This window comes from Castanea sativa, chromosome 10 (assembly GCF_040712315.1).
Source record: "Castanea sativa cultivar Marrone di Chiusa Pesio chromosome 10, ASM4071231v1".
NCBI lineage: Eukaryota > Viridiplantae > Streptophyta > Magnoliopsida > Fagales > Fagaceae > Castanea > Castanea sativa.
The window spans coordinates 31,948,410-32,074,464 of NC_134022.1; the positions used below are offsets into that span (position 1 = coordinate 31,948,410).

The 126,055-nt window shown below is 34.5% G+C and overlaps 9 protein-coding genes across 19 annotated transcripts; 5 read left to right on the plus strand and 4 right to left on the minus strand.

Annotated features, from left to right (window-relative positions):
* The first annotated feature begins 3,092 nt into the window (after positions 1-3,092).
* Positions 3,093-4,787, plus strand: LOC142614144 (uncharacterized). Its single transcript, XM_075786690.1, has 2 exons — positions 3,093-4,205; positions 4,447-4,787. The coding sequence occupies exons 1-2, from the start codon at positions 3,383-3,385 to the stop codon at positions 4,533-4,535; spliced, it is 912 nt and encodes a 303-aa protein (XP_075642805.1). The 5' UTR covers positions 3,093-3,382; the 3' UTR covers positions 4,536-4,787.
* Positions 4,788-8,258: 3,471 nt separating this feature from the next.
* Positions 8,259-15,841, minus strand: LOC142613223 (pectin acetylesterase 12). The gene is made up of 12 exons (XM_075785467.1): positions 15,471-15,841; positions 12,980-13,062; positions 12,613-12,742; positions 12,423-12,496; positions 11,776-11,862; positions 11,573-11,697; positions 11,410-11,470; positions 11,011-11,064; positions 10,811-10,888; positions 9,806-9,911; positions 9,530-9,675; positions 8,259-8,559 (listed from the first exon to the last, which is right to left on the minus strand). Exons 1-12 carry the CDS (start codon positions 15,688-15,690, stop codon positions 8,452-8,454), a joined length of 1,272 nt encoding a protein of 423 aa, XP_075641582.1. The 5' UTR covers positions 15,691-15,841; the 3' UTR covers positions 8,259-8,451.
* A 13,698-nt stretch (positions 15,842-29,539) lies between these two features.
* On the plus strand, positions 29,540-37,528 carry LOC142613118 (uncharacterized). The gene is made up of 5 exons (XM_075785317.1): positions 29,540-30,953; positions 31,131-31,891; positions 32,020-32,109; positions 35,778-36,551; positions 36,971-37,528. Exons 1-5 carry the CDS (start codon positions 30,845-30,847, stop codon positions 37,106-37,108), a joined length of 1,872 nt encoding a protein of 623 aa, XP_075641432.1. The 5' UTR covers positions 29,540-30,844; the 3' UTR covers positions 37,109-37,528.
* Positions 37,529-41,642: 4,114 nt separating this feature from the next.
* LOC142614201 (pentatricopeptide repeat-containing protein At5g57250, mitochondrial) lies at positions 41,643-47,790 on the minus strand. 10 transcript variants are annotated; one of them, XM_075786764.1, is made up of 6 exons: positions 44,391-47,790; positions 43,413-43,551; positions 43,020-43,087; positions 42,530-42,755; positions 42,268-42,429; positions 41,643-42,124 (listed from the first exon to the last, which is right to left on the minus strand). In XM_075786764.1, the coding sequence occupies exon 1, from the start codon at positions 47,708-47,710 to the stop codon at positions 44,480-44,482; it is 3,231 nt and encodes a 1,076-aa protein (XP_075642879.1). In that variant the 5' UTR covers positions 47,711-47,790; the 3' UTR covers positions 41,643-42,124; positions 42,268-42,429; positions 42,530-42,755; positions 43,020-43,087; positions 43,413-43,551; positions 44,391-44,479. The 10 variants fall into 10 exon arrangements, with proteins under 10 accessions (XP_075642879.1, XP_075642873.1, XP_075642874.1 ...); XM_075786758.1 differs by having other exon boundaries at positions 41,644-42,124; positions 42,238-42,755; XM_075786759.1 differs by having other exon boundaries at positions 41,644-42,124; positions 42,238-42,755; positions 43,020-43,090.
* Positions 47,791-63,139: 15,349 nt separating this feature from the next.
* LOC142613698 (WAT1-related protein At1g09380-like) lies at positions 63,140-65,737 on the plus strand. Of its 2 annotated transcripts, none has more exons than XM_075786154.1 (7): positions 63,140-63,303; positions 63,514-63,576; positions 63,768-63,884; positions 63,980-64,235; positions 64,503-64,661; positions 65,039-65,190; positions 65,372-65,737. In XM_075786154.1, exons 3-7 carry the CDS (start codon positions 63,781-63,783, stop codon positions 65,583-65,585), a joined length of 885 nt encoding a protein of 294 aa, XP_075642269.1. In that variant the 5' UTR covers positions 63,140-63,303; positions 63,514-63,576; positions 63,768-63,780; the 3' UTR covers positions 65,586-65,737. The 2 variants fall into 2 exon arrangements, with proteins under 2 accessions (XP_075642269.1, XP_075642270.1); XM_075786155.1 differs by having other exon boundaries at positions 63,140-63,296.
* A 127-nt stretch (positions 65,738-65,864) lies between these two features.
* Positions 65,865-70,896, minus strand: LOC142613699 (uncharacterized). The gene is made up of 4 exons (XM_075786156.1): positions 70,587-70,896; positions 70,407-70,494; positions 66,959-67,111; positions 65,865-66,239 (listed from the first exon to the last, which is right to left on the minus strand). Exons 1-4 carry the CDS (start codon positions 70,717-70,719, stop codon positions 66,206-66,208), a joined length of 408 nt encoding a protein of 135 aa, XP_075642271.1. The 5' UTR covers positions 70,720-70,896; the 3' UTR covers positions 65,865-66,205.
* A 19,347-nt stretch (positions 70,897-90,243) lies between these two features.
* LOC142611857 (uncharacterized) lies at positions 90,244-112,128 on the plus strand. Its single transcript, XM_075783996.1, has 19 exons — positions 90,244-91,957; positions 97,194-97,279; positions 97,499-97,888; positions 98,011-98,094; positions 98,205-98,588; positions 101,844-101,904; positions 104,711-104,855; positions 105,038-105,144; positions 105,210-105,458; positions 105,614-105,861; positions 105,979-106,206; positions 106,290-106,508; positions 106,613-106,666; positions 106,856-106,921; positions 107,034-107,174; positions 107,248-107,301; positions 109,083-109,142; positions 111,001-111,408; positions 111,491-112,128. Exons 1-19 carry the CDS (start codon positions 90,580-90,582, stop codon positions 111,659-111,661), a joined length of 4,533 nt encoding a protein of 1,510 aa, XP_075640111.1. The 5' UTR covers positions 90,244-90,579; the 3' UTR covers positions 111,662-112,128.
* A 1,528-nt stretch (positions 112,129-113,656) lies between these two features.
* LOC142613194 (histone acetyltransferase of the MYST family 1) lies at positions 113,657-121,469 on the plus strand. The gene is made up of 10 exons (XM_075785426.1): positions 113,657-114,121; positions 114,274-114,663; positions 115,832-115,920; positions 116,030-116,089; positions 116,870-117,079; positions 117,784-117,852; positions 118,333-118,494; positions 119,411-119,504; positions 119,747-119,889; positions 120,929-121,469. Exons 2-10 carry the CDS (start codon positions 114,384-114,386, stop codon positions 121,130-121,132), a joined length of 1,311 nt encoding a protein of 436 aa, XP_075641541.1. The 5' UTR covers positions 113,657-114,121; positions 114,274-114,383; the 3' UTR covers positions 121,133-121,469.
* A 1,034-nt stretch (positions 121,470-122,503) lies between these two features.
* LOC142612901 (uncharacterized) lies at positions 122,504-123,643 on the minus strand. Its single transcript, XM_075785077.1, has one exon. The coding sequence runs from the start codon at positions 123,348-123,350 to the stop codon at positions 122,760-122,762; it is 591 nt and encodes a 196-aa protein (XP_075641192.1). The 5' UTR covers positions 123,351-123,643; the 3' UTR covers positions 122,504-122,759.
* Positions 123,644-126,055: the final 2,412 nt, after the last annotated feature.

Genomic DNA, 126,055 nt, shown 5'->3' on the forward strand with positions numbered 1-126,055 from the left:
CTATGAGGAGTTGAATATCTCGTAAAGGTTATAAACCTGCCAAAGGATGTAACTTTGCACAAAAAGTCATAACTCTTCAAAGAGTTGTATTATTTCTCGAGGGTTGCAACACATTATCAAAACAAATTTCATCTTATTTTCATTCTCTCATTTTCTCTCTCCTCTCCCAAACAATAAATTAGGTGGCTTTTAATGTGAGTAATTATACAACATGTTAAAAGTAAATTAATATCCTATTTTCTACTCACATAATATTAAATTAATTGGTTGATGCCTACTAATATATTCAATAGGGAATACACTTTTTTTATTTAGGGAATACACTTGAATAATCTAGAATATTTTCTTGACAATAATCAGCAAACTCAAACGAGTATGTTTTTTTTTTTTTGTCGATTTTGGGGTGGGATTTTATCATTCTTTCTGGCCAATTGTTTAGGTATTCGTGCTGGCAGGTTTAGCTCTGGCTTTAGCTCACAACTGGCGATGGTGAGTAATATCTGAGTAGTGACCCACTAATGAATGATGGGCAGTATTCTTAATAGAGAAAAAAGCAGTCGAGGTACGTGTCTATTGATTAGTGGTGTGGGACACTATACCCTCATTAAAGAGGTTTTAAGCTGATTGCGCACCTCATCTACTCTTCGCTTCACTCCCATTGGATACCGCTTATTTGTTGGAAATTAAAAATTTATGATTGAAAATATTGTAATAAAATATTTTTTAAATAACCAAAATACTATTTACATGTTTTGTGCAAATTAGCTAGTACATAGACAATATCATGGGACCAGCCAAACACAAACGCTGAAAAAACAGTTTGCAAATGCACTCAAAAAGTTTCAACCTCTCCCTATGTGGGTGGATTTTCTTTCCGAAGAGCATTACCATCAAGTATGCTATACCAAATGTCAATTTACTACATCAAAACTTACTTTATCAATTTTAACACATTATTTTACAATTTACCGTTCATCACATCTTCTATTTTTTAATTCTATATATTAAAATTATATATACAAATATTAAAATAACATTAAAAAAACCAATCATATAAACTCATTTTTTCCACCGTCACTTCCACCAACTCACTGCCACGGTGCCACCCCCACCACAGCCCACCGTTGATACAAACCCACCACCACAGCCCACCATTGTTACAAATCCATCACCATCAACTAAAATCAACCAAAATCAGCTTCAGCAGTAGCTTCAAGCGAGATTGACAGCTCTAGGCGAGGCGGCTTCAGGCAAGATCAGTTTCAGCGACTTGAGGATGAGAGAGGAAGAGAATGAGAGAGAAGAGGGAGATGTGGAGGACGATCCAGACGAATATGGCAACGAGATCGGCGGCGAGTTGGCGACTTCAGCGAGATTAGTGGCTTTGGTGAGATCGGTAAGAGAGAAGAAACGGTGGGTAGAGAGAAGAAGTTTTAGATGAGAGAAAAGAGAGAGAGAGTCTGAGTGAATGAGAGAGTAAGATGAATAAAAAAATAATAAACCCGTGTGCTATATTGCTCCATACCATGCCAAAGTTATCATGATACTATGGCATGTTGTAAAATTTTGACACATTTAGAATACCTCATGAGGCTTGAACAGTGGTGTTTGGTGTGTCAAATGTCAAATATTTAACATTTGACACACTTGATGGTAGTGCTCTAATTATTGTACTAAAAATCATCCAATCCAAGTCCTTTGCACTCCGAAACTTCTAAGCTCTAACCTCTCTCTCTCTCTCTCTCTCTCACACTCACACACACACACACACACACACACACACACTGCAACACTTACTAGTAAAGCACGTTAACATCACATAAATTTATTGATAGCATAAAACCTTTTTGACTTTTACCATTTTAATGCAACCGGGCTATTGACCTACAAATCATGATTTTGTTTTCTTTTCTTCTTTTTTTTTTTTTTTTCCTGAGAAGGACATGATTAATTTATAAATAATATTATTAATTCAAATCAATTCAATCATAAAATTTTGAAATTATATATATACATATATATATAATTTAAAAATAATATTATTTTTAGTGTATTGATCAATACCATGTGGTTATATTCAATTGAAAAACTTAAAATATATCACATAAGGAATGTTGGAGAGCATTCTCTTGTTAGAAAGACATTTACTTCACCCAATTTACTTGTTTGGATAAAAGATATGTCACCAAACATTTTTTATGTTGTTTAGCCAATTTTTGGCTAACTGTCCTTTATTCTCTCTCACTTCCTCTCTATCCAAACTGACCATTATGTACATTTATTCTTGAAAATTCAACGATTTAAAAAAATTTACATAAATAAAAGAAGTTAAAAGTTAAATAGAAGTTTACATATCTTTTTTTATATCTGTATTTGAACTTTCAAATAAATGAATGAAAATATGTTTATTATTTTATCTTTGGAATCCAAATCTCAAAGTGTGATGGTCACTCCACAAATATAAGTGCTTGTGAGGTGTGAGGGTAAGGGTCAGGGTTCAAATCTCGAGAGAGAGTTTCACACACATATACACTTAGATTAGGCTAGAGTAGAAATTCTATCTTGTATAAAAAAAATCTATAAAAAAAAACCCTCAAAGACGAAGTCTCTTTTACAGTTAAGTGCATACGGGAAATATTCACGTAACATACCCAACATAAACTAATTAAGTAAGATATATAATATTTAAAAGTAAAAAATAAACATTATGTGTCTACATATCAATTAAAAATGTGAAGAAATTAGAAGACGGAAGTAAAGTGATCAATTACCTGTATTTTCAACGCCGAGTTGATGTCATAATTATAACCCAAAAATTAAACTTCAAAGTCATCAGTCAAAACTACCCTATCCTATCCTCCCCAACTCTCTCTCTCTTTTGAATTTTGATATGTTATTTAGGATAAAGAAAAAAAAAAAAAAAAAGATGAGACACGTAGATTGCAAAGTGACACATGGTGTCATTATAGAAGGATAAAAATGAACTTAAAGATGAAGTCATGAAAGGAAAGGGTAGAGGGCATATTAGGAAATATATATAGCAGAAGAAGCACAAAAGGTTTGCTCTTTTGTGTAAACAGGGTCGTTGGCTAGAGCTGTCTTGTTTCGTTTTTTGCCTTATCATAAAGTGAGAAAAACGAATGATTCACAAGAGCCCAAGCGCCACATATAGTAGTACTCTTCTAGTCTCTGCTCTTTCCTATCCTTCTCTTTTCTACATTTATTATAGTATTATATCACTTCCACACACACACTTTGAATATATTTATTATACGCTTTACCTTCTTCTTCTTCACTTCTACTACTACTAGTATCAATAATTGATACTTCAATTGTTTGGTACCAACTTTGTGGAGGAGAAACAATAGCTAGATTGTTGGATATGGCTTCAGATGAGACTATGACCATCCACTCTTCTATGCAAGAAGATGACTATGAAGATGATATCTTTTATGGGTTTGATCATGATCAACACCCAAATCCGCTCAACTTGTCAAGGCTTTCAGTGTGTACAAGCAGCTCCATGTTTGGGAATGATGAAGATGATGATGATGATGATGATGTTGGAGACAATGGTTTGAGGACGTTCATGTCACGGTTGTCCATTGAAAGCTTTGATGCAGACGAGGAATTCTCTGATGACAAAGAAGGAAAAGAACTGACAGGTTTGTTGTCTGACTCTGATAACGAACTGGGTTGTTTTTCACTGCCTGCAACACCACTAAGACGTAGAAACCGAGGTGGCTTACTGAGTCATCAGCAAGTGATGGGAGTGAAAGAGTATGCAAGTGAGAATGAAGCTCAAAAGGGTGTTCTTGGAAAGCAAAATAAGTCGAGGAACAATGCAAGGAGGAGAAGGAGAATCGTAAGGGATAGATGGATGCTGGAAAATAAAGGCAGTACTAGCAGTTGTGACAATTTTGATTGCAACAACAAGAGCAAGAACAGCAACTACTTCAGTGGGGAAAGTGACCAAGGTGGTGTCAATGGTGGTGCAGGGTTGATGGTGATAACTAGGCCTAAAGGTGGAAGAAGGTCATTGTGTATGGACTTGGATGAAGTGAAGGCTTGTAGGGATCTCGGGTTTGAGTTGGAACATGAGCGCATGTTGGAGGTGCCTTCACATCGCTCTGTTTCTGGTTCCACACTTGACACTAGCAGTGGTGGCAATTCCCCAATCTCCAATTGGCGCATCTCTAGCCCAGGTTAGTAGTACTAGTACTCATTGTCACGCAAACACACATAATTATTTGAAAAAAGTGGGAAAGAGTGGATCTTTTGGAAAGCTAATTTGCAAAATTGAAACATAAATCATGATATTAGCAGTTTCTGCACATGTTAACTTGTGGTGTGCATTTGAAGTACTTGCTCTTGATTGACTTTGAGTGAATAGGAGCACATATTACATTCAAAACATCTAATTGGGTGTCAAATTTTGTAACTTAGGTGATGATCCACGAGATGTGAAAGCTCGGCTTAAGGTTTGGGCACAGGTAGTGGCAATAGCATCTGCATCTCCTAGACAGGGCAACTGATTGCTGGTCAAATTATTACTACCTATTTTCTGATTTTGGATGAAGAAAGTTGCTTACTGATTTTTCTTTCCACGAAAGAGTTTTTCCTCTCTTTTTTTGGAAGCTTTTTTTCATTTTTTTTTTCCTCGGAGTGTTCTGTATCCTTTTTGGTTATGCGCTACTTTGATATGTAAATCACATCACTGTTAATATAGCACGATGGAGGATGGAAAACACAATTGACTACTAGTATGATTTTTGAGTTTTGGTCTATCTGCCCTTGTATTTACTCTGTTCAATTTTTGCAACTTGATTGTTTTGAGTGCTTTTTGCATCGGGATTGGATTGGATTGGATTGGAATGTGCAAAATACCGTGTGTTCAAAAAAATGTGTGAATTCATTCAGTGATTTACATGATGATGTTGTTGACCCAAACTTGATGTGAATCACAAAGGTGATGGATTAGACACATCTACAGCAAAAAGGAAAATATTACAAGCAATCCCAAGTTTGGAAGGCAATGCGTGAGAAGAAAAATCCGGTTTGGTTTTCCAAGAATATTCATAAGAATGCTTTTATTTGCTGATTAGCTATTTATAAAAATTAAAAAACTGATCACGAGGGAAATGCTAGCTGCTTAGGCTACAAGGATGACTTATTGTGCGTCTTTTCTGCAAAAAGTTGCACTAAGGCAAGATATCATTTATTTTTTGAACACCTCTTTTCTAAAAGGATATGAGAAGACATTTTAAGAGGATGCCTAATACTTTAGACGGATTGGTCATTAAAATGTTGATCCTGATTGAGATTAGAGGTAGTTTAAAGTTGCTTTTAAAAAGATCTTTGGAAATTAGTATTGACTGCTGTCATTTTTCCGTCTTTGTTTGGACAAAATCAAGTAATTATAATGACACACTCCACACTGAGTTTGAGTTGATAAATTATATCATTGTTGACGTTTAGGCGTGGGCTTGCTTGGGTTAATGATGTAAAAAACTTAATTCAAAATACATTTCTTTGTAGCCTTTGGAGGATACCTGATTCTGTCTGTGAGGGGCAGAGGTAGTGTGCTCCACTGTTATATTAGCTGCAGCTGTAATGGTGGTAGTTCTGTGTCAACAAGCTTAAGCTGCTGTGTTTTGTAATGTTATTTGGCTTTAATGAAATTTCTTACTTTCTCATTCATCCCAAAAAAACAAAAAAGTGATTCCAGATTTTATCTCAATTCTGAGGTGTTTCAATTTTCTTTTTCTTATCTTTTTTGGTGACTGCATAAATTCAATTTTCAAGAGAGATAGGCAATCTGTAAACAGGCACAATGGGCCATAATAATTCTATAACCCATGCTTAGAGACTTAAGAGTGCATGAAAAAGCCTGGGAATTGTTCAAATTCTACGCCAATAATAGACTGCAAAGTGCAGAAGCAGATCGGCCAGGGCATGGCACTGCTGTTAACGAGTAAAGACTGATTGGATTTATAAATAATCATTTTTGAAACATTACAGGTATTAAAACCCAAATGCACCTTTGGGATTCTCACCTTTGGGGTTCTCATAATCAGTTTCCCTACACCCACTACCACCTTATTAAATATCAGAATCAAATAGAAAAACGTAAAAAGGACTTGGGAGTGGAAGATTCTGAAAGGATATCAAGCAATGAAATCCTGTGTTTGTATTTATTTTTTGGTTTATGCGTCAATTTGGTCATAGATACATTGATTGTCTGCAACACTTCTTCGATTCTATAATTTGACTTCATCTCTAAAATATTAGGGCTCTGTTCTGCCTCAACGAATAGGACTTTTCTTTTTATCAAGAGTGTGGTTCTTTCGTATCAAGAGTAACTACTGACAACTAAATCCTATGGAGAAAACCATACAGCTACGTCATGATGCAATTGAGAAACTACAATGAACCATGCTACAATGCAATGAAAACTGATCTATCAATGCTTGCTACTAAGCAGAACATAAAATCACAGCAATAGGATAATTACAAATCTAATTAAGAAACTAGAAGATACAGCTACAAGACTACTTATTTGCATCAAAGTCTTAACAATACTATGGCAACAGGGGCAAGTTAGGGTCGGATCAAGGATATAGTTCCACTCGAGGCGGGAGTAGGTTGGATGTATACGCATACTGGGTAGAGCGAGGTCAGCAAATCCCATCACTAAACCGCCACTTCTTTGGGTGGAGAAAATCATGCGGGTAGGGCAAATCAAAATTTTTTGCCATCCCTTACTATACATAATCCTAAGCTAACAAAATACAAGTAAGATTACAGGAAATATCAATTTCGGATGAGTTCCTGCACCAAGGATGGAAGCCTCTATTTATACTTAAGCTTCAACAATTATGCTTTATTCTTAATCTTCTAGGACACTTCCATTGAGTTACCAAGCGTTTACTTCTCTTTTTGAATTCTGATACAATTGCAAGGGTTGTTATTGTGTACTTGGAAAGCATGCTCTCTCCCTTTATAAAGTGGTGGGTCCCACCTACTATAGGATCCACTCCTATGTGAGAGGGAAGGAAGTATACTCTCAGAGTACACAATATTTTGCCCATTGCAACTAGCACATTCCACTTATCATCTTTTAAATGGGGAACTACCACCACACCATCACATGTTAATCATGTTACAGAATTACCATTTCTAATATTTATTACGGGTGTTCTTTCCCTCTGGTGCCAATGTACCTTAATTATGACTAACACTCAGACATGGAGACAGACTCAAACATATAATCAACTCCGCCGGAAAAATTGTAACCCCATTGTGAATCAAGAACATGTTATGGGCATCAAGAAGGCACTTAGCAGATAAAGCTGGGTAAAAGTCAACCTTGTGGACTGGGAATATGTCATGGTGGATAAATCATCACTGCATAGGAAGATATTAATCTCAGTTTCTTCATTCGAAATGGAGAGAAGATATTGAAAGGGTGTATTTGGTTACTTCAAGCCAAGAAACTAGAAAGACCATATGAGATTTGTGATCTGTGTCTACTAATAAAGACACCCCTGCAGGAGGATTGTAAGCAAGTACTGAAACAAATTATCAGTAATTCCTAGACGACAGAATGGTGGTCAACATGCAACCGTATCACCTATTAGATATGGGGCTTAACAAACAGTTTGATGGGTACGTTCATGTTACATCATCTCCCTCCCTTCTTGCAGCTTAATTCTACTTTGATGGTGAAAACATGTTACTGCTTTTGTTTCCCTCCCTCCAGCCTTATTCTACATCAAATGCATTCTTCTCAACATAACTAAAAAAAATTCTCATTTAAGTGTCATTCACACGTTGCCTAGCCTTTTACAAATTTCTCAAGGCACCATTCCTCTAAAAATAAAAGGGGAAAAAAAAACTGTTTTTTAAATTCATGGTCATTCAAAAATCCTCTGGGTATGAAACTTAGTTATCTGAAATTAAAACCTCTAATTGGCAACAAGTTTTTGACATCAAATCCATTGTTCTTGCCACACATCTTAAGTTTATGAAATTATAGTATCCTTTAGTGGATGCTAAATGCCAAGAGGGGAGGTTAGTCATGTAGAGTTTGGGACTTATAAAGTTAACAATTGTGTAAGGTTGCAGATTTCCTGGCTATACAATATTTAGAACAAATGAATTAGATTTCGTTTTCACGTAGAGGTTGGCAGAAGTACTGATGGGTTTGTGCATAGGGTGCATCATTTCTGGAAATTTGAGTCTGATAAACCTTCTACTGAGACAATAGAATCTCATTTATAAAATTCATGGCCAAAATCCATGAGCAAGAATTTGCTAGCTATTATAGTTTGCACTCTTCAGCAAGCATGAATTTGTCACTTTGACAAATGAATGTTACATTTATTCACAATTGGCAAGGAGCATGACAAATAAGAAAGCCACATGAGGTGACATTGAATAATTTTGCACTCACTTGAAAACTAGATTGTGACAGGTGTTGTCACAGGGGTAGGCACAGTCAATAGCTTTCACCTGTATCCGATCAAAATACCAGTCTCCAACTGACTCTGCAATTCCCTGCATAAAAAATAATGTAACCAAATCAATATGGATGAAGTTCATACAATTTTTTTACTAAAGTAATATATCGGGTAAAATGCAAAATTGACTCTCTAAGTTTCTTCAGATTTCATTCCAGTCCTCTAACTTTACTTTTGTTCATTTCAGCCCTCTAACTTTCAAATTTATTCAATTAAGGCTTTTCCATCAACTTTTGTTATATGTTGTGGTTAATTTTTCAATTTTATAAATTTTTATTCAAATTTTTTAAATTAAAAAAATTCAATTAATGATTGAAAAATATTTTCTAGATTTTTTTTTTCAAAAAATTTTAACAGAAGTTAACGGAAAGACCTTAATTGAATAAATCTAAAAGCTTAGAGAACTGAAATGAACGAAAGTAAAATTAGAGAACTAAAATGAAATTTGAAAAAAGTTAGAGGGTCAGTTTTGTACTTTAGTCTAATATATATATGCGTGTGTGTGCGTGTAGAATTTTGTAAAGATATTAATTAAGGGAGTAGAGTTGGATTTAAGTTTTGGCTCTTTCAAAACTAAAATATACGGTGGAAATACAGCAAGTACTACAGTCTGTCCCCACCCTTTTTCTTCTCTTTTTCTCCAGGCTTTCAGGTTTTGCCTTATTAAAAATTTATACAATCTTCCTTCCAACATTATTTTAGTTATTTTAACAGTTAACTTCACACACATGCTGCAACGTTGATCTCTATTCTCTAGCTTTGCGACATCTCACTCATAGATATCGTCAAACATCTTAATTTTATCCTATACCTTATTGAACTCCTACTTATGTATCATACAGTAAAGTTATGCTTACAAATCCTCAATATAGCTTCAGACAAAAAGTGTCAAGAAAGGCATACATCTAGATGGAAGCCAGAAAATGAACAGATATGAGTCAAATTTGATATAAATAATTTACAATGTCACTGTGTGAGAGAACTACAGATTTCAAGATACTGCATACCTTGTTTTTAACAAGGGGAGAATCAGCAGCAAACCATGTGTCCTGTCTCTCAGATTGGCAATGAGCAAAACAGGAATTTAAGAATAATCCATTTTGACTGGACCTTGAGAAGTCACTAACGGCACTGAGCATTTGATTTCTAAAGTCTGCTTCATAGAAATAAAAGGAAGAAGAAAAGAATTATATAATATGCTTATATAAACATTCATAACAAAGATTGCTGAACCAAGGAAATGAAAACATGACCAAAAAAAAATAATAATAATTCAAGACTACCTTGAAGAAACTGGATCTGTGATGAATTACACCGTGCATGGTTTGATTTGCAGTCATCCCAAGAGCCATGAGGATCAGCTGATCGTGGAGCTAAGCTAGCTTGGAGCTGATGAAAACAAATATAAGAAATTTAGTCCCAGTAATTTCAGGTTATCTAGGTCATTGAACACCATTTCAAGTCAGAATACAATTACAGCACAAAGGGCACAGGGAAAATGTTTTAACCTTTAGGAAGTCAACTGACTCCACCTATGACCAAACAAAAACAACCATGCCTTAGTCCCAAATTTTTTGGGGTAGACAGAATTCTCAACAAATTCATCCCATATGTATTCTTTTCTGAAGTCATACTCTTTGTTACCTTCTTAATTAAGATGTCTTTTTTTACTACTAAACATTATTTTTGGTCTTCCTCTATCTTTTTAAGTTCCCTCAACTTGAACCAACTCACTTTCTCACCAATGCATTAACCGCTCTTCTTTGAACATGACCAAACCATCTTAAGTGACTTCACCTCATATTTTCATCAATAAGGACCGCCTTTATCTTTAAACAAATTTTCTCATTTCAACTTTCTCATTTCCGCTAACCCATCTCAACATTCTCATTTCAGCTACACTCATTTTATGAATATATTGCTTCTTAGTAGCCCAACATTCAATACCATATAGCATAAATAGTCTTATAGCAGTCTAATAAAATGAGAGTAGATTCAACAGAGGACTCAAAAATGAATGTCTAAAACAAACTAGAATTGGATGAAATGATGTTTTCTAACAATGGCAGTTCAACAAAAGAGTAGATACAACGGAGGACTCAAAAATGAATTCTCTAAAACAAACTAGCATTTGCAACTTGTGGACTGTTGGCAAAGCATAGATAACTCATTGTCAATTCTTGCCACTGATATATTATTGGGATGACATAAATTTTTTTAAGGAACAAAAAATTATTATGAATATTTTAAAACGTAATAAAAAAATTTATAAAAAAAATAAAAAATACCTGCCACGCATCATAAGCTGCATTGAGAAGAAACAATGGTGTCTTAACATTTGCAATCAAATTCTGAGGGAAGAAGCACTGCAAGAGAGAGAGAGAGAGAGAGAGAGAGAACAAGTTCAAATACATCAAATTTCCAAATGTTCTCTCTTATACATTGAACTCGTGAAATTTTGTGACAATCAAGAAAGATGGAAACTAACCGAAGTTGGATCCTTGTTGTTGATACAACTCTTTGGCAGATTCTTTTGTACTCCCTAAAATTTCAGACATATCAATTATTAAAACTTCAGAGAGGGAAAGTGAAAATCTATACAGAACCCCTAAATTCAAGATTGCCTCAACTAAAATAAATAATAAGTTTTCAAGAAGATTATTTGTCACAGTGAAAAAAAAAATAACTTGGGCAAGGAATCAACCAAGGCTTAATGTTTAACAAGTAAAATGGCACTAAATTTTCAAAATTTTCAGAATGAAGCACTCAAATCAGTTTGAATGAAACCTTACAACTGGTCCTTTTAAAAGTCACAAGAAAACATTTTCTCTTCTTAATTTTGAACTGGGTTTGACAATCATTGAAATGAAAAAATTATGCACAATACCTGTAAGGTAACCACACCTTCAAACAAATTCCTTAGAGTGCGCCCACCAGATACATCAATTCTACATGGTCAAATGAAATCATCAATATAACTAGTATTGCCAATCAACAACTTACACGCTAATAGAAGTCACAAAATATTTTTAAGTAATATGGCTTATTACGCATCAAGGAAAAGTCCAGCATCACTTAGACATTTCACTTTGGTAGTTTTTGGAAATAGGTCCCGAAACTCATCACAATGTATTATAGCTGCTAGTCCCCCAGCAGAGCATCCAGAAAGAAGAGCCTGAAATAGATTTTGACATAAAAACTTGGAAAAATCAAAGCTGACTAACAATAAAAAGGTATATGTTAAACACAAAACCTGGCTAGCTTTCTGCATTCCTTTGGACATCAATTCTTCCATAGCAGCTAACCAAATCCGTTGTCCTCGAAATATTAGTTGTGCAGCCTAAAAGCAGATCAGTTACTTCCACATGCAGTACTAAAGAAGTCATACAAATAACTAGTTGAATAAATAAAGTCTCTATGCCAACAGATATTTTACAAAATCATAATACATGGAGATTTCATATTTTCAATAGGTTTAGAAGAAAACAGAGCCCAATCTGTCAAATAACTATGCATCATTATTCTTCCCCAAGATATAATTTTATCCTAGCATCTAGGAGAAATACAGGCCACTCAAGTCACAAAAGTCTACTGCAATCAGTTAATTAGGATGAATTATGAGCTTCCAAGGCAAGAAAAATGCCTATCAATCAACTAAATTGTCTAAATTAATGAAATGAATTAAACTTGATAGTTGCACAGAAGAGGACCTTGTAAACACTAAACTCGTGTTACTTTGTACTAATTTAACATTCAAATCATAATACACCAGCTGGCTTGAAATTTTTAAACTGATTGCACCATAACTCTTAAAGAGCTAGGAACTTCTAAGAAAAACTCATGCCATAGGAATATAATGTTTAAGGAAAAAGTGTGAAGGAAGAATATGCTCTAACAAACCTCATTCCCGCCATCCCCACTAAAAGATGCACCATCACAATAACGGATCTTGACTCTGTTCCAGTTAAAAAAATCTGAAAGCACAAGAAGCTCATGCATATGAACATGCTCAGCCAAATTAACAACAGTAGCCACAAAAAGAAATTTTATTTCACATAGATAGAGTAAGCATCAAGGCTTGGAAATAAACCAGGGCTTTCTTCAGGTTTATTGCTCAATATTCCTGTGAATGGTAATTCTTTTTCCATATATTTTGATGAACCACGTCGAGTAGTTTTGCGGTAAACACAGTTTCTTATTGTATTACACCAACCCCCTCCCTGGATCATGACATAATGAAGTAAAGCCATAAGCATTAGCCAAAACATAGTATTTAAGAAATAGAACGCAAGACTAATTTTTCATGTGAAAGCCACATGTCATTTACATCTAAAAACCACTTCGTGGTATACAAGCAATCAAAGTGGCATTCACTAGAAAAATTCAAATAAATAAATAATAGGATCAGCCTTCTTTAGAAACCTAGAATTTCAATACTTCAATGTTGTGTCACACACCTCTAATTGAATGAGCCAGCTGTCTGCACCAGATTCGTAACCACGATGCAGATGGTAACCAGGCAGTGTCCCATCCAAGCAGACTGTTGCAATTTGAGAATGTGGGCCAAATTTTTGTGTCAAAGCAAAATATTGCAAGGATTGTAATTTATTCAAGCTTGGTTTGTATTAAGTTCAGTCAAGAATAAGAATGAATAATTTTCATTTTTCAGTCAAAAATAAATAAGAATGAAGAATTCAAGTCTCAAAAGACTCACTAGATTGCATGATCTCATAATAGGAATAGCAATGGGCCTTTAGTTATATTCTTTATTACGGTTCTATCTTAGCCCCTTTACCTATTGATTTAAGGGCTCTCATTGAACTTCTTTCAAGGTCTTCTATGGAACCTTTTGTATGGGGTACGTTATAACTAACCCATTTTGAGATTTTAGATTCATAAGATCATAATAAATTCCCCTTTACTTGACATTATATTAGAAAAACACTAGTTGCCCTACAACTAGTATAGCATAGCATAGCAGAGCAGCCAGCTTTAAAGAATCAAAGCTTACCTTATTATTAGAGAAAGGGGCAAGCTAGTGCTTTAATAATAAATAATATAATAGAAAGGTTAGGGGGCAAATAAGCTATTGTAGATAGATAGTTTGCTTGACCATTGCTAGGCCGAAACTTAAACAGAATGTTTGCAAGACTTTCACTTTGCTCTAGACTTACTTGACCAAAAAGCACTAGAATGGTAAACCAACATCCTTTGCAGTCGGATTCTCAAAAAAAAAAAAAAAAAAAATCCTGTGCAGTCTATTTAACTTTTCTCTAATATAAACCAATCCTTGCTACAGAGAGAGAAGCTACCATACAAGAAAAATCCATGAGCCAAACCTTCTTGAGCCTAAAGAGTTCTAAATTCCACTCCCTATAGTGTTTCTCCTTATGAGACATTTTCAAAGTTTTTTTTTAGGGGTTGCTTGTCATGAGCCTTGACCATGAGATAAAACACCAAGAGTGTTGTTCATCCAAACTACACAAAACCTAAACCTCTGTCAGTGCGTTCATTGGTAGAAAACCTCCCAAGAATTATTTGAAGCACTAGAGTTCCTGGTTTATTGTAACAGTTTCTTCTATAGTGGATTTCTATAGGTTTGGATTCTAAGGCTGTTTTTTTTTTTATTTTATGATTTTATTCATTGGTTTTCCACTTTCTCACTAAAATTTGTGTATTTGCTGCTTTTATTGTTATTGTTCTTAGATTTGGAGATTGATAACTGTGATTGAACTATCTGTTTGGGGTCCATATTAATCAATTAATAACTCAACTATTACTCTTTTTATATATATATATATATATATATATATATATATATGAGACTATTTAATCAATTAATCCACTTCGTAAGGACTTTGGGATCCATATCAGGTATTTTCAGGTATAAATCGTGTAATATATTTCATGTTACTCAAATTTCATCAACAAAACAAACATCTCAAACAATACCTAAAAATTGAATCCCTTTTTCCTTCTTAACCAATGAACAGCTAAAATGGATGAAAAAAGAGAATATAAATCCTCTATCCCATTTTTTGTGTTCCCCTTTGAATTTTTACCATATAAATCTTCATAAAGCATGTAAAATAGAGCCACATCATCTAGTGGGAAACAATGGAGAATTATTAATTATATGTCTGAGGAACAACAAAAATTACATTTTAAAGCCTATAATTTAGGAGTTCTAGTCAATTAAATTTTGTTATGATTAAACTCTACAATTTTAAAAATACCCAATAATTTTGTTATGATTAAACCCAATAATGTGAAATCTCCAGAAAAAATGAGATTTAAACTCTACAGTTAAACCCAATAAATCGAGATCTACAATTTAAAAAATAACAACTTAAACCCGAGATTTTAAAAAGTAAAAAATTAAAACCCAAAGTCATTCAACTTAAATGTGTTGAGGTCTAATTTGGGTTTTTTTTTTTTTTATGGAGTTTAATTTGTTACTTTTAAAACTATAGAATTTAATTTTGTTAGTTTTTTAAATCTCAAGGTCTAATATGTTATATACCTTTGAACCATCGGGTCTAATTTGTTTTACACCCCTAAACTATAGAGTTTAAAATGTAATTTTCTTTAAAAATAGTAGTAAAATTTAGCAGTAAGCCAATTGTGGCAATCAATCCATAAGTCATAACTGGATTGCATAAAGGTTTGAACCAACTTTTGGTAATAATAATTAGACCTTCTTATGCTAACACAAACACGAAATTTGCCATACACAAGCAACACTCATAAGTCCAAAACCCAAATGGAAGATGAAATATAATATATAATTAATATATATATTATAAATAAATAAATAAATAAAACCCTGAAGTTAGAAATCACGGGTATGAACTATGAACAATGGGAATAATGTTAGAAGCTGCATCTGAGTGAAGACAATGTACAAATTAAAACAAACACAAAGCAGAGAGAATGAGAGAGATATACCAGCTCCTTTAGAAGCAGCTCCTTGAATAAGGGTGAGAGGAACCATGAGAGGTTGTGAGGAGACAGGTGAAGCTGCTCTATCATTCTCCACCAAAGAAAGCAGACCCTCTTTATGCTTTTCTATCACAGTAAAGTCCTCAAAAGAACCCAGCTCAGATCCACTCAAAACCACCCCAACAACACAGCAAACATAACCCAGAACCGTCAATATCACCCTCATTCTTCTTCTTCTTCTTCTTCTTCTTCTTCTTCAGCTCAGTTCAACTATTCTCACTCACTCTCAACCTCTGTAGAGAGAGAGAGAGAGAGAGAGAGAACAAACAAGTAAGAAAGCAATGCAAACGCAAACGCAAACGCAGACACAGGCCTTTATCTTAGGAGAATGAAAAAAGACATAAATAGCGGAGAAAGTGAGTGACAGTGTGGACCTCTGTCTTTCTCTGTGTCTCTCTCAATTTGTGTGAAGGAGCAGTAACCCACGTCCCAGTCAGTCCCTATCCAACTTTTAATTGAGTGTGGCCATTAAACACTTCCTTCCTCTTTCACTGCTCTAATATTATTGCCAAAAATGAGAAAGAATCTGCAGAGAATTTTAACTTTGATTTATTTACCGATATCGTTCTGGGGTCTATTATTGTTTGTAAGAAAAGTTATTTTGTTATTATTGTTTGAAATTAACTACGGGAGTAGGAAACATAGTCAATTCCACACTCGAGTTTACGTTGAATTCAACGCTTTGCCCCCACACTTGTAAAAAGATATATTGTTTAGTAGAATCTTCATAATAAATAATTAAAAATGTTTTGTTTATACTTTTGGTCCTTAAGCCGTCCCATACTACACAATGTGTCACGCAATACATGTTGTATTTTGAAATATTACAAAATATTTTGTAATCGATTCATATTTCATACATGTCATTAGAAATTTTAAAAGAGAACCAAAAAAAAAAAAAAAAAAAAAAAAGAGAGAGACAAATTGTTAACATTCAAAAGTTGAACCTATTACTTGAGTGATTAGGCAAATAATTAATTATTTTACTCCAAATTTAAAATTAAAAGTCAAATTATTTTCAATTTTTATATTCTTGACTGCGTGTTATTAAATTTGCTTTTATCTTTTTCATAATGAAGTTGCCTTTTAATCTTTTGCTAGACTTATTTTAATTGTTATTTCTAATGCAATTAAATTTAAGTAAGAAAAATCTAAATATTAGAAAAATATAAATATACATTTATTATATATAAATAATTAATACATGAAAATAAAAAATTTATCTTATTAAATATCTCTGTAATTACATATCATAAATTGAGGCTACAGTATTTTCTAATTTTCCAATATCATACCAGGATAATTAATACATGATAATTTAATAGGTATTTATTAGCCCTTTTGCATTTATTAGTCTAGATATGAAATTTTAAAAATATGGTAATTATTAATAAGTATTTATTCATTATTGCATTTTGTATATGAAACTATCTATTCTACCATTAAAATAAAATATCACTTGAAAGTAATTTTTTTATTAAAAAAAATCAATAATGACATGTAAAATTGTGAAGCTTCGATAACTTTTGTGTCAAAATACTATCGGGTAAACCAAAAGTCAAATATTGTGGATGTAACATTATTATTCTTATATTATTGAAGATTAGTGCACCAAGATAATTAAAACATGGCAATAAATCATTTTATCCTATTAAAATTTAGCAATTAATTAATAAAATTTTGACATATATGCAAAGTGTGACATAGTGGCAGGCTAATTGAAGATAATTATAAGAGAAATGCACGCATGGTGACTATTTTTGTTGCAGCCTCTTTTATTTTTTGTCTAAATATAAAATTGATAATTATGGTAATTATCAATTGGTATTTATTAGTCTAAATATGAACATTGATATTTGTAATTATTATTAATGAGTATTTAATATGCTTGTGGCGTTTATTAGTCTAAAAATAAAATTAACCATAGAAATTCATTTAAAATAAACCATTGATTCTTTTTTTTAATAACTAAAATATATCATTTTATATATATATATATATACACACACACACATTGATAGTTGGGGTGGGGATTTGTACCATGAATATCTTTATTGGAAACACCATGAGGTACTACTATACTAGTTGAACTACAGGATTTTTTCCTAGAATATCTCATTTTTAAATCATACTCACAAATGCTTTTAAGCAAAATGCAAAATGTATTACAAGTTTTACTACATAAAATTTACAAACTGATTTGGTAGTGAATGTGATTGATTGGTTTCAATTACCTCATAAATAAATATTTGAATTAGTATTTTATAATTAGTAACACATCAATTTATAAGCTCAATATATTAAAATTTGTGATAAATTAACACTACTCTAACATAAATGCAAAATTTAGTGAGGTGGAAGGCTACGAGAATTGTAAGGAATGATTTGCATGGCAAAATCTCATACTCTCTTACATGAGGTTTACGTTATATATATATACTAATATTAATTTTGAAATCAATATCACTATATTTTTTTCATTCTGTAAAAAATGTATTAATATTGATTTCAAAATAGTTCCTAACCCTCCAAATGTTGTAGATTAGTTCTTGATCATTTAAATTTATGGAAAACAACAGATGGCTCATAAGAGCAATATATATTAACTAGTATTTTTTTTTTTCTTTTCACATATTTTGAGCTGAGATTGTTTAGTAAAATTACCCGTTTTGCCTTTGATATGGCATATGAATGAATTTGTGCTAGATTTTATGGTTCACGACTTTAATCTCCTGCCTCCCTTGGGAAAATTATTAGGTACTCCCAGAATACTATAAATGCGTATTCATTCCTCTCACATAAATGATAGGTCACACCATAAATTTAATTAGTAGAACCCATCATTAATGTGAGAGGAGAGAATACGCATTTATAGTATTCCGGGAGTATACAATAATTCCTCCTTCCCTTGTTGCTATCAAAATCCTTTCTACTTAAAATAAACTAAGGGAGAGGAAACATTAATAAGTATATATTGTCCGAGCGAATCACCTCTCAATTTACCATAATACCCTTTTTATATTCAACAGTTAATGACATTGACTTTTTGCACATATTTATAAAGATTAAAAACAAAATTCAAATATTTGATATATTGAAGATCGTTTTAAAATATGGGACAAAAATTCAGGGGAAAAAGTGTAATTAAACCTTTAAGGAAATGTTAAAATTAAATGAAATTTATCATAAATGAGTTACAAGTGGAGTTTGCAACTTGCAATGAACATAATTAGTGTCATTAACATTGTGAATAACTTTTATAATTATTTTTATGCTTCATATTTACAAGTTACTAAAACAATCTCGAGAGCGACAACTTGAGTCCCATTCCATCACTTTACTACTAATAAGATTACTATAGTAAAATTTATTGTGTTTATCAAAAAAAAAAACATTACTCTCGAAATAAGGTTGGTCGATGCGTGAAAAGTGGCACGTGATGAGTATGTGTGCGTTTAGACAGGTCACTGATAGATTGGGTGTTTAAAGACTCATTTACGGATTTACCCATCAACGGCTTATTTAATTATTAAATAATTAGCATCACATGGAGATGTGGTTTATACGTGTTAATGGCCTGTCTTTCTTCTGTTATTTTTGTGTTTAAAACAAGAGAGCTGTTACGTCTATAATACTTTTACAATATTTTTATAATAAATTATAGGTGGTTAATTATTATTAATTTAAATTTAAACCTAACACTAAGATTATTTTTTTGCCCCAACAATAACAACTAGTAACAACTTGTCATTTAAGATTTGTTGTAAAAATGTTATAAACATATCATTTCATGTCAGTTATTTTTATTAAAAAAAAAAAAACCTATTACAAATATTTTGTTGTAGAGCTTGAATGTCAATATGTATATCTGTCCATTCGGAAACAATTTATTTAATTTTTAATTCAAAATTATTTGTTGAAAACTTACTAAAATGTAATTGTAATTTGAAAATGTGGAATTTTAAAAAACGGTATGTGGGGGGTAAAAGCTATCGAATAAACATTTGAGTTTTGGGCCTGATTGGCTAGTACCAGTTTGTTTTTGTCAAGGAGGCCTCTAAGCCCACGAGTCGGCTTACACTACAATGGTCCGAGAAGTTGTCCAAGGATGAATGTCTCCTCGGACGGGCTCAGCAAAGATCCTGGGATTTGCTAAACGGGTTGAAGGCAAAATCTTGGAAATAACTGGTGGGTAAGAGGGCGATCCCAGCACCCTCTAGACGCGAGGATGTGAGAGAAATATCTAAGGAAAAGGCTACTAACTCCACATTAAAGACCATGCATCTACCTCCCTGGCCTCATTAATGGAGAAATGACCTCTGAACAGTAGAATTCAGTCTTCCTGCTATTGTTTGAAAACTTGAAGAAGGTGGCAGATAGGACAAATATCTCAGGGGAAAATTTGTATGACATGTGGAGGAACCAGTGAAGAAGAAGTATATAAGGAGACAAGAGAGGAAATAGAAGGGGATCTACACTTTCTGCTAAGAAAAAATAGGAACTAAGGATTGTAAACTTGCGCCTAGAAAGATAATATTTATAAGAATCGTCATCGGCTTACGTCCAAGGAGATCTATTTGTCATATTTGTTCATCATTTGCACAGATTGTAACATTCTAGCCTATTAATCGAATTTCCAACATCCCGAACCTAGATTTCAAACCCATACTCTACAAATTTTATTGTATAATGCTCATTGGGCCTGAACCCAACATTCGATTTTTGGGTCCGGGTACAATTGTGCACCTACACTGTACATAAAAATTAAAATGCAAAAAATTAACTTATAATTTAGTCCCAAATAACGCAGGGGAGCAACACTAATATTTTAAGCCATATTCAATTAAAATATTTTTTGGATTAGATAATTATATATTTGAATAACTATTTTTTTATAGAACTGAATAACTATTAATGTTTACACACACACATATGTGTGTGTAAACAATAATAGATAAGTGAGAAATTTGACTAAAACAAATGATTTCAATTTTGTTTCTTTTTTACTGTTTAAACCGTATTAAAGTGTTATTAAATACTTGTATATTTCAATGACTTTGCAGTTTGCATGTTACTTATTTGTGTGTATTACTATTTGCTACTTTTGAAAGTCGGTGGAGCTTGTCACGGTTTAGAGAGAGAGAGACCACCCAGAGAAGAGCTTGGCTTGTGAAAAAATAAAAAATTGTTTTATAAAAAAAAATGCCATTGGATGTAAGAAATGGAGAACAGGAAACGTATTTTAGTTGTTTTCCAAAAATTGTTATGAAAACTTGCATGGTACCTTTTTGGAACAATTTTCTAAAAACTGTTTTGTGAAAACAGGTGCCAAATGGCCCAAATGACCTAACCAATAGTGGGGTTCAATTTGCTACTGTTTTCAAATATAGTTACAAAACAGGTTCTAAGAGCAACCACACCAGTCCATTTATTTTACATATCTATTTTTACACTAAAAACCTATATTTTCTGTTTTACACATTCATTTTTACAAAACACCTACATCAGTTAATCTATTCTACCACCTCTTTTAATTAAATAATCAACTTTCTAAAAATTTTTATTAATTCTCTTAACTAACACTATACATACGTGCTCTTCCTCTTTCTTTCTCTCTACCCATTTTTTCTGATATTGCTCTCTCTCTCTCTCCCCATTTTCCAAATCAACTCTCCCGATAGCTCCGATCCACAGCACCGAAACACACTCTGATCCACAGCTCTGAGTCACGAGCTCCAATCCATGATCCACACTCCGATCCACAGCTCCAAGCCACAAGCTCCGATCCGAACTCTGATCCACGATCCACACTCCGATCCATAGCTCCGAGCCACGAACTCCAATCCACGATCCACACTCCGATCCACAGCTCCGAGCTACTAGCTCCGATCGACCATCCACGATCCATAAGCTCCGTGTTTGTGTATCTCTGTTTTTTTTTTTTTTTGAGCAAGTGTATCTGTGTTGATTTCTATGTGGATGTGTTTGTGCATGGGTGTGTTTTTGTGCATTTGAGGAAAAAGAAGAAGATGAGCAATTAACTAGGATTGTTGAGCACGGAGAAGAGAAAGAAAAAAAAAAAGAGTGAACGGGAAATTATAAAATAATGGGATAAACGAGCTACAGTAACCGTGTATATTTACACGGTTACTGTAGCTCATGGATGAATTTTCACAATTTTAAACATTTTTACACCCGCTGATGTAGGTGTTTTTTTTTTGCTCAAAATGTGTAAAATTTGTAATTTTTTCTATTTTAGAAGTTTTTACATGAACTGGTGTGGATGCTGTAAGTTTTAACTTTTCATCTCAGCTCATTAATAAGGCATTGCATTCTAGGATATTGCACCAGATCTCGGTCATACAATCAAGAGACATTCTTATTTTGTCCATAATCACAGCCCGCTTGTATGTTGTCTCTTTTCATTTATTGGCTTTCAAAATAACTAAAAAAGTGAAAAATTTATTTGGAAAATTAAAAATATGATGCTTATTCTAGTTTCTTTCTTTGGGAAAAAATTTTATCTGTTATAACAAATCAACTTCTATCTTTTTCTTTTTTTTATATAGAAGGAGATCAACCTCTGTCTAATCTAACTAATATTCAATAAATAGGCAACTAGATCGGACTAGACACTAAAGCATATGGCGAAAACCTAAATTTTATTCTAACATAGGAAATATTTAATTTTTATTTATTTATTTTTAACATGGAAAACACTAATAATTGGGCTCCTTGTACTTTTTTTGGTGTTGGTAAAATTTATGTGGTAATATAAGCATAATGTTTATTCTTTGACATTTTATGAAACATCTTCTACCAATGTTTTTGTAAGGACACATTTTGCACCTAAGTCCAAAAATAGGAAAGGAATAGACCCAAAAAAGCCCAATACAATGAATTTGTAGAGAGTGAGTTATAAATATGGATTTTAGTGAGTTTAGATTACAAAGACAATGGGCTAGATCACAATATGACTCAGATGGGATAATTTGTGTAACGAAAATTATCCCCAAACTCAAGCTGAGGAGACTGAATCTTATATTTATCTTTCTCAAAGATAAATTACAGATATTGTTCTTATGTCTACAGTGTTTCCTTTCTTTCTCCCTCAATCCCCTTATCTTGGGGCTTTCCTCTTCCTTTTATACTTCCCTTTCTCCTCTCTCTACCCTCCACGTATGGATCAGATTGCCAGGCAGGATACTTGTCCCATCATCACCTTCCTGAAGCTTTTGAAGATAGTTATAAAGCTGAACATTGCTGCTCAGGCATCACTTCCTCATTAATGCGGCCAAAGAGTTAGCTGCAGAGCATTCGATGCAATAATTTGTGTAACGAAAATTATCCTCGGACTCAAGCTGAGGAGACTAGATCTTATATTTCTCTTTCTCAAAGATAGATTACAAAAATTGTCCTTATGTCTACAATGTATCCATTATTTCTCCCTCGATCCCCTTATCTTAGGGCTTTCCTCTTCCTTTTATACTTCCCTTTCTCCTCTCTCTACCCTTCACGTATAGATCAGATTGTCGGGCAAGATACTTGTCCCATCAGCACATTCCTGAAGCTTTTGAAGATAGCTACAAAGCTGAACATTGCTACTCAGACATCATTGCCTCATTAATGCGGCCAAAGAGCATTCAATGCGGTGCAACGTCTTTTTCTTTGGATATTTCATGGTTTTCCTTTGTCCTATACCCCTGTGATGCACATCCTTATCAACGAAGTCTCATGGGACGTTGCCTCTGGATGGCTAATAACACATTCTGACCTCTGCTTAGCTGATCCGAGGATATATTCCTCCTCAGATCAACTTCTCGAATGATCACGATCAAACTTCGTTTTTTTATAAACTAACATGGACCCTTAGTAAGATGTTTGCCCATCCTTAGACTGCTTAATGTCTTCGAATTGGGCCTCTGGCCCAATATGCATATAAATATGTACTCCTGGACCCATCTCCCCTACAATTTCTATTGAGATGTTAAGAACTCAACCGAATATTAAAAAAGTATTTATTTGTGATGGTGAATTTTTTTTATCTTTGTTTTTGAGCTAATATTCTTAATTTTTTTTCTTTAAGAATCCTCATATTCTTAATTTGATAATTGACGGTACAAGATGAGCTAACGGAGATTGATAATGCTATCCAAAATATATGCGAAAGTATTAAATAAGTTTTCACCACAAAAAAGAAAAAAGAAAAAAGAAGAGTATTAAATACATGAAAGAGTCATAAGTTAGAAAACAAGAGCTTTATAGCAATTGTTTTATGTTTTTTCTTTAGCTAAAAGGGTCACATAGAATTGACCTTTAATGGCAGATAAAAAGTGTGTTTTGAAAACACTATAACTATTTCCCTGTTGTGGTTGAATGTGATAAATAAAAATTGACAAAGTCTTTCCTTTTTTTTTTTTTTTTTTGTTGGCGTTGAATACCAGACAGTCAATTGTACTATATAGTAACATTCATGTTTTATGGAAGATAAGTGTATGGAGAAAAAATGCAGTCAAATGCTTACTAATAATTTTAAGAAGTATTGGTCAAAATTCAATATAATATTAGCTATAGAAGTTACCTTCATCTAGGGTTGTTCATGGGTCGGGCTGGTTGGGTTTTTGCCCAACCCGCAACTGACCCGTAACAGTTCAAGTGGGTGGTTTATCAACCCACAACCGACCCATAACAGTAACAGATTCGTCGATTCGGGTTGCCGGCAGGTGGTGGTGGGTTTCGGGTGAAACCGATCTCACCGGAATCCTTCAAAACGCGTCGAGATCTCGCTAGATCCAGCGAGATCTTGGCAAATCCATCCAAGATTCGGTGAGATCCCGTCGGATCCGATGAGATTTCTGCCAAATCGTGATGAGAAATCAATGGTTCGGCCAGATCCGGTGTTTATTGTTCAAGAAATCGACAAATTTAAGTGAAAAAAGGGGCTAAAATCCGGAAAAAATGTGGTAAGAATCTAGAAAAAAAAATACCAAAATCTGGAAAAATGGCCAAAATCTGGAAAAAATGGCTGGAGATTGAATGGACTTCAGTTTGGGTCGGGTTTCATGGGTTTTGAACTGAAAAACCAATAACTAACCTGCTGAGTGTCGGGTTAGCAAAGTCAGAAACCGCGTCCGATCGCCGGAGTCGTCGGATCAGGTGGCGGCGGGTTAGACAGGTTGGGCGGGTCGCCGGTTTGCCTGGACACCCCTACCTTCATCCTTGTTACAAGCTTTAATTTGTATATTTCAACAAAAATAAGTTATACATATTTAGTGGTTTCCCTGCATATATTTACGGCTATTGAGAAATTATTTTCTCTTTTTATGGAATATATATACATGAAGGCTTCTCCAACTTCAAACCACACCTGCTAAAAAACTTGTGGAATAGTTATTCCTTAAATTACATTCAAATCTTTTAGTAAATAGACAAGAGAGGTAATGAAGGCAGTTTTTTATTTTATTTTAATTTAAGGATTATAGTAACAGATGCTCCATGGACATTGTTAATTAATAAACTATTTTAGGAAATTTTAACATTATTACTTTTATGGGAACTATAAAATGCTATCATTTTTCTCATAAAAATATTTTAAAATAGTTCCTAAACCAATGTCTTTAGGGCATCCATTAACTTTAAGACGACGGCAGCAAGGAGAGCAATGTTATTTATGGAGGAGTTGGGCTTGAGGAAGGCTATATTTGAAGGAGACTCAGAGCTTGTTGTAAAAGGTTAGTGGGTGACTATCCAGACCGGTTCATTATTGCTCATATTGTAAAAGACTATAAGTCTTTAATAGGTTTGTTTCAAACCTGTTCCTTCTCTCATGTTAGGCGCAGAGCAATCGTGTAGCTCATGCTTTAGCTAGAAGAGCTAGAAAGTCTTTTTTTTTTTAACGGTATAGATGGAATCTATTCCACCAAATATTACCTATCTAGTTTATGTTGATGTAACACCATAATTTTCCACAAAGCAATAAAGTGGTTCAATATTTCTTCTCAGAAAAAAAAAGAAAAAGAGAAAGAAAACATTAGAGTGAAATTCAGTGATGTGGCCTTTTATTTTAGAATTTGTTTCATGTGAAAAATACAAGTTTCTATCTGTGCATCTAAAAAAAGATTACAACTCCATTTGGACAAAGCTAACAGTGGATAGGAATGCAAACGTGGACATTTTCTCGTTTTGGAAAACTAATCAGTTTTGACTTTCGATACCTTCCACTAACTTCCATGACTCCGTGATGTTTTGAGCATTTTTATTTCTACCGTTTGTTCATAATCTACTTTTAATGCCGGTGGGTGAGTTTTTTATTTGAGAAACACACACGGTAAATTATCGTGTACTTTCAAAATATCATAAATATGAATTCTTTTCTTTCACATAAATGGTGAGTTTCACTAATTAAATTTATGGTGAGACCCACCATTTATATGAGAGGAGAGAGTACGCATTTATGGTACTCTGGGAGTACCTAATAATTTTTTCACACATATAGGGGGAAAGAGAATGAGATAAGAGAATATACTCATGCGGTAACATCAAAACTGTATGCTACAATTAGTGTCGCGGAGCAAGTGATAATTCCCTTTTCAATATCACACTTTACTGATGTGGGATGACTTGACAACATTGAGTATCTTTTTTATTTGAGAAACACACACATATACATAGGAGAAGGGGGATGAGAAGCTTTATATTATTGAAACACTGATTTAATATAGATACACATTGGGTATTAGTTGTTTTCATATTTAATTTACTATTTAGTTCTTGTAATATTTTTTCTACACTCTTAGTGTTAAAACTCATATTTTGTATATATATTTTTATTAATATTCAAACTTGTGCAAATAGCTACTAACACTTTTTTTTTTTTAATAATTTTTATATATAGTATTTGCACAAATGAAATTAGAACCCTAAGTACATAATACTACTACTACTAATAATAATAATAATAATAATAATAATAATTACTCCTGCAGAGCTCACAGGTACTATCTTGAATAATTCTTTTCTGTGCCAAGTTTGCCTGAGTTGGTAGTATGTTGCGACAAGCTCGCTAGCTAGCTTAAGCTTCCACAGATGCTTCCATACTTGTGCTCCTAAAGCCCCAGTAGAACTCTCCGCCCAATACCCATCCTTTGCCAACTGTCTTGCTACATGGTACTCCGATTTCACTGAGTACTCACCATTTTTGCTGTGAGCCAGAAAAGAGAGAGAGAGTCAGAGATATACCTCTAACTAAGAGGCACTCGAAGGGTTGCTTCAGCATCCTCCTGATTAAAAAGCTGCATAATGAGGCCCCTATCCCACGAACATAGTTCCGGGTCTAACAGTTTTGAAACCGTCATCTCTTCCTCAATGTTTTATGGAGGGCGAAGAACTTTATTCGTGGGATGATTGGGAATCCATAAATCATGAAGAATCCCTGATGGAAGCTCCATTACCAACTCTCCAACATTAACCTTTTTGTAAAATAAGCTTGGCTGCCATGATTCAGGTTTGATTATGAATATTTGTCCCCCCTAATTAATATTCAGGGACTTATAGTTGTCACTTAATTTGGTTTATATAAAAATCAAAGAAAATCCTTACAAAAATGACATTGCACTAAAGATCTACGTGACATCATTCCACTACATGAAATAGAAATTACAAAGTAATATCGTAATTAAAATTTAAGTAATTAAAGTACCCATTGTTTCCTAGTCATAATCTAGAAAATAAAAAATTACATGGATAATAAATTACCACATTTAAAATTTTTTGAAAAAGACACACCTAATTTAATTATAATTTCTTCAAAAAATATTAAATCCAATTTAATGAAAATTTGTTTAGTATTGAATTCCTTTATTCCAAAATATTTTAACTTTTTTTTTTTAAGAATAAAACACTGTAAATTTTAATTATTTAAATTAACATAGTTTAATCATTTTTATAACTCTAAAGATAACTTATATGGGAACATTAAAATACCTTAACAAAAACTTAGTGGAGGTTCTTGAATCTTGACTAATCTAATGGTGGTATTGGGACGAAGACACAGGATTAGAGAGAGAGAGAGAGAGAGAGAGAGACGAAACTCGAAAGCGTGGGACTAGGGAGGTGAGCAAAGAAGTTTGGATTTGGGTTTCAAAAGAAGTCCAACAGAAATCACATTTGGACTTTGGACTCCATTAATGGGCCTTATGCGGCCTTAATACTTTGCAGCTTGCGTGTACCAACACCAAAATCTCCAATCATTTTCTTTTCAAACATTAAAAATGAAATAACTCTTAATTTATTTTGAGAGAAAAAATTACTCTTAATTTAGTAAGACCGTGATGGATCAAAACTTATAACCTTGCGTTAGAAAGGCACATATGTAACGATGGAGTACATTGAATGTATACCCCAAATCTACTAAATCAGTTTTTAAAGCACAAAAGAATCAATTGGTAAATTTATGGTGATTCTCTATCAATCATAGTAAAGTGGAACAATTAACATGCTTAAAGCTAAATTGGTTGAATTCCATTAGCAATAAGGTACTTTCTACTATCAGATTAATATTTTCATGGTTTCTAAAAAAAAAAAAAATTAATATTTTAAATATAAATATTTTAGAGTTAACATGGAAATAATTTCAAAATGAATAGTTTGAAATAAAGTCGAATAACATTGGCAGTCTACAAAAATTCAAGAAAATCCAATATGATAACAACTCGACGAATTGGGATTTAGAGCTCTTTAGAGATAACTCTTGATTTTTAAACGTACTCCTATTCTCTTTCTCCATACACCCCACATCAAACAAGAAAGAGTAATATTCAAGACTCCAAGTCTTTGAATTTCATGAACAAACTACAAACTTACCTTCATAAAGCCCTAGCTACTGGGGCAATGAAACAATGCATGCAGTATACGAGAAAATTCAACAAAATATATTTATATAATAATATATCTTTAACAAATAAATTTGAATAAATAAAACGTCAAAAATTAGAATATAACCTTTTTAATTTGTAGAAAATAAATTACCTAATTTAATTTGATTTAATCTAGAGAATTTGAAATTTTTTTGATGAAAAATGAATATGAAACCTAATAATGATAATTTGTCTAGTATTGGGTTGTTTTAGTAAAAAAGACATTGATGACATGCAAATATATGAGGTTTAAAAAGAATTATGTATCAACATTATAAGAAAACCAATAAAGAGTTAAAACCTCTCATTTTATTTTACTATTAGGTGTTAACACGCGCAATGTACAAAGAAATTTGATGAAAATATTTTATATACGATGCATATTTATTAATAAATAAAAAGTCAAATTAGATTACACGTGCAATGTACAAGAAAGTACGACAAAAATATTTTATATACAATGCATATATATTAATAAATAAAAAGCCAAATTAGATAATTTATAAAAAATAACACACATAATTTAATTAAAAATTATTAAAGAAAATCAAACCTAAGAAGGTAGTGATTTAAATTGTTTTTAGCTTAGGCCATTGCAAAGTCTAGGCTTTCAAAAAGAAAAAGAAAAAGAAAAGGCAAAAAATGTGCATGTTATATTATAATAATCTAGAATAGATACATAGATAGGTGGCTCACCGTACACCGTAAGTCTGGCAACAGTGGCAAGGCCACACCATAAGAAACATGGAGACACCGTATATAAAAACAAAGTGTTTTTTCAATAAAAGTCAAGTTAAAATTGGTGCAATGGGGATTTCTTTGGGAGGTCCATATATAGCCCTAGACTAGATGGCAACCAAAATTTAAAAAAAAAAAAAATTAAATTAGCACAAAATATATATATATATATATACTACTTTTACCACTCCCACTAACAAGCACAAAAAATAAAAATAAAAAATTATAAAAAAATGATCACAAAATATATATATACTACTACTCCTACTAACAAGCACAAAAAATAAATATAGAAAAAATTAAAAAAAGAAAAAAGAAAAGAAAATAGTTTTAATTTTTAAAGAAGAAGAAGAGGAGAGGCTGTTTGTTCTTCATACGTTTCATTCCCCAGTATCCAGAACAACTAACAGAAATTAGACACACAACACAACAACACACCCTCTCTCTCTCTCTCTCTCTCTCTCTATCGCTTGCTATTAGTTTTTCTTTTTGCTCATATATCTGATATCTCATTCACACACAACCAACCAACAAAACCCTATTTTCCCAAACCCAAACCCCATTTTGAGAATTCCATTTCTCTCTCTCTCTCTCTCTGTGCCGCTTTCGCTTCCCATAGTGTGAAAAAACAAAAACACTCTTCTCTCTATTTGTTTTTTTTTGTTTTTGTTTTTGTTTTTGTTTTTGGTCTCCGAAACGCATTGTTCTGGTTGAGAATACACTGAGAGGCGGTTATATAAAACGGTTACGTTTTATATATTAATTTTTTTTTTCCTCTCATCAACCAACCGCAAAGGCTAGGGTTAGTGTTCTCTCTCTCTCTCTCTCTCTTCCTCTTTCTTTAGAACTTCCTTCTATTTCGCCAAAATAATTTTTGTGATATTTTTCAAACCCTAGGTTTTTGGGACTCTACAATACAAAAAAAAAAAAAAAACACGTTTGGATTTTCCTCATCTTTTCTAGGGTTTCTAATTTTCACACATTTTCACTCTGATTCTGTTTCTCTGTTAGGGTTTTTTTTTTTTCTCTTCATTCTTGTTTTCTTCACATTGGTTCTGTTTCTTTTGAATCGGTTTTTTTTTTTCCAATTTTTCTGGGGTTTGGGGCAGAGATGAGGGTCTTGTGAGTGTGTTGCAATCGTTTTTTTTCAAATCCATCTTTAATCAAACAAAGATGGATTAAACCCATTGAACTCTCATGCATATTCTTGTTGCCATTGCCTTTGTGCTTGTGCTCTGGGTTCGAACTTGTATGAGAATTTGCTTCTTTTAATTCCATTCATGGGGTTTATTTGATAAACAAAAAAAGAAAAAAAAAAAAAAGGAGGAACTATTTGAAGTTTAGGTTTGAGTTTGGTTGGTGATTGTGGAGCAAAATTGGTTGGATTTTGGGGAGGAAGAAAGTGAGTTTGTATAGAAGGATAAGTCTCTGAGAAATTTTGTGCTTATTTATGATTGACATATGAAGGACATGTAGGTCCTAGATGTGAAAAAATAGAAGAACCCATTACAGTTAATTGAGTGTGTTTGGAGGACTACAGGTTTTGGGGAGGGGAAGAAATTTAGGGTTAGGTTTTACGGCTTAGTAAGTCGGGGAAGAGAAAAGGGTGGAGTCGGTGAAGGTTAGGAGTGTTATTCTTGTTATTTCTGATCATGTTCAGTGCTCCTTATGGAAAGAAGTGAACCCACATTATTTCCAGAATGGTTGAGAAGTACTGGAAGTGTTACTGGGGGTGGCAGTTCAAGCCACCATTCTGCGTCAACTGCTTCTCATTCAGGTACTATCAAATTTCCGAGTTGTACTTACCGTTATTTTGCTTTTGATACACTGAAATGTATGTATATTTATGCTTAGTTTTTGGCATGTAGTAAACTAGTGCTTAGGACATTTCTGTTGTTGAAATTGTAGTTCTTAAGTCTAGGCATGTTTAATAATTGTGGTATTGCTTCTGTAGATGGTCCTTTATTGGCTCATCACACACGAAATAGAACTTCTAAGAGCACGAGTGATTTTGACACCCCTCGTTCTGCATTTCTGGACCGGACATCTTCATCAAATTCACGGAGGAGTTCTAGTAATGGTTCTGCAAAGCATGCATACAGTAGTTTTAATAGAGGTCACCGGGACAAGGACCGTGAGAAGGAAAAGGAGAGGTCAAACTTTGGGGACCATTGGGACCGTGACTGTTCTGACCCTCTAGGAAGCATATTTCCAAATAGGCTAGAGAAGGACTCATTGCGTCGTTCTCAATCAATGGTTTCCAGGAAACAGGGTGAACCATTGTCACGAAAAGTTTCTGTAGAGTCCAAAAACGGCAGCAATAACAATCACAATGGCAATGGTGTGCTTTCTGGGGGTGGTATTGGTAGTAGTATTCAAAAGACAGTGTTTGAGAAGGATTTTCCCTCACTTGGGACTGAAGAAAAGCAAGGAGTGCCTGATATAGGAAGAGTTTCTTCTCCGGGTTTGACCACTGCTGTTCATAGCTTACCTGTAGGTAGTACAGCTTTGATTGGTGGGGAGGGATGGACATCGGCTCTGGCAGAGGTGCCTGCCATTATTGGCAGCAGCAGCGGCAGCAGCAGCACAGGATCCTTAGCTGTTCAACAGACTGTTGCTCCAGCTTCAGGGTCTGGGGCTTCAAGTGCAATGGCTGGTCTTAATATGGCTGAAGCATTGGCCCAAGCTCCATCACGAGTTCGTACTACCCCCCAGGTAATTGAGCAGGTTTTCCATGCATTATTTTAGTTACATTGTTCAATTTCCCATGTGCTATTTTGGTTACATAATCCACTCTTGTGGCTGATCTAATAAGACTTTTTATTTTATTTTTTTATTTGTAGTTATCTGTCAATACACAGAGACTTGAGGAATTGGCTATTAAGCAATCTAGGCAATTAATACCAGTTACACCTCCAATGCCTAAAACTTCGGTAAGAGTATTTCCCTTCATTCGTTCATGAGATTTCTGTCCCTTTTAACCTATCTTTTATGTTAAGTATTATATACCGACATCAATACTATAAGCCTTAGGACTTCTGGATACTGTGCAAATTACAGATATGAGCCCCTTATAAACCTAATATTTAGGCATACTCCAATATCCAAATTGTATTCTGGACTAGAGTGACTAAATGAAATTATCATTGAGGAAACTGAGATACACTGTTTTATTTTTTGGTATTATTTTTGCTGTTTTATTAGGCTAAGAGCCTTGTAGCTCAATTGGTTGGCATCTCCTAATGTTTCTAATAGAGACATCCGGGGTTCAAATCTGCCATCTCCTGTTGTAATTATCAAATTATCTTTGATGTTATATTAGTTGATATAATTTAAGTAGTTGGGTGAGGCCGTAAGCTTTGTTTTCCTCCTGTTTTGTCATTGGTGGTGTTGCCTTTTATTTTTATTCTAAATAAAAGTCATGAAACATAAGTTATAAGCCAAATAGCATTTTGCATTGAACCGGGGCAAATGCTCTATTTATTTTTATGTCTGCTGTTTGTAAGTTCTGTATTTCGCTTCCTTCTAGTACACATTTTTTTCTCTGGGCTGTTAAGGCTAAAAATTATTATGTAGAACTGTCCTTAGCTGATGGTGAACTTATGTTATACCCCTATTGGCTCCCAATGCCTGATTTACATATGAAAATAGAAGAAAAGAATATAACATTGGAAGATTGACATGTTTGCAGCCTTCCTAGAATTTAGGTTTATAGGTAATAAATAATGTAGAAGTTCACTTCAGCTTTTAATTCATTATTGATCTAGGAAATGTCAAATGTTTGTACATTTTTCTTGTTGATGCTTTACCTCTTTCAATAAACTTTTTTTAAAAGAGTAGTTGAACATAAATAATATGCATGTACATTTTTTAATATATCATTTGAAAATTTTACTGTCATTGCAGGCTGGGGAATGTTGTTATAATTTTTTTTTTGGCTAGAGATTGTTATAAAGTAACTTGACATTAGAGGAAAAACACCTAAAAGCCACAAGCTAGCACTCTATCTAGAACTTCAGCTCTGTTTTGTCCATTATTATCGTTATTTTAAATTTTAGATTTATGTAATGAATTCTGTACAATTACCTTCTTTATCCAGGCTATTCATTATAAGTTATGTTTCTGTATACCAGATATTTTGAATGCTTTTACAGGTTCTACTTGTTGGGTCATTTTTGTAGAATGTGCTTATTGATCTGTTTTTGAGGTCTTTCTTTTCTTTGGCCAGAGACATGATTTATAGGTTTATCACCTTGTCGTTAGTTTGCATTTGATCCTCTCCTTGTGTTGGTTTTTTGTTTTATATCAATGATTGATAAGTACCTTCTCTATGCAAGCTACTGACACTTTTCCTTACTTTTGGATGTGTAATTTTTTTTGGCTGTTTTTTAAGGAGTAGATAGTGGAACCTTTATAGGCAACATTGTCATGAGTCTCAGGTTGAAGGAATGGCTAAAAAGTTAAATTTTCTGATTGTGTTAAAGAAAGAGTTTTGTCTTAAATAGCTTCATTTTGGAAATGTCATTATGCAGAAACCTTTTGATGGCAAAAGCAGTAATATTGAGTTGCAAAAAATGAATTTCAGTCGAAATTAACCGAGTCTCTAAGCTTTCCTAGTTATGTGATTATTGAAAAATTATATGGTTACTTAAATTTTAATTTAGCATTTTTTTTTTGGCTTCTTAATTTTCTTCAGTTTTTTAAAAGTTTTTTCTCTTTTCTTTTGCCTATGGGATTCCTAGAGCTGTGGTGGTTGGTTGCTCCTTTTTATGTTGTTAGACATATCTTTGATTTTTTTTACTCTTTTGCCCTCCTCTCCCCCCTTTCGCCCTCGCTCTTTTGAATTTCAATGGGAAAAAAGAGAAATGCGTCTTCATCATTTATTGTGTGTTTTTGTTTATATGACTATAGGAGTAGCTATTAAATGTGAATTTCTCTACCCATCTCTTTCTTATTGTCTTTTTCGTTTTTGGCTGAAAAGTGGTGTCCAATCTGAAGTAATAGATGTTTCCATAAGCTATTATTTTGTCAAATGGTGTTTTATAGTCTTAAAAACGATATGTGTTAGGTGAAAGATTGCAATGCATGTGTCAGGATGTCTTGCAATGGTTTTAATATAAAAGGATGATACATTCTGCAAATTTCAGATGATTTCTGTTGAAGTAACTGTGTTATTTTGTAAATAAATTCAATAGGCTATGACTGAATGGGTCTTTCCTTGATACTATAGACATTTAGATAAGAATAGAAATATCTTTCTCCTTGTGTTTGTTTGCCCTGACCGTATTGTTATTGTAATATGATCTTGATTTTTAAGTTTTGCTCATTGGTGGACCTAATATTTTGGTTAAACATTGTGTTTGTTAAGAGCAGTTGTGGTAGTTAATTCTTTATGGTTCAGTGGGATGAGCTATAAATATTTATAGATTTTTTTAATCCTCTTTTCCATTTGTCTCTTTTTTTTAATTAAACCAATCAAATTTTGTTTTAGTAAAGTTAGAGATAAATATTTGTGATTCTTTAATACTCTCTCTCTTGTGGGTAGGTGCTTGCTTGGTGAGGGTGTTGGCAGGAATACAGTGTGTGTGTGTGTGCGCGCGTGTATTGTATACCTTTTGTTATCAGATGCACATGTTAGGTTTAAGCCAAACAAGTTGCTTTATTAGTATTGATCTATATGTTTGCCCATTATGCCAAGACTAGGAGCATGTATGGTTTCATCATCTACTTATTAGAAACTTATTAGAATACACAGTAATTAAATTATGATTGAACTAAGATGAAACATTTGGTTTGCTGAATAACTAAGATGGAATACTTGAGAAGCATTAATTTAGTACAAGATGAATGAGATATCACACATTTACCTGGAAAGCATCCTTCGCTCTGTTTGTTTCAACAATGATGTTTTCTAGAAAATGAGTTATTTTCTAAAAAACATTTTCTATAAAACTATCACATTTTTCCATGTTTGGTAGCAACTTTAATTGAGTTGAAAAAAATTTCTTAACTTCCCTTATTTAGCTTGTTGTGAGATAGAGTTGTTTTCCAAAAAAATTTAATGGAAAACAATCTCTAAAAATAAGCCATACTTTTTATGTTGACCAAAGATTGTTTTCCTTTGACTCATCTTTTTTTTATGCAACCAAACACTAAAAAATAAGAAAAATTATCTTTACACTAGGTTTTCCATTGAAACAAACGGAGTGCTTATATTATGTTAAAAAATTAGCCTACTTTCTATTTTCTTGGTAAACCATAGAACTTTTCATTCAAAGGAATGTAAAACTGGGCACGTTTGTGCTGTAGACATTTTAATTGTGGTAGAATTATTATTGTGATGCTGACTTTTATGTTACCAAACTGAGATTTATAAGTTTTTATTTTCTTTTATCTTCATGCTTGTGCAAACTCTTAGTTCAAAATTCATGAAAACCATGAAGCTTTGCAACTTAGATTGTGGATCATCTAAGTGGACTTTGCTTGCTTACAGTTCACATCTGGAGCTGGCTACTGTCTATATGTCAAAACATATACATACATATACCCTTATACATATCAAGAATCTTATTAAGTTATCTATTGCTGATTTCCTTTACAGGTCCTCAATTCTACTGACAAATCAAAGCCCAAAACAGCAGTCAGAACTACTGAGGTCAATGCAGCTGCCAAGAGCGGGCAGCAGCAACCATCTTCTTTACAAAATGCTAATCAATCTCTTCGCAGTGGACATGTCAAACCTGATGCTTCGAAGACATCTCATGGGAAGTTTCTTGTTCTGAAAGTGCCATGGGAAAATGGTGTTTCTACTTCTCCAAAGGATGTTGCTAGTCCGACAAATAATGCCCCCAGAACTGCTAATAGCCAGCCTCCTGTTACTCCATCAGCTGCATCTACTCCTTTGAGGAGCCCTAACAACCTTAAGAATTCCTCCTTGGAGCGCAAGGTTGTTGCATATAATCAGAAATCAGGATTTAAGGAAAGGAGACCTTCCTCGTCTCAAGTGCAGAGCCGGAATGATTTTTTCAATCGTTTAAAGAAGCAGACTTCAACAAACACTTCTACAGTTCTCCCAGATTCTGGCCCTGTTATTTCATCTCCTACCATGGAAAAATCTGATGAAATAATTGGGGAAGTAGTCAGTGCTCCTGCAAGTCCTCATGCTACTGAAAATGGTGCTGAGGTCACAAGCAATGGTGATACCTGTGAAGTGGTTCAGAGGTTTTCTGTTGTTGGAGAGGACAACATAAGCTCTAGTGCAACAATTTGTCCAGATGAGGAAGAGGCTGCTTTCCTTCGTTCTCTTGGCTGGGAGGAAAATTCTGGCGAGGATGAAGGCCTTACAGAGGAGGAGATCAACTCTTTTTATCAAAGGGTAAAGAACTCTCGCCTCTATGACTTTTACTAATACGACCATAAAACTGGGATCAGTTTAAGTTCACATTTCCTTTTTAAGAGCTCTCTATATTGGATTAGTTGGAAGGTGGAATTACATCCTAACCCGACTCAATGATATCCAACCAAAGAATTCTATGGAATTTTTTTTTTCCTATTTACATCTTTCGTTTTCTTTTGGAGGGGAGTAGAATTAGTTTTTCTTTTATTACTAGAGGTTTGAATATATCAAGTTAGGGTTCGAGTAGTTAGTGACTGTGTTAGTGCCACTGGCTGATTCAACGGAGAAGAGTTCTTTCAGTATTAAAATATGAAAGTTAAAAAGCCATTATAAGAAGTTTGTTACAGCAATTTGCAAATGTAGTTTTACTAATTTTATGCGTACTCTGTCTTGTGCAGATCCAGATCATGAAACTGAACCCATCACTGTGCCGAGGTGTGCAGCCAATGCTTTCAAAGTTGTCTGAATCTCATTTGACTAGCTTGGGTGGAGCATCCTCTGAGTTGAGCCCACCTGACTCTGGATCTGAAGCTTGATTTACTTTTTCCATCACCCAAGAGATCCAACGAGTTCCAAATTTTGATGGCAGTGGTTTCTTTTTTTCTATTGTTTTGAAAGAAAGCCGATGAGTGGGTGTGAAAGAAGAGGTCAGGTATTGGTTGGAAAGTTTGCATTTTGCATAATGCAATAAGTTACAGGTGCCTCAAGCCTGCCTGCCTAAAACAGGGATTTTTTTTAGGTTTCAGGATTGGTTGGGATAGGTAAACGTTAGGGGATATTTTGTCTGCAGTGGAAGATGCTGGAGAAATCACATCTTTTGGGGGGTATTTTGGTCCGTTTTTCCTTTTCCTTCTAATAGGGTTCGATTCTACAAGATAAAGCTTATGTGTTTTTGGTCAATTTTACGGAAAAAAAGAAAAAAAGAAATCAGAAAATTCTATTTTTAGTTTAGCTCTTGTCGATATATGTTTTCCAAGTTTTTGTTTTTTGGGTAGTGCAGATCCTGTTGATAGCACTAATTACACAAATAAGAAGAAAATAGAAGAATTTGAGTTTATAAATTGATTTCTCGTGGTGGCGCGCACAGTAAAATGCGATGATTGAGCAGGAAATACTGGATCATTCAGCAGAAGCCAGACGAGAAAATATGTTTGAGACCATTTCAGGCTTGAAAAGTGACAAAAGGAAAAAGGCAGAACATTTATAAAGCAATTTGAGAGGAATGAAATGATGTTTGGATTACTTTTAATCTGAGGTTGAGCTCAAATCTGGCTGGTTTCAAATTTTTAGTGAACAATGGATAAGTTGGTTTGGTCATATGGATATTTATGATTATTTCATGCATTCTCTCTTTGATGCTTAAATCCTATGTGTGATATCTACTCCTTTGATGTCCTTGTGTCATCGAGCTTTGACACAAGTACCTGTTAACCATGAATTCCTTGCGAAGTTGGATTGAAGTGATAAGCATCGAGTAGGCTAGCATAGTGAGGCCTAAGCAAATTTAAGAGTACAAATTTGTCATAGTGGTGCACCAGTAAGTGACAAAAATGCGGTCGTACCCTTCATGGCCCCGAATTTCACTCTTAAAGAGCCCACGGGGGGAGGATATGAGAGCGATTGACGCCATAAAAGTTGTCAAACTTGGTGCTAGTCATATATTTTGGTCATTGCTTGAGAGATATATGGGGATTAAGGTCTTGGAATTGTATTGTTTGATGAGGTGATTCAAATTTAGAAGGCCAACATTAGAAAAGTGCTTGTGAAACTACCTTCCGTCTGCAAAAGTGAACTTCCGCTTTTGCGTAGTCTGAAATAATTGATTGGTAGGTAGTCTTACTCTTAATATTTTTTTGGAGGTTGATCTTGATACTCGTACAGTAATGGCGGCTCTAGGAATTTTTTTTTAGGGTGGTCACTAAGAAATTTAAATTATACAAAATCTAATAAAGTGATAATTTAAATATTAATTATAATTGTGAGTTGAGTTACTAAGGAGAATAAAATTGTTGTGACTTCAAAGCTAAAAAGAATATAGCTGTCGTCATTATCAAGGAGAAATGACAACCCTAATATTTTTCTTGGCACTACTTTTTAGGTAGAAAAATGAAATTATAGATTATTTTTATTGAATAAGTTGAATGAACTACAAATTTGAATGTTTAGCAATTTTTATTTTTTTGTTTTATAGTAGGCTTTTTTTGAATAATTAGATCACTTTTTGTTGTTTGGTCTTATCTTTTTTTTTTTGGTTTATGTTTGTTGTTATTTGGCCTAATATTTATTGTTGTTATTTAAGTTTTTTTTTTTAATTTTATAAAAGGGATTAAGGATTATGTTTTGGGGGCATAATTAATTTTGAACAAAGTTTCTTTCCGAACTAGTTTGGAGAAAAACCCTACAAACTCATTATATATTTTTATATTAAGTGTGAATTTTGAAAATCTAACCATTAGATTGCAAGTTCTTATTAATTCTTAATGCTGACAAAATTTAAAAAAAATCAAAGATCAATTGCTATGTTATCAAATAAATATTATAATTTCAAGTTTTTGTGATTTAAAGTTGTATATAAAAAAGAAGTTAATTGATTAAATAGTAAATAACATCCAATGAAATTTGATACGTATGTTAAGAACATAAGAAACATGAAATTCAATAGTTAGATTTTCAAAATTCACACCCAAAAAAGAAATATATGAGAAGTTTGAAGAGTTTCTCTCTAAACTAGTTTGGAGAGAAACTTTGTTCATTAATTTTGGAGTAATGTTACGTTCACAATATTTTTACAATAAATGTTATGCAAAGAGCTGATATTGGTGGATAAAAAAATAATATTAGTTTTGAGCCCAAATTAAAATCAGTAATAGCTTACCATATTGGATTTATTGTAAAATTATTGTGAAAATATTGTGAATATAACATTATTCTTATTTTTTTTGAACCCAACTTTTTATATAGCATTTTAATAAAAATGTTGAACACCCTGGCTTGAGAATTATAGCATTATTCTTATTTTTGTTGAACCCAACTTTTTATAATTCTCAGGTCAAGGTGTTCAACATTTTTATTAAAATGGTCACAATAGGTTAGTTTAACATATAACTTTTTTTTTTTTTTTGCCAAGTGTATATGTGTCATTTTTTGCGAGTCAAGGTGGTCCTGTGATCACCCTGACTTGCCGCTAGTGAGAACAGGTCATTTTTGGTATGCTAGAAAAGTGCTTGTGGAAGTATAAGCTTAAGTAAAAGCCATTTTATCTGTTAAAATTTTCAGGACAAGTTCAACCATCCATCAATTTCCATTTGCTTCTACTAACCTCAAACGTATAATTGTAAGTACCGAAATTCAAGGGTCTAAGGAATCAAGGGAAGCTGAGTTACTAGTAATTAGTATCATAGCAATCACGAACATAAAGCTGGCCCATATGCATGCCTCAATGGATGTAACTTGGCTTCCTTGTGTAGATGGGATGGTTGAACATATACTTAGAGAGGCTAATTTGGTGAGTCATACTTCATAATATCGTTCTGTGTAATTATTTTGCAATGACTTCCATGTCCTACCTACCATAGGGGATGGGGTTGATTGATTCTCCTGTTTTTGTCTCGCCCTCAGTTTGAATTAATTCATTACTTAGCAGAGAGAGGGAGAGAGAGAGATCTTGCTTTGATTGGTGACAAATTAGTGCATGCACCTATATTGATAGTAATTTGGTCAAATCATTTTGAGATATACATCATACCGTTCATGTAAAGTCGTCATTCACCAATCTCAACCTTCTTCTAATTATTTTTCCTGTTGGCTTCGTAATCATCATGTTTTTTTTTTTTAATGAGTGATTTTGGTATAAGGGGAGATTCAAATCAGTGTCTCCGTGTGTGTTTTTTCCTTGGCTTTTGTAATCATTATTATTATTATTATTATTATTATTATGAGTGAGTTTGGTATTGAGAGATTCATATTAGTAACTCTGTTTTATGAGGCATGAATCTTGATTGAGTGGATTACTTCTTGAGATTTTTATAAGCTAATTTAGGGAAAACTATACAATACTCCAGAATTATAATAACTCAATTGAAAAAAAAAATAGCATGAGACCTATAAGCCAACCCTTTTTTTTTTTTGAGGTTGTTATTTTAACATAATCTTTCTGTGCTTTAGATATTAGTGAGAGGAAGTTTGTATTTTGATGTAAATTAAATACGAAGCAAAAGGAAAAAAAATATGTAAATTACTTTATAACATCATTTTGTTATGGACTTTAAGAGCATGAAAAATGAGGTTTACAAATTTGATCTTACAACTGGGATTTTATAATTTATAGAGGCACTCTTTTAAACTATGAGAGAGAAAGAGAGATGGACCAAATGGACAGATGTGGACCGAAATGGACCATTGTGGACTAAACTAGATTGAAATGGACTGCAGCAAAATGGACCGTAGTTGACCAAATTGGACCGAAAATGCTAATGTGACTCAATATAAGCGTAGCAATAATAAATATTACCCTTAAAATTTTAGATTTTATATATAATATAGATGACATACTCTATACTCACATAAATATTGGATCCAACCATGATTTGAATTAGTGAATAGTAAGATCTATTATTATGTAAGAGGAGAGTGCATATGGTACTCCTAATAGCATGTTGTTGGACATATCTGTATAGCAAACCTATCATTAACTGATATGCGCAGACGTTATCTAGCTCTCTGGCCATATCATTGAGGTCCAAATAGTGATTCCTCATGGGAAATAAAAACTCCACTAGCAGTTTTGTCTCCAAAAAATGAAAAGATTAATGCGAAACAGGGCCGGGTTTCTGAAAGATCTTGAACTTAATGATGATAGGCTTAGTAATGCTTACTCTCTTCTTTCCCCCCCCCACCCACCCCCCCCCCCCCTTTCTTTTTGGGTGAAAAATGATGCTTACTCATAATAAAGTCCTCACTTATTACAGAGGCCTAAAACACAACAAATTTCCTCAATTATTAGATTTAAGAGCAATGCATTTCCCCATGATAGAGATCAAACAATTGCTGTATTTACCATTTGGGTTATTATATTTGAGGCCCTCGAGACTATTCCAGTTTGCATGAAACCATTTAGCATATAGGAGAATTAATTACAAGATAAGCATAATGTTCCAACTTCCCACTTTTTATTATCATCCTGGTGAGTTAGTTGTTTTAGGCTTTTAGCAGAGTCTGCCTAGTATCATATTGATACAACAGTGATATGCATTGCGTTCTAGTATTACTAGCAGCTTTCAAAGTTTTGATAAACAGGCCGAGGGTCCAGATTGAAGAGTCCAATGCTCTGCTCTTCTCCAGCTGGTTTCTTATCTTCATTGAGCATTTCAAACAATAATGTATGTATGAGGCAGTCTGGCGTCCTTGCATCCCACTCCTCACCAAATGAATGTAAGGTTTGCCTTGTCATCTGTACATGAGTGCATTTTCTTTGCTCATGTAGGGATTCCTTCGGGCACTTGGCCAACCAGGCTGATATGGCAACAGAAAAATTAGCTATGTTGTCTCCAATTCTGCGCAAAAAGAATTAACTATGTCAATGAAGAGACTAGTTTATCATTTATCCATCGAATGTGGTGTAAGAAAATATGCTCTGGGTCTGAGGCATAGTCAAAGTAAGGGTAACCTTGAGCATAAGGGGTGAAACTGTGAGTACCAAAAATGATGTGTCATCCTCTGTGGCAATAAATGCTTCTCCAGATAATGCCCCAGCTGAAGGAGGATAAGAGGTACCGAGGATGTTCATGTAACAACCGCTGTGATCCTAGTGCTAACAAGGCCGACTGAAGTAACAGCAAGGTGCATGTTGTTCATTACACTAGCAACACATTAGGCGTCAGGTCCAGGGATCACCTTGTTTCCTAATGTGATTTAGCCAAACAAATCGTCAATTGTGTATGGGAAATTTGAGCACTAACCCATTAATTGGCCAAATATTGACTCCAATGCAAGATTTTTCAGATCTTGACTTGCCACACCCAAACAGAATTGGAGATTTGAAACTTGTAATTCTTCAGGTACTTCAGGGTTTGGCTTGAATAGTAATGAATATGAATCCACATCTCTGACGAAGTCTAATTACATCTTTTGGAGAGAGAAGATTATATCCATTTCTTCTATAATTGACACCAATGTGAGAGGGGCCTGCGTTATTAACAAAACAAAAGCATCATCAACCGTCAGTATCTGTTTGATATAAGTTTTCAAGAACTAATTTTATTGACATTCATGTATTGCAGTTTTCAGATCAGTGAGCATTTCATAGAAGTAGTTCTGTCCAAATACCATGAGAAAATAAAGGAACCAGATTTAGTTCTATAGGCTACTCATGCAGGTTGAAATTAAGTTGATCTTCCTTCGTAAGTAATATCAGCTACTCCTAGCCTGGCTCTTTCATAGAATACAAACCTTAAGAGGATTCAGCCCATGCTCTCGCACACTAGAACTCCTCTGCCTTGCTACATCAAATATGGAGCCTGCTGCATTGAACAATAGCCGGTCAATCTCAGTTGACAGCAACTAGATGAAGGGTGTAATAGTTGAAACTAGTAAGTCGTGGGACACGAATATGTAGGAACCAGTATATGTTTGCTAAGTAGTGAAGACACTTAGGAACCACTCTATATCTCAGAAAGAGAGAAACTTCATACTCAGTTCAAGCAATTCCTCAACCAATGTAAAAAATGTGAACAAAAACGAAATTCAGAAACTAACCACGAATATGTAGTGGCAGCATGTGGGATAAGGATGAAATCATGGTTAAAACATTTTAAAAATTTGAATTCTACATTAGCTAGCTACCTTTTCAACTTTGCCCAAATGTTCAATGCCAGAGTCTAGAGTGGTAGAAGTCCAACTGGAGAAAATTATCACAATGATAATTGTCAGTTGTCATACATAAAACTTCTGCCAAGTTGACATCCACTTAATTGGTAACAATCTGTTGCAAAAGAAAACAGTTGAGGCTATACCAGACCACAAATGTGGAAAACCAATGCAAAAATGACTGCTCGTCAGCCAATTAAACATTCTGACTATTCATAGGCAAAATACAACAGTAGCCAAGACAAGAAGAAACAGAAAACTCAAATGCTTGCCCGATTGAAATATTATCCTTTGAGGCTGATAGAGTGAATTTCCCAAATGAGCTGTGCACCCAATGAGAAGAACAGTATTGTAGAAAAAGAAATTACGATCAGAATCACATGGTAATCTTCTGACTAGATAGCATTTGATGAGTCTACACTTAGATAGCTTGATGCTCCATCAATGTTACAATAGTGATTGAAGGTGAAGGATTTCTTATATGCTAAAAATTACATACACATACCTTAGTGAAATCAAACCTAGATGACAGCACGCATAGTAACTGATCAGCTAAAATTCTCTTTTACACATAAAATCATACAATAACAGTTTCATATGAGTATGGCAATTTAAGATATCATCCAATTTGCATAATCAGGGGGTTTTGCTATTCCATGGATATAATATTTTCAAAATTGGTAAGTTACACATGCATCCAATGAGTTTTGAACCCACAACCTAACCTTCCACCCACACTTGGGAGAGGAGGAAGTGACATTTAAGTAAAGGCTTATTGGCACTATTCCATGCAGATATAGAACATGGAAGCCAAGTCTAAAAAACAGCTCACTTGACAAAGAAAAAAGACTTGTAAACTAATCAGATGACTTCCCGGAATATTAAATGGAGCAATTATCACATAAGGTGAAAAGATTACAAAAACTGAAACACTGGGAAATGGATAATATATACCTGCAGGTGGAAATGCATGGTTCTTATCTTGCATAAATGGGAGAGGAAGTTCCAAGTTCAGTAACAGAAACCCAATTTTTCCAGTTCAATTAATCAGCTGTATCCAAATTAGAAAGCATTTCTTTTGCTAATTGACCAGCCTTCTGCAGCTCACCTCTTGAACAGAGTGAAGCTAAGACCATGTAGAAATTGTCAAAGTTAAGAAATTTAGATCTTTTCCCTGATCGATCATAACTTTTAACCGCCTTCTCTACCTCCTTAACATCAGACAATCCAAACCCCAAATCAATTTCAGAACGCCATGTTACAGACCTTGAAGCAACTGTACCAAATCCCTGCCGTTCATGAAGACTTTGTATATCTGATTTATGATGAGCACTATACCATCTTTGAACAGGAAAAAACATAGATGCAACTTCATTAAGAACTGTAATAGCTTCTTGGATACTTCCTTGCTCACATAAATCAACAAGAAAACTTCCTATTGACTCTGTTTCAACCTCAGTATCAACTCTGTTTATAAGCTCCACAACTGACTGAGACTGAAGCATTTCTCTCAAGATACTCCTGGCTTCTTCCATCCTTCCTTTGGCACATAGACCTCTGATCAAATACAAGAAACCCAAGAAATCAGGGGATACACCTTTCTTCTCGAATTCGATAAAAAATCCTAGAGCCCCTTCCATGTCACCCTTTTGGCTATAGCCATTGATAACAGCACTAACAGTGAATTCCTCAGGCTTAAGGCATTTTATCTCCATATCATACAGAAGCCTAAAGGCTTCTTCCATTTTACCGAACTTGCAATAACCATAAATTAGTGAGTTATAAACATGTGTATTTGGTTTGAATCCCCTCAGAACCATTCTCTCAAACAAACACTTGCCATCTAGCAATAGTCCCTCCCTACATAAAGTGTCTATCAATGTAGCATATGTAATTTCAGAGGGAGCTAAATCAATTCTCTCCAATGAATCAAATAACCTAAATGCTTCAACAAGGCAACCCTGACGGCACAAGCCATTTATAATGGAATTATAAGAGATGATGTTTAGGGTAATCCCCTTCTTTTTAACAAATGTACAGAGATCTAACGCTTTATCAAAATATGCTCCCTTGCAAAGTCCATCAACTATAATTGAATAATCAATCACGTCCATAACAGGTAGATAATCTTCAGCCTCAACAAGAAGTTTGTATGCATCTAAAACTCTACCATGCTTTACAAGTGCCTTAAAAACAGAAACGGGAAGAGTGACACCTGAAATCTTCTCCTTGTTTCTGTCAAGAAATTGATTGGTGCTGTTGGCATCTTTTAGAATCAAGTAGAATGCTAATATCTTGTTTACCCTAGGTTCAACTAGGCCATATTCTTTTAAAAAGGAAGTCAAAATAGGCTGACTTAGCCAAACTTTTCCGCCACTAATAAGCCCTTTTAGGATTGAATAGTAAGACTTGAGTGTCACAGTTGACCCTTTCCTTCTCATCACCATGTACACTTCACCTGCTGTCTCAGGCAAACCTCTCTTGCACAAGAAGAATATGGCAGCATTACATACAACATCATATTCTGACCTTTGATTATTCAATCTGCAAACTACATTTAAGACCCCATTTGCACTTTGTGCTTCAAAAATTGCTCTGATCAACATCATGTGGATATTACCATCCAAAGTTAAATCTTTCTCATTGAGTTCAATAAACACTTCAGTGGCCATATCCACCATACCCTTCTTACAGAGACCATTAATAATACTATTGTAGCATGCAGCTGAAGAAATAGATGTCCTCCTAAACTCATCAAATATCTCAAGTGCCTCATCAATTCTATGTACTTTACAATACCCATCGATCATTGTACAATAAGTAAAAGAATCTGCAACTATATCCATTTCTGGCATTCCCTTGTAAAGTACATAAGCATCTTCAAATGCCCCAACCATAAAGAGTGCTTTAATAAGTATATTACACATAACAATGTCCATACAAACTCCAGCTTCTTCCAATCTCCTCTTTGTTTCCAAAATCCCAGTTATATTTTCTTCCCCAATGTACCCATGTAACAATGTACTGTAAGTAATAACATCTCCAGTGACGCCCTTTGATACCTTATCAGCCTCGGATGTCCTCCCAAATTTGCACAATCCATTGATCACAATATTGTATGTCACAGTACTTGGACTAATTCCCCTCTTCTCCATCTCATCAAGCAAATGAAAAACCCGATCAAAATCTCCTCTACTACATAACCCATTAATTAAAGTTGCATACATAAATTCATCCACCACAATCCCCAAATCATCAACCATTTTGAAAATGGAAAATGCTTCTTCCAATTTTCCTCTCCTGCAAAATCCCAACATAATTGCAGTGTAAGTTACCAAATTGGGCTGTACTCCATCTTTTCTCATCTTATTCAAAAAACCAACTGCCTTTTCCACATTCCCAAGCTTCGAAAACCCATCTATCAGTATAGTATAACTCACGGTATCCAGGTTTATTCCCCTTTCAACCATTTCTTTCTTCTTTCTAAACACCTCCATTAAAATCCCTTCAGCTACATACCCACAAATCCAACTACTATAGAAAACAACATCAAATGCCATTCCTAGTCCTTCCTTCTCCATCCTATAAACCAAATCACCAACCTCATTCACTCTTCCCAACTTACAAAGAGCACTCACAAGAGCTGTATAAGTCACAACATTAGGTCTCAAAGCACCTGAACTCACAGCATTTTCAAAAAACCCCACAGCAAGTTCAGGCTTCCCAATCTTACAAAACCCAGAAACCAATGAAGTACAAACAAAATTATCAAAAGGGTATCTAACATTTTCGTCTGTCATCAACTCCAGCACCTCAATTGCCCTACCCATGTTTCCCTCAGAGCTAAATCTAAAAATCAATGAAGAAAAAGTGAAAGAAGAAGGCACAATACCATTGTTTCTCAAGCAAAATTGCAATAGTGATAGTGCTTTTTCTGGGTTGTTTTGTTTGGTACAAAGGCCTTGAATTAAAGAGTCCCACATGCCAGTTTTTGGGCCTATCTGATCATAGGTCTTCATGAAATGCTCTGCTTCATCAAATTTGTGGGATTTGAGGAGAGCCCATGTGAGGATTGAGTGGGTGTGAGGGTTGGGTTTGATTTGGTTTGAGCTTAGTTGAGAGAAGAAGTGGATGATTGAGTCGTATCTGTGGGTTTGGGAGAGAAAGAGAAGAAATTTGTTGATAGATTTGAGAGTGGGAGTGAAACCTCTTTTGAGTAAAGTTTGAAGAGAAGAAGAAGAAGAGTGGGAGAGTTTGGTGTTGGAGTAAAACATTGTTTGTGGAACTAAGAATTTTGGCCAACTGTCGTTGGTTGTTGTTGGGAAGAGAGAGCCAGTTTGTGTATAATCATGTATTGGCTCTCAACCATGGAGGCTTGGACTATTATTTTGCATTAAAAACACACACCAAAAAAAATAAGCTTGAAATATTTTTTGTTTGTTTCAATTGAAATGAATTTATTTTATGGTTTAGAGAATAAAATTGAAGGTATAACCATGGTCAAGCATTTTTTTATTTTACATTATTGGATCTAAAAATAAAATCCTAACCATTAAATTGACTTTCTCTGTTTCAATGAAATAAAGAGAATTTGTTCCTATTTAGTAAAAGACTCTTGTTGTTGTAAAATAAATGAGTTTAAATTCCATCTACACAAACAAATAAAATAATCCAATGGTATCTTGTCTTTGGTAGTGAAAAAACAATATTATGGAATGGGTCCATAAGTTTCTAATCCTATTATATTTATTTTTAAAAAAATTAGGATGAAAAACTATAAACTAATGGGGGTTCTCATACTACACTTTTTTATTTAATGATTTCCAATTAGAAAGTATGTTAGAAATAAAGTCCGATTGGAATGTTTGGACAATGAAAGAGTTATTTGAGATGTGTAAAGTTTGAAATGTGTAAAGTCTATAAGGGAGATGTATATTCATAATTATACTCATTATTGCAACCTTATCCCATGAACTTTACCAGCATTCTAAAGTTTTATATATATGTGGAATTGCTTAACTGATATTGTACACATCTAAGATATATCAAAAGAACTTTGGATGGTCATTTGAATACAAGAGTTTATCAATGTTGTTCCTTTTCTTCTTACTTTGTTTTATTTATTTGTATCATTTCACAACACGTTATCAACACGAGTCTCTACCCAATTTCAAAAGGAAGTTGTAATCCTATTGTTCTTGAAACATCAAAGGTTATTTGTGTTATCCTCTTAATTTACTGTAAGTTTTCTTTTCTTCCTAAGAATTAGTGTTTATTACATTTTATGCTTATAATTTTGGAGATTATTCTAATTGATTAAAAAAAAATATGACTCTCTCTCTCTCTCTCTCTCTCTCTCTCTCTATATATATATATATATATATATATTGTTAAATGATTAGTAATAAACCAACTCAATTATAGCTATAGATATATGTAACGTATATTGATAAATTTTGAATGTATATGAATTGTTTCATTATAATCAACTTTTGAATATGTATGTGTAGTATTGTTTCATTAAAATTGTGTATAAGAAAAAAATTAGTTATTTAATTTCTTTTGTAATTATATATTTGATATAGATGTCAAACCTTACAGAATTTAAATTTCTTATGTAGTTATGTAATTAATTTCTTTTGTAATTATACATTTTAGGCAATCATTTCTTATCATGGATCCTTGATACTAAGATTTCATCTAGAAGCAATGAATCTTGATGAGATTTATGTTGATGTAATAAATCCTGAACATATTATTATGGATGGCAACAAAGTGTCCCAAAAGGATTGTTCAAAAGCAATTGTTCAAAAGCAATAATTTTCATTTGTTATTAAATACATAAAATAAAATAAAAAAACTGAGTATTTTACTATAAAAGACCCTTAGGAGAATTACAAGTTCTAGAAGAACTTGATCATCCTAAAAGCTCAGTATGACTAAAGTTGCAATAAACTAAAGGTGCAAGTGAATTAATCTGGCATTTTAAAATTAGCCCACAATTAAAATTATATAATAGAAGACACATATATCATGTTTCGAATGTGATCATGCAGTAGCATTATTGAATGCATATGTTCATAAAGTGTTATGAACTATTGTTTTATCTTCTAATGGCTTAATAAAATAATGAGCTATTGCTAAAAACCATCAAAGGGCCATGAAATTAAGTTTATAGGTGTGGTATGGAAGGTCACTAGTCACGTACATATTGTACTCCTAAACATTTTGTAGATCTGTACCAAGCCTCCATAAAAGAAAAGGGAAAGAGGATTGAAACAAACTTTGTTGATCGTAATAATCCTGAAGATCCTATGAATTCTCTTGACCTTTCAAATAGAGTGGATATGACTCATCTTGATGTCTTTGATTTCTTTGAGGATGTTGATGGAAAATTTGATAAATTGGTGATGGAAATTTTCACACCAATTAATTATTTTCTTTTATTATATTACCGCATTGTAATAAATATTTTTATTTTGATATGTTTTATTTACGTTTAAAGTAATAAATTTTAATTTATATTTTGCATATATGAAGATGCATGAGTCTTACTGGTTAAATTAATTCCAAGATGATTAGGAAAGATTTTTATCTAGTAGACAGTGCAACAACTCATACGATCCTTAAAAATAAAAAATATTTTCAAAATTTAAAATTATACAAAGCCAATATCAATATCATATCAAGCTCATCAAACTTAATTGAAGGCTCTGGAAGAGTGATTATCATGTTGTCAAAGGGCACAAAAATTTATATTGATGATGCTTTGTATTCTTCTAAATCAAACAAAAATTTACTCAGCTTTAAGGATATACGTTATAATGGTTATTATATTGAAACCAATAATGAAGGCATTGAATAATTTATTTATATTACTTCAATAGTATCGGGCTAGAAGCTCATATTAGAAAAATTGTCTATTTTCTCTTTTGGGTTCTATTATACTATAATGAAAACAATTGAAATAAATGTTGCAATACACCAGAAGTGTTTGGACCCAAAGGTTTTTAAGCTTTGGCATGATCATCTTGGACATCTAGGATCAATAATGATGCGTCGAATTATTGAAAACTCTTACAGAATAAATGAACTAAAATACATAACTCTTACTCTATTGGGTTAAGTTACAGGTTGTGTCTGTCTTTTATGAATCATATTAAAATAAGCATCCCTAAAAGAACCAGAAGATTCTTTTACCTAGTGATTATCCATGTAGTGCATGTTAATTACCAAACCATCACTTTCAAAGATTGTTGTTAAATGTCCATCTTTCTTAGAAAGAATTCAAGGTGATATATGTGGACCAATACACACACCTTGTAGTCCATTCAAGTATTTTATGGTTTTAATTGATGCATCAACTGGATGGTCACATGTATGATGTTTGTCTACTTTCTACTAGAAATGCTGAATTTGCTATGTTTTTTGCTCAAATAATTAGGTTGTGAGCACAATTTCCTGATTATCCAATTAGGAAAATTCGTTTAAATAATGCTAGTGAATTCACATCTTAAGTTTTTGATAACTATTGATGTCAATTGGAATTGATGTTGAATATGTTGTTGCCTATATACATACTCAAAATGGTTTAGCTGAATCACTTATCAAGAGACTTCAAATTATTGCTCGACCTTTACTTATGAAATCAAAATTACCAGTTTCTGCTTGGGATCATACTATTTTATATGCTGCATCATTAGTTTGCATTAGGCCAACTACTTATCATAAATTCTCACCATTGCGACTTGTACTTGGCCAACAACCAAATATTTTTCAATTACGCACATTTGGTTGTGTTGTATATATACCTATTGCACCCCCACAACACACTAAAATGGGTCCTCAACGTAGACTTAGAATTTATATGGATTTTGATTCCCCATCTATCATTAGATATTTTGAACCTCTAATTGGTGATTTTTTAAGGCACGTTTTGAGGGTTGTTATTTTAATGAAACAATCTTCCCACCATTAGGGGGAGAAAAGTCGTTGCCTGAAGCACGACATGAGGTTACTTAGAATGTTCCAACATTATTTCATCTTGATCCTCATACAAATCAATGTGAATTGGAAGTTCAAATGATTATTCATTTGAAAGGAATTGCAAATCAATTACCGGATGTATTCACCAACAATAAGAAAATAGTGAAATCTCACATTTCAGCTGCTAATACTCCCGCATGGAGTAAAGTCCCTATAGGACCATCAGTTAATACAGGAGCAAATGAATCAAAGACACACTTGAAGCGTGGAAGACTTGTCGGTGTTAAAGATAAAATTCCCCGGAAGAGAAAAGTACAAGAAAAATAAGTTGCAGCCTATAAAAAGGCTTTACCCAAGAAACAGATCACAAAAATAATTGATCTACCCAAAACTTATGAACAAAAATCTCCTGAAAATAAACATCCTAAAGAGTTATCCTCTGAAGAGGACCAGGTACCTGAAAATAACGAGATCTCGATACATTATGTACATACAGGAGAAATATGGGATAGAAATAAAATTGTTGTCGACGACATATTTTCATATAAAGTTGCCCTTGATATTACCAAAAGCAATGATAATGAATATGAACCACAAACCGTTGATGAATGTTAACTTAGAAATAATTGACCAATGTGGAAAGATGCAATTCAAGCAAAATTAAATTCACTAGGTAAACGTGAAGTTTTTGGACCTGTAGTTTGAACACCTGAAGGTGTAATGCCTGTTGGATACAAATGGGTATTTGTATGTAAACGAAATGAGAAAAATGAAATTAAGGTACAAAGCGCAACTTGTAGCACAAGGTTTCTCGCAGAGACCTAGTATTGATTATGAAGAAACATATGCTCTTGCAATTGACGCAATTACATTCAAATTTTTTATTAGCTTGGTAATAAAAGAAAATTTGGATATGCAATTAATGAATGTTGTTACAGTATATCTGTATGGATCATTAGATAATGATATCTACATGAAAATCCTTGAAGAATATAAAATGCCTTAAACATATAATCCTACATCCTGAAATATGTATTCTACCAAACTACAAAGATCCTTATATGAGTTAAAGCAATCTGGACACATGTGGTATAATAACCTTAGTGAATATTTTTGTAATAAGGATTTGAGAATAATTCAAATTGTACATGCGTTTTTATCAAAAAATCAGAATTTGGATTTGCTATTGTTGCAGTATATGTTGATGATTTAAATCTTATAGGGACTCCAGAAAAGTTAACAAAAACAATAATTTGTTTATAGAATGAATTTGAGATGAAAGATCTTGGTAAGACAAAATTTTGTCTTAGCCTGCAAATTGAACATCTTTCAAATGGAATTCTTGTTCATCAATCAACGTACATATAAAAAGTCTTGAAACAATTTTACACGAATAAAGCTCATCCTTTGAGCACTCCACTGGTGGGTCCGTCACTTGATGTCAAGAAAGATCCGTTTCAACCACAAGAAGATAATGAAGAAACTTTTGGTCCTGAAGTACCATATATTAGTGCAATTGATGGTTTGACCATATCTTGCAAATTACACACGACTAGATATAACATTTGCAATTAACTTGCTAGCAAGCTATAATTTTGCACCAACTCGAAGACATTGGAATGTAATTAAGCATATAGTACGTTATCTTCGTGGAACTACTAATTTGGGATTATTTTATCCAAATGGATCAAAACCACAGTTAGTTGGATATGCTGATGCAGGTTTCCTTTCAGGTCCACACAAAGGCCGATCACAAACAAGATATTTATTTACTTATGGAAATATTGCTATTTCATGGAGACCTGTTATGCAAACAATTTCCGCTACTTCCTTAAATCATGCACAGATTATTGCAATTCATGAAGTAAGTCGTGAATGTTTCTGGTTGAAATCAGTAATTTAGCATATTCATGAGAATTGTGAATTATCATCAATCATAAATAGTCTAACGATACTATACGAAGATAATGCCGCTTGCATCACTCAAATTAAAAGAGTCTATATTAAGGGTGATACATATTGCACCAGAATTCTTTTATACATATGAGTTCTAGAAGAGTGGTGATATTGATGTCAAGCAGATATGATATTGTGATAATTTGGCTGATATGTTCACTAAGCCATTACTAATTACAACTTTTAAGAAGATGGTGAATAACATTGGCATGTGTCAACTTAAGGATATATTTACCATGAACAATGGAAGTTCTATGTACTCATGATGAGGAGTAAATTTTCTAAAGGATGTGTGCTGATTGTACTCTTTTTCCTTCGCTAAGGTCTTTTTCCACTGCGTTTTCCTTTGCAAGGTTTTAATGAGGCAATCCTAAGGCACTAGAAGTTATACAAGAATATTGTACTCTTTTTCCTTAGCCAAAATTTTTTCCCACAGAGTTTTTCTCTGATAAGGTTTTAACGAGACATATTCTTAAAAAGTGGTCATCCAAGGAGAAGTGTTAGAAATAAAGTCTAATTGGAATGTTTGGGCAATGAAAGAATTATTTGGGATGTGTAAAGTCTATAGGGGAGATGTATATTCATAATTGTACTCATTACTGCAACTTTATCCCATGAATTCTACAAGCATTCTAATGTTCTATATATATGTGAGATTGTTTTACTGTTATTGTGCACATCTAAGAAATATCAAAAGAATCGTGGATGACCATGTGAACACAAGAGTTTATCAATATATATATTTCTTGTTTTCTTCTTACTTTGTTTTGTCTATTTCTATCATTTCATAAGAAAGTACATGTATTTTCAGAATTTTTAGATTAAAATGCATACCCAAAATTTGAAAATGTTCATATTCATACCCATTGTATTTTAATAAATAGCAATAATATTTATGAAAGAAGTATAACATTTATTATTATTACACTCCTGTTGAGCCACGTCAGTAGCCACATCATTATTTTATTTTATTTTTTTAGTTTTCCATCTTTATTAATTGTTTATTGCAAAAATTAATTCTATGTGACCAAATATGATGCACTACACACCATCATAAATTTTAATTATTTATTATCTATATTGAAAGCTCCTTTCAAAATTGAGTGTCATTTTTTTCCATCCTAATCCTTTATATATACATATATATATATATATATATATATATATATATATATATATATATATATATATATAATACATTTTGCTACTCAATCATTGAGCCACATCATTCACTTATTTTTTAAGGGTAATTACACATAACCCACCTGTGGTTTGGACAAAAATTACTTTACCTATCCGTGGTTTGAAAAGTATCACTTAACCCACCTGAGGTATGTTCCATTTGTTTTTCGTAACCCACCTTACGCTCCTGTTGAGCCATGTCAGTAGTCACATCATTATTTTATTTTATTTTTTTAGTTTTCCATCTTTATTAATTGTCTATTGCAAAAATTAATGCTATGTGACCAAATGTGATGCACTACACGCCATCATAAATTCTAATTATTTATTATCTATATTGAAAGCTCCTTTCAAAATTGAGTGTCATTCTTTTTTCCATCCTAATCTTTTATATATATATATATATATATATATATATATATATATATATATATATATATATATATATATATATATATATTATACATTTTGCTACTCAATCATTGAGCCACATCATCCACTTATTTTTTAGGTGTAATTACACATAACTCACCTATAGTTTGGGCGAAAATTACTTTACCTACCCGTAGTTTGAAAAGTGTCACTTAACCCACCTAAGATATGTTTCATTTTTTTTCCATAACTCACCTTACTTTCTTGTTGAGCCACGTCATTAGCCACATCATTATTTTATTTTATTTTATTAGTTTTCCATCTTTATTAATTGTCTATTGCAAAAATTAATTCTATGTGACCAAATGCGATGCACTACACGCCATCATAAATTCTAATTATTTATTATCTATATTGAAAGCTCCTTTCAAAATTGGGTGTCATTTTTTTTCCATCCTAATCCTTTATATATATATATATATATATATATAATATTTTGCTACTCAATCATTGAGCCACAGCATCCACTTATTTTTTAGGGGTAGTTACGCATAACTCACATGTGGTTTGGGCGAAAATTACTTTACCTACCCGTGGTTTGAAAAATGTCACTTAACCCATCTGAGGTATGTTCCATTTGTTTTCTATAACCCACCTCTGTTAAAATCAGGGGTAAATAGGTATTTTTGCTCAAATTTTATGTCTCTCTCCTCCCAAAACAAAAAATAAAACAAAAATGCAAGAGAAACAAGATCAAAAAAGTGGTATTTGTCTCTCTCTCCATTCACACAAATTTTGAACATGAAGAAATTGAAGAAAATACCCAAAAAACCATAGAACATGAAGAACCCACCAAAGCCATCACCACCACTACCACTAAAACACCACAGAATCGGGATAAAAAAAATTTAAAAAAAAAAAAAAAAACTACAACACTAGCCACCACCACCGAACCACAACAACCCACAAATCACCAACCATAACCACCAAGATCCACACCAATTGCCACTACCAAACCCACCGCTGAATCACCAGCCACCATTGCCAATCAAACAACACGACCCAAGACCAATCTTCAAAACCCAGAAATGACCAAGAAACCACGACCCAAGATCAATCTTTAAAACCCATAAACATCAATCAAACCCAAGACCCACAACCCACACAATATAACCATCGATCAAACCAAGAAACGACAAAAATAATGGTCATTAAATAGCCCACGACCCATAGCTCAACCCAAAAACCCAACGGCCCACCAGGCTAATGGGCGGCCCAGCCCTTTGTTATTGAGGCTCATAGGTAGCCCACTAGCTCAGTGGATCCGGCCGTGGGTAAGTTTTTATGCCCATGGGTACCCGGTGGGCTAGCCCAGTAGCCCAACCCGTTGCCCAGCCCATTGACCCAGCTCAATAACTCATAATTTATAACAAAAATATATAGGAAATGTATGAATGATTGATCTTGAGACATTATATAGGAATTTCTTAAGAGAACTCCCTCAACCGCTAAGATACTCAAAGTAATTATGCTAAATTTAGTTTACTAAATATATATTTTTCTAGTAGTCTAGCAAATTTGAATTAACCATTTGACCTTTTTTTTATTAAAGATAAAATAAAAAACTATTTAAAGCCTTAATAAAAAAAATTTAAATAGGTTTCCATCAACAAAACAAAAAATTAAATAGATTTGAATGTAAAAAAAATTTGTAATTAAGTATTAAATTCTTTAATTCTTTCCTTTAAAAAAATATAATGATTATTCCTTTATAAAAAAATGATTCTTTCCTTATAAAAATAAGAAAATAATATGTTAACACAAGCTCACAGGTAGCCCATTAGGCCCAACCCGATAGCCCAACTTGCTAACGACAAATGGCCATTGTCCATGGGCAGGGTCATGGGCTGAGGTTTTCTCTTTCGGCCTAACCCGACCCGATCTATTAACTAGTTAGTAACCCATTATGCCCAGCCCATTGTGCCCATGGGCCAAGTAAAAATGGGTCGGGCCGGCCCAACCCGGCCCATTGACAACCCTTACACAGAAACATTGATCTAAACCCAAGACCCACATGATATAAACCCAGAAACGACCAATCTTCAAGCCATCACCATTAGTCTTCTAGCCTCTGCTGTCGCCTTTGCCATTGCCATTGCCACTGAGATAGACTTGGCTGAGATGAGAAAGTCAATTACGACGACGTTTGGCAAAACCCAGATCCAACCCAACGTCATGCTCCCCCTCAAAACCCAGACCCAATGCAATACCGTGCTCCTCCTCAAAACCCATACCCAACCAACACAGCCAACTTGTGCTCCTCCACAGTGATCACCTAAGCCACCACGACCCAAAGCTACCGACGATTTGAATTAGAGTGTGAGAGATGAGAGAGACATGGACAGAATAGAGAGAGAGAGAGAGGGGCAGAAAGAGCTTGAGGAATAAATTAATGTATATAGAAGAAAATAAGTTAATGGGTTAAGTAAAATTTTCCTTTTATGTTATTTTCTTTTGAGTGTGTTACAAAAATATAGTTTGTGATTTATTGGAGTTCTTGAGACAAGTTTCTAAATTCTTACAAATAGCATCTTTTGATCTTATTTTCTCTTGTTTTAGTGTCTTTTTTTTTGTTTTGAGAGGAGAGAGACATAAAAGGGGTGTAGAAATACATATTTATCCGTAATTTTAACAGAGGTGGGTTACGAAAAACAAACGAAACATACCTCAGGTGGGTTAAATGACACTTTTCAAACCACGGGTAGGCAAAGTGATTGTCACCCAAACCATAGGTGGGTTATGTGTAATTACCCCTATTTTTTTATCTCTTCTATTCTTTTATAAACTTTTATTCTCACCACTCTCTACAAGAAACAAAAACCTCTTCTTCTCCCTAATAGTCCACACTTATGGTTATACTTTCTCTAACCTTTCACTCCCTCTTTGTCTCATTACCTCCCAATTTACTCTCTACTTCACCGTCACACTTCCTTCATCCTTTTTTACTTTTTTTTAACTTGATTCTTCTTCTTCCCATTTTATTTGTACACACCTACAGTTACACTTCCTCCAACATTTCTCTTTCTTCTTTACCTCTTTACCTCCCCACTACTCTCTACTTCACTGTCACATTTCCTTCACCATTTTATCTTTTTTATAACTTAACTCTTCTTATTCCCTTTTTTTTTTTTTTTGAGAAGCTTCTTATTCCTATTTTATTTGTATAAATTTGATATCATTTCTCCCATTCAATTCATATTTTTTCCACACAAAAACCGTGAGTACCCTCTCTCTCTTGGTGAATTTTTGTTCTTTTTTATAACTCTAATTAAGATTGATGGTTTTAAAAAAAAATGTGTTTTGGGATTTTTTTTTTTTTAAATTTCTCATGACAAAGTCTTTTCTCTCCCTTTTATAGCTTGGTTAAATTTTAATTTGAGTTAATACTTAGTTTTTTTTTTTTTGTGGAAATAGGAATTTGAGTTTATATCAAAACACAATCTACATGGCTATGAATTTGAATATGCCTACCAATTGTTTGAACAATAAATTATGATCAAGTCTATCTTTTATTTCTTTGGTTTCATTTCAATTTAGTTAAGATAAATTTGTAATTTTGTGATGAATTTTGATTACATGATGTCCTCTTATTCCTTAAGAGAGTTGAAACTTATAAAGTTTAGTTGTATATTAGGTTAATATAATACACTACAACAAAAGTTAAAAAGATCACCTTAAAAAAAATATTAATCAAACACACAAAAAATAATAGAATGATATATTTGTATAGATAAAAGTAAAAAATAAAAATACTTATGGAAACCTTTTTAAAAAATTGACAATACTCGAAGTAAGTGTACTTTTTACATATTACACCGTATTATATAATATTTATATATATTCTCATGTATCACGTAGATTTGCGACTAGTTAAGTATAATTCTTGTGAATGAGGTTTTTTTTTTTTTTTTAATGAAAAATTCTGGTTATCCAAGTTAGTAAACTATTTGGAAAACACCATTGAACGAGAGAGACCCATAAGTCTTGTTCTTTCATGAAAATGTTTGTCATGAGAATTTAATGAAATAGTAAGGCTGAAATTTATACGACTCTAAAAATAATATATAAAAAAAAAACATAACTTTTTTTTTTTTTTGATAAACTCGATAGTCACAATACGGATGATAAATTTGAACTATCTTCGTTGAAATACTTGGAGATGTAAGTTGAATAATAAGACTTTTGGCATGAAAAATAGAACCTGAGATTGTACTTCAATCTTCTTCTTTTTTTTATTATCTTTTATTGGGCCTTGGGGTTTAAGTGATGGTCAAATAGCAATGACATCATTTATAATATTTGATTTATATGGTGGATTCCAGTTAACTTAACTAGTAAAGACTCTGATGGTTGAATAAAAGATTTGGAGTTCAATCCCCGCCTACACCAAAAACCGATTGGTGTCTTCGTCTGATAGTAAAAAGCTATCATCAACAGCAGACGTCATAGGTTAAAACTCTCTGGAAAAAAATAAAGATTTATATGGTTTGAACCCACAATCCCTCTCCCTCACTATTTATTTATTTATAAATAAAATAAAATAACAATGAGGAAGGGTACCATTTTGGTTTGAAAAGTTGACAAAAGTTTTGTCGATGTATTTCATGGCATTGTCTAAATATAAAATTTTAATGATATGGAAGAATTATGTTTGAACCATTTTATGAAAGACCTGGTGAATTAGAGTGAGTTTAATGCTTTAAGAGATGCAAATGACCCAAAGGGGACAATAGCAGCAACAGTAAAGGTAGACAAGTGGGAAAAATACCTATATAGAAGAAATATTTTGAACATATGTCCAACTTTACTACCTATCTCAAGTAGCTGAGGCAAAAAGTGGAGCTTAAGACTAATCTCACGGAGTTGCCCATCTGTGGTATAAATGACAAGAATGGCAAAATCAATATAAATCAAGGCGATTTATATGAGATGACAGACATTGTAGTAGAAGAACGGGACAGAACCTAGTTAATTGGTGCCTTCACATAGGCTGCAATAAGTGGAGGGGATTTTGATGTACTATTAGCAAGAGGCTCAGGAGCAGAGAGTGCAGAGGACTAACAGTAGTAGCCTGGTGAGAGGGAGGCTAGAACTGGTTCTTGAGTTGCACCTCGCGACACTTAGGGGCTATTTGATATATGTGTTTAAATACATGTTTTTAATTTTTAAACAACATTACACGCATTTTCACACTTTTTCACCCACTCATATTTCCAAAAAATACAAACAACTCTACTAAAACAACGTTACCAAACGGCCCCTTAATAACTAAGTAACCATGGCACTGGGGATACTTACATAAGGCATCCCACAATAGATTTGGATGCATTGAGAGAAGGAGTAGTCATGACAACATTTGGAGATAGCATCTGCATAATGGAATGGTTTTCTCCAGGGTTGAGCTGTTTGATTGTAGCCTTAAGAAATAAAGGAGTACAATGCAAAAGACTTACAGCATATAGGTAAAAAAAAAAACCCCACGCGGTTTTGGGATTCCTAAACTTTGGCCATAGGCTGTTGATAGAAGATTTGAGGTATAATAAACCAAGATAACTGTAATAGACATAACGTATATAACATTTCTTGGTTTAGAACTTTATATTAAGTATTATAAATTTAAAAATATATCTAGTATCACGTCATTTCAGATTTTAAATGATACAACACTCTATACATTATTAAATTTAGGAAATAAAAAATCTATTATGAAATGGAATGATTTTATTCCACCCAATTTATCATTTAAATTCCAACAATTATTACATGCTAGTACTACCCTTATTGAAAGGTTACTAGAAAAAAAAATGCTAAATTACCGCCAAGGCCAATTCATAATGATCCAATCTTGAAGATTAGTCATCAACAACTAGTAAACTTGTATGAGTTGTATACCTTCTTACTGAAATTAGGATCAAAATCATATTAATCCAACGTTGAAGATTAGTATTGTAATAATAATGGCATCAACAACCAATAAACTTGTATGAATTTGATACCATCTTACTGAAATTAGGATCCAAATGAAGAGTGGCTAACTTCAACCATTCATGTCTCAACAAATGTCATAGCAAAGTAGCAAACAACACATATATATGTCATATGAAGTAATATCAAATTTCACTTTTTGAAACAGGGCACATGTGAATGTTTTGGAATATCCACAGTATAATTCAACACATCCATGCACTGTTTAATTTCGTTGCAGAGGAGACCATCCTTTCTCCAAAGACAGAGAGCTGAGTTCAATGGGTTTTTCCTTTTTCCATTTTAATTTTTTTCTCACCTAACCACATTGCACCAATTGGTAAAATTAAAGGTTTAAACAACAAAGTATGGTTGATTATAATCAAAAGCCAGTGGGCCCAGGACCCATCATTCAAAGTGGGGCCCTGCTCTATCTTTATGCTGACATGGCTGAAAAGGAATTTCGTTGCTTGAAGCATGTGAATATAAAATTGTAACCGAAGTTGGCAAAAGCCCAAAGACAAAACTGAAAGTGCCTTATAATGTTACGTTGCTACGTATTTGGCGTCCACTTGTTTACAAGCAAAATGATAAGCCCTGGTGTTGCAAGAAAGCAAGAAATCATTTTCTCCAACGGTTTCCATATTTTCCATGCAAGATTCTCTTCCAGCTCTCCTATATATATATATATATATATATCATGGCTTCCCCATTTCTTATTCTCTAACATCTACGTTTCTCTCACTCTTTCTCTTTCTCTTTCTCTCTTTAAGAAAGTGCTATATAGGCTTTGAAAAAATAGTATACAAGAAACAATGGCTGGTGGTCTTATGCCTGTCTTGGCCATTGTTCTAGTGCAAGTGGGCTATGCAGGGTTGAACATCATATCAATGCTTGCCATGCAATCTGGCATGAACCCTCTTATTCTCGTCGTTTACCGGCTAGTTTTTGCAACCATAGCAATCGCTCCTTTTGCATATTTCATGGAGTGGTAACTATAAAAACTCGAGTTGATATTTATTCACCATAGCTTTACTTTAGTCACGTTTTGCTTGTTTGGTGCTGGTGGGGTTTAGACTTTTCAAATAGGAATTTCTTTTTGATTTCTTGAATTGGGCTTGATAAGTAACATATAATTTTTTTTCTAGTCAGAAAACCAGTCTTCATTAAAAATCAATTAGTGTTTGGGCTAAGAAAACAACAGAAATGAGCAGAAAACACTATGTTGTATATTTCTAGTCAAGTTTTTCATTCTTTTGGGCTTTCCTTAAGTAACTTACCCCAAAAAAAAAAGGGTTTCCTGGCGGAAAGAGAAAGCATTTCAAGAAAGATCTTTTAAAGTTCCTTGAAGCTATTGAAACTTCTGACTACATACAAACAAAAATGATTTCACATTGCGCTACGCAAAAAAGATAGAGGCAAGTTATATTTGATATAACTCTTGCTTAGTATTACATCACTAAAAAACTTTTTATTAGATCACTATCTTGAAATTACACTATTGAGTTACATGTTTTTTGTGTTGTCAACATATATGCCAAATTCATGTGAATCAATTATTATTTACTATTTGATTTATAAATTCATGTTCTGTACATAAATTTAAAATTCAAAGAAAAAAACCCTTAAAATTTTATACATCTTATAGATAAGATAGTTATTGATTTGTTATTATCTTGATATTCTGCAAGCATATAAATTATAGAGAGACAAAATAATTCAAAGAAAAAAACCCTTAAAATTTTATACATCTTATAGATATTATATTTTTGATTTGTTATTATCTTGATATTCTGCAAGCATATAAATTATAGAGAGACAAAATAATTCAAAAGTCAGATATAAAGTTCATGAGTGGCGTAATATTTGACAAATGTTATGATCACTTGAAGCCAACCCCTAAATAGCTAGCCTCTCGTGGTTGCTTTGCGGACCACATGATTAGCACATGGAAGAATGGATCCTTCGTGGCTTTGCAAATTAGAAACTTATGATTAATATGTTTCACCTAATGCTTTCAACTACTTCTCATACCAATCCTCATCAGACTTATCTAAAGTTCTTCAAATTGTCTTTGTTGCAGTTTCTCATTTACATGACCACAAATCTAAACACTTTACTCTCTCTCTCTCTCTCTCTCTCTCTCTCTCTCTCTCTCTCTCTCTCTCTCTCTCTCTCTCTCTCTCTCTCTCTCTCTCTCAATGGGAAGCTTGCATATTTTATGATTCCTCATTTCTATTTAGCATTCAGTTCACAAGTCAATGGTTATTAATAGAGGCACAAGTACTCTTTGTCAGCATTTTCTTTTATGAGCCAATCAAGTGCCTAGACATTTCAGGGGTATTTGGTAAAGTAGTTTGAGATGAGATTTTTGTAGGTTTTTAAAATTTGTGTTGATGAAAAAGTGTGTAAAAAATATGTGTAAAGTTGTTTAAAATGTAAAAATGTGAATTTGGAAGTATGTACCAAATGGGCCACTCATATCTTTCTGCATAAGTAAATGCTTCTTCATCATTAACTTTAGAACAATATATTGACATTTCATATTTCCCTGCAGGAAGACAAGACCCAAGATAACAATACCTATTTTATTCCAGTTATTTTTGTGCTCCTTAACAGGGTAAGTTTTCAATTCTATTCCAAATGTTGTAGATGAAATATTTGTCCAATCTATGCAATAGGTAGATTAAATCTTCTAGTCTTTTTTGTCTACATGCCCCACACAAACATTTTAATGTGTACATTTTATCTTCTACTCTTTTGGTTTTCTTTTTACAAATTAAGTTGTCCTAAATTACACCTAAAATGCAGGGGAACTGGAAATATGGTCTTTTACCTTGTAGGTTTAAAACACTCAACCCCAACAATTGGTAGTGCATTAACTAATACACTTCCAGCATTCACTTTCATCCTGGCTGTCCTTTTCAGGTAGTTTATTCAATTTTGTTTGTTCATGAAAATTAATCCTGGTTTCTTTCTTCCAAATCGTATGAATTGAAAGTTTTTGGCTGATGTTTTTGTAGGCAAGAATCTGTGGGAATTAAGTCCAAGCCAGGGCAAGCTAAGGTAATAGGGACAATTATATGCATAGGTGGAGCCCTTCTATTGTCATTCTACCATGGACACACCATTGGTATAAGTGAACCTAGCATGCACTGGACATATGCTGAGAATATGGAAAAGAATAGTTCCACTTCTAGCAGCCATGGAAACGCCATCATAGGCCCCTTGCTCCTAATTGCAAGTTCTCTCTCTTGGTCAGTTTGGTTCATAATCCAAGTAAGTTTAGCTCCAATAATTCTATGAACTTCTCAGATGGATCTAACAAATATCACCCAAGTTTTTCTTTTGGTTGTACTACTGGATCATTTGCCAAGTTCTACTTCAAATATTTGGTATATGGTCCATTGCTCAATCAATTACTGAGATTCATACTTATAAAGTGAGAATAGTTTTATATTGGTTTGTGTTACATTGCGTGCATGGTTCAAGTGCAAATTTTCAGGTCTTGATAACTCCTTGTGCTAAATCATTTTATAATTTCAGGCAAGAATGAACAAGATTTTTCCAGCTCCTTATACAAGCACCACATTGATGTGTTTCATGGCCAGCATTGAGTGTGGGATCATTGCCTTATTTGCCAAACACGACATTTCTGCATGGTCGTTGAGCAATCCAATGTGGCTTGTTGCATCTCTCTATGCAGTATGCTTCTCTCAATTTGCCAACAATAATTTGCAGTATTAGTGTTTATTTCTTTTCTTTTATTTTTCTTGGGACAATGAATACTTATTTCCAGGCCTAGGAAATTATCTCCAAAGAAATCTGAGTTGACAAGGTTAACAATTTCACTCACCATAATTGGTGTGAAATATCGTTAAGCTAGTGAGCTCTCCATTTTTGACGTTTCAAACACTTCTAGCAGCCATTTCTATTAGGAGTTAGTACACCAAATTAAGTAGTGAGAGTTCTAAAAAGTTTTTTAGTTAGCCAGATGATGTTTCATACAGCCTATAAATTATCAGTTATTTGAACATTCAAGATAGTTTAAGGCCCTAATTTAAAAACCATGCTGATTTCAGGGGATTGTCTGTTCTGCACTAGCATTTGCCATCACTTCCTGGGCTATCCAGGTGAAAGGTCCTCTCTATGTCTCGGTGTTCAGCCCCTTGTTGCTTGTTATCGTGGCTATTTCCAGTTGGGCCCTGCTTCATGAGAAATTATATGTTGGAACGTACGTATAAAATTTACTTACTAGTTTGTTGTTATTTTGAATTCATTTGAATCTGAGTTTTAATATCAGCTTGTTGCTTTATTATTATTATTTTGAATTCATAGAAGTTGCTTCAGGTCTAGTTGTTTATACCAAGTTTGACCAGCAAATTTTTGTTACTAAACCTATATGTTTAATTCAGTGTTTTAGGGTCTATTTTAATCGTCCTTGGGCTCTTTTCTGTTCTATGGGGGAAGAATAAGGAGATGGCACGGATTAGTGCTATCGAAGAGATAGAAGCAGCAAAGCTAGATGATGCCATGATCCAGAAGGACGACTTGGAACTGCAGATGATTGCAAAATCAGATAGCAATCTTTATGTTACAACAAGAAAGGAGAAGCAACAAGAAAATTAATCCAGTCCAGCATTTATTCAAGAAAAAGAAACAGTTGTACAACATTTCTTGTCATGACTCGTGACTCTATTTACTTTGCTGTAGAGATAATAATGGCTTCCACATTCCATGAGAACTCCAATGAATCTTAAATTGAGAAGTTCTTTCTGTAATCCGTGAAATGCTTGCTTGTGTTAATGATTTCAAGTTTTCAATGGTGTTGCTGCCTTTGCTGGCTCATGTTTCTGGTTCATAGTAAGGATGATTTGTTTGGCAAAAAAGGGAAAACACAAAAAGACAGCTTATAGATTCTCCATCCAGTTTTATTACATTTATAATATAACGTTCCAGAGTAGTTTTGTTAGTCCACAATAAATATGTTATACAATCAAACATACGGCCAAAGATTTTCAACAGAACAGCATGAAAATGTTAGGAAAGAAAATTCTACACCAGTCATCACAAATTCCAGAGTTGCCTTGGGTTTACTTTGATGCTAAAGATTGTTACCAAAACACACATTTACATAAGGTGAACTATTTCCCATCTCATTGATTGAATAAGTAAAACGATACATGTACAAATGGCTGCCCCACTTGTAATTTCAAGCACCAAATGGAAAGCATATGATTCACATTAGTTTACTCTGGATGAGAAGTCCAATAAATCAGCCCACTGCAAGAAACAAAATTTGAGTTAGTGAAAAAACTAGCCAGTAGCACAACATTCTAAACATTACGGTGATGTATAAATACATCTTCAGAACTGAAAGCAGTGTGCATGCACGTGTGTGTGTGTGTGTGTGAGAGAGAGAGAGAGAGAGAGAGAGAGAGAGAGAGATGGTCATCTTAGACCCACAAGGCAGCAAAACCCTTCTAAGTTATCATAAGTGTGCTCAGACACAAGCTATCATCAATGTGCTCAGACACAAGTTAAGTTGCAAGCTGACTGATTTTAGGGTGAAAACAAAGTCATTTAAACCAAAAGGAATTTTTTAACAAGATTAAAATTTAATTCTATTGAAGAAAAAGCCAGCCAGCAAACCTAATTACTGAAACAATATTCTCAAAACAAAAAAATCTTTGGTAAGCTCCACATGCACCCGGTGGGTTTTAACCCACAACCTTACCCTCCACCCATTCTTCTTATGCAAGGAAGAAGTGTCCTTTGAACCAGAACTCATTGGCAAAACAATGGTCTCAAGATACTCTCAAAACAAAGAAATGCAGAGGGAAAAAATTTGGCTAAAAAGGACTTATACATCACCTAAAAATACATACTTGAAAAGACAGTACTGATATGGTAATGTGCTCTTGAAGTTGTGCCCTCACATTTATAACTAGGAGACAAAGTACACAAATAAATCAATCTTAAGCTGAAAGACCTTTTTTTACCTGATCAACACAAACACACATTGCAAGACACCCGCAGTTCCTGTCCACACAGAAGGGCCAGTTGTTACAAGTGAATCCTGTATTAATAGGCCCACTGATGCAGCTAGAGATACAAAGGACACAACATATGCGAAGAAAAGCCAAAGCTTCAATCTGTTGCAATAATGGAAGGATTAGCAGCCATCAACCCACTCAAAGAAAAAAGAAGAGGGTGCAATTTTTCATGTCAGATAAATCTCGGAACAGTGCAATAGAACAGATACCAGCACCACAGTGGAGAGATCAGTGCTTCAAAATTATTTATTAAAAAAATCTAAGAGAGATAATTTGGGTTGAGTTTCATCTGATTAAGGCATAAAAATCTTAAAGATGTCTGCACTTTCACCCAACCAATCAGAGGTCAAATCACAGTATTCAGATCACTGGCTCATCGCTTAATTTACCTAAGTCAGTCATTGCTTGATCTGACAGGAGAAAAGAAGAGAATTTTTTTATAAATAAAACTTTACATGGAACGAAAAAAAGAGGATTTTAATCCATCATACTCCAATAGCAAAAGTCACATTAAAGATTAAACCCAAAATAATTCCCACATCATTTTTGTTTTATTTAATGCTTATGTAACATGAGTGTACATAAATAAACATCTGATATATATTCTTATAAGTTTGTTCACATATCCATACATACTACGAATATGTATTGAAATAATTATATAAAACAATAGGCATAGACATGTGTTTAACTACAGTGGACTTTTTTGATAAGTTTTATGGCAATAAAACTACCTCAGGAAAATTACAAAGCACAAGATAGCTTAAAGAATTGCTATTAAAGGAATTAGAAGCAAAGAGAAATGGAATTCATAAATTCTGTTAAGGTGCCACTGTCATTGAGACCCACAACCATGGACCACCCACAAATTATTCTAAGAAACAAGAGCTTCGATTACATCTCCAACGCTTCCGCATTTTCAAAAGTATGAAAATTTCGCTCCCTCCACAAAAGCCATATCAAACACAACAGAGAGAAGTTCCACACATCAAATGAGTGTTTCCCAAACCAATTCTACCAACCAACTTGTAAATCCACCACTCTACACAGCATAGCCCAGTGTTCTCCAAAGAGACTGAAAACATAGCCCCATAGTTCACAAGCAAACTCACATTGCAGTAAGAGATGATCCCACAACTCCCCACTATGATGGACTTGATCTTGTTTTATGACAACTCTTTTTAACATCAATGCCAGTATTTTTCCCCCATTAAAAACAAACTGAAGTGCCTATCAGGGTTTTTTTTTTTTTCCCATTCACTTTCCTTCATGACTCACTCCCAAGTAACCAGACTACTAGTGGAACTTTTTTTTTATAAGTAACATTACTAAAATCAGAAAAAAGTGCCACCCAAGTACACTAACTGTATACAGAGGTACACACAGGACAAGAAAGAAAACAAGAAATCTAAAAATAAAAATCTAGGAAAAGCTCAAAGAGGCCAAATAATCTAGGAACCCAATCATGAAAAGCTCAAAGCATGCTGAACTCCTGTTGGCAAGGGTTGTCTTGTCAGCATTAAATAGTCTCATTGGGAATGCAAGTTCACATTGCAAGATTTGGAGAGGCGGAATATTAAAACTTTTGAAGTTGTTAAGAAATCTATATCAAGATCAAGTATGCTTTTTTGTGTTCTTTGTTTGAACATAATATTGTTATTGGCAGAGTATCTTGTATTTCCTTTGTACAGTTTGTGGATTTCTCAAACCTTATATTGTAATTCATTTTATTTGAATTCTTATTTCATCAATAAAATTTGAAAGCGAATAAACACCACTAACTATTTTTGCTCTACACATTTTTTAATTTTCTAGAACTTCATAATTCTTAAGAGCATTTTTTATATTAAATGTGTCACTCTTATATACCTCTAGTGTACTAAGGTCATAACCCATTATTTGTGTTTATCTCACTTGTCAAAATATAACATCTTACTTGATTTCTCCATGTAATTGATGAGGTTATGCACTTCCAAAACAACATGCATAATTCACTTGATTGGGGACAAGTTATTATTCTTAGGTACTATGAAAGAATCTTAGGGTATAGAATTATCTTCATTCTTTCAGCTTTTCCAACTTCATTTGAAGATGAAAAAACGAGACTTCAACAAGGGAACATACTCAAGAACGCTATTATGAGATCATTTGGAAAGTTTTTGACCTCTACAAGATACATAGTTTTACAAAAGAATTGATTATAAAAAAAAATCCAAAAATATATGAATAAATTGCACCACTTTCTAGTATGCATTCATATAGCTAATATATGCAACTATTCAACAAATAAAATACCCAGATGCATTAAAAGCCTGCACCCCCTCCTAACTCCTAATAACAAAATCTTATCACATGATGTACACCCAGGTACTAAATAGCGATGTTCTGTGTTTATGTGTGCATGCACACACTGACAGACCTAACAATTAAGGACCCCTAAATGACCCCCATATTCTCATGAAGAGTGACTGTTGAATTTCAACAGTCTGCCTAACAACAACCCTCCTAAATTCTTTGTACTTGAGATTGGTTGGTCAACAATTGAGACAATTTTTATGAAATGGACGGAGTTTGCACTCTCGCACCTTCAAATTTCCAAGGACAAATGCTTCAGCAATCCATATCCTAAGCCTGCTCTTATTCCTCCTACTTTTAACCTTTCTAATCCCTTTAAAAAATTAATCCACACTCAAGTAAAATGTCTAGCTGACTCTCACCGCACACAATTGAGTCTTTGTCTTCAGCATTCTAATTTCTAGATTAGCATTCAACCAATATAACAAAACCTCCATCAATCGGTAAAACCTAGACACTACCTTGAAAAATCAGCAGTAAATTTGTTGCCCGTATTCAAAATCTTCATTGCACATCACCACTACTTCAAGAACCCATATTCTAAAAAACCAATACCAATTTCTTTTAAATTTACAATAATTTCTTCGTTGCATGTAACTAGTATGGGTATGGACCACTGCATCAAGTCCCCAGATTCTTTTTATTATTATTATAAGTAATCATCAAATTTATTAATGAAATAGGTTACGCATGCTCGTGAAGACGAACACTTCTGAACAATGAGTCAATGAACCCCAAAATTCTAAAAGACCCAAAACAAATTTTACATTCCTTTATGATAAATCTTAGTGCAATTAGCTATTATAGACATTGAATCTTAAATTTCTGGCCAATAGTACCACAACATTGTTTATCGGTGCTCTCATTTTGATGTTTAGCATCATTTTATAGCATCCAGATTGAAGTCCAAAATTCAAAGACACATTCGAAATCGGATTGAAATATCAATGACAATTCTCGAACCAAAAAAAAAAAATCACAAAATCGAAAAACAAATAAATGATAAACACAGAGAGAAAGAGAGAGAGAAATTACAGACCTCCACTCGCCTTCTTCGTAGGGAGAGTAATCGATGTCTTCTTTCCTAACGCAATTGAACATCAGAGCCGCAAAAGAAGCAAATATTCCTACAACAACAAACAATCGAATCAAACCAAACCCTAATTAACACAATCGATATAATTACACAGAAACAACAACAACAAAAAGAGAGACTGACCAGGAAGGTAGTGGACGAAGGAGACAGCGACGGAGCTGCAAACGACGGCGTCCACCCAGAACCACCACCCGGCGCCGAATACGGCGCCCGCCACTCCTGGCCCGAATATCGCCCATAGCTCCGACAAATCCATTTCTGCGATTTATAGAGCGATAAGAATTGTTGGATTTTGTTTGTTACTTTTTAAGAGCTGAGCTGATCCACTTCCAAGCCTAATGTGATGAATACTGAGAATTTGCTGCAGTTCCTTCCCAGTATTCTTTCTTTTCTACTGTTATTTCTGTTTTCTTCTATATTTCTTTTTTTCTTTACTTTATTTATATATATATATATATATATATATATATATATATATATATATATATTGTCCTCGAAAAATAATTAATAAATATGAACCTCTAAATATAATTCATAAAAAATAAAATAAAAAAAGTAAATTGTAAATTATGCCCATAACGTTTGGGGTGATTGAATTTTACATCCTAAAATTTCTGAATTTAGATTTTATCCCTAAAGTTTGGTAATATTTGACGCCCTAAAATTTCAGAATTTAGAGATGTAAAATCCAAACAACCCTAAACTTTAGAGAGTAAAATTCAAGTTCTGAAACGTCAGGATGTAAAATCTAAACACCCAAAATTTCAAGAGGTAAAATTCAAATTCTGAAACTTTAAGGTGTAAAATCCAATCGCTCTCAAATTTTGAAGGTGTAATTTATAATTTACCCAAAAAAAAACTCTAAATATAATTGAGATCGGGTCTAAAATAACCTTATGTTTTATTTTAGAGGTTATTACAAATTTTGAATCAATTTATTTTATTTTATTTTGAACAAAAATCAAACTTAAGCTTGAACTTAAGCTCGATTAGTTTCCTTTTTCTCATTAAAAAAAAAAAAGCTCGATTAGTTTCCTTACCAAACAAACTTAGGGCTTATTAATAAGTTATTTCAACCGAATGTAACAATCTTTGGTTTGTTTTTCTCTAAACATTACATTAAAGTTGAAGCGCAGTTAGAATCCAAATCAAATAAAAATAAACTTGATTCTATATAAAAATAAACAGAAGTTCAAGTTATGTCCTTTTTTCTTTTCTTTTTTACTTGGGTTTCAACCATAAAGGCTAAAGGGACTACAATAATAACAAGCATTTAAACATTGCTTTGGTATTCGGTAGTTTTAACTTTTAAATATCTATAATTTATATATTTATTTATCTTCCCATATTTTACGAGACTGTACAACATCATGATAATTTATTATTTATGTTATCACCTCAGTAGCCCCTTGTTTGGGAGGAGAAAAATGAATGGAATAAAAATAAATAAATAAATAATAATTTTAGAATGTTATTCAAATTCTTTATTATGGAGTTTTAATTGAAATAATGGAAAATTCATTTCTTTCTTTGAGAGTTTAAGTAAGAGAAAATAATTTGTTGGGCAGACTCATTCCCTTCTAATCCCTAAAAATCTCAATTTTTCATACCCCATAAATTGAAAGGAGTTAGAGAGAATGAAATTAAATTTAATGAATTTTTTACTAAACTCCTAAAATGCTCCTATATATTTAACCAGTTATTTTAAAATAGGGGTCTAATAATAATATTGTCATAAAATAATTCAATTCATTTCTTTCTATGTTACTCCAAAATAAGATTACTTACCTTACTGTAAGTGCACAATTGCACCTGGACCCAAAGACAATCACGGGCTCAGGCCCAATGAGCCTTAAACAATAAAAATTTGTAGAGTGTGGGCTTGAAATCTAGGTTAGAAGTACTGGGAGCTTGATAACAAACTTTTATAAATAAACACAAGTAAATAACGAACGATAATGACAAATGGATCTCCTCGGACTCGAGCCGAGGACTACTTCTTTTTTATTTCTCTTTCTTCCTTTAAGATTACAATTTCTTATTTTTGTTCTTAGTTTTCCGATCCCCTCATTTTTTCTTTGGCCTTTACCCCCCTTTTATACTTCCTTCCCTGATACATTTTGAACATTGACTAGAAGTTTCCACCTCACTGTTCAGGGGTCACCTCCCCATTAATGCGGCCAGGGAGGTAGGTGCAGAGCCTTTAATGCGGAGGTAGCAGCCTTTACCCTTAATATTTTCTTTAATACTGGTGCATCTAGAAGATTCAGGATGTCCCCTTTTAACCACTGGTCTTTCCAGAGTTGTGTTTTGACCTTCATAATGAAACTTTGAATTCTCTAGGGCTGTATCCCCGGACCCTCGGCGTATGGGCCAAATCATAGAGCTTAATCCTGGAGCAGGTCGGCCCTCTATGTTGCAGCCTAATGGCCCATATGCTCACTTGGGTTCTTTTACTCCCCACACTTACATTCATTTATTTTAAAATATTCAAACAAGGTCATTTATTTCCATTTCATTTCACTCTCTTACTTAAGTACATTTCATTAATTTCAATTCGTTTATGATCATTCTATTTCGTTCCATTTCTATGAACTCTTAAACGAAACCTAGATAATTTGGTCTCTAGCCTCTAGGTAACTTGATAAATAATTTTTAAAGCTATCATGTACAACTATCTCCAAAAAACAAAAACAAAAACCCAAAAAAAAAAAAAAAACTATCACGTAGAAGTTAACCTAACAAAATGTATTTATTAGTTTAATTTAGTATGAAATTAACTCCATTAATTCTAAAATACACCAAATTTAGCTCCACACCCAAAATAAAAAAATAAATAATAATAATAAAAAAGCTCTATACTAATTTCTTATACTGGCTTCTACCTTTTTGAGCGTTTGGAACATTAAATGATGTCTTCACAAGTTAAAAGTCTTGCTAAACTAGAGGTAGTTAAAATTGATAAAATAGTATTTGCATGTTTCAAAGCGGAAGTATATGCATTTCATTCAAAACCCAATATGTTTTAGTTCTAATGTCTTTTCTAACAAAATAAAATGTTTAAATGGCAATTTGACATGTTTCAAAACCTAACTAAAATAAATATTTTCATTTTATTCCCAATTTCAATTCTAAAACAAAAAAATATATATATATCTCAAAAATAAACTCAACCACCTAAGAATACTTGCATTTTCAACAAATAAATAAATAAACATTAAAAAAATCACAATTTTAAAAAAAAAAACTAGTGGGTTTCAGTTCGCTTAATTGATAAAATCTTTGATCTTTGAATAAGAGATCTGAGATTCAATCTCCACCTACGCCAAAAACCGATTGATGTCTTTGTCATAATTTGAAACTCTCTAAAAAAAAACTTATAAAAAACTAAAAGTACTAAAAGTATTAGACTACACACATAGCGATTGCATGAGGCAACTAATAAGAGTAACAACAATAAATGGCCCTTCTTAAAAAAAATGCAATATATATATTAAAGTTGTAATTGGAAGTTTCTCGAAGAAAAAAAAAAGTTGTAATTGGAATTACTTATAGTTTAAGTATTAAATGTGCGTCGATATTTGTGGAATTTAAATTTTGTACTTTTAGTGCGATGGTCGCTCGTATGAATGCTTGTAGGGTGTGGGGGACAAGGACTTGGGTTCAAATCTCTAAAATGAAGTTTTACACACATATATATTTAGATTATTTCAAAGTAGAATTTCTATATTCTATAAAGAAAAAATTGTACTTTTTCTTTTTATCCTTTTATTTAATTTTTTTATTTTGAGAAAATGACCTTTTTGCTAGTGTGTGTGTGTGTGTGGGGTTGTTGGTGGGAGTATAATATAATGGGCAATTTTAAATTTCTCAATTTTTCCTCAATGTGCTTAATTTATGTTATTATTGAAGTATTTCCAACTAAGTAATAAGGTGTCTTTTCTTCTAAAAATAAAAAGTAATAGGGTGTTTTTTAAGCATAAAAAAGACATTAGCTAATACATATTCCAATATATATTGTAATGGCACGTTTTGCTTGGAAAGCCCAAAAGTAAAAAGGACTAAGGCCCAAAAAGCCCAAAACGATGAATTTATAGAGAGTGTGATAGAAACTGAACTTTAAAGTGTTGGACAGTAATCACAATAGGCTAAATGATATTTGAATGCAATAATAAGCAGGTCAATGCAAAGAAAATTCTCCTCGGCAAAGTCCGAGGATGTTAGTTCTTATATATTTCTCTCAGACTTAAGTATAATTACAGTTCTTGAGTGTACAGTGATTTCTCTCTTTTTAGATTATCCGATGATTCATTTGTAATGGGGATATCCTTCTTTATATTCACCCTCACCACTTCATCTCAATCCTCCACATGTAGACCAGATTACTGGCTTTGATCCTTGTCCCATCAGCACCTTTCTGAAGTCTTCATGGGTAGCTGTAAGGCTGAAGGTTACTATTTAGGTATCACCTCCACATTAATACGGTCAGAGAGTTAGCTGTAGAGCACTCAATGCGGTGATAACAGCTTTCCTCTTAGATATTTCTCATCGTTCATTTGTCTTATACCCCTTTAATGCTTATCCTTGCCAACATGATCGTCTGGTGCCTTGTCCTTGATGAAAGGTCGGATCATTGACCCCTACTTGCTTAGCCGATGAGATATTTCTCCTCGGACTTCATTCTTACTCTTTTACAACCAAACTTCCCCCATAGTTTACTAATTTGTACGTCCTCATTAATGTCCACATGTCCTCGGACACGGCCCAATATCCTTTTCTAGACCCCTTATCCCTACACACATGCACATATATATAGTTTAAGATCACATTGCTTTTTTTTTTTTGGCTAAACATATATTTCAAATTCCTAAGTTATCATCCAAATTGAAAACTCCTTAATTTTAGCTACAAAATTTACTATTCCACTAAGTTCTCCCCACTATCAGCCATTACTTGATCAGTTATTCAATCAGCCCACCACAAAGCAGTTAACCAAAATCACAATACTTACCCCTACCTCTAGATTACATAATTTTTTTTTTTACGATTGTGGAAAGTACCTTTAATGTTGAAGAGGGGTACAACACCTCCAGATTACAAATAAAATTGGTTTTTACGATTGTAGAAAGCACCTTGAAAGTGTGAAGAGGGATACTGCATAGGAGGTATGTATTTTTCAATGAATATAAATATTTGAATTTTACATAAATATTTACACGTGGTATGTATTCTTTCATTCTTTGCGATAATTTCTATTTTTCTTGATCATGGTCACTAAAGTTTCACAGTCACTGTAGAAAAAGATACAAAAAAAGAAACTCTACTTACAAAAAAAAAAAATTTCTATCTCAATGGTATCTTAATGTACATAACTCATTTCTTTTTTCTTTTTTAATAAAGAAATAAATAGTATTCTAACACTTTTTTTTAATCACCGTCATCGACCATTTGTAAAATTTATTAAGGATTACGCAATTTGTAAAATTTGATGAGGATTACGCAATTTGTAGTTGGTTTTTGTTGAATTTGGGTAGGTTTCTTTTGTTAATCCTTATTCCAAGGTTACTTCAGTTAATCCTTATTCCAATTATATGGACTTTGAAGTGGTTTTCTTAATTTTCATATTTCCTTATCATTATCTTTTTCTTTTTTCTGTATGATATGCGTTTGTGGGTTAAAGCTTACTCATTACCATTAAAAAATGGAATACTTATTGCTTTTCTTAGATTACAATATTGCAGTACGTAGAACTTTAAAAAAAAAAAAAAGATTCTTTGATTACAATATTACGTAAAACTTTGTTAAAAAAAAATTGTGCAATTTGCATAAGTATCAAACTATGTTACTCTACTATTGACCAAAAAAGATTAACATATTAATTATATTGCAATCTTAATCAATTAAAAAATAGTATTAAACTTGACAAACTGTTCAATTTGGATAAGATTGCAATATAATTAATACGTTTATAGATTACTTAGAGAAAGTAGTTATATTTAAGAGAGAACCTTCAGTCAGGTCCTGGCATAAAGAAGGGCACTTTACGCCACCAATGAAGTGCCGCCACGTCATATTTCCATTGATCTTACAATCCACTCTTGCACGCACAAGTATAACTCAATTAAACACAAAATTATCAAACACCCATCAGACCTGAGAAGCTCCAACGCCTCTCATCTCCAACCCACTGCTGGAGCTGCCGCACACATCGGTCGAGAGCTGGCACCGTCGCACTGGTTCCTCCCCGTCGGTCAAGGTTGGAGCTTTGAAACCCAATTCATTTTTCCACTCCACGTCAAATGTTTGAGCTCCTAAAAGAGTTCTTGCTGGAGATGGTTCTTTAGTGGCTGATAGTTTCTATAGGGATGTGTTTGATGAAGGACAGTGAAACATTGGGTGTTAAATTGAAAAGCAAGAACACTGAAACATTGGGATTTCGAATACGTATTAATGATAATGACTATCACATTTAAGGAAAAGAAGATTAAGAAAAAAAAAAATGACACGGATGTGGGTTTGCAGCAAAAGCTTCAAGAACTTTGTTTTTTTTTGTGCTTAAAATCACAAAACCCATGTCTTAAAAATTCTGTGGAAACAATAAAGAGAGAGAGAGAGAAAAAAAAATCTAATGGGCTTGTTTCAATTTCTCTTTCTTCCTTGTGCTTAAAATCAAATGGGTTTATTGAAAAAACCTTAAAGACTCTCTCTTTTGAGCTTAAAATCACAAACCCACGTCTCGAAAAAAAAAAAAAAAAGGGAGAGAATGAGAAGGAAGCCGGACCCAAAATTCCATTAAATTTGTGATACCTTGATGAGAATCCGGTGCGGCGACGCTAGCTCTTGACCAATGTGTGCGGCGGCTCCAACGGCGGGGTAGAGGAGAGGCGTTGGAGCTTCTCAGGTCTGATGGTTTGTTGAGAATTTTTTTTTTTTTTGGTTTAATTGAGTTATACTTGTGTGTGCAAGAGTGTATTGTAAGATCAATGGATATATGACGTGGCAGCACATCATTAGTGGTGTAAAATGCCTTCTTTACACCAGGACCTGACTGAAGGTTTTCTCTATATTTAAACCTTACTCTTTTTTTTTAGGGTGACATATCAACAATTTTGTTGAATTGCATAGTGGGCACATTGGATGAGTTTGGGTGAGACATTTTACAAAAATTATTGTATGATTCCAAGCTCACATAAATTGGTGGTCATCTATCAAGTGGTTGTTAATGACTCTTTTTTGTATATAAGAAAAAATATTTATCCTACCTATGCTTATATTTATCAAATTGTGTAATTATATGTTAGATTCAATTTCTTGTTTTTTGGAATATTAATGTACATAGAATTCATCGAAACTCCTACAGTTTAGCTTTACTTTTCTCAATCACATCTCTTCCATATGAAATTAATTAATTATCCCTAACAAATTTCGTGCCTTTCACTACAACTTCTTTTCATTTTTTCCAAGAAAATACATTTTAAAAATTAAATGATATTACTGCTTATGTGAGAGACTTCCCATAATCACAATCTTATTAAATTACTTAAATTAAAACTATTTAATTTTTTTAGGCATTTGAAACTTTTGTTATGGATGTGTACTTAATGGCTACATTTTATGACTAAGTGGCTACCTTTTAGGATTAAATTTTTTTTTTTGATAAATCTCATTAAAAAAAAAATTAATTGACAATCATGAACCTTTCCCACACTTTCTTTTGGTAGGCATTTGAAATTTTTTTAATTTTTTTTAGACTTAGATAAGTGAGAAATGTTGGTGGATAACTGAATATTCTTTTAACTATATTGGATAATCTCATTAAAATAAAAAATAAAAAATAAAAATTACATGAGATGATGGGACAAGGATAATAATTAAAAAATAAGAGGGATAAGTACAAGAGTTTTTTCCCATAAAAAAAAAAAAGTAAGGTTTAAAAAAAAAAAAACCCAACTTAAGGTGAAGGCGCTTCTCAAAAAAACTTAACATGAAAGAAAGGGGAAAAATGGTAGATCTTACAAAAGTGATTTTTTTTTTTTAATTTAAAAAAAATGGCAAATTACAATTTACACACCTATAGTTTGGCCGAAATTTAAGTTGTCTTCTGTGATTTGAAATTTGGCTCTTTACCAACCTGAGATTAGTTCAGTTAGATTTCTATAACCCACCTCTATTAAAAACAAAGCTAAATATGTAGTTTTGATTCACTTTTATGTCTCTATCCTCAAAAAACATGAAAAATACAAGATCAAATAAGATAAAAAAAACTATCCATCGGAATACTTGCATCATGGAATTTCAAACTACATGTAGACAACTTAAATTTTGGTCAAACCTCAGGTGAGTAAAGTGTCAAACTTTAATCACATGTAGGCAACTTAAATTTCAGCCAAAGAACAGGTGGGTAAGTTCTAATTTGCTCTAAAAAAAACTAGCCTCTGAGCATGTGTGTGAGCGCGTGCTTAGAGGCTCTTTAATTTTTTGGTAAAAGTTAATAATTTGCATCCATTATAATTTGGGATTATCATATTTTTCCAATCATAAAATACCTAGAGGTGTGGTGAGTATTATGGGTTTGTGGGTGAAATAATTTTTCATCACACCTCTAGGCTGGATGATGCGAAGGGCAAATGGGTAGAAGAACTACCACACGTTCTATGGACGTATCAAACTACGCCGCGCAGATCCACATGAGAAACGCCATTCTCTATGACTTATGGGGCCGAGGCAGTCATACCCTTAGAGTTTGGCTTCCCCACGTTGAAGACGAGTACTTTTAGCCCAGAAAATAACAACGGCCTCCTGGAGAAGAGCCTAGATTTAGTTGAGGAACGACGAGAGACAGTTATGGTCCAAATAGCTTACTATCAGCAGAAACTTAAACGGGGGTATGATGCCCATGTGAAACTCAGACCACTCGCACCTAGGGATCTGGTTTTGAGAAAGGTTGTAGGTACTGCTAGAAACCCAGCCTGGGGTAAATTAGGACCGAACTGGGAAGGACCATATCAGATTATATCTGTAGCAGGTATAGGTTCATATCAACTAGCTGATCTAGATGAAAGAGTTGTACAACGTCCGTGGAATGTAAACAACCTTCGAAGGTATTATTATTAATAAATGGCGCTTTTATCGTTTGTGATTTAAATTATAAATGTATATGGACCTATCAATTACAACTCTTGAAATATCAAATAGAAACTTGGTTATGCATGGTCCTCGGACTACATATCTTGTGGAAATTGATATCTTATTATTTGTTAAACAGAACATTAGTTATGCTGGGTCCTCGGGCCTTCTACTTTAGGAAAATTAACATCTTAAGTTACTATTACTAAGTATCAAACAGAAACTTGGTTATGCATGGTCCTCGGACTACATACCTTATGGAAATTGATGTCTTATTATTTGTTAAACAGAACCTTAGTTATGCCAAGTCCTCGGGCCTTCTACTTTGGGAAAATTAACATCTTAAGTTACTTTTACTAATTATCAAACAGAAACATGGTTATGCATGGTCCTCGGACTACATATCTTGTGGAAATTGATATCTTATTATTTGTTAAACTGAACCTTAGTTGTGCTGGGTTCTCGGGCCTTCTACTTTGGAAAAATTAACATTTTAAGTTACTATTACTAAGTATCAAATAGAAACTTGGTTATGCATGGTCCTCGGACTACATACCTTGTGGAAATTGATATCTTATTATTTGTTAAACAGAACCTTAGTTATGCCGGGTCCTCGGGCCTTCTACTTTAGGAAAATTAACATCTTAAGTTACTATTACTAAGTATCAAACAGAAACTTGGTTATGTATGATCCTCGAACTACATACCTTGTGGAAATTGATATCTTATTATTTGTTAAACATAACCTTAGTTATGCCGGGTCCTCGGGCCTTCTACTTTGAGAAAATTAACATCTTAATTTACTTTTACTAAGTATCAAACAGAAACTTGGTTATGCATGGTCCTCGGACTACATACCTTGTGGAAATTGATATCTTATTATTTGTTAAACAGAACCTTAGTTATGCCGGATCCTCGGGCCTTCTACTTTGGGAAAATTAACATCTTAAGTTACTATTATTAAGTATCAAACAGAAACTTGGTTATGCATGGTCCTCGGACTACATACCTTGTGAAAATTGATATCTTATTATTTGTTAAACAGAACCTTAGTTATACCGGGTCCTCGGGCCTTATACTTTGGGAAAATTAACATCTTAAGTTACTTTTACTAAGTATCAAACAGAAACTTGGTTATGCATGGTCCTCAGACTACATACCTTGTGGAAATTGATATCTTATTATTTGTTAAACAGAACCTTAGTTATGCCGGGTCCTCGGGCCTTCTACTTTGGAAAAATTAACATCTTAAGTTACTATTACTAAGTATCAAACAGAAACTTGGTTATGCATGGTCCTCGGACTACATACCTTGTGAAAATTGATATCTTATTATTTGTTAAACAGAACCTTAGTTATGCCGGGTCCTCGGGCCTTCTACTTTGGGAAAATTAACATCTTAAGTTACTTTTACTAAGTATCAAACAGAAACTTGGTTATGCATGGTCCTCGGACTACATACCTTATGGAAATTGATATCTTATTATTTGTTAAACAGAACCTTAGTTATGCTGGGTCCTCGGGCCTTCTACTTTGGGAAAATTAACATCTTAAGTTACTATTACTAAGTATCAAATAGAAACTTGGTTATGCATGGTCCTCGGACTACATACCTTGTGGAAATTGATATCTTATTATTTGTTAAACAGAACCTTAGTTATGTCAGGTCCTCGGGCCTTATACTTTGGGAAAATTAACATCTTAAGTTACTTTTACTAAGTATCAAACAAAAACTTGGTTATGCATAGTCCTCGGACTACATACCTTGTGAAAATTGATATCTTATTATTTGTTAAACAGAACCTTAGTTATACCGAGTCCTCGGGCCTTCTACTTTGAGAAAATTAACATCTTAAGTTACTATTACTAAGTATCAAACAGAAACTTGGTTATGCATGGTCCTCGGACTACATACTTTGTGGAAATTGATATCTTATTATTTGTTAAACATAACCTTAGTTATGCCGGGTCCTCGGCCTTTCTACTTTGGAAAAATTAACATCTTAAGTTACTTTTGCTAAGTATCAAACAGAAACTTGGTTATGCATGGTTCTCGGACTACATACCTTGTGGAAATTGATATCTTATTATTTGTTAAACAGAACCTTAGTTACGCCGGGTCATTAGGCCTTCTAATTTGGGAAAATTAACATTTTCAAGTTACTATTACTAAGTATCAAATAGAAACTTGGTTTTGTAAGGTCCTCTGACCACATGCCTTGTTTAGATTTAATTTTTGATTTTTTGTTGGACAGAACTCTGGTTAAATTGAGACTTAAGTTATATATCTTTAAGTGTTGGGCAGAAATTTGATATATCTTTCAATTGTTCCAAATTGCTGAAAATGGACCTATTTATCTTGTTCTTTCTGTTCGCTGTGTGCTAATGAGAACTTTATAGTAAACATAAAGATGAAAAGATGAAACAAACACAACTCAAATGAAAATCAAATGAAATTGTCTTCCATTAATCATGTAAATATATACATCGTTACATGGAAAATTTCAAATATAGAGAAAAAGAAGCCCTAAGCTCGGCTCTAAGCTCGTGGAGGAGGGTCTTGCTGAGAAGTACTGCTAGCCTCGGTGCTTTTTAGTTCCAATTCAAAGGCAGACAAGACTTTTTTCCCTTTGTCTGTTGCAGTGATTGGAGTGACGATAGGCTCCATACCTTGGCCTAAGCCCTTCTCGGCATCCCCACCCCCTTCCTTCTCTTTATTGGAACCTGAAGGTTCTATAGGATCTGGAACGAGCTCTGGGACCGTAGGAGGAAGAGTAGGAGGAGCTGCCTCAGGGGCAGGAGCAACAGCCAGAGCCTCTTCTATCTCCCGTATGTCAAGGGAAGCCAAACATTCTCGGATTTCCCTCCGAGGCCGAAGGAACCCCTGCTACGTTTACAGCTTCCCCCCAGACCTGCTGATAGTATTCTCGGCACAAGGCTACGAAAGCCTCTGTCAGCTGGTCTTCTGTCGCAGCTACCCCTTCCTCATAACTCGCTTGCTTGGCGGCCTCCAAGGAGCGCTTGAATGTGCCGATTTCCTCCTTCATTCGCGCGAGCTCCTTCTCCAAGTCTGAGTGTTCCTTCTGGGCTTGGGAGAGCTCATCATTCTTTTGGTGGAGAAGCTTGCGCTGCCCTTCTACTTGGGTCCTTATAGTTCTAAGGCTGGCCTCGGCACCGTCTCTTTCTCTTTTTAGATCAGCTAGCTGAGAGGTGAGTTTCTCATTTTCTGCGAGGGCCTGGCCTAGGGACTTATCAGTTTCCATCCGAATGTCAGCCTCCATTCTGGCCTTCTTCCGAGAGTCCTCTACAAACTTCTCGGCTACGAAGACTTCTTGAACAGCCTATGACAAAGTGTTAGAGAATTAGATATAGCAGAACACTCATTAACAATCCGATATTATGAAAAATGAAATATTCATAAACAGTTAAGCTTACAAGGGCTAATTCCCTTTTTAAAAACAGGAACAGCTGAGGTTAGCTCATTTTTTCCAAGGTTTCCATATCCTTGGGCAGCAGAAGAGGGCGTTCCAACGCGTCGGCCAGGTGGTGGGCGTGGCCTTGTTGGACTGCCCTAATACTGGACTGGCAAGAAATTGGTGCTCGGTCCAGTCTTAAGTCAGGAGACCATATAGCCGGTGCTCGGCACACTTCGGCCATGTCTCTGATCTCCCCATTCTCAACTGAACGAGCCTGTCCTTTGCCCTTGTCTAGCTTCTGCTGCTGAGTTGGTTGTGGCTGTTGTCGTGGCTTCTTTTGTTTTTCGCCACCAGCCTCCTCAGCCTCCCCTTTTCTTTTCTTCTTAGGCTCCTCAGCTGGAAGTTTGGGTTCGGCTGGAGGAGGGGGAGGTGGCAAAGATGGAGGAACTTGGGACCCTCCCGCCCTCTTCTGGGCAACTTTCTCGCCTCTCTTAGTTAGAAGGCCTTGAAGCTTGTTCATGTCCTCCTTCTCGGAATCGTCTTCTGGATGGGCAACAACTAACCCTGCAATTTCGGAGGCTTCGGTGGGCTCTTCCTCCTCGTCAGATAGCACGACAAACTGGTTCCCACGGGGTCTTTCAACGTCCTCGAGCTGAAACCGGTCTATCCGTTGTCCAACGTGTGCAAGGAGGATACTTGCTCCTCCAGAACAGCAGTTGCTTGAGAGTGCGTCGAGAGAGGGATCGCCACGATGGGTTGCGTGTATAGGATGGTGTTGGGGTCGTCGGGGATGTCGTGGTCGGCAAGAAAGTGCGGCCTTGCTACGTTTATTCTCTTACGCCTCCTATCCCCCGCGATAATCGCGTTCTCTATCTCCTGGAAATCCGAGGATATTGGGTTGTATCCTAGTATTAGGTGGGCCGCTCTAAGTTACAAGTCTTCACTCACAAATACTTCTGAGCACAGGACGCAATTCAGATCAGCAATGTTGCAGTGGCTCAAACGAGGGCGCACGAGTTGTTTATCTGCAAGAAAGTATACCAACAAAGCCGAGTACGGTTAGATCTGCAATGCGTATGAGAAATCGAATTGGATGATGTGTAAAAGGAAATAAACAAATAGAAAATTTTGAGATTGAAGTACGGGGTAAAGAAATTAACTCCTAAAGAGTCACACCTGGGTCTCCCCATACGACTGGGCAGTGAGGGCTATCATGCTAGTTACCTGAGGCGATGAGGTAGTCGTCCTTCATGCCTTTATTAGACTTGGGCAGACATGAAATCAGCCTAACTACACTAGACCGTGATTTAATGTAGTAACCTACTTTGGTAAGTTTGTGACACTCATACATGAAGACAACGTCATGCCAAGTGAGGTTCAAGCCCATCTGCTCATTTAGAGCGTCGACGCTTCCTAAGACCCTAAACACATTGGGTGCGCACTGGTCTGGGCACAACCTGTGATTGCAAAGGTATTTCCTAGTTACGCTTCTCATAGGGAGGGTCATCCCACCTTCTATGAAGGCAATCATGGGGATAATGACCTCTCCCGTTTTCCTAGAATCACCTACGGCTTCTGCCGGACAATATTTCAAACCTACGTCGCTGGGAATGTGGTATTTGGCCCTAAAGCCTTCCATCCCAGCGGCGGTATCAACTAAACACTTAAATATACCCATTTAAAAGAAAGGAAAAGGCAAGTTTCAAGAAGGAATATGGTTAAGAAGGAAGCCGAGGACAAAATCCGAGGAGAAAAAGGTAGAGAAAGTAAGGACTTACGAGTTTGTAGTTATGCGAGTTTTCACGGGTTTCTGAAGAGAAAAGATGATGATTGACGCTTTGATGTGATTGAATTCTGAAGAAATGAATGAGTGTGCAGATTTCCAAACGTCATGACGTGCGGGAGGCGGCCTCGAAGTTGGATTTTTCCCGCCCAAATTTTTAGGAGGTGATGAGGACCGTTGGATGTTTATCTTACCGTTGGATGTTCATCTCACCGTTGAACGTGGGGAACAGGGTATAGCTTGCAGTCATAAATGCGCGCGTTTTGGAAATCGAAGCGACAAACGGCATTTTTTAGGAAAGAAACGACCCCCACACGCATGGTGATGTACGAAACGTGTGGAGGGAGCTCTGGTCGGATCAAAACCCTATTTTTCTCCTCGGATGAGGAAAAATAAAGTTTTGAGGGGCTATTGTGGGGACTAAAATGACCTAAGTAAGTATTTGGGCCTCGGGCTTTGTTGATGGGCGCTAGTTTGTTTTAGACTAAAAGCCTCTTAGAACTATAGCTCGGCCTAGGGGTTGAGAGTCCGAGGATTCGTCTGAGGACGAATATCTCCTCATAAAGACCCACAATGACCCTGAGATTCGCCAAAAAGATCAAGGCAGAGCTCTGGAAAAACCGTTGGTTAAGAGGGGGATCTAAGCACCCTCCAGACGCAACGGTGTGAGGGAAATATCTTAGAAAAAGGCTGCTACCTCCACATTAAAGACCCTGCACCTACCTCCCTGGCCGCATTAATGAGAAAATGACCCCTGAACAGTAAAAGAAAACTTTCTAGCTATTATATAAGGACTTCAAGAAGGTGGTGGAGAGAGAGATCGGTCAGTTAGCAGAAAAAGAACTAAGAACTGTAATTTTGGCATAAAAGAGAAACAATACATAAATCGTTCTCGGCTTACGTCCGAGGAGGTTCCCTTGTCATATTTGTTTATCATTTGCAAAGATTGTGGCATTCTAGCCTGTTTGTCAAGTTTCCAATACCACTAAACTAGATTTCAAACCCACACTCTACAAATCTTATTGTTCAAGGCTCATTGGGCCTGAGCCCACGTCCATCTTTGGGTCCAGATGCAATTGTGCGCTTACAGATGTGTACTTAATTGCTACATTTTATGACTAAGTGGCTACCTTTTAGGATTAAATTTTTTTTTTTGTTGATAAATCTCATTAAAAAAAATTAATTGACAATCATGAACCTTTCCCACACTTTCTTTTGGTAGGCATTTGAAATTTTTTAAATTTTTTTTAGACTTAGATAAGTGAGAAATGTTGGTGGATAGCTAAATATTCTTTTAACTATATTGGATAATCTCATTAAAATAAAAAATAAAAATTACATGAGATGATGGGACAAGGATAATAATTTAAATAAAAAAAAGGGATAAGTACAAGGGTTTTTTCCCATAAAAAAAAGTAAGGTTTAAAAAAAAAAAACCAACTTAAGTTGAAAGCGCTCCTCAAAAAAACTTAACATGAAAAAAAGGGGAAAAATGGTAGATCTTACAAAAGTGATTTTTTTTTTTTATTAAAAAAAAAAGGCAAATTACAATTTATCCACTTGTAGTTTGGCCAAAATTTAAGTTGTCTTCTGTGATTTGAAATTTGACACTTTACCAACCTAAGATTAGTTTAGTTAGATTTCTGTAACCCATCTCTATTAAAAACAAAGCTAAATATGTAGTTTTGATTCACTTTTATGTCTCTATCCTCAAAAAACATGAAAAAACAAGATCAAATAAGATAAAAAACTATCCATCGGAATACTTGCATCATGGAATTTCAAACTACATGTAGACAACTTAAATTTTGGTCAAATCTCAGGTGGGTAAAGTGTCAAACTTTAATCACACGTAGGCAACTTAAATTTCAGCCAAAGAACAGGTGGGTAAGTTCTAATTTGCTCTAAAAAAACTAGCCTCTGAGCATGTGTGTGAGCGCATGCTTAGAGGCTCTTCAATTTTTTGGTAAAGGTTAATAATTTGCATAAATTATAATTTGAGATTATCATATTTTTCCAATCATAAAATACCTAGAGGTGTGGTGAGTATTATGGGTTTGTGGGTGAAATAATTTTTCATCACACCTCTAGGTATTTTGTGATTGGAAAATGTAGTAATTTAAAATTATAATGGATGCAAATTATTAACATTTACCAAAAAATTGAAGAGTCTCTGAGCATGCGTGTGAGCGCGTGCTCGGAGGCTATTATAACTAATGTGAAGTGCATGCTTGGGAAAGTAGAAGAAGGTGGACATTAAAAGTCTCTTTCTCTCTTGCATCTGCGTACATGAGATTGTAAATGAATGAAGTCCGTTCATGAACAATTTGGCTTGACTTGATACAAAACTCATTAATATTTTAAAGAATAGTGTATATCCAAAATGACCTAACTCTTGAATACGCAATACAGGTTTTAAATATCTTTAACTTGCACTTATTTTCGAGTGTGAGATTAACTCACTATTTTTTCTTTTGAGAATACTAAGTATTTTTAACACACACACATGAGGAAAATGGAGAAGGTTTTAAAGAAACTGACAATGGTGTATACCTAAAACCTTCTCCCCTCTCCCCGCGTGTGTATTAAAAATATTAAGTATTCTAAAATTAAAGAAAAAAACTCATTAATATTTGTTTATTATTAAAAAGTCAATCTCAAGCTTTAGTTTTCGCCTTGTTTAATAAAAAAAGTCAAGCCCAAGCTTGTGAGCAACAAAGATTAAAAAAAATACAAGTTCAACCTAGACTTGTTGGGGGCTTTGTAAGGAGCTTGAAATGTGCTTGACAAATAAACTCATATCCAAGCCTATAATTAATTAAGGGTTGGAACTACTTGTTCAAAACAAAACGAACTCAGTGATAAGCTTAGTTTGAGCTTGAAAATGTTCGTTGTATTGAATCTCAAGTTTAAGAACTTGATATTGAGTTTGAGTTCAACTTGATTAATAAATGAAGCCACGTTCAAGTTTTTTTTTGACTTTTTGACGAGTTCAAACTTAAACATTGCTTGTAAGAGCATTGCCATCAGCTTGTTCATAAATGTGCAAAATGGAAAAAGTGTCTAATTTTATACATTTTGAGCAAAAAAACACCCATATCAGTGGGTGTAAACTTATGTAAAAATGCACAATTGCTATAGTAACCGTGCATATTTGCACGGTTACTGTAGCATGTGCATATAATATCTTAATAATTTTTTTTTCTCTCATCTCTGTACTCACTCTCACCTCCCTCTCTTTCTCATTTCACCAGAGACTCAGGCGCACAGCTCTCTCTTTCTCTCATCTCATCAATCTGGCCTGCTATAGCTTCCACCAATTGCTGAGGAGCAAGTCGAGTCCGTTGCTTACAAGATCGAGCAAGCTGAGTCGTTGGACGAGTCTGTCACCTACAACACGAACGAAGTTCTCCGATGGAGAATGTAGACGACTAAATTTCTTAGTTCGAAATAAATCAAACAAGTAAAATAGTTTCACAAATTCGAATTTGTATTGATAAATGTGTGGTACAATTCTCTGTAATTACAAAAGAGTGATCCTCTGATTCGATCTCCTTGAAAGATTTATTGATTGGAATTGTGGTAATGTGATTTTGATTTGAACATAAGATATTCTTCAATTTGGCTGAGGAATGGATCGAAGATCTTTGAAACGGAATTACAATGAATCTCTGGCTATGAGCTTGTTAGAAATTCTTTGTTCTTCGTGTTCTTCGTGTGTTCTTCGTGTTTGAAGGTTTGTGGTGGAAGTTCTTCGGTGCTTTAGAGGCTTGATTTCGTAGAGCTTCGTTGATTTATGGTTTGTTGAGGTTTCTGGAGGCTTTTGAGCTTGATTCCAGTGAACTTTGAGATTTGGACGAGTAGTTTGGATGATTTTGCTTCGAATATTGTCTGTATTCGAGGTTGAAGTTCTTGAAATTCTTGAAGGCTTTGGGGTTTGATTCCGGCAGAGCTTCTGGATTTCTGAACTCAAGATATCTTCTTCCTTCTCTGTCTCTGTGTCCTCTTAAATGTCTTAGGAAGGCTTCTATTTATAGGAGTTTAGGGGTAGGTGAGCGACACGTGGCGGAGTCTGATTGGTGACACTTGTCACAGCTTGATTGGTCCGCTTACGTCATCGCTTACACGTGCAGGGCTGCTTGTGTCATCGCTTACACGTGCTGATGCAGTTTCATGCCTTTATTTCAATGACACTTGGAAAATTTCTATTGGAATCCGAATAGTGATGACAAAACCTAGCAGCAGTACGTGGCGCCTTGTAATTGGCTGTATTTTGTGGACTTGGTAGTATGATGTGTCAGCTTGTGATAGGTCGAAAATTTTCCCTCTCTACAGAGAAACCTGAGGCTTTGTTCTGAGCACCGAGGAGCAGAAATTAGGCCACCACGTTGACGAAGACGAAGTCTTAGACGCCAAGGAGCAGCTATCTCTTTCTCTCATCTCATCAATCTTTGGAGTTTTTTGGTTTTTTTTTTTACTAGGTTTGTTTGTTTTTTGTTTTTGGTTTTCTTTGGGATTCTGGTGTGATCGGAGGCCGAAGGCGTCGATCTTGAGAGAGATGGTGGCTGTGCGGGTTGTGTTGGGTCTATGAGAGAGATGAAAGTGTTAAAGAAATGAATATTTTATTTGAATAAATGTGTATAATAGACAAACTGGTGTGAGTATTTTGTAAAAATGAGAATGTAAAATAGAAAAAGTAGGTTTTAGATGTGCAAAAAAAAAAAAATGCAAAATGAAATTTTTTTTGCATATACTGATGTGGATGCTCTAAGATTGATTTAAGTTGAAGTTGAGCTTGAATATTTGCTTTAGCTTTCAAGCCAAATGCCTATTTTTTGGGGCTAATTTTGAGTAGCCTAGTGGGTTTTCAGTTGTGAAAGCTGAAAGGGTTTGATAATTTTTATTTTGTTTAATTACTGAATTGTATATATTAAATCTATAAAATATAATTATATAGTATTAGATGCGATGTGGTGCACTTTCTTGCAACTAAAATAGCAAATTGCACCACGATTTTTGCACCTCCACCATGGCTGGCAGTGTAGTGACCACATTTAACGATTGATTTTGGTTGGTTTATAGATGCGGTCTTGCTATCGGAATGAATTTTTTGTACACCCTAATGAGAAAAAAGAAGAAGAAAAAACAAAATAAAAAGGGAACACAAATTCGTCGGTAAAAAAGAGAAAGTGATGCTAAGCACTCACCTAAATATATGCTAAAAATACTGACACGACGAGTGAGTTTGCATCACAATCACGATCACCTAACCACCACCTCCACGCTTCTCCAAAAAAATTAAAATTAAAAAGAGCAAGCATCACCAAGCCAATAACAAAAATGCCACGTGGCAATCGTTATTTGACACACGAACGCAAATCTATGGCGTCACAACACACAAGAAAACCCCACCTATAAAAATATCTTCCAAAACGAACCGCTCCCACTTGATCGAATCTCTTTCTCTCTCTAAAATATTTTCCCCCCCCTCTCTCTCTCTCTCTCTCATCACCTCGAAAGCGAAATCGAAGTACGAAAAAACAAAATCGTTTTTTTAAAAACGGATCCGAAGCAAAATACGAACCAGAATAACTGAAAACCCTAACCCTAGCCGCGACTTTATCCTCTCTCTCTCTGTGTTCTCACTCTGCATGTGAAAGACGTTAGCCACAGGGAGATTAGGGCTAGGGTTTCATATTCGGTGTTAAGGGAGGTCTCGAAGGAGAGCCAGATTTAGGATTAGGAGTAGGATTAGGATTAGGGTTAAGAGTTTGGGGGCACCGGCGATGGAATGCGGTGGTGGGCGGTGTTGTTGTTGCTGATGACCGGAGACCGATGTCACCGGCGGAAGAAGATGATGGGTAGGGGTGCGGACGGAGGTTGTGGCACTGAGGAGAGGCCTTGCCCTGTTTCTAGGGTTCCGGCCAAAAATCCGGCGACCCAACCGGAAATTGAAGAAAAGCAGCGGACTTCACCAGATATTGATTTGTACTCGCAGGCTAGGAAAGCGCTCAGCGAGCGCTCGCCTTTCGATGCTGTTCCCGAGGAGAATTCGGCTTTGAGTTTGCTCACTTTGCCTAGTGGGTTGGCTAGTTTCTTGTGGAGGAGTTCGGATAGTCGAAGGCGGCACAAGAAGTCACATTCGGGTGCGGATAAGAAGTCTGCTCGCCCAGCTCGAGGTTCCAACATTTGGGTTGAGACTGAGGAGTACTTTAGAGACCTCACATTGCCTGATATTGAAGCCTTGTATGAGGTATCTTCTCCTCTCAGTTCTTTACTGACTCGGAACTGTTTTCTTATTCCGTTTTTGGAAAATGACCCAAGGGCGAGTGGAGGAAGTTCTGGAAATGACAGTGTGAATGAGCAGGGTGGGAATGAAGGTGGAAATGGGAATGGAGATGGAAATGAAAATGGAGATGTAAATGGAAATGGGGATGAGAATGGGAATGAGAATGGGAATGGGAATGTGGATGGGAATGAGGATGGGAATGGAAATGGGGTTGTTAAAGAGGAGGAGGTAAAGAGTGAGGCTGAGCAGGCTATGGAAATTGACAGTGTAGGAACTGATGTTTCGCCTCAGGATGAAAAGAGTTGTTCTGTTTCTGATTCCTCTGTTGGGTTAGAGTGGCTTTTAGGAACTAGGAATAAGATTTCTTTAACTTCGGAGCGTCCTTCGAAGAAGCGAAGGCTTCTGGGTAGTGATGCAGGGTTGGAGAAAGTTTTAATTGCTTGTCCTTGCGAAGGGAATACATCTTTGTGCCATTTTTGCTGTATGGGTGACATGGGCAAGGAGTACAACCAATTGATTGTTTGCAGTTTGTGTAAGGTTGCAGTTCATCAGAAGTGCTATGGTGTTCAGGAGGAGGTGGACGAGTCTTGGTTGTGTGCATGGTGCAAGCAGATGAGTGATAGCAATGATTCAGTGAAGCCTTGTGTGCTTTGCCCGAAGCAGGGTGGTGCTTTAAAACCTATTCATAAGACTAATGAAAATGATGGAGCTTTGGAGTTTGCTCACTTGTTTTGTTGTCATTGGATGCCTGAGGTTTATATAGAGGACTTGAAAAAGATGGAACCGATCATGAATGTGGGAGGAATAAAGGAAACCCGGAGAAAATTGGTGTGTAACGTATGCAAGGTGAAGTGTGGCGCTTGTGTTCGGTGCAGTCATGGTATGTTCTGTTGCTTCCTTCCTTTATAACATTCTTCATTTCATTTTTGGTTGGTACACCAGCGGAACATTTTAGAAACTGGAATATGAGGCCTAGTTGTGCATCTATTTGACTTCAGTGTTGGGTCAAATTTCAGTTAATTCAAGTTACATGTTATTTATTTATTTGTTTTTCTGGATCTTAGAATTCTTTTTGATATGTCTATCCCTGAGCAGGAAAATTATGGTTACATTTCGTTTTGTCTACATGATTTGTGTAACTGATGTACAAGTTGATTGGAAGAATGAAATCATTGACCCTGTTTCTCGAGTCTTTAAGGCTAGTCTGGCTATGTAGTACAGTATTTATCGTTGGATGCCTGAGGTTTTGTTACTTGGGAGTTGGGTAGAGATTCTTGTTCGTTCATTTTTCTATCTTGCATCGACAACTCCCCTATATCTAATTATTAATTTTAAGTAGCAACGACTATTCTAACCTGCTATATAAGCAAAGGAAGACATCAACATTCATTGATTTCTCATTGAGTTCTATGTTCCTTAGAGAGGGAAACAAAGGAGAACCCATCTTGGGTGCTTAATCAACAAATTTAGAGTTCTCAATGGAACATAAAAGCAAAAGACAACCTCAATTAATACTTGAAAATAATGTTTAATTCAAAACTACCTATTGCTGTTTTTATTTTTTTGGGATAAGTTAAATTAAAGGGGTGCAACACAAGGACTTCCTACGAGGTCCCCCATCCTAGTACTACTCTTCCTATTGCTTTGTATATTTAAGAATAATAAAACCTAAAACCCTGGAAAGAATGAACTATGAAAAAAGATTTGACTAATCCTAAACTGAATTAGGTAGTAGCTTATTTTTTAGTTGCTGCCCCTGCACCTAGCTTGTTTTATACTTTTTAAAATTTTGATGTTTCTTTCCACTCCACCTTACTCTTCCATATGCATTGTTCTAGTGTTTCTAAAATATTGTGGCCCAAATGTTTGCTTGTGTGGTGGCTTATTTCATCAAGTGATCTGCGGCCTCCTTTCCCAAACTTCTTCTTTTAACCTCTCTCTCTCTCTCTCTCTCTCTCTCTCTTGTTGGAGCTCATTGGGTTGTGTTACATCAAGTTCAATCCTTCTATTCTCCTTGTTTGTCGTAACTTTAAATATACACATGCCAATTATGAAGGGTTGGTTTACATGTTTAGTTGGCTTATTGCACTAATTGCATCTGTTGTGGATGGATTTATTATATATATATATATGTATGTATGTATGTATGTATGTATGTATGTACGTATGTATGTATGTATGTATATGTTATTTGCCTTATTTCAAAAATTTTGGAACTTTATGAAGCTAGTAAGTGAAAACGGTATTAAAGGGCAAGTGTTTTTTCTCTTCTAATGAAATTCTTTTTGTATCTAATTAAGAAAATTGCTTGCCAATTACTTTTTTAACTCTTTTTAATTTATAGTTACATTTAAGTGTTACTAATGGCATGCAAATAGGACCTTGAAGCACTTGTCATTTGCTATGCTTTGTTGGACACTTATCCTATTTTTAAAAAGTTGGTGGTTTAGCACTTGAGTACATGATGCCTGATTCTATCGAATATGCATTTTGAGATGTGCAGAAGTATTCACCTTTATTTGCTTTGTTTAGAATTATAATTTGTTATACATTTAGTTAAAAACTTAAATTTTGATTGGTAAGTCACACACACGCACAACTGTGTCTTTTAGTACCCATGACTTCACCCTCCATTCTGCTCTTACAAGGGAGGAGGTGCCATTTGAACAAGAATGCATTGGCCCATTTTAGAAAAATATGTATAGTTACTGTTTCTTAGTTTAGTGACAATGTTCTTTAGCATGCAAGAAAACATTGTAGCAAGGGAACTCTTAAACAAAGAGAAAAATAAATACTTGCAAAAGTTCAAACATATATATATATATATATATATATATGCTTAGTAGTATAAATTTTCAAAGACTCCTATACATGTTTAAATTTTTTTGTTAGTTGCCATGTCTCACGCCTTGTGTTCATTTATGGTCTGTTTGGTTGAATGAAAATGGAGGAGGATGAAAGATGGAAGTTGAAAATTGGAGGATGAAAAAGGACCACTTGGGCCCACCAAAAACCATCAGAAAAGTGGGGAGAATGTTTTTTTAACTTGGAATTTAATATTTTGCCTATTCTTATTGTTATACCCTTTTTTTAGCAAAAAAAAAGGGTATAACAACAAATTTATTTGAATAACATTTTCTAGTCTTTCAGTTTTCCATCCTCTCTACTAAACACACACGAGAAAATTGGAACATTGTCTATCCTTCCTTTATTTTCCATCCTCCTAATTTTCCAACTTCTCAAGCAAGTAGACCCTTCAAAAATGATAGTTATATCCCATGTCCCCAATTTATGTCTCGTGTGCTAGGGATCAATGATTGCAAAAGTGATGGGGCACATAACATAAGTTGAATGTGTTTTTTTATTTTTATGACGTAAATCCTCACCAAGCCAGCACCCTTTGGACCCACCCCTGTGGACTAAATCACAAATACACTATCCCACCTGCCAGAACCATGTATTAGGTAACTTAGGGGAACTCTTAGTGGGGTTCAAAGCTAGGATGTATGGGTGTACAGCTCATCCCAAGCCTCCAACCGCTAGGTTGAGCCCTGACAGGTATAACTTAAGTTGAATGTGTCGCAAAGACTCGGTTGATGTTAGGGCTAAAAGAATAAGGCAGCAGTCTTTTAACTAAAGTCAAGGTCACCAAGTGGAGTAGGAAAATAGGAGGGGATGATCTTAGTAGTTGTGAAGGGCTTCTGTATTTTACTTGCTCACTTTGGAGCTTCAAGTCTATAATCGCAACCATTTTATCTTTTGAATCTAATTTTTTTTTTTTGGGCTGAGCAAATTTAATATTATTTAGAACATAAGATAGTTCACATACTTAGGTTTTATATTGAATCACTTGTAAAGAAATACAATTTGTATGAAGAGTTTTCTGAAATTTATAAAAAGACAGATTTTCCTGGAATCTCCCTCAACCCATAATGTGGTGATTTATAAAATTATCCGCGTGTGTTAAATCACATAACTCATTAAATTATATGAACAAGTTATGCGACTCATTAAATAGGACAAGTGACTAAATCTACATGTGGTTGGTTGTTTGAATAGCATGTTTGAATAACATCTTAGTGGATTACGGATATGAAAAAAGAAAAAAGAATAACAACTGTGGATTGGGGGAATTTTTCCCCAAACTGGTTTGGAGGTAAACTCTATAGCTTGTCTTCCTTACGTTATGCAAGGCTAAAGAACGCTAAGCTTTCTTTGAAAAATGAAAAAAATACTCAAAGGAGTGAGTTAGGGCATAGCTGCCGGCTTCCCCAGCATCTCAAGTGATTAGGTGGGGACCGCCACAAGGCCTAGCATCACTGGCAGATTTGGAAGGAAATTTCAGACCAACAGATGAGGTGGGATTCATTTTGTTTTTGTCAATGAGCTCTAGCACCTCCCTCCTTGTAAAAATAAGGTAGTGGTTAAGGCAAGGTCGTGGATTCAAGACCATTGGGTTTGTGTGTAATTACTAATAAAAATTGTTTTCAAGCACCATGTACGTGTATAATATGGTGTGTTTAAATCTCTGCTCTTTTTCTTTTTGATGAATACAAGATTTTTTCCCCAAACCAAGGAATCTCTAAAGCAGGATGTAAACCAGCAAAACTGCAACTAGTTAAACTCTACACTACTATAAACTGGAACATGCTACACCAAACAAAAAAGATTATGAAAAACTTAACAACAAGAGATGACTAAGCATCTTCATGAACTGAATCAGGAAGCCTCCAAAAGGAGCATAGATTCTCATTTAAAACTGACTTTGGAATTCCTGATAGTTAATTATAATCTCACAGCCCCTTTAACTTGATTAATCAACCACTCCTCACTTCTAGCCCTTTTCATGGCCTGTGTTTTAAATTTTTTGGCATGTATGGAGTGAGAAGTGGGGTATGAATTGAGCCTGCATATGTTGAAATCTTAAGGAGATCTAGAAAATCGAAAAATGACAAAAACTAGATTTTTCCTAACACAACCATCTAGGAATACAAAGATTTTAAAGACATAGACCTCTGAATATTAGGTTGTTCTGCTGTATCCATTAAACTCACAAATTGCATTAAGAAACAGCACTCCAAGTTTAGCCTCCTACAGAATATCCGCAATCCGCTTCAAATCGCAAGCTCTTTTTGCCTTAGTGAATGTCTAAAGCTTGTTCTCTCCGCATAGAAAGATGAGCTTTCAGTTGCCTCATCTATAAGAATGCCATTGTTTTGAATTTTCACTGTACTAAAGTGGTTTCCATGTGTTCATACCATAGGTCAGAAAGATAGTATATTTGTGTCTGTGTCCCTTGACAAAGAAGCTAGCTAAAGATTGTTTAACGTTAACATTAAGTACCTTTGATTGAAGTGAGAGATTGAATCATGATTTAAAGCTATCTTTCCTCCAAACTATGCTAGAGTGGACAAATGCTTAGGGTGTTTTTACTTTTAATTTTTTGGCTGATTTGCTTGATAGTTGTACTTTCCATACACCATGGTTTTGGTGTTTTGTTGGTTCCTTAGTACACTGCCTGTGTGCTTTGGTTCCTTGTATGTTTTCAATTTTATTCAATGAAGCATTATTACTTTTTTTTAATAAAATAAACGTTAACATTGAGTAGGCTAGAACTCTCAGTGAATGCGTATTGAAGGATACCTGGCTTATCAGTGATCTTAACGTAATGATCTTTTGGGATTTAGGGTTTTTGTAATTGTTGAGGTTGTGGAATAGTATTCTTTTGCACAAGCCTGTTTTCTGAACTTTTTTTTTTTAAATAGGCTTATTGCTTACCTAAAAAGGTTTTTTATAGACTTCTTTTTCTACTCTTTTATGGTCCTTTAAATGGTTGTCTTATCTATTTCAATGGTTTTTCAACTTCTTTTCTGTACGTACTTTGCAAGATTTTATGTTTGCTTCAATGAGTTCTTTAAATGATGACACATACTTTGAGTTAATTGCGGCATCTTGCTGTACGGTTACCTCTTTTATTGCCTTACATCAGTTAATATTTATTTAGTGCTGGATAATCAGTCAGCTTAAAGTGTGTTCTTTGTAGATGTGTTTATACTCTTTATTCTTATCCTCCCTCTGTTAACGTGTTTCCTTTTTTGGTTGTGGTTTATGTTCAGGAACTTGCAGAACTTCGTTCCATCCTTTATGTGCAAGGGAGGCAAGATTGAGAATGGAGGTCTGGGGAAAATATGGATGTGATAATGTAAGCGATCTCTATTTGCACCCTAGGATCAGAATTTCTTCTTATAGTTGTTATCAGTACTACTTCTGACATAAGTACTACTACTGTGGCTACTACAAATATTGTTAAGGGGGTGTTTTTCTTAGTTATCTTGCCCTCCAACTCGTGTTTAAGAGTTGGTTTTATGATATGAGGAGGATTTTTGACTATGAAGCCTGCATGTTTTTGATACTTCTACAGGTGGAGTTGCGAGCTTTTTGCCCAAAGCATTCAGATGTACAAAGTAGTAGCAGCACCTCACGTGCAGATGATACTTTGGCTGTTGGTGGTGACTCCAATGTTGCTAACCATCTTCCGGTGGCAGTCTCTTTGAACAAACTGCACAAATCAAAGATTGATTGTCCAAATGGTGAGAACATTGCTGTCCATATAGGAACTCCTGATGCTACTTCTAATAAACTGGGTGGTAGTGGATTACAAGAGAGAGGGTTTTCTTCTTCTGGATTAAATACTGGAATTATGTCAGATTGTGGTGATGCACAGCAACTCGTTAATGTGGGTACACTACAGGGGAGTACTGAGGATGTTAACTTATCTGACTCCCTTAATGTTGCACTGATTTTGAAGAAGGTACTTGTGTGTGTGTGTGTGTGTGTGTGCGCGCGCGCGCGTGCTTGGGGCTGTCAATTGCATACTCAACCTTTTATTTTAGCTCCAGCTTGTTTTTAGTTTTTTGTCCTGTATTTTTGCAGTTGATTGATCGAGGAAAAACCAGTGTGAAAGATGTAGCATTGGACATTGGCATATCACCTGATTCATTAACTGCCACACTTGCTGTAATACATGAACTTTATGTTTAATAATTAGTTTCTGTAAGTAGTAAGAGCATGTAGTTGTCGCTCTTTTGCCTTTTCTTGTATGTAATGTCTTCACTTTCTTCCTGCAGGATGATGGCATGGTCCCGGAATTGCGTTGCAAAATATTGAAATGGCTTAGAAATCATACTTATATTAGTACTTTAGAGAAAAATCTGAAAGTTAAAGCAAATTCAGAAATTTTATGCAAGGGTCAAGGTGGAACAACTGATGGGTCTGATGCTTTAGCAGTATCAGATTCTAATAATCCAGATTCTGTTGCTGTTAAGTCAGTGCCCCCACGAAGAAGAACCAAAAGCAACGTTAGGATTTTGAAGGATAGCAAAGTAATATGTTCTCCGGAGGAATTCTTTAGTGACAATGGGATAATGATGGCTAAGAATAAAGTAGATCAATTTGGCAGTGAAGAAACAGAAAAATCAAGTAATATATCAATCCCAAATGCTACTGAAAAGGTAATAATTTTATGGCTTGCAGCTTTTTGTAGTAGTCAATTTGTGAATTTTATATTTTTACAGAAGTGTTCATGTTCTGTTCATTGGAGAGGCAAGCAACGAATTAGTGCTTTTGGATTAGAAATCTAAATATATATGTTTTGGCTTGTCCTCTGATAGAAGTTCAACATGGGTTGCGCAAGCATGCTAATACCTTTTATGTGATTCCCATTATTTGTTTTATGGGTTCTTGGTACCTGTGTTTTGGTACTGCTTGAAATTTTCCTTCTCGACATTGATTTCTTCTCACCAGACTACTGCATTTCCTTTTTTTTTATTATTATTTTTTTAATTTTTTTTTTTATGGGGGGTGGGGGTGGGGGTGGGGTAAGGTTTTATTCTATCACTTATTGTGCTGTCCTGTTAGAATATAAATTTTGTTGCAAATGAGCAACATTAGAGAGGTATGAGGGGAGAATGTTAGCAATGTTTTATTGTTTTGGTTTTTATTCTCCTTGAGTTTCCTGTTCTATGTTTCTTAGGGTTAAAATCATAGTCTATATAAGCATAGTGTTATACTTGTTTGGGAGTTATTACAAGTTTAAGAAAAATTTTCTTTGAATTTTTCCAATGGTCTTGTGCTGACTCCTAGGTTTTCTATCTCGCTTGGTGTTGACTGCTAGGTTGTTTTAAATTTTCTGTTCAGTTTTTGTGTCGCATAAAAAGTTCCTGTAGTTTTGTTTTCAGCCTAGTAAAATCCTTTTTCAATAACAACGTTTTAGTTTTGATGTCATTTTATTATGATTATTGTAGGTATAGAATTTGTTTTGCGTCTGGAAAGTTGGTTTCTTCAAGCTCTTTATGGTCAGGTACCTTCCCATGAAATCTTTCCTGCCACCCTCCAAAAATTGTCCACCCTTACTAGTTTGAGTAGAAATGGTTCGCCATTTAGCTCACTTGGCCACTTCTTGAAGTTCTGATAGTGGTTTGGAAGTGATTTTTTTTGTGAGATCTGGGTCCTTTCATGTTCTTGAGTGTAACATGTGTTTCTGGTCAAACCATATATGATTGAATGTATGGTGTGATTCTGCAGCACCATGGGGGGTGCCATCTAAACTCCTATGATCACAGCCACCCGTTGAAGTAGGACAAAGAACTCTGATTCGAAAAGATGGAACTTTTGGGGGGGGGGGGTGGCAAAAAGTTAGAGAAAATGGTGAGGTCTTTGGTCTTAAACTTGGAAGATAGGTTTGATTTTAAAAGATGGAACTTGATGGAGGAAGGATGATTCAGGGTTTGAGGAGTGGTGAGAAAGTTGCTAGATATCACACCTAGAATTCCTATGCATTGTACCAAGGATTTCCTTGGCTTCACACCTTGAATTAGGGTTGCATCACAATTCTCAAAGATAAAGAAAGCATGAAGCTACTGAGAATTTGATAAAAACTCTTCTTTGAGTAGAAATCAAGGATATATGCAACTAACTTAATCCTTATATGATTTGGATTCCATGAACTTTGACTAGTTAGCCAAATTACAGAACTATTAATACCAACAAATGAAAAGCCCAAGAACATAAGCAACGCGTAATATAGCCGAATGGACCTAGCTACAGCCCATACCCAGAATTCTGGTAATTTTGTAAATGCCCCTATCTCCTAAAATCAAATAAAAATAAATAAATAAAACGAGCTTGTCCCAGCCTGTGTCACGCATTTATGATTGTGTGGAAGATTTTTCTGTATTGGGGCCCATATATATAATTGATGGTGTTTCTGAAAAGTCAGCTTTATATGGTCATCTCAATGGTAACTATTGTAGGATTCCATAATTGACAGAACCTGATGCAGAATTATATTTTGCTGGTTATTGGTCTTCTACCTGATTGTTTTGAGGTTTGATAAAGGCGGTTAATCACATGTCTGGTCTTTGCCTTGGTATGAGAAATGGTTTTTTCTTCTCTCCACTCCCCCTCTAAAAGAAGAAGGAAGAAACCCCTCTGTTCTTAATTATGCATGAGGTGGTTCGTTCAAAATAAAATCTCTTTTTTATTAAAATAGAAACCCTTCTATTCATTTCAACTTGGCATGTGTGTAATTGTGTATAGATTGTTAGGATGGTCATTACTCCTAAGTTATGTTTTTGGTATTATGACTGCATCTAAGATATGTATGGTAAGAATTTTTAAGTTGTTTGGGGCTTAGTGGGCGGTGCCATCGACAATTGCAGACCTAGTACTTGGATATTTGGATGTTTGGAATCTTACTCTGTTATGTTTGATGTGGATAGTGTAGAGGAAGCGGAATAGCCATCCTTTTAAGGATATAGAGAGACCTCTTGATCAGCTGAAATCCTTGTTAATTCATTTCTTGTTTGGTTGGTTTCAAGCATGCAGTTTTACACATTGTAATTCCATTTTTGAGTTCCAAGACTCACTTTGATTTCTATGATTCTGTACTTTTTAAAGTTATTATAATTATTTTGATAATTAATTAACTTCATTGAAAGAAATGACAGAATACAAAATCCAAGCACACAGGCTGTGTACAAAGTAAACGGGAAAACTCCAAAAAACTAGGACTCATGAAAAGTACATCTATCCATGAAAAAAATATTTTGCCTATCAAAAAACTGTTTTGGATACATTTCAAGTGTGAGAGGGAGATTCAAACCTTGTATGTCTCCATTGGAAACACCAAGATGTGTCATTTGACATAAAGGCCATTGGGACATATAAAATTTACTTCTTCTTGAAGAGAAAATGCTAGAACTATCACAAGTGATCACAACTAATTCTTTTTTTACGCCTCAAAATTTAATGGAAGGAATCCTAAGTTGGCCATCTGGGTTGCTGAATTCCTTTAGGATGTGTAGCCTGATGTCTGAAGGGTGGATGATCTGGTTTCTGCCATTGTTGAGCTGTGGGCTGTGCTTTGTGTTCTTGATATCTTTGTGTCCTACTGTCCTGTGAGAGTGATCTAGTGAGGTAGATGGTTTGGTGTGTAGGAATGAGAGGTCAATTGAATTACAACAAATTTTCCGAGTCGTTCCCAACTCTTAAGGTGAAAATAGGAATGTGCGAAACAAAACCTGTAGTTGCCCTTCTGACAGTGGCATAAATAGGCTGTTGATTGTTAACAAACTTCCTGTCCTCCATATATGCTTTGTTAAATTTTTATTATTTGCTGAAGTTTTCTGGAGTTGCATTTATGCACTTTGGTCCTAGAGCTTATACATTTAGCTTTATACTTCAATTGAATTTTTTTGGGGCTGCAGAACTCCACTGAGGCTGACGGGATTGTAGATTCTTTGCTGAGGCATTCACCTAAATCTGAAGGTATGCACTCATCTTTGTGATCTATATTCCTTTTTGTCAGTCAAATAGCTGTTCTTATTTGTACTAATAAAAAAAGCTGGTCATGTTTGTGGTTGCTTTTACGTGTGGTATCAGGCTTTTAATTCTTCACTTCTATTTTTCTAAGATGATAGTAGTTTGCGTGCTTCTTGATTATGTCTACTGTTCTCTCTTTTTTAGTTTTATTTTTTATTTCTATTAATATCTGTTCTTGAGTGTCCTTTTACCTTTCTTAGCAATAGAAAACAAATTAGTTTTCTGCAAAATGTAATGTTGATTTATCCTTTTATTGAAGAAGAGTTTCAAGTTCATAGTTTTCTTTATTATCACTCTTGAAGTGGTTTTAAGTCTATGATGAGGTCATGATTATTAGTCAATTTACTATTTTACAGATGAGAGGCCTTGTTAGTTTTGATAGGTTGACACACTGTTGTTTTCTTTCCTAATTGTCATTTGAAACATATATAACATTTTCCAGGTTTATGTTTCTTTTTTGTTTCGCAAGCAATTCAGGTATCTGCTCAACCGTTTATATGTTCGTTGCAGGATGACATTTTGGTTGTATTTTTATTATGAAAATGCAGCTTAGCAAATTGATGGCAGTGGGAATAAAAAGCATTTTGTAATTATTTCCTTTTTTTTTTTGTTTATATTTTAGAAAAATTTATTAGTGAATGCATTTTAGTAAGGGTCTATCATATTTTGTCAAAATTTGATGCAATTTTTTACGATTGGCATAAGATCTATTTTTCTTTTTTAAAAACTAGTATGGGTTACATTAGAATGTGGAGGTCTGATATTGATGTAGAAGTCCTCACTGAGGGATGCTGCAAAATAGTAGTTTTGCATACCTTCAGCATGTAGTTGCCGTGAAATATTGGCGTGATATTTATTAACTAGAGGACATAGGAGAAGGTCCTGTTGTTAAATTAAGGGCACAGATTTTCCATTTGAGAATTTGTTTGGAAGTGATTAGACTGGAAATATTGTTGTTGACCTGTGAAGGAAATTTAATTGCATGATTTGTGATGCTATAAAAAAAAAATCTATCTCATGATAATTACTTTAGTAAATTTTATTATTTCTTGCTGTGTTTTATAGTTTATTTATTTATTTTAATAGTATAAATATGTTACTTTATTGATCATGCAGTTTGAAGTTATTCTTGTTTGCACATATCATACACGGTATCTATAGATGCTGAAATGATGACTATTATTAGGCTTAAGTATTTATACTTGTCAAAAAAAAAAAAAAAGTACACCCTCTAACTTTGACTTGTTTTCAATTCAGTCATTGAAGCTTCAATTATTTTTTTCATCTCAATCTTTCACTCTAATCTATTTTCAATTTAGTCCTATCTAGTTCCGTCCAATCTCACTGTTAGTTTTAGTATTTTTCACTTTCTAAAATGACACCATTTTGGTAGACTTAGCAGTGCAAATGGGATGACAGGACTTCATTGGAAACAAAATGGAAGTTAAAAACTGAAATGAAAAAAAGAAAAGAAAAAAGAAACTTAAAGGACTAAATTGAAAAAAGGTTGAAGTTAGAGGTTGTAATTTGTAATTTAACCTTATTATTACATGGATGTAGCTTTTCCAGCTTCTTAGGTCATAAGTGTGTTAGTGCTTCACTCTTTGAAGTAGTTGAAAAAAAATTATGAAGTAAAATTTTTTGTATTTGAAATAAATAGTGAAAATAAATATAGTTGCATTTTCTCCCAAAGCAAAATGAGGAAGTGTTGAGTTGAGATAGAGATTTATGGAAACGAATTATGATTTTTTTTTTTGTTTATTAGTAGAATCTTACAGTTGGGACCTCCATGAATTTATTGTATATTTTGACAAGTAAGATTACTTTTATTGCAAAAAGACGACTATGTATAATGGACGCGGGTCTAAAGAATACAAAAGAGCTAAGCTTATGTCCAAAGTGTAACAACTCCATAGAATCAGGAAGGGAGCTGCTACGAGAGAATCCTCATGCTCGAGACCAATCAAATAAAAAACAACTAAACCAATCTAACAATTACCAGTTGCAAATTAGCAGCATATTGGTGATGCACACTTTATTTGATTGGTCTCGAGTATGGGGTCTTACAGAGTGTAGCACGCTTATAGAATTCACAGGATCATTTCTTTTTTGTGTATGATCTTTTTTGTAATTCTTTTAGGTTACACAGTGCTCGTGATCTTGAGCATGATGTCATCTATTTAATTAATAAAATTTTCTTACTTATCAAAATAAAAAGGGTGTGATCTGGTAGAATTGAGTTAATTTTTTGAGAATCTCATTTTACAGTTTTGATAAAGTAGATGCTGGTGTGCTGCAAAGAGTCATTTAGTGGGCACTAGTGAAGTTTGAATTAGAACACACTATTCCACGTTCTAGGGCTCTGAACTTCCCGCGACCAAGTTGAAGCTTATGTTCTGGGATCACTCTTTGGCTGGATGGTTTCATTAAAGCATTTTAAAATTTCCTCAATTTCTTATTTATTTTTTGTACTTGTTATGTTTTCCCTTTCTTTTTTTTCTTTTTTTTTTTCCTCTTCCTTCTTAGATATCTATTCTGTTTCTTGGATTTAGTTTTTTAATAGGTAATAGAAGATTTTATTGAATAAAAGTACATCATGTTCAAGATGGTGAACAAATTGTACTTGAAACAATTACAAACAAATTAAAGAGAAGAAAAAGTAGATTGTAGGAAATGGATTTACCTTGGCGATACTAATTTTTACTATGTATTTCTTGGTGAGTCATTTGATACAAATTGCATTTTTGGACAGGCAATTCTGATAGACCCTCAAATTACAGCTTTCCTGGAAGGGTTCATTTGGAGGACGTTGCCATTTGTGAGCAGAAAGCATCAGTGAATGGAGACCAGGGAAATCCAGTTTGCTCCACCGTAAATTCAGTAGTCTCTGGTGTCATGTAAGCTTTACAGTGGATCTTTTATTTATCTATTTTTATTGTTTTTTTGTTTTAAGGATCTCTTGACATTTGTTGTGGTCATTTTTTGAAGCTCTGGCAAGCTATTCCTTTTTCTCTATATTGCTAAGATGATGTGATTTCAAAAGAACTTTTATGATTTTGTTCTCATTCGTGAAATGTAGGAAAACAGAAGCAGTATCTAGTTTTTACATCCACCCGTGTATTCGCAAGAAATTGTTGCAGATGGAATGGGTGATGCTTTTGAAGCATCCTGTACACGAATTTAATGGTAATGTCTTTTCTTTTTTCTCTTCATGTATTTTGGATGGTTCTAACAAATGTTTCCCTTGGCAGGTCCAAGGGGGAGAGAAGTCTCTCGGTTGGAGGCATCTTCCACTGCCAGTGTTTGCTGTAATCACCAAAATCAACTTTCAAAGTGCAATAACAAGATTTGTAACTCTGATGGACTGAATTTAGAACAATTGGCTAAGGCTAGGGAAATGGGTGTTTTAGACTTGTCTCCAAAAGATGAAGTGGAAGGAGAAATTGTTTATTTCCAGCATAGGTTACTCAGCCATGCAGCTGCAAGAAAGCAGTTTACTGGTCTCTTCTTTGTTCTCTTGACTTTTTCAGAATATTTTGGACTTTCTATCATTCATAAATTCTTCTACCTCTTTTTTTTGGTTCCTGTCACAAGGGGCACGGGTAATTGATATATTTCTGATGTATGACACATTGTGTTTGACTGTTCTTTGCAGATAATTTAATTTTTAATGTTGCTCAGAGTTTACCACGGGAGATTGATGCAGCACGTTGGCAGAGATGGGATTCTGTGCTTGTCAACCAGTATCTCTGTGAGCTTAGAGAGGCAAAGAAGCAGGGTAGGAAAGAGAGAAAGCATAAGGAAGCACAGGCTGTGCTGGCTGCTGCGACAGCTGCTGCCGCAGCATCCTCCAGAATTTCATCATTTAGGAAAGATGCCTTTGATGATTCAGCTCAACAGGAGGTTATTAATTTATTGTTTTCTAAAATTTCTTTTACCCATTATCTAAGCAACCACTAATATTTGTTGCCTTTTGATATCTTTGATAATTTACACTTTTTTATCCCATCTCTTTCCCAGAGTTTGACAAATTTGAATACGTCTAACGGGAGGTCTGGCATCAGCTCCCAGTTGATGCCACGGGTAACAGAGACACTTCCAAGGGTTGCCCCAAGGGTTTCATCAGAAAGGCAGTCTGATTTTGTTCATTCGGTATTAGATCTTTCTAAGGAAAATCCTAGATCGTGTGATATCTGCCGACGGTCTGAGACAATATTAAACCCGATTTTAGTCTGTTTGAGTTGCAAGGTTGTCTAGTCTTAGCCACAAATTATTATTTGAAGACTTTATATCCTCTCTGCTTGAGTTTTAAAGAATTATTTTTCTGACAGGTTGCAGTTCATTTGGATTGCTATCGTAGTGTTAAAGAATCTACGGGTCCATGGTGCTGTGAATTATGTGAAGATTTGTCATCTAGAAGCTCTGGAGCTACACCTCATAATTTTTGGGAGAAGCCTTATTTTGTTGCGGAATGTGGTTTATGTGGTGGCACTGCTGGTGCCTTTAGGAAGTCGTCAAATGGTGAATGGGTCCATGCTTTCTGTGCTGAGGTGAAGTTTTTTCTCTTGTTGTCTACTTATTTTTATTTCTTATTTTGACCAAAATTCTTAATTATAATTTTTTAATTTTTTTTTTTAATTTTATCATTTTATAGTGGGTCTTTGAATCAACATTCAGGAGGGGACAAGTAAATCCTATTGAAGGAATGGTATGTCTATTTGTTAAGTTGTGAGGGAATCTCGATTTTAAATAATTTATATTTTGACTATATTTTTATATTGATTGAATCTGGCATGAGGCATGGAGCTTGTGCTTTGTGCTGAACATTTTTGCAAGTTTAAGTGTAACCCTGCAATGATCTTATGTAACATCTAGAATTTCATGCAATGGAATGCAGGAGACTGTTTTGAAGGAGTCTCATGCTTGCTATATCTGCCGTCGTAAACATGGTGTATGCATAAAGGTTAGGGCCACCTTAAAATTTCTCTGTTTTGTCATTTCTATTTTGGACTGCATGGGGTTCTTTGCAATTAAGTTTATTCATGTTTGAACAACTGTAATCTCTTTATCTGCAGTGTAACTTTGGCCACTGCCAGATCACTTTTCATCCAACATGTGCCAGAAGTTCTGGCTTCTACATGAATATAAAGAATTATGGTGGCAAGTTGCAGCACAAGGCTTATTGTGAAAAGCATAGCTTGGAGCAAAGGGCAAAGGTATAATAGTTTATTTGGTGTTTGTTTGGGGATTTAAGGATTTACAATTCCTTAACTAATTAAATCTGTGCAGGCTGAAACCCATGAGCATGGAATTGAGGAATTCAAGAAATTCAAGCAAATTAGGGTAAGGTTTATTGTTAATGCTCGTATACTCATCTCTATGTAATATTCAGATTTAGGATCCATTTGGGTAGATGTCATTCATGTTGACAACTTTGTCAGATAAAAGAAGTTGAAATGTATTGGAATCTTGAAATTACTTTGTTGGAGCTATTTCTGTAAAATGAATGGAAGATACTCGATTTAATTTATATCTGTCACATTTGTAGCCCTTTCATTGGGTCCTTTTTTTTTTTTCTCTGGTTTCTGGTGGCAATATGAATCAACTCCAAGTCCTCATTCCTTTACCATTTTGTGTCAAAGACATCAGTTCCATCCCCCCACCCCAATCCCCACTCCATCCTTTCCAATAGTTATGGGGTTTTGTGTTATACTAAGTTACCATAATTTCCCTGTTGGGTGTTCTTCCTGTGCTTTTAAGGAATTTTTTCTTCGTGCCTTTCATTTGGTGGTTGTTGGCTAGCTTCTTTTATTGATAGTCTTCTTGATAAAAGGTACTGTAGTCTGCATGCGTATTTCTTGTTGATTTTTTCATGCCTTTTGATACAGAAAATATAGGTCAAAGAAACTGTGGTTGAATCTGTTTTAGGGGCAACTTAGGTGATGAATTTAAGTATCATTTGGAAAATCCGTTCTCCTGATCAGTCAGGATGTATGATTTTCTCATTTTTAATTGAGCTTTATTGGGAGATGGGTTTTGGAGGACAGTGGTGAGGGTTAATAGTGTTTTTGCTGAAGTTACAGAAGAGTGTATTTGGTTAGCTTGTGGAAGAGTATTAGGAGTGATTGGGATGCATAATTGTTTGGAATTTGATTTTCAGCATGGTAGTTGAGTTAGCTTTCAGCACAATTTTTAATGTGGGGAGGTTGCATTGGAACTCATTTACTTATATGCAGTAGATAGAAGCAATTGTTGTAGATGAGGCTACTATGAGGTTAAATGAAGACAACTAGTGGCTTCTCCCTTTGTGTGTGTATCTGTGCAATTTGGGACTTGATTTTCCATTTTTCTGCTCTGTTTCTTTCAATGTTCCTCTTGGAATTTCCATGTACTAGGGCAACGACTGTGTTGAATATTTTCTATTAATTTGATTACGCACTAGGGAAAAAAAAAGAGGAAAAAAAGGAACAAATATACTGGAGTTGTAAACAAAATAGAGGAGTTATGTTGGGAAGTATTGCAGCTAAAAATCCTTTGCTAAATGAGCAATCCTTATAGCTTAAGATATTCTCCATTTCATTAGCTTGTCAACACACTAAAGATCTTATCTAAATGGCAGATTGTTCAATAGTGTTCTGATCCTATGAGCAAATTTGAGTGGCAATCTTTCTACTGGTTATCTACTGAATAACATTATATACTATACCTTTCTACATGAGGATTAGTGCTGCTACCCTCTTTCATGGTATATTTTTTTCTAGTTCCCTTCAACTATAGCTTGATACCTGTTCATTGTCGATTGTTGTCATACCCTCTTTCTAAGCATGCCATGGTTAGAATCCTCAAGTTCCCATCTTGGCTAGTGGTCCAGGTGTATGAACTTATACTGAGTCTTATCTTGCATTTTGTGTTGTCTACATCAAAACTTACCTTGTCATATGTTCCCATCACAAATCATTTACATTCGCTCCTCTCCTCTCTTTTTTTTGTGGGAGAGGGCAGGTTTTAATTTTTTAGGCTCTGTCAATGATTGATATTTGACTGCTACCTATGTTTTTAAACTTGGTTTTGCTACTTTTAGACTGCTGTAATCTTGTGATTGAATCCTTGTATGTTTTGTTCAGGTTGAACTAGAGAGGTTACGCCTTATTTGCGAGAGAATTATCAGACGTGAAAAAAAGAAGGTAAGTAATTGTAAATTAAACAATGTGGTTTGCAACTAATATTGTATTTGTAACTATGACTGTTTTCTAGAGTTGTCTCTAAAGGTTCCTATTATCTTCTGATATTGTCTAAGTTAGCCGAGATATCTGCTGCCATGTTGGCCTAATTTTAAATGTGTTGATATGAAACCTTGTTGCCGTGATTCTGAATTTTGAAACCACATTTATCTATTGTATTGATATCATCTGAGGAGTCTGACTCATTTTTCTGTGTCTTCTGGGGATGCATGGGTTGGTTGAAGGTATAGACAAGACCAGAATTAAGGTCATTGTTGAGGCCTATGACCATTACTGGCCTACCCATCTTGATGGGTTGGAATGTTCTGTTAGTGTCATTGCAGAGCTGCTTTCTTACAATCCGCTGAAGTTATTGTATTTCAAGGGTGTTATCCAGAAGGACTGGAAAAGAAAGAAATCTTTTCCATGCCTCCTTTAGTGGGCACTTCAAAGGCATGAGTCATGAATTCCAGTTTACACAAGACTGGAAAAAAAATTGGGAAAATTACAATCCCTTCCCTGTGAAACCTACGCTGATCCTTGAAGTTTGACAATTCATTAGTTTCCTCTTTCAATTTATGTGTTTCTCTAACTTCTTCCATTAAGTACCTGTTAACTTGCCAATAATTTATGCCTCTCTCTCTCTCTCTCTCTCTCTCTCTCTCCTTTTTTTTTTTATCTTATGGTAACAAATGCACTAAGCAGATCTTAAACACAACCTCTCCTTCCTCTTTGCTCTTATAAGGGAAGGAGGTACCATTTGAAGTTAGAGCTCATTGACTTAATTTATGCAACTAATTAACCAGTGATGTAGAATAATAAATCCAAATTTGCCTAGACAATATAAAAATGAATTTCATTTAGAAGATGGTGCTTACCTCCCAAATTGCTTTTGACTCTTGTTACTCGCCAATTGGTCTAGTAAACCTACTCTCAATTAGTATAGATTGGTTGAACTTTGGTCATTTGATGGCAAGTGTAGAATGATTTGGAAAAATGAGGAATGCTATTGTAGACTTCTGTTACAGTGGATGCGCACCATGAATGAAAGCTCCTGGATTATACGATTTAGATTTTTGAAGAAAAGAGAAACAGGATTCATAACAGGACAAGCCAGCTAGATAACATCCTATGCTAGTAGTTATCCATGCCTGGCCAGTGCTTGTGGAGATGACTGCGAAACATTTTGCAATATCATTTACAAGCTTACTAAATATGAGGGAGAGCGTTAGAAAGAAGAGGGAGGGAAATTGAAAGAGAGGTTTTTTTGGTTTTTTTTTTAAATGTATACGGTCGTTTGGGTCTTTTCCCTTTAGAATCGCAGTGCTCATCTGACAACTTTGACTGGGATTGAATCATTGGTTTCGAGACTAAAAGATTAAAGCATAAGTTCAACTCCTTGTGAAGGCTTTTCGTATTTTTCCCTTTTATAACTAATCACAGCTGGCTTTGATTTTCATCCCTTATCTTGTGAGGATGCCTCTTGGATCCCCTGATGCTTAGTTGTTGTATACTTGTATGTTACCTTTTTTTTGTTTTTTTTTTTTTTTTTTAAGCCCTTCATCCCTCTGCCAAAAGTAAATATATACTAATAATACTCCTTTCTTGGGTGGCTGTTGATTTTACAGATTCACCTCGTAGATGTAGATGTTAATTTATGGCTGCTCACTGCACTTTTATTGTACTGTTTTTTCTGTTGATTCTCTCTCTTTAGACACTCCATTCCATTTAACCATTTTTTAACAGCAATTTCTATCTTTATACATGGGTGGAACTTGTTTGATTTATTTTTTTCCCCTTTTCCTTTTCTGAATCATTGCAGCGGGAGTTGGTTTTATGCTCTCACGACATACTCTCTTTCAAAAGAGATCAAATTGCTCGTACTCTGCTAGCTCATAATCCCTTCTTCCTTCCTGATGTTAGTTCTGAATCAGCTACAACCTCCCTTAAAGGGCACACTGATGATTATAAATCATGCAGTGATGCAATCCAAAGATCAGATGACATAACTGTGGATAGCACAGCTTCTGTTAAGCGCCGGATTAAAGTTCCTATTTCCATGGACACTGACCAAAAGACAGATGATGACTGTTCCACATCCCATATTTTTTTTACCCGAAAGCTCACAGAGAGGTCTCAATGTTCTGGGAAGCAGATTCCTCAGAAGCCTTCTTCTGTTGCATCTCGTAATCTTTCTGATGAGGGTGGATGGAGGTCGAAATATAGAAAGGTATTGTTTATTTTGGTATGGTATACTGTATTGCTCCTGCTGGTTCTGGACTAATGCTCCTGCTGTAATTTTATATTTACAGCATGCTGAGACGTTTGAGAAAGAGCTTATAATGACATCAGATCAAGCGTCTATGAAGAATATGCGGCTACCTAAAGGATATCAATATGTTCCTGCTGATATCCTTCACAGTGGGGAGCAGATAAACCAGGATGCCTCTTCTTCTGGTGAACCAGTGGAACGTCATGAGTAAAGGGAGGCATCTTCTTCTGGGTTCTGATTTTGCCTATTAAGGCTACCACCTGTCGAGGACAAATATATTCTGCCCTGAGGCTGCCACATTTATCTGATTATGAAAGAGAGAAGGGCAGAACAAACACCGAGCTGGGGTTCTGGGTTATGGCCGGTGTCCTCATAAATGGGAGTCACATACTGGTTTGGGCAGGGCAATTTTGACAAAATTGTTGTATATTCATTGTGAGAGTAATTGTACAGTGGGTGAGGGTTATTCCATTTGCATGTGTTAGAAGGGCATGAATGTCTTTGTATTGATGCTTTTGTCTCTCTTGGGGAGGGGGTGGGATGGAAGTTCAAGTCCTGCATCTGGTTGTATACGAGGGAATTAGAGGGTATCACCTGCTGTGCCTGCTCTGTAAAGTCAGTGTATATATTCCTACACAATATCAATCATCAAAGAAATGGCGCTCAAGATTGATTATAGCTTTCGTTTAAATGCAACCTTACTGTGTTTATATTGCTTGTTAATTGGTCGCATTTTGACATTTTAGGGTTTGTAACAGGGCAGTAGGATCCTCATTAGCTATTTTTTACCTTCCTTGCTGCGTGCGGGAATGTGTGGGGATCCTTTGTCTACACGTTAGACAATTTTTTTGTCAGTCAGATTATGAGCTCCCTATATTTTATATTTATTTTTGTAAGGAACGATAGTAGCATTATCAGTGGCTGCTGTACAGTTTCTTTGTACTGTAAACATATTCTACGTATCAAACGTGACTTAGATGTGAGACTCTGGCTTCAACCATGGCATCTTGGCTTTGTAGAAGTAGTTGCTTGCTGCTGTCTTGTTTTTCTAACGAAGGAGAGCTGTTTGTTCATATTCTTTGGTTAAACGAGATTACTGATTAATCCAATAAATTTCTTGTTTTTGCCTTTGGCCGTGGGTATGATTATGATAAGACTCTCTCTCTCTCAACGCACTTGTTTGTCACTAGGAAAATTGCAAGAACTCTCAAAGCCGCTGGCTTCATGTAAGAAATAGTGTCCTGATTTGATGGTAAACTCGAAATTTGCAATCGGTTGATATTATCCACGTTGTGTGCACAACGTTTTTTTTTTGGCTCAGAAAACCTCAGCAATTCCTCTTCGCCAAGTTGCCTCTGCTCTGCTCCTCCATATGATATAATTTTTCGGGTGATCATTCTTCATTCCTTTTCCCTGAATTTATCCTAGAGATTTGGGTTTGGTTTTTGCATGGTGGGTTAAAGATTTTATTTTTAATGAAAAAGTCACCTACACAATGAAGTCGAGGTTCTGTTTGTTTCAATGTAAAATATTTTCCTATTTTCAAGTAGGAGTGTGTATGGGTTGGGTTGGATCGGATTGAGGGATTTTTTGATTCAACACACCATGGTGGACTAAAAAAATTCAACCCAACCCATCACATAAGTCTAACTTAACCCAACCCAACCCAACTCACATGGGTCGGGTTGAACCTCATGAGTTGGACAAATTATTATATTATTATTATTAAATTGAGTAGAAAAAATATAAATATAAATATATTAAAAAAATCTAAATATTAGTATCAATGTAACTCCTTAAAGGTAAATAATACGAATGACTAAACAATAATAGTAATTTAATAGGGTTTATGTGAACTAATTGGCTTTATATAGGATATGAAGAGCTACATATTTTTAAAAAATTATTAATTATATAATATAATTTAAATAAATAAAAATGTATATATATATATATATATATATTAAATATATGAGTGGATTAGATTGAGTTTGACGAGTTGGTAGATTAGCTGTACACCCCTATTCTCAACTGATTGCATGTAAAATATTTTCCTGACTAAAACTTTTGTGCGAAAAAACTTGTAAAATATTACCAAGGGTAAAATAAAGGACAACAAGGATTTGCTGCAAACAGGTTTGCTGGAGCTGCTACATACAGGGTTAGGTGGCAAAATATAAAAGTGACACATGTTTAGTGGTCTCATGCAACGCACATGACCAATTAATTCATTTGAGATGACAAACGACGTTAACCTTTGCCCTCTCTCTCTTCATCCAAGCCCAGATCCCTTTCTCTCTTCTCAAAACTTAAAAAAAACCCCAGCCACCTAACCCATATTAACCCACTGTGCCCAGCCATGACCTACCCATATCAAAACCGTAGCCCACCATGACCCACCCATATCAAACACAGCCTACCACAACCCATCGGCGTCGATAAAGCAACGCACCAGATCGAACCATCCAGCAACCATCAACACAAAAAATACTCCATTGATGACAATCCAAGAAGCCAATTTGAACCACCCTTAAGCAAATCTATGGTCCAGTAAGTTCGAATCGAAGCAACCCACAGCGACAACACCCATCGGTGACGCCACTCTTCGGCACTCTTTGCCTTCGTTCTGGTGGTGTTTTGTCGTAGGAGAAGTCGCTGCGAGGGGGCCGAGGTGAAAGCCCATGGGCCGGTCCAAAGCCCTTTTTTTTTTTTGTTTCTTTCTTTTTGATAGGCCCTATTATTTTATTTTTTGGAGAAAATTTTAAATAAAAAACTAGCAGCATTTTATCCTTCTAAATATTCTCTTCTTTTTATTTTGTTTAGGAAAAAAAGAAAGAAGAAGGGAAAAACAAATATGTTTGGTAAGTTGTAAGTTGTAACCACGAGAGGAGGTGGGGCGTTTGGGAAAGAAGAGCGAAAAGAAAAAGAAAGAAATGGGATCGTTAGATTCACCGAGAGAGAGAGAGAACGGGAACGGGAACGGTGGGTGCAGGAGTCCCGGAGATCCAAAACTTGGCGATGGAGGAATGGTAGTAGTAGTAGAATCAGAGGCGATGAAGAAGAGGAGAGCGAGTATGCTGCCACTGGAGGTCGGTACTCGCGTCATGTGCCGTTGGAGGGACTCCAAATACCACCCCGTCAAAGTCATCGAACGCCGCAAAATGAACTCCGCTGGCCCCAACGATTACGAGTACTACGTCCACTACACCGAGTGTATGATTTCTTACTCTTTTCCTTATCTTATTATTTCTGCTTTCACTTTCCATTTCTGGTGTTAGGGTTAGGGTTAGGCTTAGGCTTAGGGTTAGGGTTAGGGTTTTCTACTTACTGGAAATCGTTGCGCTCTGCTGCTTTGTGATTTTATTATTGGGGGTTTAGGGTTACGGTTAGGGTTTTGGTGCTGAATTGTGATTTTTTATTTTATGTGAACGGAATTGAGTCAGAAATACCCATCTGTGTTTGTGATTAGAAAAATGAATTGGTCTATATTGCTAGATAAGTTGAAAGTATATATGTATGACTAGTTCAATAGTTGTGGATGAGGAGATTTGAACCCTTTATGTTTCTGTTGGAAACACCAGGAGATGCCAACCAGTTGGAACTATTAGGCACTTGGCTATATGGATGTCTGTTTTTTACTCAAAAAAAAAAAAAAAATGATAGACACCATATATATGCTTTTCAATTTTTCAAATAGGCGTCTCTTCCTTTTTTAAATAAAGGGTGGAAATGGAGGCATGGGTCCAATCTTGAAAGGGTGGGCAAGTTGTGTTTACCAATGTGTATGAGTGTGTGTGTGTGTGTGAGAGAGAGAGAGAGAAGAAAACCATGGAATGTAGAACTTTAGGGATTATCTATTTCACAATTGGGATACAATCATGTATAGTGCATTAGTGGGCTCAAAGTGTGTGAGAGAGAGAGGATACCCATGGAATGTAGAACTTGAGGGATTGTCATATGACAAGTACTGTACAATCATGTTTTAGTGCGTGGGTTGGTTCATTGAATTATGATCAAGGAGGATCTGTTAGAAGAATTTTAAAATAAGTAATTTTTGTGGTTAACTTAAATTGAAATTGAAGGATATTTCAGGGATCTCATGGCGCTGTCACAAATATGTGCATGCTTACAAAATAAGTTACAACTATAATTCACAGCAATGTTCTTATTTGTGGCTGCACCCCTTTTGTTCCTTTTTTTTAATGAAGATTTATTACCATTAAAGAAAACCATTTTTTTATTTGGCATTCCATTGATGTCAAAATTGTTACACATGTTCTTTAGGTAGGCCCTTCTCTTCACAATCCACATAGAGTAAAGTGAGATTTAATTTGTGCGTGTGTGTGTTCTTCGCTATTTATTAGTTTGTGCTTTTTGACAGTCAATAGGAGGCTTGATGAATGGGTGAAGCTTGAACAACTTGATCTCGATTCTGTAGAGACTGTTGTTGATGAGAAGGTGGAGGACAAGGTAATGAGTATGCGATATTTTTCTATTACCTTTATTATTTGCTTCTCCCACAGAATTTACTTTCTTATTTTTAATACTAAGCACAAGAATTGTGCATGAGTTTTTCCAGGTTACAAGCTTGAAAATGACACGCCACCAGAAGCGAAAGATTGACGAGACACATGTAGAGGTAAATACAAGTAAAAAAATATTTTTCAATTTTTTTTGCTCCATCTTATTTATACTCCTCTTTGTACTGAAACCCTGTCTAAATTGAAAGCTTTAAAGAAACCATAGAGATAAAGGGGACCAAAAGGTACATGTACTGGATGGGTTATCTGATCAGCTTGGATTATAATGAAAGTGGAATCTGAAAGTTACATACTTTTCGTCTCATTCTCTTTAATTTGATTCTCTTGCTACATCACACACCTAGAGGGTCTTAATTCCATTATCTCAGCCTTCACTCTAGTGTTATCTAAGCTAGAGCCTATTTTTCCTGGATGTTAAATGTTTTACGAGAGGAAAATAATAGAGTTAGATTTTGCATTGATGAAGTTTTGAGAAGATTTAGCAGGTACTTATATATCAGTTTTGACTTTGAGCCATAATATATATATATATATTTTTGATAAGTAAGAGTACTTTGAGCCATAATCAATATGTCGTGGTCTATCATGTGGCACATGATTGCACTTGTTCTCTCTCTCTCACACACACACACGTACATGCATACACACAACACATGCATACACACATGAATTCATAAGAGTGGAAATAATGTAACATCTTTTTAATTTCTTGTGAGAAGTAAATGATTTATTTAATGAAATACCAAATGACATGAGCTGCTTACATTTAGAATTTTATGAGCTGCATCTCTGGCTGTCATTCGAGTTTCCTGCCTCCATCATAAGTCATGTTGTAATTTGTACTTATATAATCTTAGTACATTCTTCACAATTTTTAGGGTCATGAAGAGCTTGATGCTGCCAGTTTGCGAGAACATGAAGAGTTCACAAAAGTGAAAAATATAGCAACTATAGAGCTTGGAAGATATGAGATCGAGACATGGTACTTTTCCCCCTTTCCACCGGAATACAATGATTGTGTGAAGTTGTACTTCTGTGAGTTTTGCCTCAATTTCATGAAGCGTAAAGAACAACTTCAGAGGCATATGGTGAGCAGTGCTTCATATTCCACTGTCTTCACTCGCTATATACTTTCAGTTTGTGGTATAGTTGGCCTTTAAGGAGGAATACTATTGGCAGCATTGAGCTGTATTCAGTTCATCGGTTAAAAACGTTAATGTTCTGATTTTTTTTTGTCAATTTGTAGTCTACTGTAATGAGTTTATATTATTGGGTTTTCTCATATGTTATTTGATTGCTTAAGTGAAATTTGTGCTGGATATAGTTTGTCAGAAGCCTTGATGGATAGAAACCACATGGTTTGAGCCTGGTCTATAGGGCATTTAGAGGCTTTGAGGGTCGCGAACGGTCCATTCTTGAGTTTAAGTCTTTTTTCTTTTTTACTCTTCTCGAATGGTGTTTAGTTTCACCATCTTTTTCTTGTCTTTCCCTTCCTGTTTTGCTTGATCATTGTAATTTGGTTTCTTGATGTTTTTGCGCCTCTAGTACATTTCTTATGTACGGGGCTGTGTTCTTCTCTAATATATATTTTTCGTTACTTATAAAAAAAAAAATTACTATAACTAATTACTATATTATTTTAAGAAGAGATAGGAGATAGAAATTTTTGTTATTGAGTGGTTAGATTTCATTTTCTTGGCTATCTTTTCTGCTAGTGATTTCCTTTCTTCCTTTAATTTTTTGCAATTTTTGAATGTATTTGGTCTATTTAATTCTTATTCTGCATGTGTAGAGGAAGTGCGATCTCAAGCATCCCCCTGGAGATGAGATATACCGATGTGGTACATTGTCAATGTTTGAGGTATGTTGTTTTGTTATTAGTGGTGGTTTTATTTGGGTTAATAAGTTTTAAACATCTAAGTACAGTTTGTACATAAGTTTTTTGCATGTGACTATTAAGTATAGTTTGTAGTTCTCCTTCATCTGAGATTTCCTTTTCCCCAATTATTTTTTGGCATTTAAAATTTAAACATGTTTTTTTTCTATCGGAGATTATTTATCTGTTTATAAAAAGCTATATGGTGTTAAATGTAAATATCAATTTGTATAACTTCAGTAAACAGACTTCATGTATAACTTTATCAAAAGAACTATGAGTTTGGTTTACTTTTAGAATATCTTGTTATATGGTTTCTTCAATATTGGAATATATGGTTTCCTTTCTTCTTGTTTCTCATACTCTGTTTTGTATTATTTGTTTTATAGGATACCCTGTTGTATATGAGCATATTTAAATTTTTTAATTGATTTAAGTTTTTCTTTAATTAAATGTTCAAAACAGGTTGATGGAAAAAAGAACAAGGTTTATGGGCAGAATCTTTGTTATTTGGCAAAATTGTTTCTTGATCACAAGACCCTCTATTATGACGTTGACCTCTTTCTGTTCTATGTATTGTGTGAATGTGATGATCGAGGATGCCACATGGTTGGTTATTTTTCTAAGGTAAATTATTTATGCATTATTTTATTTCATTTTATGTGCTGTCTGAGTGAAAATGTTGTCTCATACCATTTTCTTAAGTATCATGACATTTTTATCAGTCAAAATCTGAAGGCAGGAATACTGGCATAAGAAGCAGGGAATTAATTGGTCATGCATTTAGGTGAATCCCGCCTTCATTTGGAATTTACTCAAACAGTGGCTAATCACAATCCTACAAGTTATGATTCTTTTGGCCTACAATGTTGTGGCATTGTGATTTATAAAAAAAAAAAAAAAAAAAAAAATGTTGTAGGATTGTGATTTATCAAAAAAATTTTTTTTAGGATTTTGATTAGGATTCTTAATTGGCATGAATGGAATGCTTGCTTGTAAGTTGTAAGTTTATTTAATTGCTTTTATGAATTATGGTACTATATCTTGTATTGCCTCTTTGCTACAAATGTATTTAGTGGTTTTGTTGTGATTTTTTTTTTTTTTTTTTCTGACATTCTTCTTATTCCTGATTCAATAACAATGTTACAGCAGAGTAATGGCTATATCCCTAAGTTAATACTGTGTTTGAACTTGACTTATTCATCAGAACTATTATAGAGGGTACTAAAATTAGTTTCAAAATACAAGGTTTAAGTGGTAGGTTTTAGTTTCTACGGGCTTCTTGTCTTTTGGTTCATGACACTTTCATTTAGGAAAATTTTGGTACTACAAGTTGTAGGCAATATCTTTAACCTCCCATCTCTTTGTTGCTCCATTGCTGACCTTCTTCATGAGCCGTTATCCCTATTTTACAAATTTTGTTAATGTTTGTTAAATATAATGGATAAGCAGAGGGACAATTTTCAATATAGACATGAGTTTGAATCTTTCTGAAATTTCTTAAATTTACATATGTATAAGTATGTTTTGTCTGCTGGTGCAGGAAAAGCATTCAGAGGAGTCTTATAATTTAGCATGTATCCTCACCCTTCCTCCCTATCAAAGGAAAGGCTATGGAAAATTTCTAATTGCCTTTTGTAAGTTATCTGCCTATGGAAATTCTACTTTCTATTTTGCATGTCTTTGTTTTGGTCATGTATTTTCAAGCAGAAAGAATATTAAAAGTGAAATTTATCTAAAAAACATTAATCAACAATAATAACAAAATAATTAAACAATTGTAAGCAAATATGAATATATTTCATATTATTAAAATAAATAAACAAAAACAACCAATTCATAGCTAACAATATTTAACAATATTTCTTGCATGTAACAGCTTATGAACTTTCCAAAAAAGAAGGTAAAGTCGGCACACCTGAAAGACCCCTTTCTGATCTTGGGCTATTGAGCTACAGAGGATACTGGACCCGGGTTCTTTTGGACATATTGAAAAAGCACAAGGGCAATATTTCTATCAAGGTAGCTTTGTTTGAATGTTTGATAAGATCCAGACAAGTTTGCTTTTTGTGGTTCAATTGCATATTGTGTTCTGTGAACAGTGGCGGAGCTAGGATTTTAGTCGACAATATTAAAAGTGAAATTTATCTAAAAAACATTAATCAACAATAATAACAAAATAATTAAACAATTGTTAGCAAATATGAATATATTTCATATTATTAAAATAAATAAACAAAAACAACCAATTCATAGCTACTAAAAAATTTACAAACTGATGGAGTAAAAATATGATTAGTGTTACTTAAAAAATATAATGAATAAAGGTTTGAAATTATTTTTTGTGATTGGTGACATGCCAATTTGTAAGACATAAGTAGTAAAATTTGTAATATTTCTAACATCATTCAAAAATAAAATGCTGTGAAAAGTATCATAAATAGTAAAAATTGTGTAAATAATGATATAAAAAAAAAATAGTGAAATAGGTGGTTTGGTCACTTTCAAGTTTTAACTAGTATAGAAGTTTTTTTTTTTTTTTTTTTCATGTGACTAATAATACAAAAAAAAAGAGTGGGGGGGGGGGGGGGGGGGGGGGCAGGTGCCCCCCTCTGGCTCCGCCAGTGTCTGTGAATATGTTTGGCGTGTTCAGATATCCCACAGAAATGGTTTGAAATGTTATGTTTAGAATTTTTACATCTCTAATTGTTCACATTACTGTGTCTGATATGATAACATAAGTAATCTGCACCAAATGATTTTTGAAAAATAGAAGCAATGGGAAGATTGGGCTCCGCACTCTGAAAAGTAGAAAACATTGGATTTGTCTATATATAGTAAAACTGATAATTTTGTACGATATATTAGTGTAGATGTTGATCTTTGACAAATCACTCTTAGCATTATCTTATCTTATCTTATCTTTTTTTTTTCTTGTCTGGTAAACATTTCTAGAGTTATTCCATTGGTTTTTATTTTATGAACTTTTCTCGTGAACTACCTGCTTTCTGCTGGTTATTATTGTATTAGTACTTTTCTATAAATCCTTCACTTTTTACAGGAACTTAGTGACATGACAGCCATTAAGGCGGAGGATATCCTGGCCACCCTTCAGAGCTTAGAACTGATTCAGTACAGGAAAGGGCAGCATGTCATCTGTGCTGATCCAAAGGTCTTGGATCGTCATCTAAAAGCTGCTGGTCGTGGGGGTCTTGAGGTTGATGTTAGCAAATTGATATGGACTCCTTATAAAGAACAAGGTTGATGTTAAACAATTTATCCAGATATTGGCTGCCAACTTAGACTTGTAACTGACCTCCGATTGTATAAAATAGAAGCTTTAGGGTATGAAACTGGCTATGCTTCCTGGAGACTTTCTTGTCATTGCCCATCTTATGACCTTGTATGTATGTATTAACAAATAATGATTAGTATATTCTCACTTTAGTAGGTGTAGGCTACAACTGACTTTTTGATTTTAGATTTGTGAACTACTTGTTTAGATGCATTGTAATGCTCTTCTGATGATGAGACAAAATGACAAAAAATTGGGAAGGTGATCCGTGGGAATGGATAAGATTGAATTGCCATCTCTTTGAAAATATTTTGTAAAACCAAACGTCTGAGATCATTTTAGGCATAATTTATATTATCCTTCTGACTTATGAGTGAAGTATCTTTCTGTCAAAATTTGATGCAAATTTGTGTGGTTCTATGGGGAAGTATGTAAATGTTTGAGCTTTGAAGCAAAAAACAGAAATTTGAAGCATATTTGTGTAGTTTGTATATGAGGATTAAAGGAAAAAAAATTATGCCGTGGCTTTTTTTCCTTTCATGACTGCCATTTGGAATCCAACAACGCAAACTAAACCCCGTACTGGTGTTACCACTGGTTGAGTCATCCTGGTTTGGCTAAATTTGTATTCGGTTTGGAGTTAATGGTGGTTGCAAGAGCTGTTGATGTCCGCAAAATGCATGTACATGTACATGTACATGTACTCATTTTAATTCTCAGCATGAGTAAACAATGGGCAAAAGGCTTTCCTTTTCATTTGGTTCTTTTTGTCCTTGATATGACATTGAATTCCCCATCAATGCTACAGTCAGATGATGACACCTAACATCTCCAGCTTGACTTCTGTTTTGAGAAACCTCCTTGAAATAATGAGTGCAAGAGTTGAATTCTCTTGCTATTCGTTTGAAATCCATGCACTGAACAGAAAAATGAACTAAAAAGCTTTGGTATTGCAATTTTCATATCCCATTCCTTTCTGCACTCTTTTTCTTTGCTTAAAGACTAGGTTTGTCTTCGTTCCAATCCATTTCTAGTATTACAATCTATTCAATCGATTCCAATTACGTAATGTATCTTTTTTCTTGAAAACCTTTTTTTTCCCTTTCCTTAGACTCGGCTCCCACTTCCCACTATGACACTATGGCGATCACCATAAGCGCACACACACTCTCTCTCTCTCTCTCTCTAACTGGAGTAATGTTAACTTTTCCTATTACCGAAAAAATAAAATAAGGAGATAAGTTCGATCTGTTTTGCTATCACTTGGCTTGTCTGTTTCATATGCACGAAGTCAATTCTACATGTAAACAAACTTCTAAAAGGCTTTACGAGATAACTTCAGGCAGGATAATTTAGTGGTGGCTTTTCTCATTGACTCATTATTATGTTAAAAAAAACAAAAATCCCTGGATCTACATGAGAACAGTAACCCCATACAACATGATCAGCAGCACCAAATTTTGAGCACAGGATTAAATAAAAATATAATAAAAAATTTGTTAAAACTAACTGAGATCAAAGCATTTACATTACTTTTTTCCCCCTTTTCTTATGCATCATCTATTATTCTATCTCACCTCTCAATGAAATTTTCTCATCAAACGGTGGTAGGTTGAAGATGATGCCTAGGATGATGAATTTGTTGAAGCTGTAAAGTTTTCAGTGCAACCCCACCAGATCTTCTCTTCCAAAGACTGTCTGCATCCTCTCCTTTAGGCTTTTGCTCCTTCTTGATGACTGGCAATGGAGGATCCATATCAACAATGCTTATACAAGTACGATTCTCGTTGCTACCATTCGTGCTCACTCGTCTCCTGCTTCCACAGCTAGCAGTGGTGGTGGTGGCCCTGGTGGGCAGGTTTTTGCTAGAGAACATTTTCTTGAGCTTGGAGTACTTGACACTGTTATTGTTGTTGTTGTTGTTGATGTTGTTAGTACTATGTCTGGTGTTTTGGTTGAGCTTGCTGTGAGTAGCTGGAAAGCCAACTACTTTGTTGTTCCTTTTCACTTGGCCCATGCAACTGATTCTGGGGGACAAAGGGTCGTTGGAGAAGGACACAGAGCGATCTTCCCATTTGGGAATTATAACATCTTTGATGGATGGTTTTGAACACAACATGGGCAGATATGTGTTTCTTGAATGGAGATCCAGTTTTTGATGGGGGAAGCGATTGTATTCATTTCCCATTTGGAGTTTAGAAAGAGAGTAAGTATATGGGATATAATAATAAATATATAATAGTACTTCTCAAACCTTCTTGGTTATTTTAAGAGCTTGCGCACGCACACACACTCACAGAGCGAGAGAGAGAGAGAGAGCAGTGAGATGGAAGGTTAATAAGAGAAGGAAATGGGCAGGGGAATTGATCTTTGTCCAAGTCTCTTTTGCCCTTGTTTTGGTCTAAGCAAGGAGAGATAAAGAGTAGTGTTGAGATTGTCAAATATGAACAAAGTGATGTATACTTGCGCAACAATGAGAGGTTACCCTTTTATCGCGTGTTAACCTAGTCTATGAAGTACAACTTAAAACCACGACGAAAAGGCCAAGACAATGTTTGTTGAAGACTAATTAGTCTCGGACACTAATTGTGTATGTATGTGTAAAATTGGATGAAAAAAAAAATGCTGATTGTTACTAATTATTAAAGGGAGGGTCCGGTTTGCACCTTCTACCAATTTTACCAAACCATAGCCAATTGATTCATGCCAAGTTCATACGCTACTTGTGATGAATCATTCGCCGACTCTCACTTTGTCTCCTTAGGGCCCCAAGTAACAATTTGTCTTCAGCTTGGTAAATTATCTTGGAGAAAAAAAAAACATTTTTCATGATGTAATTCATAGGTTTAGTGATTGTTTACAAGGTAATATCAGGATTCAGGACTCTTTCTGGCCTTCATTTGGGTGTTTTATCAATGAGAAATCTTTTTTAATCTCTCCTCCCTCCCAAATAAGTAGGTACTCTAAAAATATAATTGATAATAGTTAACCACCTGTGCAATGCATGTGAAAGTTCAATAAAATATAATTTTATTAAAAAAAATGTTTTTCTCTCTCTTTTATTCAGTATATAAATATAAATTTTTACTTATAAAAAATATATATATATAAATTTGTTAATTATGATAGTTATTAATAGACATTTACTTTGGTTATGCTTATATATGAAATATTAATATGAAATGTGATAACTATGGTATTTATTAGTAAGCATTAATTATGATTGTGTTCTATGTGGAACTATTAATAATATAATTATGATAAATATTAAATAAATATTTATTATGATTGTTGTAAGGACACAATTCAAATTCCCAAACCACGACTGGGAGGAAATGGGCTTGAAAGGCCTTTCTTCACAATGAATTTGTAGAGAATGGGTTTGTAATCTAGATTTCAAGGAAGGCTTAGACAATTACAAAAAGAACGGGCTTTGGGCCCAATGGAACAAAACAAAGAATCGTTTGCAAAGAGTAAGACTGAGAATTCCACCTCGGACTGTTTCCGAGGATAGTTTATAATAGTATTTCTCAAGTTTGGATACAAATATTGATTATCATACACTTTTTCTTTCTCAAAAAGCCTCCCCTTTCTTCGTATGCCTTCCCTTCTATTTATACTCCTCTCCTTCTCTTCATCATCTTCCACTTTATGGTTGCAATCCTGATTTTCGGATACTTGTCCCATCCATTCTTCCCTAAAGCCCGCTGGGATTAGGGACCAAGTTCCAAGCTCTATGCTCAAGTCCCATCCTTCCATCTATCCAGTCAGCGTATCAATTACAGAGCTTTTAATGTATGGGCGGTGGTAGCAGCTTTACTTTAGACATTCCACTGCTCTTTCTATTGTCCTCCACGTATACTGTGTATCATCGGCTTAACATTCCGAGGACAAATCTACTCCTTGGACGTTTTGGGACATTTAAATACTCCACGATCATTTTGATGTTTTCGGATTTGGGTTTCTAGCCCAAAAGACTTCGTTGGGTCGTCCTTCAAAAATTACTGGGCCCAATACCCCTACAATTGTGTTTCTATGATTTCTATCATTTAATTGGGAGTTTAAATATAGAATTAAATATAAGTCCAATTAAAAGATATATAATAGAAAACTGATGTGTAAGATTGTGATGACACAAAAGCTTTTTTTTTTTTTTTGGAAAGGATGACAAAAAAGCTTATATAGCAAAATATAATGAGATTAATTAAAAGTCAAAAGTTTTATGTTATATATATATATATATATATATATATATATATATATATATATATCATAAAATACTATTATAAATTATTATAGATTAAACTCCAAATCAATTAATATAAAATTTTCAGTTTATATCATATTAGTTTATGAGTTTATTTATTTTTTCAATTTATACCATATAATCAAATAACTATGTCATTCATTACATGAACTTTTACAACATATCAAATATGTCCTTAGTGTGAAATACAAAGAAAAATACTTAATAATTTTACATCATTGCAGATTAAGTCGTTGTACAAAGTCCAAAGACCAAAGTCATCAAGCACACACTTAGATTAGTTAATGTTAATTTAAAATGAACCCTATTATTTCCTTTCCTTTTTGCAGAAAAAACCTATAACCTTGACTGGAAACATCTTAAACCGGTCAAAAAGTCCGACAGCTCACAATAATTAATGGGAACATGTATTATTAGGTGGAATCACGTTTGCCAAGAAGCAATTAAAACACGGGCTTCGCTATATTATATACTATCATATTAATTAAAACTATATAATAAAAAATGAAGATCGTACGAGAGAGTAAAAGACGGCAAGTTTGTCATTTTCATCTTCGTAATTTGTACGGAGCTCATCCACATTATCATTCAATTCAACCATTCTCTGTAACAATGGCGACTCCAGG

Bases quoted from the DNA above. Each gene is read 5' to 3' on its own strand.
- LOC142614144 (XM_075786690.1), top strand. From the start codon at position 3,383: ATGGCTTCAGATGAGACTATGACCATCCACTCTTCTATGCAAGAAGAT. The intron at 4,206-4,446 runs GTTAGTAGTACT...TTTGTAACTTAG, and splicing joins TTGGCGCATCTCTAGCCCAG to GTGATGATCCACGAGATGTG.
- LOC142613223 (XM_075785467.1), bottom strand. From the start codon at position 15,690: ATGAGGGTGATATTGACGGTTCTGGGTTATGTTTGCTGTGTTGTTGGG. The intron at 12,743-12,979 runs GTGTGTGACACA...GTCATGATCCAG, and splicing joins GCTGGCTCATTCAATTAGAG to GGAGGGGGTTGGTGTAATAC. The intron at 11,471-11,572 runs GTAATAAGCCAT...TTGACCATGTAG, and splicing joins GCTGGACTTTTCCTTGATGC to AATTGATGTATCTGGTGGGC.
- LOC142613118 (XM_075785317.1), top strand. From the start codon at position 30,845: ATGGAAAGAAGTGAACCCACATTATTTCCAGAATGGTTGAGAAGTACT. The intron at 31,892-32,019 runs GTAATTGAGCAG...TTTTATTTGTAG, and splicing joins GAGTTCGTACTACCCCCCAG to TTATCTGTCAATACACAGAG. The intron at 36,552-36,970 runs GTAAAGAACTCT...TGTCTTGTGCAG, and splicing joins TCAACTCTTTTTATCAAAGG to ATCCAGATCATGAAACTGAA.
- LOC142614201 (XM_075786764.1), bottom strand. From the start codon at position 47,710: ATGTTTTACTCCAACACCAAACTCTCCCACTCTTCTTCTTCTTCTCTT.
- LOC142613698 (XM_075786154.1), top strand. From the start codon at position 63,781: ATGGTCTTTTACCTTGTAGGTTTAAAACACTCAACCCCAACAATTGGT. The intron at 64,662-65,038 runs GTATGCTTCTCT...TGCTGATTTCAG, and splicing joins TTGTTGCATCTCTCTATGCA to GGGATTGTCTGTTCTGCACT. The intron at 65,191-65,371 runs GTACGTATAAAA...TGTTTAATTCAG, and splicing joins GAGAAATTATATGTTGGAAC to TGTTTTAGGGTCTATTTTAA.
- LOC142613699 (XM_075786156.1), bottom strand. From the start codon at position 70,719: ATGGATTTGTCGGAGCTATGGGCGATATTCGGGCCAGGAGTGGCGGGC. The intron at 70,495-70,586 runs GTCAGTCTCTCT...TTGTTGTTGTAG, and splicing joins CTTCGTCCACTACCTTCCTG to GAATATTTGCTTCTTTTGCG. The intron at 67,112-70,406 runs GTCTGTAATTTC...TTATTGCAACAG, and splicing joins TACGAAGAAGGCGAGTGGAG to ATTGAAGCTTTGGCTTTTCT.
- LOC142611857 (XM_075783996.1), top strand. From the start codon at position 90,580: ATGCGGTGGTGGGCGGTGTTGTTGTTGCTGATGACCGGAGACCGATGT. The intron at 106,207-106,289 runs GTTGTCTAGTCT...TTTTTCTGACAG, and splicing joins TAGTCTGTTTGAGTTGCAAG to GTTGCAGTTCATTTGGATTG. The intron at 106,509-106,612 runs GTGAAGTTTTTT...ATCATTTTATAG, and splicing joins TCCATGCTTTCTGTGCTGAG to TGGGTCTTTGAATCAACATT.
- LOC142613194 (XM_075785426.1), top strand. From the start codon at position 114,384: ATGGGATCGTTAGATTCACCGAGAGAGAGAGAGAACGGGAACGGGAAC. The intron at 115,921-116,029 runs GTAATGAGTATG...GAGTTTTTCCAG, and splicing joins ATGAGAAGGTGGAGGACAAG to GTTACAAGCTTGAAAATGAC. The intron at 119,890-120,928 runs GTAGCTTTGTTT...CACTTTTTACAG, and splicing joins AGGGCAATATTTCTATCAAG to GAACTTAGTGACATGACAGC.
- LOC142612901 (XM_075785077.1), bottom strand. From the start codon at position 123,350: ATGGGAAATGAATACAATCGCTTCCCCCATCAAAAACTGGATCTCCAT.